The following is a 144,179-nucleotide window of genomic DNA, read 5'->3' on the forward strand; positions in this document are numbered from 1 at the left end:
TCGTAGCTTGTTAAAAATCTAATTCTTTAGGGGTTTTGTAAAAATATATGTAACTTGATCACGAGTCTTCACAAATTTGTGTTGTACCTCCTTCTTGACAATACACTCTCTAATAAAATGATATCTTGTGTCGATTTGTTTACTCCAATCATGTACTGGATCAAAAACTTCACCATAATTAATGCCGGGTCTTTGACTATATCGCTTGACAACCAACCTTCCTTTATATCTCTCGATTTCTCCTTTAGCATTTTTCTTTGCCTTGAACACCCACTTCACTCCAATGGGTTTTTGTTCTTTTGGAAAAGTTGTCAACTCCCATGTGTTGTTCTTTTCAATTGCTTTGATTTCCTCATTCATGGCATTTCTCCATTTTTCATCTTTCACCGCTTCTTCAAAAGCTATTGGTTCACAATCCGCAAAATGACAATAGAGAGTTAGATCATCATTTAAATTCTCTGTTACCTCATAGAGTTCTTGGAGACTTCTCATGTGTGGTGGCATTTCACTAGAACTTCCTCTAGAAGATGATGATGACGGTGTACTAGAATTTGTTGGTGATGGAAAAGGTGTAGTGAACTCTTCGTTTCTTGGTTCTTCTTCTTCTTCATGAGAAGAAAAGAAATCATATTTTTCTTCCACTTGAGTGCTCTAATCCAATATTGGCTTTCTTCCACTTCATCCTTCTTGTAGTGTTTTGTTTCATAGGCTTTTTGTAGGACAACGATTTGATAAATATACAGCACAATCAACAACTTCCGCCCAAAAATCTTTAGGCATTCTCTTTGTCTTCAACATGCTTCGAGCCATATTGAATATTGTCATATTCTTTCTTTCAACAACACCATTTATTGTGGCGATCTCAGAACCGTTAAAGGACGAATAATTCCACTTGCTTCACAAAATTCTATAAATTCATTAGATGTGAATTCACCTCCTCTATCGGATCTCAAAGATTTAATACAATAACCATTTTGTTTTTCTACAAAGACTTTGAATTTTTTGAAAACTTCAAACACTTGAGATTTTTCCTTCAAAAAATAGACCCAAGTTTTTCTATTAAAGTCATCAATGAAAAGGATGAAGTAACGGTTTTTACCGAATGAAGATGGCTTAATTGGTCCACAAACATCCGCATGAACAAGTTGAAGAGGCTCATTTGCTCTTGTAGTAGATTCTTTTGGAAAGCTTTTTCGGAATTGTTTGCCAACAAAACATCCTTCGCAAAGTTGATCCGGTTGATTAATGGAAGTCAAGCCATTCACCATCTTCTTTTGTGCCAACAATTTTAATCCGCCAAAATTTTCGTGTCCAAACCTCAAATGCCAAAGCCAAGATGAATCTTTCAAACAAGTCTTGGGACATTTAGCTACATCCGTTTGAATATTTAATAAAAACATTCTATTGCTTGTCATGAAAACTTTGGCTATCTTCTTGTCATCTCTTAGTAAAAGGCTAAGAATTTTCATAGGAATTTCAGTCTTTTTCTAAGAGTTGTCACAAGCTCAAAATATTACTTTTCATACTTAGAAAAAAATAAACATTTGTAATAAATTGATGTTCTCTATTTTTCAAGCGAATTAAGATTGTACCTTTCCCTTTTATTGGAACTTTAGACAAGTCTCCAAAAGTAACATTCCCGCTCATCGATTCATCAAGCTCCACAAACTTGTTTTCGTCTCCACACATATGGTTGCTTGCTACGTTATCAAGATACCACGAATTCTTCTCTCCTTTTTCTTCTCCTTTATAAACTAGCAACAAAGTGGGCTCCGCTTCCTCATTTTCAGGATAATTAACTTTCTCTTCAACATTGTTAGTGTGACTTTTACACTCCCAAGCATAAGGATCATATTTTTGGCAATTATAACATTTAACTTGAGATTTATCATACCTTCTTCCATATTGCTTCAAATTATTTCCTCGTAGTCGTCCTCTTGATGCTTGACCTCTCTCTTCGTAATTGAAACTATTATGTCCGCCTCTTCCTCTACCACGGCCACGGCCTCGTCCACGTCCACGTCCTTGTCCTTGTCCTCTTTGACTCATTTCTTGTTCTTCTTATTTATCTTTGAAACAGATCTTTGTAGCTAGAACATGTTCCAATGGCTCTTCTTTGTTCTTGTTGAGCCTTTCTTCATGGGCTTGAATAGATCCCATGAGTTGATCAATACTCATGGTTTCTAAATCTTTTGACTCTTCAATAGCAACAACGATATAGTCAAATCTTTGTTGTAAGGAATGAAGGATCTATTCAATGACACGAACATCCTCCAATCTTTCTCCATATATCTTCATTTGATTTATTATGGCCAACACCCTTGAGAAATAATCCGCGATTGACTCAGATTCTTTCATTTGCAAAACTTCAAATTCCCCTCTTAATGTTTGAAGGTGAACTTTCTTCACTTTATCAACTCCTTGGTAAGAGTTTTGGAGAATCTTCTATGCTTGCTTAGAGGTAGTTGCATTTGCCACCTTCTCAAACATAGCCTCATCCAAACATTGATAAATAAGGGTAAGAGATTGTTGATCCTTCTTTCGAAGTTTCTGCAAAGCCTCTCTTTGATTAGGACTCAAATGAGCTTCGTCCCTAGGCTCACCGTAGCCTTTTTCTACAATCTCCCAAGTATCTTGCGATTCAAGCAATGCCTTCATACGAATGCACCAATTATCAAAATTGTCTTTGTAAAGGTGAGGGAATTGAAATGGAAAGGTTGAATTGGCCATTTCTCTAGGATCAATAAGCTGTGCTATGATACCAGTGTGTTGGAAATTGGAAACCACACACACACTAAGAGAGAGAATGAAAAGGAAGAGAGACCATAAATTGATAGAGGACTTTGTATTCTTTTATTCAACTTGATTAAAAATAACTTGCTTACATGGGTATTTATAGGATACAAATGACCCTTCTAAGTTCTTCACATTAACTCCATTCATTTATATCTCAAATAACTCCTATGTAAAATAACTATTGAAAACTCCAAAGACATGACCTCTTCAAGTCACTTCTTAGTAACTTACAAGAATAACAAAAGACTCAAATAAATGTTATTAAAATTAAGTTTATTATTCAACAAACCAAACTTGCAAATTGCCACTAGTCAATTTGCTCGTCTTTTTAACTGAAAACTAGATGCAGCTTCAGAATGCATCGTTACTCTTCTAGTAGTGTTAGGTCCTCTCCTTCCACCTCTTACCCTCACCTTTCTCTTTCCTCATTCCCCCTCCCCCCCTCCACAAGCCGTTCCCTTTCCTCCCCATTCCTACCTACAACATTATCCTCTAATGCCAGACGAGTAAAGAGCCGGAGGGGAATGTTGACAAAAAATTACCCAAAGATATCCAATGTATTTCTAAATATGGTGAGGGTTATTTTAGTTTGTATATTCATTTCAAAGCAGTCTGTTGATATTAAAACTGAAAACTTGAAGGAGTTTTGGTTTAGAAATGATATATTGGGATACTAAAATAATCTGTAAAGTGGCGTAAGAGGATTAATATCCCTGTGCTCAGCTCAATAACATTCTAATACATTGATAGTAACTTTATCTTTGGTGTTAAAATCCATCTCAATTAAGTAGCATTCTTTTTTTTTAGTTTCTTATCATTTTTTTTTTCCAGTGTATCTGAAATATTCTGTAGTTTTGTAAAGATTGTGTGACATCCCTTTAAATTCTTTAATTTTTGGGCAGATCACAAACTCTTTCCTCAATGGGTTGAAGATGGTTGGAAGCATTCGGTGGAAGGTTACTCGATGTTCAAGCTTTATTCCAAATTGAAGGCTGTTAAGAAGATTCTCAAAGTGAAAAACTTGGAGATATTTGGAGGCTTGAGGCAGAAAGTAAATAAGGCTAAAACTGAACTTGATTTGGCTTAATCCGCTTTCATTGCTTCCCATGGTGATGAGGATTGTCTTGAGAATGAAAAGGAATGCCTTCATGCTTATATTTCTCTTACTCTTGCAGAGGAAAATTTTTTAAAGCAAAAGGCTAGGAATAATTGGCTCAATCTTGGAGATGGAAATACTTCTTTCTTCCACAAGTCTGTTAAGATGAGGAATTCTACCAATCTTGTGAAAGTTTTAAAAGATAATGAAGGCAGTAGAGTGGAAGATTGGGAGCAAATCAAATCTATGGTTGTTGGCTATTATCAGAAGCTCCTTGGGAGTACTAATCATGATTTTTCTAGTGAAAAGGCTCACAGGATCACTAAGTTGATTACAAGAAAGTTTTCTTCGGCTTGTGTTGGTGGTATGGTTGCTGATGTTACTAAAGAAGAGATCCAAAAGGTGGTGTCTTCTTTTAATAAGAACAAAGCACCTAGATCAGATGGCTTCTCTGCTGGATTTTTTCAAAGAGCTTGGCCGATTGTTGGTGAGGATGTGACTAAAGTTATTCTTGACTTTTTCTCTTATGGTAAGCTTCTTAGAGAGGTTAATGCCACAATTATTACTCTTGTTCCTAAGAGATCAAACCCCTCAGTCATAGGGGACTTTAGCCCTATATCTTGCTGCAATATAGCCAACATATGGCGCATACCCTATAACATGTACCCGATAATCAGAGTTACATCTAATAGCGGAATATAATACTGAATGTGCAGCATAACACATATTATAAGCGGAAATACATTTAATATATAACAGTTAATTACAACAAGTGTCATTTACAAGTCTATCTATTTAAAGCTTATAAAGCACATTACACTAACTACATCCTAAAATAGAGGCTCAACAAATACATATGCCACGTAGGACAGAAGCCATAAATAAAATACCCAAGTGCGGACTACCCATGCATCCGTGACTTAGGATTGTCACGATGTGCTCAAATCATAGCATCCCATACGCTAGGTGGACGAGTCAATATCTATATCTGTAGAACCTGCAACCAAAGCATCAATGTCTGCACTGTTGTAGGGGTTGCTGCATCTGTACAGGTGGAGCCCACCATCTTAACATAAATAAATACACTAAGACTTCAGAGGTATACTATTCATTGAGTTTTTGCAAAGAACCAACTTTTTCTTTTTACTCATGCGTACACTATAATAGCCATGAATTTTATAAACTTTTGTTTGAAAACCCCCATAACTGATATAGCAAACATCGACTAATAGAAAACATTTAAAGCATACTACGTAGTTGAGCTTATACATAGAAGTTCTATTGTTGGAAATAACTACATACATCCTCACCTACTATATTACTTTTGATTTAGTGAGACTTAAAAAACAATGGCATTTAAATCATACAATCATTCGATAGAAATTTACATAAATTATTTCCCATTGAGACTCTTATGCATACTAATACGTCTAGCAAAGCTACTCATAGTATAAAAACATCACTCATAAAAACAATGTTATACATGCTCATGCTTATTGTTTTATGCCTTGAGAATTTAACCCAAGTATAGTGCTTCAAGGGAATCTAACCCAAGTAAGCACCTCATGGGAATTGAACCCATGGTGAAGCACTTCTTGAGAATCTAACCCAAGTAGACACCTCATGGGAATCTAACCTATGGTCGAGGACCTCAAGGGAATCTAAACCAAGTAAATACCTCGTGGGTACTTCAAGGGAATTTAACCCATATATAGTTTTCCGTGGGCGATGAACCTCACTTCAATGCACGTTTAGCATTCATATGCTTATGCCTCATGCCTTAAAACAATACATTTCATTTCATGGATCATATCGTTAACTCATGCTTTTGATAGAAATCCATAAACAATTTAACACATTAACTCATCAATTAATATTTGCATAATTGAAATCCCAACAACAGCAGGCAATCAAACTCTTCAAATCAATTCAAATCATACTTTCATACATGCATCATTTCATAAACATTATCGATATTTCAACATAATTGAAACTACTTAAAACATCCAAAACATATTGTCAACATATTGTCGGTTCGGTAATAAAATCATATATCATTTGCAAATCTATTAAATACATAAAAGTACATTTTCTCAGTGAGTAGAATCCTCACCTTGGCTGCACGGATTTAAGCACTAGGTCTTCTAGCCATCACCTTGTAATGTATCATTGTGGAATAACACATTACACCATTTAGCACTCTAAATAATTTAACACCCTAATTAGTACTTGAATCACTCAAGGCTAACCGTTGGAAAACTCATATTTTTAAGGGTTCCAAACACACACCTATAAACATTACTCACTAATTTTACCTACAACACCACTAACCTGAAACACTTATTTAGGGTTAGATATTAAAATCGCCCTCTTACATAATTACCTATAACCTTAAATATTAACTTCAAATAATATTCCCTAATCTATAAATTATTACCACTAATCCATAAATTATTTTCACTAACATCTTATCAATAACATTAACCTTAAGATTACGTTCACTAATCTTTTTATAATAATTACTAATTTATTAACATAATTTAACAACCTAAGTTTCAAACAATTAAAAAACCCCCGAATTAATTTAACCCATCAAATTAGGGTTTTCTATCTTAAACCCATAATTTGTTTTACTAACTCATAACATAATATTGCTATTTAAACATTAATAACACTAACCCATAAGGTTTACTTGGGGTTAGGCTCAAGAAATCCCAATTAAAACATATAATCCAAAGTTAGGGTTTACGGAACTTACCAAAACTCACCCAAATAATATATGAAGTTTGGGGAACCACAAGCAAGCTCCATGTAGCACAATATCTAAAGAAAACACTAGATCAAACTCATATTTTGCTAGATTTAACCAAAAATCCCAAAATATAAATTTAACTATTTACCTCAAAACGATCGGTAGAAACGTAGATCCTCACGCATAGATCACGTTGTCAAAATAGAATTTGAGTTTGGACGGTTGGATCTTTTTAGATCAAGAAAAAACCAAAGAGAAGAGTGGGAAAAATCTCAAAAATCTGAAACTTTTGGACAAAAATGAGGTTTCTGCCCCTTTTAATAAAAGAGGTGCACGTTGCCTCTCTGTGTTTTAGAAAAGCCATTTGGCCTTTTATTTCTAAATGGCCATGCAACCTTTTGGAGTGAACGGACTACGCCCTTCAATTTTTGAATGTGGGGCGCAGGACTGTGCCCCATGTTCCCTATATATATATATATTATTTCATTTCTTTAATTCATCTTATTTTCTTTTTGCTATATCTGATTCCTCTTTTGTCATTATCATTTAATCTTTTATTTATTTAGTTAAGTTTTACTTATTTACTCACCTATTATTTCTTTTATCTTACTTTCTATTTTATTTTCTATTTTTCTTTTTATTCTTATTTTCTTTCCAATTTCTTTTCTAATTTCTTTTATATTTTATTTCTTTGAACTTTAAAAATATTCTCTTACGTTTTTCATAACACTAAATTAACTTCACTAATTATTTACTTAAATTTTATACTTTAATTATTAAATAATGCACCGGATATTACATGGATGATATTGTGGGTCCTAACCAAGGTACATTCATTCTCGGGAGTATTGCTGAGAATATCATGTTAGCTCAGGAATTAGTCTGCAATTATCATAGGGAGAAAGGGCGTCTGAGATGCACAATTAAGGTGGATCTTATGTTTCTGGCGCCATTGGTTCAATCATCAAGAGTTTCCCTTATTTGCACACATGCCCTCTGTGCCACTTCTCATCGCAATGCCAACAAAGCCCCTTTGCAGTTTTTTTCTTTAAGTTCTTCTTGGGTTAAGCGAGTAGTTTTCCGTTTTGGTGTGGAGGAGGAGCCATTCCCACCAGTGACTGATCTACTTGACACCCTAGTTGGTCTGCATGCCTCGTAACAAATATTTTCTTCTTGAACTCTTGCAAATGAAAATGCAGCTACTATGGTCCGCGGTTTGTAAGTTTTGACTTTTCTCTTGATATCGGGTCGAAGTCCCTCAACGAATGTACCGATAAGTTGTCTCTCTAATCGATCGCGATTACGGTTGGCCAAGCGCTCAAATCAGCTTTGATATTTGCTAAGTGTGGAGGTTTGTCGGATCTTGGCTCGTTCACCGTCGACATCCTCAAATGTGGAGGGGTCAAATCGTACTAGAAGTCCTTACACAAATGCTGCCTAGGTGGGCAACCCATGGCTTGCTTCAAACCAATCATACCATTGAATGGTTTCACCTTCAAGATGGATGGATGCAATGTCAACCCTAGAGGCTTCTGGCGTTCCATGATAACGAAAAAATCTTTCTGCCCTTGACACCCAACCAAATGGATCATCTTCATCCCATTGAGGAAAGTCCATCTTCATGCGTGGAAGGTTGTAGTCATGATTGCGATGTCGTGTTGCACGTGGGGTTTGAGGTGGAGATTGACCTGTGCTACGTTCTTCCTGGATGACTTGTGTAATAAGCTCCTTTAACTAGTTTAGAAATCCGGAGTTGAATTGTGACTCTAGTGAAGTGTCCTCCTTGCGTGTTGCATTGCTAGTGGAGCCCATTGAATAAGCTGTTAAATTAGAAATTCTTAGCACGCGGTTTTAGTTTCATGTGTAGGGCATAAATTTTTTTTTTTTTTTTTTTTTTGCCCTTATCCAGAATAGGCTATTCTTAGAATAATAAAATCTGAGCTAAGATTGTCTTAAACCCACGGCCAAACAGGTTCAGGTCCAAGAATAAAACCAGAATAACAAAAGCCAAAAACAGTAATAAGTGTATCCTTACATTGGAATAGATAGGAAAGGAAGCACACCAAAATTGGTTAATCCTGTAGCCAAACAGTAGTTGTCTTCTTCAATTAATAATTCAGCAACAACTTCACTGCACAGACCAGCAGCTCACGTCCAAAGCTCCATGATCGACGAACCACTACGTCACGGCTTCACTAACACCATAACGGCGGTGCAAGAGCGGCAATAGGGTGGGGCAAGAGCGGCAACAAGGAAGAGAACCACAACGGAGAGGGGAAAAAAAAGAAGAAGCTAATAAATAGCCCAAGAACGAACGCACTGATACCAAATGATGGCATCCAAAGGATTCTTATAAAGAGAAATTAAATAAATAGGAGAAAAAGAGAAAGAATAGATCAGTTCGAGGGGATTGGGCCTCCAATGTTTGCTCCAAGCAAAAATAGTTTTTCTTTTCATGCTCTTGCCATACGGCATTTACATCTTTATATAGGGAAAACAAGTTGAATTGAGTTTAATGAAAACATTGTAATTTGTAGAAAACAATTAATGAAAGACATTGTATCTTGTAGAAATTAAACAATCAAAGCATATGGACTCAACAAAGGGAAGAAAGGCTCAAGGCATAGGGACTAAACAAACATAGGGACTCAACAAAGGGGAAGGTTCGAGAAATAAGAATCCTATCAGATACCAATTGTAACAGTTATTTTATTGTTATTGGATTTTTAGGGTTAGATTTTCTGAATTATGAATGTAATTGGAATGAAAATGTAGAAATGGAAGATATATTCAGTAATGAGAGAATTGACGAAGAAACAGTAATGAAAATTACACTGAAAGGAAATGGATTGTTCGAGATGTCCGGTCTCCAGAGCATTCGAGGTACTCAGTCTTCAAGTTTACCACAGTAAACAATTCACTAATCTCATATCCCTACAATTAGGCTAATAACCTTTATATACACATAACCTAGGCCCATTAGCACTAAGCCCAGCCCACTAAGCTATCAAGGCCAAAGCCCATTTATCTAATATACCCGTTACAGATTTTTTATTTTTTATTTATTTATTTATTTTTTCCAGATTCTTGAGAGCTCGTTTAATTCAAAGCTTTGTTTTTGTAATTTTGACTTGAATCATTAATGTACTTAATTGGTTCTCTAGGTTGGGCCGGCGAAATTGCTTATGTTTTTTTTTTCAATGGTCGCTTTGGGTGAATTTCGGTACTTGGCCATGCCAGGAACAAACGAAATAAAATGGTGGCATACGTTTGTTTTGAGAACCCGAGGAGAGAAGACACGTCCAATTTAGCAATAGCAAATTGAAAGTTTTCTTTGGTTTTGGGTGTGTTGTAATCATGCAATGGTGTAGTTTTCTTATTGATATTTTGTCTTGATTTTGCTATTTGCTGATAGTTTGCAATATAATAGTTAGCTTCAATTGTATTGGTATTACAGTAGCTGGTATAGCTCTGATTGATTGTAATTTTGCTCTTTATACTACAAAAAAACCGGCATTTCGCGACGTTTTTTTTTATGTCGTTTAAAACAAGGGACATTAATTGTTGAGTTAGCGTCATTCTTATTAAAATGACGCTATTTTCACGTCCTTTCCTTTAAAAAGACGCTAAATTATAAAATTTAATGTCGTTTTTTTATAAACGTCGTTAACTAAATAAATTATGACTTTTCCTATAACAAACGACATAAATTATTCACGTCGTTTGTGTAAAAGGACGTGAATTCACATCACTTTTAAAAGAGATGTGGATTCACGTCGTTTGTTAGGAAGACGACGTGAATAATTCACGTCCTTTAATATAAAGGATGTGAATTTACGTCGTTTGTTGAGAAAACGACATGAATTCACGTCATTTGGAAAGGGTCGTAAAACTCACGTCCTTTTTAAAATAATTCATGTCATTTGCACAACAAAACGACTTGAATTATTCAATTAGCCAACGTCCTTTGTTAATAGAAACGACAGAAACAAATATTTCAAAACACCCGCGCACGTTGATTTCCCACGTCTCACAGCACGTACGATTAATTACAGCACGTGAATAATTCCTAGCTAGTTCTCATCTGATTGTTTTGAAAGGAAAAGAACTCCATCTAGTTAGGTTATTCACGTACAATCTCCTGAACTCTCTCTCTTTTCACAAGCTCGCACAATCTCACACCTCCAGCCGGCAGCCGCGCGCTCTCTTCGTCACTCTAAAGGATATTGCAGGTAACCTCTGCTCTCTTCTCTCCCATTTGTTGATTACCCTATTTTTGTTCTTTGATTCCCCTGTTTTTCGACCTTAGGTTAAGAGATGAAAAATCTGGGAAACTTTGACTGTTTGGGTATATTGTAATTGAAGTGTTTTTAAAAACTGAACATCAGTGCTTGGATATAGCTGAAAACCCATTGTTTTTCTTATGAAAAGGAAAAAAAAATCAGTAAATCCCAAGTAGTCCAGGGCGATGGTTTAAAAACAGAGGCATTATGGAGGTAAACGTTCATCTTTGAATCTTCATCTTGCTGATTTGTGGAATCTTCATGGCATTTTTTCTGTAGTTAGCTGCTTGTATTTGATTTTTGCAGGTTTGAGGTTGTATTTGTTGAGTGGTTTTGTTTGAGGCCTGATGGTTTTGGGCGTATTCTTTGTCTGTTGTGTAGTTTGTTAGATTGTGGTAGGGATTATGGTTTGTTTGATCCTTTTGCCCTGTGATTAGCTTGTACCTTTAGGTGTGATTCTTTGGTGTTTGGTTTATAAAGTTTTTTGATTCATCCAAAAAAAAAATAAAAAATCAGCGGATAAAGTGTAGGCACCATAGCCAGCCAAGAGCTGAGAGGGGTCCCTAAGGACGACAACACTGGCTTTCTGAGATGCCCCAACTTTATTCTATCAGATCCTTTACCACATTAGCTAGAGAGACACAGCTTTTCAAGGTCCACGCTATAAGGCATAAGCACCCCGGCTGCTTCTGTCTTTGAGGACCTCTTTTTAATAATTTATATATATATATATGTTGAACTTTTTCTTTCTTTTTTTTTTTTTTTTGGTTGGAAGGGAAAAATATATACTGATATACGTGTTTTTAACCCTTATATATGTTAATGCACTTCTAGCTATGAAATAATCATATTTTGAGGCTAGATATTATCCACTTGATTTTATGGTTTTTCTGTCTGTATCGTTGAACAAGTAATTAGTACTTAAGAAACTTGAAGCTAGGAAGGGGCATCCGGGCATGAACAAATTCAGGTAAAGTGATTTTATAATAATTACATATGAAATCCACGAAATGAAACAAGTACTGTTGCCACATGGCAGCTTGTGATATGAGGAAGACATAATAAACCAACCAACCCTTCATTTTCTATGCGAAGTTATCGATCGGCACTGTATATATACATTCTTCTAGACACAGTTAATGAGAGAGAGAATTCAATATATGTTAGTTCATAAGCAAATAATTCCATACCATTAGAGCTGCCTGCCTGCCTGCAATGGATCGAACATGATGAGCATGTTTGCAAAAGTAATTTTTTTGTTTTTGTTTCTGCTATGGAATTTGATTTGATTCAGAAAGTGTAGGTGATGGTTTGTTTTTTCTTAGTTGTTGGTTTTTCCTTAGTTGTTGTCCACTCTGCTCTGAGTAGTTTGCACCTGTTTGGAGGGATTTTGTTGTTGTTTTTTGGGCTTTATAAAGTTTTTTTTCATCCAAAAAAACAAAAAAGTAATGATTTTGTTCATGCTGAGCATGTTTTAGAGGAAGTTTGATTTGCATTCCTGTTCACCAAGAAGATGCGTGCTGTCAAGAAACTCTAGACCCAATGATGGGTTGTTGACTACATTGGTTGTTGGACTTTAATTGTTATATATATAATTTTCTTTCCTATGGAAATTTAGGTTCAAGATGGGGGCCAGGCTACACCTTTCTCATCAGTTATGTCCAGGAAACATAGAAAGTAGGATTTGCTATGCATGTGGACAAAGTTTAATTAATTAATAGTAAAAGAAGTTCCATGCTAGAAAGGAGACGCAGCCAACTCTTTATAAAGTTTAATTAATTAATAGTGAAAGACGTTCCATGTAAAAGAAGTTCCGAGAAGCTTAGATCCTTTTAATCAAAATAATAAGTTGCTTGCTGTACCTAGACCTTTCAAAGCAAATTAATATATTAGAAGAAGTTTACTCATCTTACTCATTTTTTGCCATTCACACACACACACACCAATAGTATGCTCATCTTCTCTTCATGCTCTGTTTTTGCCTTTTAATTTTTATATATATATATATATATATATGTTGAACTTTTTATTTTTTGTTGGAAGGGAAAAATATATAATGATATACGTGTTTTTAACCCTTATATATGTTAATGCACTTCTAGCTATGAAATAATCATATTTTGAGGCTAGATATTATCCACTTGATTTTATGGTTTTTCTGTCTCTGTCGTTGAACAAGTAATTAGTACTTAAGAAACTTGAAGCTAGGAAGGGGCATCCGGGCATGAACAAATTCAGGTAAAGTGATTTTATAATAATTACATATGAAATCCACGAAATGAAACAAGTACTGTTGCCACATGGCAGCTTGTGATATGAGGAAGACATAATAAACCAACCAACCCTTCATTTTCTATGCGAAGTTATCGATCGGCATTGTATATATACATTCTTTTAGACACAGTTAATGAGAGAGAGAATTCAATATATGTTAGTTCATAAGCAAATAATTCCATACCATTAGAGCTGCCTGCAATGGATCGAACATGATGAGCATGTTTGCAAAAGTAATTTTTTTGTTTTTGTTTCTGCTATGGAATCTGATTTGATTCAGAAAGTGTAGGTGATGGTTTGTTTTTTCTTAGTTGGTTTTTCCTTAGTTGTTGTCCACTCTGCTCTGAGTAGTTTGCACCTGTTTGGAGGGATTTTTTGCCATTCACACACACACACACCAATAGTATGCTCATCTTCTCTTCATGCTCTGTTTTTGCCTTTTCATTTTCTATTTGTTTGTTCATGTTAATAATTATTTTGTAGATCTCTGTTTTGTCAAATTAATTGTAGTCAAGCCATGGACAAGAGTTGGATGAGAATGTCTAGAGGTTCAAAAGAGCATCTAGATGGTATCCAAGCATTTCTGAATTTTGCATTTAGCAACACCAATACACCAGGCTTCATTTTGTGCCCATGTAAGCGTTGTCGCATGAGCAACTCATTGACACATGAAGTTGTCTACGACCATTTGATGACGGGCCCAGGAATCTTGGAGGGTTATACCGATTGGGTACTGCATGGGGAAAAGATTAACGCTTCTGTTAATAGGGAGTCCGTATCTCACGGCCCTGTAACGGCTCCCACCAATAGGATGCCTCCCCTTGACGGGTCTAGTGGGATGCATGCCATGTTGCATGACATTTTCAACATGCACGACGTACGAGCCGAAGAAGGTGGGTCCGAAGTTGGTGCACAAGCCGAAGCCGTACAAGAGGATTCAAATGACTTTGACGAGAAGACGAGGAAGTTCTTCGATTTACTTAAGGATGCTGATACCCCACTCCACGAGAATACAAAGCATAGCAAATTGGGGGCTATTGTGCGTCTATATAATTTGAAGTGTATGGGTGGATTCAGTAACACGATATTCTCACTCCTCCTTGAATTTATTAATGAGTTGCTACCAACAAATGCTGTTTTGCCTAAGGACACGTACGAGGCAAAAAAGTATATGAGAGACTTGGGACTTGGATATGAAAAGATTCTTGCTTGTCCCAATGATTGTATGTTGTTTTGGAGGGACACCGAGAAGTTAGAACGATGTACGTCATGCAAGGCATCGAAGTGGAAGGAGGACATTAGTGAGGAAGAAGAGTCATCACGAACATCTAAACGAAAGCCGGCAAAGGTGTTACGGTGGTTTCCGTTGATACCAAGGTTGCAACGGTTGTTTACGTCACATCACACAGCTAAACACATGAAGTGGCATGCTCATGGGCGTACAAAAGATGGTGTACTAAGGCATCCGGCAGATGGTGAAGCCTGGAAGACATTCGATTCATGCTACCCAGACTTTGCCTCAGATCCACGTAGTGTGAGGCTTGGCTTATCCTCTGATGGATTTAATCCTTTTGGGAATATGAGCACAACTCACAGTACTTGGCCGGTAATGTTGATACCGTACAACTTGCCTCCTTGGATGTGCATGAAACAACCATATTTTATGTTATCATTGATTATCTCAGGCCCAAGTTCACCTGGAATGAAAATAGATGTCTATCTACAACCTCTTATATCAGAATTAAAGGAATTATGGGAGGTTGGAGTGTCAACTTTTGATGTATCAGTGAAAAAGAAGTTCACGATGCGTGCAGCCTTGATGTGGACAATAAACGATTTTCCAGCTTATGCAGATTTGTCTGGTTGGAGTACGAAAGGCAAAAAGGCGTGTCCTTGTTGTATGCACTCTACACGGTCTACCTGGTTAACTTATGGCAATAAACAATGTTATATGGGGCATAGGCGATGGTTGCCTTTGGATCATAGTTGGAGAAGAAATAAGAGAGCGTTTGATGGTACACAAGAAATGGGTACTCCGCCTCTTGTGCCAAGCGGTGATGAGATCATGAGACAATTAGAGGTATTTGGACATGTTGTTGGCCATGTTGCGGAGAAACGACAAAGGAGTACTGTTGCCGATGATGACGGGATAATATGGAAGAAGCGTAGTATTTTCTTTACATTGCCCTATTGGAAAGATAATATTTTACGCCACAACATTGATGTGATGCACTTAGAGAAAAATGTGCTCGATAATATTATATGTACATTGTTGGACATAAAAGGAAAAACAAAAGACAACCATGAAGCACGTAAGGACCTACAAAAAATGTGTTTGAGACCAACACTACATCCATTTACTAACGATAACGGTAAGACATATCTGCCTGCAGCTTGCTTCACAATGTCAAATGATGAGAAATATCAGTTCTTGAAGGTCATAAAGGATGTACGAGTGCCTGATGGGTATGCTTCAAATGTGTCACGGTGTGTAAAACTTAAAGAACATACCATTGGAGGTTTGAAGAGTCATGACAGCCACATACTCATGCAACAACTCCTTCCAATTGCACTTCGCGGATCATTACCAAAGAAGGTCGTTGAACCTTCCAATTTGTATTGTAATTCATATATAGATACTTAGAGATTTTGGAGGTATTTAATGAAGATATTGACTTATTGATGGATGCAAGTCCATGGCTATGATAAAAGAAGACTTTTTCTCTGGGGGCATACATATATATATATAGATTGGATATTTTTTTGCCGTTGCAGGAATTGAACTTACGAGATATATGGTATTATGTTAAAAAATTCTGATTTGTTGTTGGAGACAGCATAGAGTCTATGGATGGCTTTTGTTGTTAATCTACCCATGCATTTGACTCTTGTGCTTAAATAATTGAGAGTAGGAGGAACACTTCTATTCGTACTTTACTAGCTAGGTTTAGACATTCATGCATGGATTGTGAAGCTGGTTTTGGGTTTTTAGACAGAATATTGACAATGGTTTTATATGTTTTTCGCTTCCAAGGATCTTGTCCAACTGGAATATTGGATTGGATGTGTTCAATTAGAAACAATATAATCTGTTAGCTAGTCTCTGTATGTAGTATTTGTTGCAGATTTTTTTTTTTTTTTGGTAGCTGAATTGGTTTTGATTTGTTGTTTGTTAATTAAGTTATGTACGTAGTGCTTCTTGCATCTATGTGAAGATCGCATCGATCACTCTCACTTCGAAATATTGTAAATAGCTTCCTTTAATTTTTAGCCAACAATTATCATGATTTTGAGGAACAAATTAAGTGCAGGGGGATGAAATAGTACTCGATCATTCAAGGGAATTAATTAATTAATTCCCTCCTCTCGATCTCAACAAGTTTGCATTTTGCTCTTGTTCTAGTACGTGCGCACGTATAGCCATTGCCCACATGGAACTAGAAATAAATAGAAAGGAAAGCAAGGGAGCTTCTTCCTGTTTTATTAAAATTACAGTACGTACAGTGCCTGATCAGTTTTAATTTCTTTCTTTCTATTTTGATAACAGATAGGTTATATATATATATGCAATTTGTCTGCTAGCTGGTCTATAGTTATTTCTTCACTTTTACAGTTCTCTTAGCTTCTTGGTTTAGGTATATTTTGCTTAAGTACTTGTTGTTTATGAAACCTGGAAGCAATTACCCTTTTCCATTTACTCGTTTCTTTGTGGGCTTGAAGCAATATTCATTAGATGAACTACAGAGATTTGAAGATTGTTTGTTTATACCTGTTCCACCCATGCATAGGCATCAAAACCAAAATGTTCCTTAGAACACAGACAAATTAAAACGCTTACAATGGTTGTATGAAATAAAGATAGTGTCCATATATGTTAAGTTTGATGTCTAGTTGTAATGTTTTGACTACTAGTACTAATTTATTTGACTACTATATGGATGATCCTAACATTTTGCTCCCCTGATTGTAGGATTTATAGCAGTTGTTGAATTTCAATGGTGCAGAACAAGGCTGATATATATACAACAGGATGTCAAGCAGAACATGCAATATGATGTTTTTTTTTTTAAAAGTATTTTGTGATTAAGGAATTGAAGCAATGGTACTACGAGTACATTGCTTTTAGGTGTTTGCTTATTTTGAAACAATGGTACTATGCATTGCTTTTAGTTGTTTGCTTATTTTGAAACAATGGTGCAATATAATATGACTACATTGTTGGCAATCTAATGATATATAGTATTTTGTCTATATGATTTTGTTTCAATTAAGTTATTTTGCAGATGTTTTATGAGGTAAAAACAGATTTAAAAAATGAGGAAATTTCATATGATAATCAATTTGTTTTTATTTTTTTAAAAACAATTAGTTTGTAGAATGTTTATGACGTTTACCGAGTAAATGACATAATTTTGTGACATTTATCCAAAAAATGACATAAAATTTTAACGTCCTTTATACATTAGGCGTCACCAAATAATGACATTTCATACATAAGCGTCATAAAATTTTAAGCTACTTTATACCCTAGTGTCACAAAATAACGACGTTTACTGTGTAAGTGTCACCAAATAACGACGTTTACTGTGTAAGTGTCACCAAATAATGACTTTTCATACATAAGTGTCATAAAATTTTAAGCAAATTTATATCGTAGATGTCACATAATAATGACGTTTACTACTGTAAAGCGTCACATAAAATTGCGTCATTTACAAAAAAGTGACATTATTTGTAATTTATGTCGCTTACCAGAAAGCGTCATTAAAAAATAATTTATGACACTTGCAGAGAAGCGTCATGAATTTATGACGCTTCAGAAAGAAGCGTCGTGAAAAAAATTTCCAGACCTGTGAGCAGCAACACTTAGCAAACGACGCAGAATAAATGACACCAAGTGATTGGTGACGGTTTTTTGGTGAATAGTGACGTTTAAAAAGCGTCGCGAAATGCCGGTTTTTTTGTAGTAATTAGATAGAGTTGTTGCGGTATATTGGCAGTACAGGTTGGTCTTGCATGCATTTGTATATATTGGTTTAGTTTTATTGTTGCGGTATGTTGGCTTGAGGGTGTGGCATGTCAGCTAGGTTCTTAGGTTTAAGTCGAGAGAGTGGGAGACAGAGAAAAAATTACGATCGGGGGGCTTTAGGCGGAGGACGAGGCGAATTGATGGCTCCGACTGATTTTGACAGCAGCATTCAATGGAGGAGACGGGTGTAGGTGGGTCCGATGGTTTCTAAAGAGGAATAGCAACAATGCCCATTTTGTTTAGTTTGGTTGATCCGGTGTTTCCATGTCTAATTTCTCTGGTGATTGAGATTTTTTTGCTTTTAGCTGACTTGTTTAAGTTTTATTGGAACGTGTAAAACCCTTACTCCACATCTGGATAGAAGGGGCTCTCTTCAAAGAATGTCACATAATAGAGACTATGCTGATAAGTTGTTTTTAGGTATGGTACGTTTTATGTTGGAACAAGAGTCTTATTATTGTTGTGGCTTGTATGTATTTAGTTTGAGTCATTTAAAGTAAGCACTTAATTAATGGTCTATCACGAAATTGTCAAAGGAGGAGATTAAGTTTATGCTTTATTCAGAAAGAGTGTTTTTTAGAAAAAAAAAAAAAAAAAAAAAAAAAAAACCCTTATTTTTAAGCTTTTTTCAAAACACAATTTTGAGCTATTTTAGCCCAAAACAGTCAAAGAAGGTTTTTTTTTTTTTTTTTTTTTTTTTTTTAACCATACATAGCTATTTTTTTCTGGCACAAATAGATTCTTAAAAAAAGTCACTGCATGCTAACTGCTTTGTCCTAAATCATGTAGTAAAAATACTTTTTAAACTGCTTAACGCAATTTCAAATATACTCCAAATCTCTGTGATGCCAGAGTCATGTTTAGTGTGTTGTAGGTGATGAAGATCAACACAACGTTGAAGGCACGGTATCTCAAAGTTTATTGATAGCAATTTCAAGGCAAAAGGTGATGAACTAAAGCTTCAAGCCTCGTTAATTAGGATGGTAAGCGACTATGATACTTAGATGAATGACCCTTAGTAATAGGTTAGTTTGGACCATATTTTACTTAGGGTTCTTCATGCATGGTCGTGATTAAATTAGATTTGGACTCAAAAAAGAAGAAGATAAAATCTATTGAAAAACCTCAAGCCTCGGTTGAATGAGATATTTTACGATGAACCAACTCGTAAATGTTGACTTACATATTGCACTGGTCGAAGCTTGATTTCCGTACTTGGTCGACCCATTTGTCAAATAATTTAGCTAGCCAGAATGTCTCGGTCGTAGCTCGCGCGGCTGACCAAAACTACTGGATCTGTTTTGACAGATGGCCTCAGTAGAAGCTCAATTGATCCAAACTACAATATTTGTTTTGGTAGAATGCTTCAATCAAAATCTCGTTCAAAGGACGGTTGCATGAAGCAACTACAAAGTAGATCTCATATTGGATCGGTTTTGAATGAAGATCGACCTATGTCCTTGCCTATGCTAAACCTGTGCATGACACGTATGAAACAGAGACTAAATATTTCAAAGCACTGGACCCCACAACATAAGTCAACCACCACTTCTCTTTGTTGACTGACGAGGTCGAGTCTTCTTTATTAGATTATATGTATTATTGTATTGTATTGTGTCCTACATGGTTACGTATGTGCATGCGTATCTTTATTTTTGACTTGTATATATATAGGCCCTTTTTTTTTTTTTTTTTTCTTTTTTTTCTTTTTTTTAACATTATTCAATGTGATTCAATGTACAATCTTATTCTAGCTCAACGTCATAAGCACGGTTCAGGTGATGCCCATCTGACGTGAGGTCTTTGTGGCTTTTGGCGTTAGAACGCCAAGGTGAAACCTGGCACTGGAAGAGCTTCAAATACTTCAAGGCAAAGCCGTTAGCATGGCTAAGTGATGCTATAGTAACGCCAGAACACTAAAAGCCCTTTAATCCAAATTTCTCACTCTAAAACACATAGGCCAGGAATGAAAATTACAATCAAAGTTTTGGTCACCAAATGTAGCCAATTTCTAAAACCAAACAATCTCTCCCTTTAGGCATTTGGTGAAAAAATACAAGAATGCATTTATAAAAAATTAATCACCTGTAGTGAAAATGTTTCAGTAAGTATTATGCTTTCAATCTCTTCCTTTACTGCTAAGTGGATTCCAATCACTAGCACTCTCGGCAATTATCATGTTTGCATGAGACAGTATATTAGTTCTAAATTATTTATAAATGACTAAAATCTAGACCAATAATTATTCTCCTTATATTATGTCCAAAAATAGACAGTATAACATGTTTACAATTATAAATATATAGCGAGCATAGAATTGTGGTAGTGCATGCATGTCACTATTCACGTGAGTGCATGAACATCATTTATATGTAGGTTGTACATCATTATCCTAAGCATCGTACTATATCCTCAAATTAATTTTGGCATCATGGCCGTATGTTTACAAGGTCATAATCTCATTCAAATATTATGATAATAAGGGGTATACAACCGGTTGCAGTTGCAGTTATTTGCTGATAACCACAACCACAACTGAGGTTCCTGGTTATTCCTATTTCAATAACCGCAACAGGTATCGGTTGCAGTTTTTACCAACCACAGGTTATCCGGTTTTATCCGGTTATTTTTAACCAGTTATTAACCAGATAACCGGTTTTCTTATATTATTAAATTTTTCATATTTTTTTTAAATTTCAATATTTGACATTCAATTACATCATTTTGTATCACTGTGACAAGTAGCATGAATTATATGAAAAGACTGAGGCTAGAGACTTTGTAACTCGAGAACCTTTAAATGATTACTGTTATATTTGGACGAAAAATAAACAATTTATATTTTAATTGAAACACAGCCCTATGTTTATTGGCCTAAACACGTACACAACTCTTTCTCTGTTTCTTGAGCCATACAGCCTATTTTATAATAGGATGCATAAAAACAGAGAGTAGCAACATAAATACTTGCCTTAACCAAAAAGAAAAAAGAAAATGAGTACATGTATTAAGAGAATAAACAAAATGTATTTGCATTTCTCTCAGTGTCTTGTTCATATGCATGTCAAGAGAGGAATTCTATATATTAGCATTCCCTATCAGAAAGCTTGCATCTTAACATTGGTTACTGACGCCGGAACAGAATAGCGATTATTCTGTAGGCTAATCAACAAGCAATTTGCAAGGAAGAAAACAGGAAAATTACCCCAAAGAAAACAGAGACAAACTCTGAATTTGATAAAATTATCAATAATCAACAACTACTGAAAAACGCCCACAAGCCGGGCTAATATAGCTGAAAAATTACCAAAAATAGCAAAATCCCAAAAAGCCTAATAAATCTCCTAAGACTTGAAATAAATACAAATAAACATATTATGGAAATACTTGGTGCCAAAGAATATCTCCAAATTAATGGGAAATAAGAATTACCATATTAAGGAAAATATAATAACTATAATATTACTTAACGACAACGTAAATATAAATATGAAAATTCTTTAAAAGATAAATCAAGAGATTTGTTGATAGTCTCTTCTTTCCTTCTTGGTCTTTCTCTTAATGGATGTTGACAACTCGATAGAAAATATCTTCTAAATCACAATTGCCAAAGGTCTCTTCTTTCCTTCTTGAGTAGTTGACCCTTTCCTTTCTTGCTTAAATCAAGCATTGACCAAAGGTCACATCGCCACATCATTGACCAATTAATTCTATAGTTGCGTCTGATTTCCTCTTGCATCAGTCTCACCGGGTTGGAAAGAATTCATCCTCGAATTCGAACCTTCTTTACCTCGATCTTTTGGATGGCCAATCAATTCATTACATTATGTATTTCTCAATACCAAACTAACTTGAAACCAGAAGATAAATAAATTGCAACCCATCACAACGACTAGCCTCACACTAAATTGAAATAATTCAATCTTCTGACGTCTTTTATTTATTTTCTCCAATTCATGCTCCATAAAAAGTCTTCAAAGAATTATCAATTCTTTCTTGACCGCAAAAATTAAAATTGTCATCCATCTCGCCAAAACCAACATTCAAATTATTACTAGAAGAACTTGATAGAAAATTTTCAATCCCAAGAAAATCAACATGACTAATTTCCTCATTACTCAACTGAAATCCCTCGTTATGTGGACTTTCATCAAACACATGGTAGTCATTATTTTCTTCAATAAATTTTATTGCATCACCCACAAAACTTACCTCTTTCAATAAATCTTCTTCTTCATGATAGACATCATAAATTGGGGGAGAATTCCAATCCACAAATCCTTGTGAAGGATTTTCAACATCTTCATGTTCAACATCATCATGAACATCTCCATGTATGAACTCCTCATCAACGAACTCGTCTTCTTGGAACTCTTCATCAACAATTTCTTCATCCCGACCACGTTGTTCCCTGTATGGAGCAGGATTGTGATACGGGTTGTCGAAGGTGGAATTGGAATCGGAGTTCATCTCACGATTGCCGAATTCCTGCGCCGCTAGGCGCTGGGCTAACTCTGCAACTTGCCTCTGCAAATCCTCAATCATCACATCCTGAACGTTACGATCATGGTGCGGAGCTTCCTCATTTGGAACCTGCCCACGACCACGACGACCACGACCACCAGCCATCGAAACTGATGAAGAACGCGTCTCAGGAAGGTGTTGAAGCTCTGATACCAATTGACGCCGGAACAGAATAGCGATTATTCTGTAGGCTAATCAACAAGCAATTTGCAAGGAAGAAAACAGGAAAATTACCCCAAAGAAAACAGAGACAAACTCTGAATTTGATAAAATTATCAATAATCAACAACTACTGAAAAACGCCCACAAGCCGGGCTAATATAGCTGAAAAATTACCAAAAATAGCAAAATCCCAAAAAGCCTAATAAATCTCCTAAGACTTGAAATAAATACAAATAAACATATTATGAAAATACTTGGTGCCAAAGAATATCTCCAAATTAATGGGAAATACTTGGTACCAAAGAATTACCATATTAGGGAAAATATAATAACTATAATATTACTTAACGACAACGCAAATATAAATATGAAAATTCTTTAAAAGATAAATCAAGAGATTTGTTGATAGTCTTTTCTTTCCTTCTTGGTCTTTCTCTTACTGGATGTTGACAACTCGGTAGAAAATATCTTCTAAATCACAATTGCCAAAGGTCTCTTCTTTCCTTCTTGAGTAGTTGACCATTTCCTTTCTTGCTTAAATCAAGCATTGACCAAAGGTCACATCGCCACATCATTGACCAATTAATTCTATAGTTGCGTCTGATATCCTCCTGCATCAGTTACTAAAACAAAACTTTAAACAATAGATACATAAAAATGAAAGTCTGGAGGTAACAGAACCATGCCATCCTCTAGAAACTGAACTAACAGGAGTCAACAATCACATGTCACATAGGAAAACATTCAATTATCTTCAACGAATCTATTCATATTTTGAGCAAGTCAATCATCTCCATTCATTCTATCCTCAAAGGCGTTTTATAGTCACAGAACAAGAGAAGTTTCATTTTCGTAAGGTGGTATATATATAATAATAAAAACCGGTTGTGGTTACCTAGTTATTAACTGGTTTTTTAAATTGCAATAACCGGTAACAGCAACCGGGTACCCGGTTATCCAGTTGCGGTTATTTCCAGTTTCTCGATTTTTTCAGTTTTCTCAGTTAGCTGTTGTTGGCGGTTATTAGCAGTTACCGGTAGGGATGTAAATGAAGCAAAACTATTCGTGAGCTCGCTCGGGCTCGGCTCAATAAGGCTCGGCTCGTGCGCGACTCAGTTATTAAATGAGCTATTCGTGGATACAAAACTATACTTGATTATTAAATAATACATACCCATATAAAACCCCGCTTGCTCGTTTAAAGTTCGCGAACATACTCATAAACAAACTCGGCTCGCTTATTAGCTCGACTCGTATATATTTATTAATAAATTCATATTTATATTGATAAAAATAACTTATTTAGTATATCACTTATTAATTAACAATAATTAATTATTTTTATTCAATATATAATTATTAGTTATATCTATAAGTATCTATATAATATATAATTTAATTTTAGAAGATAATTAATATGATTATATCTTATATGATCTAAGAGACTAAGACTTTAAGTCTAGTAATTAGATATCTAATGATTGTTGAATTAATAATAAATTGTTAATCATATGATTTAATGAAAATCTTGATACTTAATTGTATTATTCAAATAATCATATCATATACAATGACAATGTAATTGGTATAATCCAAAATTAATTGATTAGCATTAAAATCAACAATGTGTTTCCTTATAATCACAAATTAAGTATAATTATTAAAATTCATATCATTATATTATATTATATTATATATATATATATATATATATATGAGCAGTAGATTTAATTGTAAAACGCAGTGTTGCATGTGGAAGAGTTTGCAAAACAAAAGTTTTCTCAAAACGCAACGTTTCATTTATTTGCTGGAGGCTTCATCAAACGGTGAACTTTTGCTTTTTTGCTTTTATTATTATTAAATTGATTTGAGTGACTCGAGTATCATGACTTGTACGGTGAGACAGTGAAGAATCAGAGTTAAAAAATAAATTGATTATTAAACTGTGAGTCTCTTTGTTAATTGTTATTAACAATTTGACAGGCCATTTTTTTTTAAAAAAAAAAAAAAAAAAAAATCTTAACATCAAGGGTTCTTTTATTTTTATTTTTTAAGTCTGAACATCAACCCATCAAGGCTTAGTCCACGGCAGTGCACCTAATATATAACAAAAATATATATATATATATATATATATAATTTTGTTATATATTTTGATTTAAAAAATATATATAATTGTAGTTGCATGTGATTATAGAGAAAAATAATAATTTCATTAAACTCTAATCAAATTTTAAACGAGCTCATGTCGAGGTAGATCTAACAAATTTGCTAGCAATCTTTGCTTAAGAAAAAAAAATTGATTACCATCCTAATAATAGAGATCAAATCCGAAGAACATATCTACGAAAAAGACCTTGTCAACCAATTGATCGTGATTTTTCAAAAACACAATATAGAAAAAACGTGTCTGTCATTTTAATCCAGCATGGTTCAAAGAATATGTTGATTGATTGGAATACAACATTTTAGAAGATGATGCATATTGCCTATATTGTTATATTTTTAGACCAGGTATTGAACATCAAATAGGAGGAGACTCATTTGTTACTGAAAGGTTCAAAAATTGAAAAAAGAATGAGAAGTTACATGACCATATGGGGGCTCACAATATTGCGTTAGCTATATTTTTTAATAATTTTAATTCAATTTTTATTAACTTTAGTTCTTTTTTTTTTTTTTCATTTATCGAAAAAAAAAATCTTGCCCACCCTGAACCAAATTCCTGGCTCCGCCACTGCATCCTGCAACCTGCTTTTTGGTATATTACAGTAAAGCAGTATGGGCTCCGATTGTGATAACCGCTTTGGCTACTATCCCAATAATTCATTTTGTGCAGGCATATTCTCGAATTTGGATTGATACAATCAACTCGTTGATTTTTGCTGAGCTTTTGACAATGAAAAAGGATCGTCTCCAGTTGGCTTCAACTAGATACAATCCAATTGGCTTCAACTGGATAGAATCTAGTCACTACAAGAAATTTGCCCTGTAGCAACGACATTTTTAGCAACGACATAAAAGTTGTTGCTAAATATCACTTATCAGCAACGACTTTGAAAAGTCGTTGCTGATAATCAATCTATATCAACGACTTCTATGTCGTTGCTGAAAATCGTTGCTAATGTAAAAAAATATTTATATCAGCGACGACAAACATGTCGTCGCTAATAAGTCGTCATAAATACCTTTGCGGTAATTTTCTCAAGGCGCGCATTACGTGGCGGGAAAGTATCAGCGACGATAATATACTATTTGCAACGACAATAATTGTTGCAAATAGTAATTAACATCAGCAACGAAAATTATCGTCGTTGATATATAGATCACCAGCGACGATATAAATGTCGTTGCTGATATTCACCCATTAGCAACGACTTTTCAGAGTAGTTGTTAATGAGTGGCTAATCAGCAACGACTAAAAGGTCGTTGCTATTTCTCTTCACGTTATTAAAATTAATAAAAATAAAATCACATCAGCGGCATCATATTATCGTCGCTGATACCCTATTATTAGCAACGACTGTCATTGTCGTTGCTAATAATTGATTATCAGCAACGACTATAAGGTCGTTGCTATTGCTTTGCATATTATTAAAATTAATAAAATAAAAACATATCATTAATGACATATAGTCGTCGCTGATACCTAGTCATTACCAACGACTTTCAAAGTCATTGCTAATAATTTATTATCAGCAACGACTACATAGTCGTTGCTATTGCTCTACAGATTATAAAAATAAAAACACATCAGCAACGACTTATTGTCGTCGCTGATACTCAGTCATTAGCAACAATCGTAAAAGTCGTTGCTGATAGCCGTTATCAACAACGATTTTAAGGGTCGTTGCTGATAATCTATTACATCTAAACATAAAAATTTAAATTTAAACCCACATTTATATATATAAAAAATATTTCTTGTAGTGTATTTTTGTAAGATTTTTTTTTATTATTATTATATATGCACCATTCTATTCAATTTTTAGTAAAGTTTTTTTTTCTATTTTTTTTTATAATGCAAAAAAAAAAAAATCAATATTTTAAATCTAAATTAATTGGTTGTTGAACAATTAATTTTTGACGATCATTTGTTATGCAATCAAAGGGTTTTGTCATTTTCTCCCCTATCCACGGAAGGTTATTCTCATTCTTTCTCACAAAGTCTAGATACAACCATAAGTTGCAAAATATTAAGGATTTTTCCATCTCCAGTGACTCAAACTTTATCTTGCATGTGTGCTCAATACTGAAATTACCGAAGTCACAAATTAATTGATGGTAGGTCAAAGTACAACTTGAAGGAAATAATTAACAAGGTCCAATTCCTTTTTTGTAATCAACTATGATATAATATGCTTTGAATTTTTTATCATCTTGATACTCTAGTCTCATTGATCGTGGTAAGATTGAATAATCGTACAAACTCTTTTATTACAATCGATCGGATGATCTAACGATCCTATTGATCAATCACGATCGATCGGATAATTTATCGATTCTATTGATCTATTACGATCGATCAGATGATCTATCGATCACATTGATCGGATGATGTATCGATCATGATCGATGGGATGATCTATCTATCCTATGGATCGATTATGATCGATCGAATGATCTATCAATCATATTGATCTATCAATCATATTGATCTATCACGATCTATCGGAGAGGATCGATACTATCACAATCGATCGGATGATCTAACGATCTTATTGATCGATCAGATGATCTAACGATCCTATTGATCAATCACGATCGATCGGATGATTTATCGATCCTATTGATCTATTACGATCGATCATATTGATCGGATGATCTATCGATCATATTGATCGATCACAATCGATGGGATGATCTATCGATCATATTGATCGATCACAATCGATGGGATGATCTATCTATCCTATGGATCGATTACGATCGATGGGATGATCTATCTATCCTATGGATCGATTACGATCGATCAGATGATCTATCAATCATATTGATCTATTACGACCGATCGGATGATCTATCGATCCTATTGGTTATTGATCGATCACGACCAATCGAATGATCTAACGATCCTATTGATCGATCACGACCGATCGAATGATCTAACGATCCTATTGATTGATCACGATCGATCAAATTATCTATCCATCCTATTGATCTATCACGATCGATGGGATGATCTATCGATCCTATTGATCGATCACGATCGATCGGATGATCTAACGATCCTATTGATCGATCACGATCGATCGGATTATCTATCGATCCTATTGATCTATCACGATCGATGGGATTATCTAACGATCCTATTGATCGATCAGATGATCTAACGATCCTATTGATCAATCACGATCAATCGAATAGGATCGATACTATCACAATCGATTGGATTAACTATCAATCTTATTGATTGATCACGATCGATCGGATGATCTATCGATCCTTTGGATCGATCACAATCTATCGATCCTATTGATCGATCACGATCGATCAGATGATCTATCGACCCTATTGATCTATCACGATCGATCAGATGATCTATTGAGCCTATTGATCTATCACGATCAATCGGATGATCTATCGATCCTAGTGGAGTAGTCTGATCGATCGTGATAGAACAATAGGATGAATAGATCATTTGATCGATCGTAGTGCATTAATTAGATTGATCGAATGTCTGATCAATCCTAATAAGTACTAGTCCACTAACAATTGTGGTACTTTCTGGACTGAGGCATGGGTCCGATCTATTGTGACATAAATGTCCGATCAATCAAACTTGACACAGTTAACAGTTCGATTTAATGTGCAATCGATCATGACATGATCGATAGAATCATCCAATCGATCTTAGTGTATTACTTCGGTCGAAAAAACTAATTTTTCGAAAAGAAAAAAACTAAAAAGGTCATTTTTGAAGAACAAATTAAAAACATTAAAGAAAAACGAAAAAAAAAAAGAAAAAGAAAAAAAGAAACGAAAAAAGAAAAACCTGTTTTCTATTAAATTAAAAAAAAAAATGATTTTTTTTTAAATAAAAAATAAAAAATTAACTAAAAATGAAAAAAAAAAAACCAATTTTTTGAAAAAAAAAATCTAAAACAAAATAAAAAACTAAAAAAGTTATTTTTTAAAAAATAAATTAAAAAAATGAAAATTAAAAAACGAAAAAGATGTTTTTTTTTTTTTAAAAAAAAACTGAAAATTATGAAAAAAAATTTAACAAAAAAGATAAAAGAAAAACTTGTTTTCTATTAAATAAAAAAAACGAAAAATACTTTTTTTTTCTTTTAGAAAAAGCAAATGAAAAAAAAAACAAATATATATTCAAAATAAAAAGGCTCATGAATGAGCCAGGGGCTGGGCGGGACACGAAAGTTTCTTGTCCCGCGCGCGCCACATCCAAAGAGTTACAAACCCTTTGTTTTATTAATTTTTATTTATTTAATTTTTGTTTCTTTCTAGAAAACATGTCTTCCTGTACGTCTCTCCTTTCTATCCCTTTCTCTCATTATTTTTTTTTTTTTATTTTTATTTTTTTTTTTTTTCTGTGTACAGAACCTATTTCTCTTTCTCTCTTTCCTTACTCTCTCCCTCTCATCTCCGTTCTCAAATCTCTCCTCTCTCTCTTGCTCTATCACAGACACCGTGGGCCCTCTGTCACCGGTAGGTCCTCTCTCTATCTCTCTCTCTACCTCTCTCACTCTCTCTGATCTCTTTTTCTCAGATCTAAAATCTCTTCTGCCTTCCAAGAAGCCTCAAATGGGGTTCTTCATGCTCTCACCAAAGGTCTCTTCTAGAATACTTTTTTATGATTTTTTAGTTGAGTTACGTATTTAATTTTTGTCTGGCTTTGTTTTGTTTACTAATTAATAAATATTTAATAGTTATCTTTTCTTTTCTTTTCTTTTCTTTTTCTTTTTTTTTTCTTTTTTCAGTTATGAAGGTTGCATTGTATGAGCAGAATGAGAAACCTTCTTCTACCCTTGAGTAAGTTCATTTCTTTTATTTTTTTTTTTTTTTTGAAGCAAATGCATTTTTTAATCTGATTTCAAATATATGTGCGTCACTTTGTATTAAATGCATTAAAAAATCTTGAGACAACTCGTAAGGCAGGCTCAGTACCCATAAGTGAAACGTATTGTCAAAAGCTTGACAACAATCAACGAGACTCTAGATATACAAAGGAAAATACAATACCAAATCTATATATATAAACATAAAAACCAAAGGAAAATTAAATCCATTTATGGAATAGTCAAATGAGCTAGCATCGATTCAAAGTCTTGATTTGTTCTCTTCGATATTTGCCTGGCTTTGCTTGCTCAAAATCCCTCGATCAGTCACCTCTTAAAATTTTTGTTCCTTTTTATTTGACTTGCATTTCATATTTTTTATTGATGAATTTCCCATTCAGCATTTTTTTTGTTTGGATGAATTAATGTTTTATAAACCAAACACAAAAAATACAGTAAAAACTGGAATCATCGTCCTAAATAGGGACAAACCCCGGCCCCCAAAAAGGACCAACACCAAAACTGCTATATACAAATCGCAATCTCAAAACCAAAACAATAGCTACCAGAAAAGCAACTAAAACACCCAAACTCTCAAACCGAAAAATCACAACCAAGGAGCCAACAAACAAGACCAACAGCAAACGCTGGCAAACCTTCCGAGAAACACAAAAGAAGAAATCTGCAAAAAATGCAGAAAACTCCCAACACAAAAACACACTTACAAACCAAATCAGCCTAGAACTCCAGAGCAGACCACAGCTCCAAACTCAGCTACAGAACAAACATCAGGTCTGAGGAAATTTAGCAAGGATCCTCACCTTAACTAATTCCCATCTAATGGTGGAAAGAATTGCTTCTTCAAATAATTCCTCTGCATCCACAGATTATAAATTGTAGCAGCTAAAACACAGCTTCCGGGCAGTAGCAATCAAGCTTTCCCCTCTCAAACTAATAGAGCTCCATTTCAAAACAAACTCCCAATCCATTGGAGGATCCACCGCCTTACAATCTGCCATCATGGATCTCCAAATCCTCCTACTAAAGCTACACTCAGCAGCTTTCAGTAGAAAAGTTTATTTTTACGTACATTTGACCAAAAAAGAAATCTAGCCCAATATGTTGAGTTGATTTCTTCAATCCAAAGTCGAAAATGTGCCTGCACAAAAAGAATTATTGGGATAGTAGCCAAACCAAGTATAACAATCGGAGCCCATGCTGCTTTACTGTAAAATACCAAAAAGCAGGTTGCACTGAAGGCTGATACCAGGCCTACCATAGAGATCAACAGTGCAACAAGTCCACCCAGCAATCTTAGAGGTATTTGCTTGACAAAATCCTCCCCTCTGTAACGTGACGTGAGAATTGACAAGAAAGCTAATATCGAGTTGAAGAGAAAACCAATCCTATTGCATCTGATACGAAGAATACCGTAAACCATTTACTGTTCAAAAGAAGAGGTTTCCCTTTGTCACGATCCTTTACTTCTACATTGTCACCACCTGATATCGTGAAGGCTGCGGTGAAAACCACGGTAGCAATCAATGTTGCCACAAGCATGCAATTGGTTGCTGTTTTCTTCATCCACTTTTCACCTTTTTCATGCAAATCTTTGTGTGCTTTTTTAAATATATCCCTAGGTGTTTCATTTTTTGAATTCTTCTTGTTCACATATGACGGGGGCACAATCTTTTCTATCTCTAGAAACCACTACAATTCCTGCTGCATTTGAAGGGCTTCAATGGATATGGTATTTAAGTGATCTGAAGGAGCCAATTTTCCAGCAATGTGCAGCATGTTATCACCTTTGGCAATGTGTAGGCCATGGATATTGTTATCACCATTGGCAATATAGGTTGTAATCTTTTCCTTCATGACACCTATCTCATGTATCAGATTAAATACACTCCTTTGCCGATAAATAAGAGCAATGTGAAATAAACTGATCCCGTGATTTTCATCTATTAATTGCCATAAGAGATCGGGGTCATAAGAGCGTATAATTATAAGTAGAAATTCAACGTTTCCTACTTTTGCAGCTTCAACAAGTAAACCCATCTGATCATGAACCGGTAGTATTTCGAATGAGAAAGATTTCCATAAAATTGTAAAAACCATTTTCCAAAGCTCTTCAACTAACTGATGGCCACATGTCTGCATCAAAGCATTGTTATAGACGATCGACCTATAACAATGCTATTGGTCAATGCATTATAGAGAGTATACAAACTGAACTGAGTTATTTTAGGAGTGCTTCTTTTGTCCATATTTCTAGGGAGTTTAATAGTGTTGCTCATGCTCTTGCAAAAGAAGCTTCTTGTAGTTTGAGGGATTCAGTTTGGTTAGAAGAAGTCCCAGATTTTATTGCTGTTGCAGTACTTAGGGAACAATTGTGTGCCTAGATCCTCTTTTGGGGGTCAATTTTTTCGTTATTAATGAAATGAAGTCTCTGTTCAAAAAAAAAAAAATGTCTTCTTTTTTCTGGATAGGTAGTACTCTCTTTGGCCCGAAAAGGAAATTAAAAATAAATAAATAAATAAATTATGTCTTCCTCTAGTGGAAATTGCTCAGTACACGCCAACTCATAACTCTGCGTCGGAGGAAGACTTGCAGCTCTGGATGGATGAGAGAAAAAGGAAATCCGTAATGCGAAAACAGAAGGTTGGACGATCATATCTGATGGCCCTAGTGGAACTGCTCAGGATCGGAAGGACCTGGTGTTTTGTCAATAGCTTGTAATTTGATGAAGACAATAGACTAAGATCTAGTGTTTTTCTCTTCATATATATATATATTGTATTCTATAGTGAGGTGTTTATCTTTTACTTGAAGGGCACAAAAAACTTGTTTATATTCCTATATATATATTGTATTCTATAGTGAGGTGTTTATCTTTTATTTGAAAGGCACAAAAAACTTGTTTATATTACTTCTTTATAGCAGTCATCCTCAATTAAACAAATATCCGTATTCTTACAAAATATATATATATATATATATATAATATAAAAATCAAAATAAGACAGGAATCTGACGAATCTGAGAGATCGAAGAGAGGCTCTAACTGAGGAAAAAGATTCGGTATTTATTCATAATTTTTAAAACTAGTGTTTCCTAGTTTGTTTATTTTAGTCAGCTGATTGGCATGCCAGAGTTTTTATATTTAAAATAGTTTGTCAAATTTTACATAGGAGACAACCTGAAATAGTTTGGTAATTTAAATCTTACTTATCAAATTTCATTGCGGAAGGCATAATTTTTTAATTTTTTTTTTTTTTTTTTTTCTCAAGAATTTGCAATGATATATCTTATTTATGCATATATAACATCATGAAAAATGTGAACAAACTTGGGGTCTTCTTACTTATCACAAAATAATTCATCTTTGTCATGTTTTAATTTGTTAGTTTTGTGAAGTTTAATTAGTACGTACAGTCATTTGCCCATGCACTTAAGATATTGGTCGGAATTGTTGTTAGCCGCGATTTAAAAATACAATTGAAATTGAGATGGTACCTCAAGAGGTATATAATATTAGAACATTCTTATATTAGCCTTCCCCCAATTATTCCAAGCACGTCTGGACAAAGTTTAAGTTTATCTTGTACGCTTAATATTTGCATTACTCTAATATTAGCATCATGCGCGAATATAAGTTAAACGCGCGAATGTTTTTTTCAAAAAAACAAAAAACAAATTAAAAACAATCTTAATAGATTCAATGAAGACATATCTACAAAACAGGGCTACACAGTATGAGTTAGGTCACGTTGAATGAGAGACCACTTGAAAATGAAACGGTTGGCATCGGGGGTGAAACCAGAATTTTTGGTAAGGGGGACGAACTTGTATAATTTTTTTACGTCAAAATACCCGTTCAATTCAAAATTATAATTTTAAATTTTTATGATATCACATAAACACAACAGTAATAGTATAAAATACTAGTAAAGTAAACTAAGCATAATTTATAGTATAGAGTACTAGTAAAATAAACTAAGCAAAATTTATAGTATCCAAGAAAAATGGTATCTTTGAGCGTAGACTTTTTCTCTTAACAAAATCCCCGAAGCCGAAACCCTAACCAAGCTAACAACACGACTACACTAGCTCTACGACCACTTATCACGCACACATTATTGTGCTTCAAAGTCCAAGAATTTGATGAGACCAAGAGGCAAGAACTGTGACATGAAATTAATAGAATTCATAGATTTGGATTTCTGGGGTTTGGGGTTGTTGTGAAAAATTTGGGTGCTTTAATGCTCTGTCGCTTTCTCAAATGGGGTTTGCTGAGAGTTGGGAGCTTTTGTTACAATAGGATGCCACGGGTGGAAAAGGGGAAAAAATGGATGGTTAGATGGGTGTAGTAGCTTTTTCAGAGGTGAAATGGGTTAAAACAAAAAAAAAGGTCTGCTTTGTGCAGACTCTGTAGAGGGGAGGAAGTGGGTGGGGGACAAAATATAGGGTCAAAATATAAAGAAAAATTTTTAAGGAAGAAAAAAAAATTATTTTAGGGGGACAATTTTATAATTTTATATATTTTAAGTTAAATATTAAAAATTTTGGGGGGACCACCCACCAACTAGGTCTGCCCCTGCTTATATAGCAGTCTAACTAAAATAGTTTTTAGTTATTTTGGTGAGGCAATTTCGTGAAATCACACAAAAATCATTCCTAGTAGTCTCATTATTATAACAAAAAAAATTTGGTAAATTAACAGTAATCATCAACAATAGTGTTGTTCACTCACTAAATCATTAAAAAAACTATAAAAATTTGATCATTTCACTCTCTTTGCTTTTTTTTTCTTCACATATAACTCTGTTTCGTTCTGCAATGTTTTAGGCTAAAAGTTTTTTTTTTTTTCTCTTAAACTACAATATTTTTATGCTTTAGACACGATCTAGTGCCCTAAAAATTTCTTGTTCACATATTCCAATAGGTTTTGTGGAATTAAAGGGGCATGTTTGGGTAGCATTTTATTTTTTATTATTTTTAAAAAACATGTTTGGATTGATTTTTTGAAATTCAAATTCTACTCAAGTTTCATCAAACTTTTTTCCATTTTGTCTTGGATTCTCTGAACCATCATAACATAATTTTAAAAAACAATTTTTTCGGTATTCGTAATTTCAAATATAGTAAAGAATAATATAATATAATACAAATTTTGAAAAATACCACTAGAATAAGACAAATATTCAAAAATATGACCGTTAGGAAAAAACAAACATTCAAAAAAAGATTAAATAGAGAAAGAATAAAGAATCTGAAATATATATATATATATATATATATATATATATATGCAATAGTGATAGTGAATAGTTAAAATAGTGAGGTTGCTAGGGGTACATTAAAAAAGTAGCCCACCAAAATAAAGAAAAGTAGATTTTAACTATTTTGGCTAGTAAAATTTGGTGAGACTATTAGGAATGCTCAGGACAAATGCTAAAAACCAAGATTCGTGTCTTCTTTTTTTAGTCATTCTAAAACTGGAGTGGCTTTTAAAATTGTAATTGGATCAAAATTCAATAATGATCTATCACATATCTAATAATAATTTTAAAAATAACATTAATTTTGAGAAGACAATCAATTTTTTTTTTTTTTTTTTACGATCCTTTTAAAAAAGCCTGCTTGTCAAATATTCACCCAAAAATTAAAGGATAACTACACAGTTGGGTGCAGTTTTTAACGTTTTCAAATTAAAAAAGATAAAATAATAAAATAAAATTTTCAAACGATAAATTTTTTATTTTTTATTCTTATTTTTTTAATTTAGTTTAAAATCATAGTTTATTCAGGCTAGAGAGGAAGGATGGTTCTCCGGCTGGCATCTGTTGTGGTCGGGAGGAGTGAAACCAAGGTTATCAGGTGATGAGCGATAACTTCCCCCAGGGGTGGAACTAGAATTTTTGGTAAGGGGGGACGAACTTGTATTATTTTTTTACATCAAAATACCCATTCGATTTAAAATTATAATTTCAAATTTTTATGATATCACATACTGTTAGTATTTTATATGGCCAACATTCTGGTTGACAAAAATACTTTATGTAATGGTTACTTTTTAATAGGATTATCAGTTCTATTCAGAGTCTTCAAGTAATTTGGACAGTGTCTCATTTCATGCCATGTGTTTGGTCACAAGTTTCTAAGAAGATGTCCATGAAGATTCCATGCAATTTCCAAGTCAGAATAGTCGGTTCCTGTGCAATCGTCCAGACAGGTCTTTTAAGGCGTCCGGACGCCCCGCAATGTCTAGAAGTTTCCGCGTTGAAGACATCCGGACGTCATAGCAACACCGTCCGGACGCTAGGTCAAGCTTCTCCAATTTCTACACAGAGTTGGATTTCAGTAGTCGACATTGTTTAGGATGTCTCTGCAAGTCGACCGGACGACGTGGCAACACGTTTGGACGTTGTCCAGCATTTCAGAATATTCCAGTGTTCCGTTCGAACACAAAAAGGAGTTATAGCGAAGACTGTCTGGACGCTCGGCCAAGCCGTCCGGACATGGACCTGATAAGGATAGAATTGCGCTGTTTCTAAAAGGCAATCGCAGAAGACCTTCTGGACGTGGCCAACTACCGTCCAGATGCTCGATAGCTAGAGTCCGAATCTCAGCAGATTTATGTTTTCTATAAGCCTATAAATAGAGGGCTCTGGCCTTGTCAATTGTACAGAATTCAGTATTGAATTCTCTTAGCTTTGAGAGGGTGTTTAGGGAGAATTAAAGATCTGCTAGCTCTCAAGCTGTTGCCGGTGTGTGTTCCTTGTTCGTGTGAAGTCTATCTTAGGGGTCGGCCCTAAGGTAAAGGATTCCATCAAAGACCCTTCAAGTAGGAAACTTGATTGAGAAGCGTTCACGATGAGCTTCGTGTTATAGTTAAAGGTATGACTACTGCAATAGGTTTTGTGAGTACGAGTGCTTTGTAACTTGCTTTGTTTTTTTATAGTGAAATTCCTGGGTTTGGCTGCCCCGGAGTGGTTTTTCTCTTCACAGAATTTTCACTTCGTAACTAATATCTTGTCTTCTTTATATTCCGCATTTAAGATATTTTGTTGCACACAAACACACACTTGGTTATTTAGAAGTATAAAGTACTAGTAAAGTAAACTAAGCATAATTTATAGTATAATGTACTAGTAAAATAAATGAAGCACAATTTATAGTATCCAAGAAAAAGGGTATCTTTGAGCGTAGACTTTTTCTCTTAACAAAATCTCCGAAACCGAAACCCTAACCAAGCTAACGACACCACTACACCAGCTCTACAACCACTCAGCACACACGCATTATTGTGCTTCAAAGTCCAAGAATTTGTTGAGATCTAGAGGTAAGAACTGTGACATGAAATTAACAGAATTCATAGATTTGGGTTTGTGGGGTTTGGGATTGTTGTGAAAAATTTGGGTGATTTAAGCTCTCTCGCTTTCTCAAATGGAGTTTGCTGAGAATTGGGGGCTTTTACTACAATATGATGCCACGCGTGGAAAATGGGGAAAAATGGATGGTCAAATGAGTATAGTTGCTTTTTCATAGGTTAAAAAAAAAAAAAAAAGGCTAAAAGGTTGGCTTGGTGCAGACTCTACATAGGGAAGGAAGTGGGTGGAGGGGGACAAAATATAAAAAAAAAAAAAAAAAAAAAAAAAAAACTTTTAAGGGGGACAATTTTATAATTTTATATGTTTTAAATTAAATTTTAAAAATTTTGGGGAGACATTCGTCCCCCCTCCAACCCACCAACTGGGTCCGCCCCTGATTAATCTTCCCGCATTTATTCCAAGCACGTCTGGACAAAGTTTATCTTGTCCGCTTAATTAGCATTACTCTAATATTAGCACCATGCGTGAATATAAGTTAAACACGCGAATATTTTTTTAGAAGAACAAATAAAAAACAATCTTAAAAGATTCAATGAAGACATATCTACAAAACAGAGCCACGTACACAGTAGGAGTTAGGTGACGTTGAATGAGAGACCCCGTGAAAATGAAACGGTTGGCAACTAGGCATAATACGAGAAATAATTATAATGTCTCTTGTCCCAATTATTCACTGCCAAACAAGTTTTAATCTTATCATGTACATAATTATTATAATAATACTCTTGGCAAATTTGATCGCATCGAGGTTTTTGCCAGCTGTGCAACGAATCAATTTTTTGTTCTCTACTACGGATTCGTTTTTTTAAGTGCATAACTACAAACTACCTCCTAATTATCTAATAAAAAAAAAAAAACAAAACAAACAAACTACCTAGTACCTCTTAATCAACCCCAGACACTTGGCACGAGCCAGGCACTTCAACATCAATTTTTATAAAGAGAAATGATGCAATTACATTTTATACATATTTTTTTATATATTTATTAATAATGAATTTTTAAATTGATTATTAAATTTATGAGGCTCAATGTAGGTCTTATAAATTCAAAAATAAATTTAAAAATAAAATGTACAAAAGATATATTTGATGTTATTTGTAAAAAGAACTACAACATAAGTGCCGTAATATTTTCAATGATTAATATTTAACACACTTTTTTTTTTTTTAATAAAACACTTAAAATTAGATCTTAACCATTGAAAAAATTACAGCACATATGCTGTAGTTTTTTTTACAGCATCTAAGCCTAATCCTATTATTTTTTTTTTTTATATACATTTCTTATACATTTATTTTGCAAATTTAGTATTAAATTTGTAAAATCTATATGTTGTCCTACATATTTAATGGTGGATTTGCACATCTTTTATACAGAGATAAATAAAAATTGTAGAAAAAAAATGAAACCGAACATTTCTTTTTTATAATGTTTATACGGTTTGTGACATCCCACATCGCCTGTATATGGAAATGTGTATATGCTTATATGTATATTTGCACCCTTCTTGACACAATGCGTTTTAAATATTGTGTGCTTTTGCGAAAGTGGTACCAGGATAGGTCCCTTTCTTAGAAGTCTAGTTTGTGGGAGTAAAAAATGAATAATATTGTGTCATTACGGGTGGGTCGTTACACAGTTGACAATCAACATATACTGTTGCTCTCCTATGCTAATAACATATAGATACAATACTTCGCTACATGTAAAGTAGCCTGTATATGCTTCAGGTACTACTAGCTCTATAAATATACTTCTAGTTGTATTTCTTGCTACTGATACAAATCCTTCGGAGTCCCTTGCCATAATACTAATGCCAATATAATGTAACCATTTGTTTTATCCAATGCAACATCCAAATTAATTAGCTTTTATCACGTACGCTAGTGGCCGGGAGGATTCTTCCATCCTATTTGCAGTACCTCTTGTTTGTCTTGCCTTTGAATTTACTCGCCTAAATGCATCAAGAGTCTTCAGTGTTGGGAATGTATCTCAAAGATACAAAGGAAAAACCCAATTAAGGACAAGCATCATGAAATTATACATAAGATTGTGCAAAACAAAAAATTGCAAGGGCAAGAACACTGCCTCTAAGATTGGCTAGTGCTTGGCGTAGGGGGATTAATTAGGATTCCCTACAATTTCAATGAAATTTGAACTTACGTTTGAACTATATATCCTTTATTTATCTCTCATTTTAATTATATAATAAAAAAAAAAATTATATTTTAAGTAGCTAAAATAACTACTACCGAGGGAGATAACAGTTCCCACCAATATCTTAAGTGTATGTGCAAATAAAACTCCACCCAGCGGAGGGATTTTGGGAGGCGCCACAAAACCTTATGCTTTTCTTTACAAAACAAACAAAACATGGAAAAGATTAATTATTTTGTGATAAGTAAGAAGACCCCAAATTTGTTCTCATTTTTCATGATATATATTATGCATGGATCAGGTATGTCATTGTGAATTCTTCTTCAAAAATAAATAAATAAATTAAATTAAATTATGCTTTCCACAATGAAATCTGATCATAAGTAAGATTGAAATTACCGAAATATTTCAAGTTGCCTCCTGTGTAAAATTTGACCACTATTTTAAATATAAAAATTCTGGGATGCCAATCTGATTAAAATAAACAAATTAAGAAATGACCAATAATTTTTAAAATTATGAAATCTGCCACCGATTAAATAGAGAAGAAATTCATGGTCACTTTCAGCTCCTACGAAAGCATTGCTTGCTTATTATCGCAAGAAATTTCTTGTAGATTTACTCAATGAGAATAACTTCAATCAAGTTTTAAGGTAATTAAATTCACTTATTTACGGCCTTCGATCAATAAGAGATTAGCACTTCATATTGGAATACCAAATATTATAAACACGAAAACACCGAATCTTTTTCCTCAGCTAGAGCCTCGATCTCTTTTATCACGTACATTTGTAAGATTTCTTTCTCATTCAATTTGTTTTTTATATGGATATTTTTTTTTCTTGCAAGTATATGGATAGTTTTTTTGATTGAGAATAACTGCTATATATAAAGAAGTAATATAAACAAGGTTTTTTTGTGCCCTCCAAATAAAAGATAAACACGTCAGAATAGAATAAATAACCAATAAAAAAAATAAATCAATCAATCTGTTGAAAGTTTAACTCGCACTTTAAAGTTTAAACTCTTCATAATCTCTCTGTCGCGTAAAAAAACAGAGGCCAACCTTGAGAGCTGTTTGCTTTCAGAAACACGTTAATACATGAGTAACCGCAGCCAGAAATTATCTAATTACTGCAAAGAGAAATGTTATGCTTCTTAATTCGTCCTCAAATGATTTGTTACAATCTCATACGAGACATGTATAAATTTACCATTAAATATGTGAGACAACATATAAATTTTACAAATTCAATGATAAATTTACAAAATAAATATATAAAAATGTGTAAAAATAACACCAAATACATGTCTTATAAAAATTGCTGAAGAGTGGCTCGTGTGTCTTGTCCGCTTTGCATTACTCTAATATATAAGTTAAAATTAAAGCGATAATCAAATATTGTATAGGATATTAGAATATTCTTTTAAAAAATAAAAGTTAATAATATATCATAAAAGATTCATGAAGACAAATCTACGAAACAGAGCTACATTGTATATAGGAGTCAACGAGACAAATTAAGGATTGATTATACGAATTAATATGAGAGACCACGTAGTGGAATCAGAAGAAAGAGTTAGTCAACGCTATGCATATATAGACTATTCCACTCACATTTCATTCATTTCGTGTATTTAATTTGTTTAATTATAATAATAATAAAATAAATAAAAAAGATTCTTGGAACTTTCTATCTGGTTATCCTCATAAAAAGACTTATTTATATATCATTGCGAATTCTTGAGGAAAAAAAAAAAAATTATGCCTCCCACAATGAAATCTGATAAGTAAGACTTAAATTACCAAACTATTTCAAGTTGTCTCCTACGTAAAATTTGACAACAATTTTAAAAATAAAAATTTTGGGATGCCAATCTGACTAAAATAAACAAATTAGGAAACAGTACTAATTTTAAAAATAATGAAATTTGCCACCACTTAAATAGAGAAGAAATTCATGGTCACTTTCAGCTCCTCTATAAGGTCATTGCCACCAATATATATATATATATATATATATATATATATATATATATATATATATATATATATATATATGAAGAGAAAAACACTAGATCTTAGTCTATTGTCTTCATGATCAAATTACAAGCCACTATGTACAAAACACCAGCTCCTTCCTGAGCAGTGCCACTAGGGCCATCAGATCGTCCAACCTTCTGTTTTCGCATTATGGATTTCCTTTTTCTCTCATCCATCCAGAGTTATGAGTCGGCGACGACTCTGAGGAAGACATAATTTATTTATTTATTTATTTATGTTTTTAATTTTCTTTTCAGGCCAAAGAGGGTACTACCTATCCAGAAAAAAGAACATATTGAAAAAAAAAAAAGAAAAAAAGAAAAGAAAAGGTGACATTTAAAGAAGTACTCACCATTGTTTGTGAGTATTGTTCACTCATCAAATATTTTTACCAATTTGGTGAGGCTGCTGAAAAGTCATTTTGGACACTTTCACCAAATTGGCCCACCAAAATAACTAAGAAGTTATTTTGGTGAGACTATCAAGAATGCTCTAATGTATGTAATAAATATAGCTTTGCGAGTCTTGATATAAATATATAGGTATATTTGTGTGTATATCATGAGTGGGTATATGTTTATGTATATATATGTGTTTTGTAATGAATGTATATACATAATATAAGATAAACATATAAACTCAATATTAGATTGTTTAAGATTCAAGTTAATTTATTTATATAATTATTCAAATAATAAATGTTAACAATAAATAATTAATTATTAATATGAATTTACCAAAAAAAAATTAAAAAATAAATAATCACAAAATTTACTTTATAAATAGAACGAATAAGTTAATTGAGTAGTTCGTAAATAAGCTCGAGTTCGTTCAAAAAAAAAATTAAACAAATCGAGCTTCAACATTCAATACTCCACTCGGCTTAGCTCGATTACAGTCCCATTGACAATAATTAAAAAAAATAAGAAACTATATTTAATATTTTTTATGCATTGTCTCAGTTTGATTTTAAGGTTTATTTATTTCAATGTAAAATATTGTTTAATACTTAGTGTTTGGGAAATTTGGCCAACCTATAAACATTTTCAGTTAAGTGCAAAATAAAAATAAAAACAAAATCAAAATAAAAGCCAGCTTCTTTCTTTCTGTGGTTGGTTTTTAGAAATGCTATAGTGACTAAATACCGTATGAGTACTTGGGAGTATACTGGTAATGTGCTTTGTTTGTTTTGTTATGCTTGTCATGAAAGTCAGGAGCATCTTTTTTTTTTTTTTTTTTTTTTTTTTCTTTTTTTTTTCAGTGCGGATTTAGTTTGAGGATATTGAGGACTTTGATGTCTACATGCCTCTTCACTGACATTCCGTCTGAATGGGAGAAGGTTATGACTTGGAGCATTGCTACACTCCGGAGAAAAGGTTTACAGGCTAGTCTTGGTAAACTTTGTTTAGGTGCATACATTTATCATCTTTGGCAACAAAGAAATGCTTTGGTGCACAGCAGCAATTTGAGAACTGATGAGGAAACTATGGTTAAACAAATTACATGAGAAGTTCGTACTCTAGTCTTTACTAAGGAATCTTTTAAGGATGTAGATAAATGTATAAGGCTTGTAATTAGTTGGAATTTATAGAAGTTGTTGGTATAGTTTTGTTGTTTTCCTGTAGTAATAACTGTATAGGTCGTTTTGGATAGTGTTCTCTGCTTGAGGTTTTTGGGTTAGTGTACGTTTACTAGCGTGTGTAGTTGGTTGAGCTCTTATAAATTTTTTTTATTCATCAAAAAAAAAAAAAAAAAAAGGCCAGCTCATTGACATTGACTTTCTGATAATTACTGATGGTCTCTTAGTTTTTTGCTATATATAAATCCTCAAGGGCTGACAGAAACTGCACTGCACTCTGGCCTTGATGAGGTTGGATCGATTTCTTGAGTGATTCTCTATACAGGTATTTGTTTGTCTCCTATTACATCTCTTGTCATGTCTTCTTCATTTCTGATAAATATCATTTCTAGTTAATCAAATTCCTTTTGGAGACCGCGAAACAAAAAAAGATGTGGATTGTTGGGTTGCAAGTATTTTATTCAGGGAGCTATTTATGGAAAAACGTCCCCATGCAACAGATTTTTTTGGGGGGTAAAATTGCATGCATGTTGAAATTTGTCCAAGGATTATATACTATATGTTTGATATAGAACAGTTTATCAATTAATTGATGCATTGTCTCAGTTTGATTTTAAGGTTTATTTATTTCAATGTGAAATATTGTTAAATACTTTGTGTTTGGGAAATTTGGCCAACCTATAAACATTTTCAGTTAAGAGCAAAATAAAAATAAAAACAAAATGAAAATAAAAGCCCGCTCATTGACATTGACTTTCTGATAATTAACGATGGTCTCCTAGTTTTTTGCTATATACAAATCCTCAAGGGCTGACAGAAACTGCACTGCACTCTGACCTTGATCAGGTTGGATCGATTTCTTAAGTGATTGTCTTCTCTATACAGGTATTTGTTTGTCTCATATTACATATATATACTCTTGTCATGTCTTCGATCTTCATTGTACATGTGGTTTAATTTCATTTATGATAATTAAATTTCATTACTAATCATATTCCTTTTGGAGACCGTGAAACAAAAAAAGGATTATATATGTTTGATAGAGAATATATAGTTTATCTATTAATTGCAGGTGAAGCGCGCATTTCACATAAGGAGATCCTTAGACATAGAAATTTCGTTCTTATTATGTTTGATAGAAAAAAGTTTATCTATTTTAGGGTTTTATTATTATATTACTATACATAGATTTATATTGGTATTACTGCTGTTCCGATCCTTCACTCGTACTTTGCAATCTTCTCTCTTTACAAAGAGTAGTTATTTTTATTTGTTGACCTTCAAATAACTATTTTTAAAACGTTTCTTGCCCTTTTTTTTCAAATTAAGTTTGATTAAATAGCCTGATTGAATTCAGAAAGTTAGTGATATGATCGATCTGGCCAAGAAAACCTAGCTAGGGAGCTCATGATATAGCTAGGGAGCTCATCCTAATAATTTGAAAATGTAGATTTTTCACATTTTTTGAACCACTATATTTTAAAATCACAATTACAAACCAAATACTTGTACGATTTGTTTAAAATACGCTTTCAACCTGTAAAATTATAGAGCCAAATAAACTCTTAAAAAAGTTGTCACATGGAATTTAAACAACTTAAACATATATTCAAGGCAGGTTGCTACACAATTAGCAAATTGGTTTATCGATATTGGCTGCCATTAAGGGTAAAGCCAGTAGGGGGCGGTGAGACGAAAAAAAATTAAGCTACAAATTCGTTGTAGCTAATTCTTATAAATTGCTAATTATTTCTTAGCACATTTTTTTAATAAAATTAATTAAAAAAAATGATGTATTTCTCCATATTTTAGAAATATATATAACTTTTAATTTTAGACTGAGAGTACGTAAGAATTAAGCAAAGCCAATTTATATATAGAATTAAATCTAGCGCCAAAAATGTTATTTAACACATGTTCAAATGGCTTTTTTGTCCTCTTGCCCACCGTTAACCATTCCCAACCTATCTCAACGTACATAATAGCAGTAGAAGTTGCCCCACCAACATCATGGTCAAATAAATAACGGTAAAACAGCAAATAGCCGTAGATGTTTCTCAAAATAAAGGCTGCCACATCAACATCAACATCATTGTCGTGTCAGCTAAATATATTTAAAATATTTTCATTAGAATGATTCCACCAAGAAAGATATATAGCGGGCAGGTGAATGTTTTTATTTATTATTATTATCATTATTATTATTATCTGAAAGATTTGGTCAGAATAATATTTATCTTTTTTTTAAAAAAAAAAAATCTCTCTAGAACGTCATCTTGTACAAAAAATAATTTTCTACATTTTTCTCTATACAGAATATTAATAATTGAGAAGATAAATTAGGAAAAAGAAAATAGAAAACCAGATATTATAACCGTTTTTTCACTTCTTGAAATTTTTTAAGTAGATTATAAATATATATCATTGACTTGTTGAGCAACATTCATTGGTGGGACGGTGTCGTTCGTGACGTTGGGCGTTTGTACAGATTCTGGAAGGGCAAAATGGCTGGTAATAAAGCTGACATTGCGAGCCTTATCAAGCAATTGCAATTGAATTTTGCGGCGACAACGATCGGTAAATGTTGTGTAGTAGAATTTTTGTTTCATGAGTAGTTAAGGTGGTCGGTGTGATTTAAAATTTAAAATTATTTTATAAAAAAGTTAAAAAAAATTGTTTAGTAATGAATTTTTTTTTATTTGAATAATAATAAAAAATAATTAAATGTGATAAAAAAATAAAAATATTTTGGAATTGATTTTTTTGAAAGAAGTAAAAAAAAATAGAAAAAGAGATCGAGAATTATTGCCAAACGGTGCGACAACTCCATAATTAAACAATTGGACAAGATTTTTTTCTTTCAATCATGTGTTTGCATATATATATACACACACAACACAAATCACACACCATCATATGCCATGTGGTGTGAATAATTTTTAAATACTTAATGAGATATGGATTGAGATAAATTAAATTTTGAGTATACCAGAATGCTAAGATTGATTAGATTGTTATTGAATATACCAGAGAAAGACAAGATTCGTCCTGAGAATCAGAAGACTTTTGAGAAGAAACTCAAAGAGTGGAATAAGCGGTTGAAAGAGACGATCCAAGAGATGGGTCAACTGAGTTCTGAGCTTAATGACAAGTAATTAAGCTTACACATTTGTTTTTTTTAGCACTCCCCTAGTATTATTCCGCTTATATAACATGCTGAATTTATTTTTTGATCAATTTTAATTAAAAATAAGTAAAATTTAAGAGTAAATTAAACATGTTATGTCAACTAAATATATTGAAAAAATACAAAATAGCATTTTCTATTTTTGATTGGGATGATTCCACCAAGAATGATAAATAGCAGTAGATGTTTGCTTCTTTTTTTTTTTTTTTATTTGGATGATGCTGCCAAAGTAGTATTTATTTATTTTTTAAAATATAAAATATTGTAGAAAAGAACCAAATAAATTAACATAAAAAATAGATTACAAGTTACATGCATTTATATGTTTTAAATGATAATTAAATAAATTTTTAATTATTCAATTATTTTTTTACTTATGTTATTTAATAATTTCAACAATCAATTTTGTTTCAGTTCTTTTTCTTTTTAAATTTACAGCTAAAATTCTGTCTCCATCACATGCTGACGTATGTACCTTATAGACATATATATCATTGACTAATTCTGGGCATTCGTTGGTGTAAATCAGGAAGGACAAAAAGCAGGTAGTTAATTATGCAAATAGACATGCTGTTCCAGACCTTACTGGGGGAAGTGGAGATGCGACAGGTGGGCAAGGTTTTTTCTTCCAATCATGTGTTTGCGCGCGCGCATATATATATATATATATATATATATATATATATTGCTAACCCAAAACATATCATTGTGTTAGCAAATTTTTAGATTGAAATTATTTATAATTTTAAAGAAATTTGTGATTTTTAAATTATGTGAATTTAAGCCTCTTTTTTTTTTTTTTTTTTTTTTTTTTTTTTTTTTTATATCAAATGAAGTGAAAAATGCTAAATATTATAAGTATGGCATGTTATCGAAGCAAAAAAAAAAAAAAAAATCATTTTAAAAGACTTTCTCTTTATTTTTGAAGAGGCGCTTCTTATAACTAAACCAAAAGACAGGTTTTTGCTTAAAGTTTTTATATAACATAAAGTATAAGAACCTAATAAAAATATACTCAATTCTCATAGTTAACATTTCACATTTTTAATATGTAGAATTTTTTATGCTGTTCGATGCATGAAACGGCCTAAATTCATATAATTAAAAATTATCAAATTTATTTGAAATTTTAGGGGATCGTAATACCAAATTTTCATGTTATGTGATATGGGTTGTTTTATGGCTTTGACATACATATTAAAACTACTTGGGACTTGTTGTGCATTAATGACTAATTTTTATAAATGACAACACAAATGTACGAAACTCGCCAGCAAACAAAAGTTGGATCAACACAAATCACACCCCAGTTTATATGCTACGTGGCGTGAATAATTTTTAAGTACTTGATGAGATATAGAGTGAGATAAATTTTTAGGTTTTTTTTTTTTCATTTTTGACAAAAAAGCTTACACCTTAAATTTTAATTTCCTCCAAACCATTTTCTGCCAAAGAGAACTTAAACGCGTGGAAGTCTCTGTTGGAAATGATCAACAAACTGATAGAAACCGCCATCGCTGACCAGAGCAAGAAATCTTCTGGTTCTTCTTCTGGATAAGTAAGGTGCACACTGTTTTATAACCAAACAATTCTATCCTGTTTATTTTCGTTTATACGTTATGTGATCTGTTGGTTTTTAATCATGTCTCTTATCTTTACTGATACATTTCATAATTTTCTTTTACCTGTTGGCCGCACATTCTCGATCTCTTGCACTATCCTGTTACGTAACAAAAGGAATGCAAAGGCATGAGGACTATCTCCAAGAGTCCTAGGAACAAACAAGCAACGGCTAGCTGGAGGATGATTCCTATATATTTCTGTTAGTAAAGAATAAAGAGATACTATGTTATCTCAAACTCGTTTTATCTTTATCAGTATCACGTATTAATGCATGGTAAGCCCGCTATAAAGCTTGTTGCCTGAGGAATAAAGATATTTGGAGAATTATGTTGGATTTTAATGTCTTATGACCTTATCTTTATTAGTATATTTCATATTTTCTTTTTCCTGTTGGCCGCACATTCTCTTTTGCACTATCCTTCCTTCAATTCGTGACAAAGAAGGGAGAAGAGATTAAAAGTACTTATACTAGCATGCTTTTGCTGCAATTGTTTTGTATATTTTCTTTTATCTATATTACTGGTAAAAGATACTATAGGTTCATTTGATAAAACTTTTTAGAGGGTGGTTTTTTACTTTTTGGTTGAAAAAGTTTTTTAATATGACATAAAGATAAAAATAATTTTAAGTGTTTTGCGTTTATGATTAATTGCTTATTTAAAGCTTTAATTTTATCTATTAAAAAAACATTTCAAAAACATGTTTCCAAACGAGACCTTTATCATTGACATTGACATCTCATATTTCAAAGAAGAGAAAACATTCAATCCAGATTTTGTGTAAAATCCACCTTTAACGGCCTCTAATAAAAATTTTACATATCAGCTAAAAAGCTAAAAATATCAAATTGAATAGAGATTAAAACACTGGATGTTTAAACCCAAACCAACTATCGAGAAAAATTCATTTTTCTGCCATTCATTCTAACCCCACCGTATCCACCGCCAAACGACGCCGCTGGAATCTGCGGAAAGCCACCTCCCAAAGCCAATGTCTTTTGGGTTGTGATTTTTTGTTGGTTTGGTTTGTTCCTTCAAGCAAGGTGAGATTCTTGCAATTTTTTTTTCGGATTCTTGAGAGCTCGTTTAATTCAAAGGTTTGCTTTTGCAATTTTGATTTTCTAAGTTGGGGGCGGCGAAATTGCTTGTGGTTTTTTTTTTTTTCTTATCAGTGGTTGCTTTGGGTGAATATCGGTACTTGGCCATGCCAGGAACACGAAATAAAACGGTGGGGGACGTTTGTTTTGAGAACCCGAGAGAAAAGACAAGTGCTATTTAGCAATAGAAAATTGAAAGTTTTCTTTGGTTTTGGGTGTGTTGTAATCAAGCTATGAAGTAGTTTTCCTATTGATATTTTGTCTTGATTTTGCTATTAATTGTATTTGCTATTTGCTGATAGTTTTGCAACATAATAATTAGCTTCAATTGTATTGGTCAGTGGCGGACCCAGCCTTAAGAATTTGGGAGGACTAAATTAAAATAAAATAAAAAATAAAATAATTATAATCCAAAACTAAAAAAATCTAAAAAAACATTTCTTCCGGTCTTTTACACCTTAACCTAATATATCATATATAGTATCTCTTAACAACCAACAAAAATTTGATTGAGTGGAATCATCACAACTCTAAATCATGATACGCTTTTGAACACAGAGATTTAAGATTACCTCGTAAACAAGACTACCACTACTGTCTATTGAGGTTAGTGGAGAAGCAGTACCCAAAAACGGTGAAAAACCTCTTGCCTCTTCAACACTTGCAAACGTCTCTTTTTCTTTTAAAAGTTTTTTTTTTTTTTTTTTCATGAGTTCTATATGTCATTTCTTATTTTCTTATTTTCTTATTTCTTGTCTTCTTGAGCCGTTGAGGTGCTGTCCACCAGTCGTCTTGTCGACTGTTAGCCTAGAAGGGCTATGGGGATGGACCGGATGGTTGTATGGACTAATGGAGAAAAAGAAAATTTGAACGTAACTCTGACTTGGGGCTTAATTGTTGCTTTGACATCTAAGACTCATCTTGACTCTTGGGTGAAAAGTAGACTAAAGTCTAAAGAGTACTTTGGTGGGGCAAACTACAAGAGTGCAGGTTTGCAAGACAAATAAGTAGTAATTTTTTTTGTTTTAGCAGCCGTGGCCCCTGGCCCCTCCCGGCCTTAAAAGAGATCCGCCCCTATTATTGGTATCACAAATATATAGCTGGTATAGCTCTGATTGATTGTAATTTTGCTCTTTAGATAGAGTTGTTGCGGTATATTGGCAGTACAGGTTGGTCCTGCATGCATTTGTAGTATTGGTTCAGTTCTATTGTTACGGGATGTTGGCTTGAATTTTTAGTGACTAGCATTCAGTATGGTGTGACACGCCACTAAATGTTAGTGACACATCTGTCATATGGGGACTGTGTTTGTTATTAATCAAAATTTAGTGGCGTGTCAAAAAAATAAAATAAAATAAAATTTAGTGACATGTCAATTTTTGGCGTGTCACTAAAGCATGTTTTATTTTTTTTAAAAATAATATTAAAAAATAAAAATAAAAATCCCAAAATACATAAAACATAAAAATGTAAAAACAATATTTACTTTTATATTGCATGTTAAAAAAAAAAAAAAAACCATAAACATTCTATTCCAACAATTTATATATATATATATATATATATATATATATATATATATATATATATATATATATATATTTGGTTGCTTTTACTTAAAGAGTAAAAAGGAAACAAACCTCATCAATCATGGGTAGAAACTCAGTAGAATGCAGCTTGGAAGAAGACTGCTTGATTTCCCTGAATCAGCCAAATAATTAGACAAAAATTTTAGAACTCAGGGAGAAGAACGAGAAACAAAGTTTTTTTTTTTTTGCTTCACTAAAACTCACTTTGTTACATTTTCAGCGTTTGGATGATCCCTTGATGTCCATTGCGTGGCTACCCGCATAGTAAAGATCTGATAATCTTACAAATTTATAAGCCTGCTGCACCTGCATAATTTGACTACAAAAACAAAAGCCAAAATAGTCATCAGATAAAAATTACAGTTGGAGGCAACTTTTGAAATTTTCTAGTCATCAGAAAATGCACCTTATCCCTGCATCTCCCACTCACAATTAATGGCAGTGGGGAAAAATCTTGCAACATCTCTTAAAGCTTCTCTGATCTGGTTTAAAGAAGCACAGAAGAAAATGTGGAGGAAAGACATGAAAATGCATGAACTTCGAGAAAAAAAAAAATTGGAAATGAATTTAATAACAAACCTCTCTGGGCTTGAATGCTCGATCTAGCTAGGTCTTCGATAATCGGAGAGAGTGTACCGTCGTAATCCAGAGACATCACAAGAAAGAAGAAAGAAAAAGTAGGGAAAAAAAATAAATAAAAAATAAAAAATAAAGGGATGGTGGGGGACAAAAAAAAAAAAACGGGTGTAATTAAGCGGGAGTTAGAAGACAAAAAATAAGGGAGGAATAATGAAAAAATTAGTGACCTGTGAATTTATCGTGTCACTAATTAGTGACACATGCCAAATTGACACGTCACTAATTTAGTGACATGTTTAATTTCACCATGTCAATAATCATTTTAATTTCAAAATATTTTTAAAAATTAAATTGGCATAAAGTTTAGTGGCGTTTCAATCTTTGACACGTTTCTAAAAATTTTAGTGATGTGCCACTTTTAGTGACGTGCTAAAAGTACATTATTGTAGACACGTCACTAAATGCAATATTTTTTTGTAATGAATTTATCTGGTGAGATTTTTTATTTTTGGGGCTCTCTTCAAATAATGTTACGTAATAGAGACTGTGCTGATAAGTTGTTTTTAGGTATGCTACGTTTTATGTTGGAACTAGAGTCATATTTTTGTCGTGGCTTGTATGTATTTAGTTTGAGTCATTTAAAGTAAGAACTTATTTAGTGGTCTATCACGAAATTGTCAAATGAGGAGATTAAGTTTATGTTTTATTAGCATATTCAGTAAGACAAAAACACTAAGAAAGAGTTTTTTTTAAGAAAAAAAAACCTTATTTTTAAGCTTTTTTTCAAAACGCAATTTTGGACTCTTTTTTAGCGCAAAACAGTCAAAGAAATGTTTTTTCATGCTTTTTTAAATTGCATGGTCAATACATTCAGGCTTGTTTGGGAAGACTGTGCCTTAGCTTGGGGCTATAGTCTACAATCTATGAAGGCAAAAAAAATGATCTTCTGCATAACAACATCCCACGTACGAAAGAATCAATTCTGGCTGCTATAAAATGGAAAGTCCGTGCTAAAATCTTGTACGAAAGAATCAATTCTGGCTGCTATAAAATGGGAAGTCCGTGCTAAAATCTTGGCTAAAAGGCATTTCCATAGCCTTAGAAATAGTTTGTCCCTTGTAAAAAGATGGAATCTGCATACTTTGATGTAATGTGTTTTGTGTTGCTGTTTTTGAGTTGTTGAGTTGCTGTTTGCAGTATGTGTTGAGTGTTCGAGTGCTTTGTTTTTCTGCAGAGACTCGATCGGGCTCTTGGTTGTGTGTTGGTTTTTGGCCGGCCTATTTGGCTTTGTTTTTGGCTCCTTCTTTGAGGTTGCAGTTTGTTTGTTGGTGTTTAGGCTTGTTTGTGGCCTAAAGTTTTGTTGTATTCCGGTTAGGATTGTGTTCCAGACTTAACTGGAGTGTAGTTTTGTTTGTTGTTCAATAAAAGTTTTTATTCATCGAAAAAAAAAAACGTTGTGTTGATCTTCACCTTCAACGCTCTAAAAATGACTCTGGCATCACATAGATTTAGAGCCTGTATGAAATTGCGTTAAGCAACTTAAAAACTACTTTTACTAAATAAAAGATGTGCCAGGAAAAAATAGCTATGTACATACGGTAAAAACATAAAATAAAAAAAAGCATGGTTGATTGTTCCATTTTGAATATGCCTTTGGATTGGAAGAATATTGAAAATTGGAGTTTGCCTGTGTTAATTTTTTGTCCAAATTCAATGACTAAAACTACACCTAAAGAAAAGGTGTTCTCTGCTCTCTTGGCATCCATAGAGGTCTTCCCAGAGTAGCCCAACCACATTCTCTGTTTGGTAACCAAGGCATCTCGAAAACAAGCCAGAAAAGAAAGGAGTGACGGGGGATTGAGTTCGGAAACCAAACCAACTTCCACCAATTGACAACCGATTGCTCCTCTCTCAGCCTTTCCCAAGTATCCGCATAATTATACTTTCCTCTTGTAGAATTCCACGTAGGTAAATCAGCATTTCCTTATCTCAACTTCATGAAGTGTGCTTTGCACCTTTACAAGAGTATCAGAACGAGCGTAAGGTCAGAACCAATCTCTATTTTTAATAATAACATCAATCATGGACCGCAAAGAAAAGCCAGAATCATGAACAATGTGATAACCAAATGTGTTCAGGAGGTAGCCTGCAAGGTGCCAATGATACACAAAAAAAAACTGTTAATTAGAGATGTTTAAAAAAAACGTTGCTAAATGGTCTAAAAACGTCGCTAATTCACTAGAAACGTTTAATTAGTGACGTTTGCTTTCAGACGGAAGTTTAGTCAAGAAAATAAATTCACGACGCTTATAGAGCAAACGACGCCAACCTTTTGGCGTGGCTAGTCTATTTTACAAGCGTTGCCAATGACGCTAATTAGCAATGCTTGTTAGGCGTCACTAATTGTTTGCAAATAGATACATCACATGCAATATTGTGGTTTCTTTTTTTTTCTTCATACAAATAGTTACTTGGCCACAAGAAGTAAATATATATATATATACATATAGTTCAAGAAGCAAAGGAATACATAGTGAATAGTACCTTAATTAAGATAGTAACATGAATATGTTTTACACATGAAAGAGTAAAAATTAGTTGCAACATTAACAACAGGTCAAAAGGAGGCAAAATCCTTAAAGAGTACATAATCACTACTCTTGAATAGAACATCAAAAACAAATATTAACTAGCTAGATTCTTTCTCCCTTGCCCTCCTGTTGGCGGATTTCGACTTTCTTCTTCTGCCAGAGTCTGTTCAATCCACTATCAGCATTTCCTTGGAAAAGAGAATAAAATAAATTAGAAGAAAAACTAAAGACAGTTAAATCCATGATTTTTTGAATAAAAGTCTAAGAAATCAGAGTCAAAGATGGACAATGAAAGAAACATGTACAGAAAATTCTGAAAAGCAATTGACTTGGCACCTGTCACATGATAGTATCCTCCAAACAAAGATGCTTGAAAAATCCAGTCGAGTAGAAATAAACATATCTAAATCAACAATCTCCACAACAAAACATATCTAAAATCTATCAAGTGGAATTATACAAAGCTTGGAAAACTTTTCCTGCAACACCGCCGTGACCACAAAAAGAAACTTTCCACCAATATATCGTAAGCACTCCAACACATTCATATGAGGATTAAGATATGAGAAAGAAAACAAGATAGGAAAATAAAAAAACAGATTTACCTGGCAAACTTGTATCAGTTGGTAGTATGTGATGATCCTGACACTCACTTTTTAATCTTCCCAACTTCTATCACTGCTCGATATCTTTTTATGGTTACTCCAATGTACATTCTCAATCCTCACACCAGTTTTAAAAGTAGCAAATACCAGCTAAAAGAATTCGTTCAAACGCCACGTACAGTTCACCTATAGAAATCAGGCAAAACCCGAGTAAGCTCATCAGCTAAAAGAACATGAAACAAATATTCAATCAACAGTTGATACAAAACTAATAGCATTCGACATAAAGCACAACATTCAAGTTTAAGCTTTCAATTATTTCTACAGCTTATTTTAGCAGCAAATAGAATCGTATATAAAAAAAAAAAATTGATTCAAAGAAATAAACTCTAATTGCCAAAATCCAGAGAGAGAAAAGATAAAGTCTCACCGAAATGAAATGGAATTACAGAATGACACGAAAGAACACCACCAAGCGAATGCAGTTCATGTTGTAATTAACAAATGACGAACCCCACAGCATCTTGATTTCGCTCCTTCAATCCCAATTCTACAACAAAATCCAACCCAGGCTTCTACTGCAAAAGGTCACAGAAAAACCAACAGTAACATCGCAAGTCCATCTGAAGGGAAACAGAACAGAAGCAAACTCCATTCGATTGCTGAGAAAATTCAAAGAAAACGAAAGAAAAATCAATAAACTAACACTACAATACATATCTCCATCAACCAAACAGACAATTAAGCAAAAATTTGAAAACGAAACCAAAATCAAATCCATTAACATACAAAACAAGTTCTGATAGTAGATCGCAATCAAACCTAGGGATCTTTTCTTCAGTTATAAGAATCAAACCAGGCCCTACCTAACCCTAAATTACCATCCCATTTGGACATACACCCTTAAATTACAGACCAATCACACTGTCATAGTCACTCCGGTTGAATGGGTGCTGTGCATGACAATAAATCAAAAGCGTAAAGGTTGTTTACTTCTAAGCAACAATTTATCAAACACCGTGCATACAAGAAACTGCAGAGCGACAAACCAACAAAAAAAAAAAAACACCCAAACAAAAATCAAAACAACTACAAACAACAAACAAAAAGAAATACCTAGACCTCTGTACAAAACAGAGAGGCCCATTGACAAAAATCAAACGTTTAATCATAGGAAAAAGAAGAAAAGGGAACAAAAGAACTTGTATACAAATTTTTGTATACATAATATCCTATTATAAAGGAAAACAAAATCCTTTTGGATCTGGACAATAAGACTTTTAGGAGATTAGAGAAGCAACTGTTACAAGGGAAGGTTACCTGAGAGAGATGGAGAGAAGCGCCGTTCGTTGGAGGAGCCGTACGTAATTTGTGAGAGAGAATAGAGAAGCTGCAGAGATTAGAGGAGGAAGAGGGAAAAGGGAAAGGTTGGAAAATGGAAATAGCTATGGCGGGGGGTTTCTAGCGCGCTGCGGAATCAGAAATATGAGAGGAAAATACAATTTAACCTCTCAAATTATTAGTAAATTTTTAGATAGCCCTACAATTAAGGCTTATTCTAGTCCTTCAAATTTCTAAAATCTTTAAAAAATGTATCTTTTAGAGGAATATTTCTATAATACTTTTGACACGTATAATTTTTTAATTAAAAAATAAATAAAAAAAAATTTAAAAAATAAATAAATTAAAATTTTATTTCTTATTTATTTTTTATTTTTAAAAAGATAGTTGTTTGGAGTGGCGTTATTTTTCGACTGCCACCCGATTTTCTCGACACCTCTCTTGTTATTGTCTGTTTGCAATGCCTCGAGGACCGATTTTATAGCTCAGCTCGGCGAGTTTCGGTTCGAAACCATCAGCTCCCTGAGCTCTGCCGGGCTCAAGCTCGCCCTGCTCTGAAAAAAATCATCCATCTTAGAGAAAAATTTGTGATCCTTAAGTCCTAGGTAGTTATTAACCAACATTTTGAATGCCAAAAAATCACAGAGAGGAAAATGGATATGACATCGACGAACAAGCTCACGACCGCTGATCTCTCCGTCAAAAACCGATCGAAGTCTTCGATAACGATGATAGACTTGCTCGTCATTTGTAATAAAACAAAAATCAAATTGAAATCGTTCATAACTTTCGAAAGATTAATATTATGGACATCAAAGGACAAGAAATTAGCCATGTCCGTGTTCCGAGAGGTGGGGACGAGTTTTCCAAACTGCATGCATGCATCTTACCCAACTACAAAAACACTCAAGAACCATTCCCAACCTTATACCAGATGAAACCCTTTGTTATATCTCGGAGCTTTAGAATTTTCTTTCAACTTCAAGATCAACACAACGTTGATGGCACAGTATCTCAAAGTTTATTGATAGCAATTTCAAGGCAAATAGTGATGAACTAAAGCTTCAAGCCTTGTTAGGATGGTAAGTGACTATGATACTTAGATGAATGACCTTTAGTAATAAGTTAGTTTGGACCATGCATATTGTATTTAGGGTTCTTCATGGTCGTGATTAATTTAGCTTTGGACTTACAAAAAGATAAAATCTATATATTGAAAAACCTCTAGCCTCAGTTGAATGTTGACTTACGATGAACCAAATCGTAAATGTTGACTTACATATTGCACTGGTTGAAGCTTGATTTTCATACTTGGTCGACACATTTGCCAAAGAATTTAGCTAGCTAGAATGCCTTGGTCGTAGCTCGTGTGGTTGACCAAAACTACTGGATCTGTTTTGACAGATTGCTTCAGTGGAAGCTCAATTGATCCAAACTACAATATCTGTTTTGGTAGAATGCTTCAATCAAAATCTCGCTCAAAGAACGGTTGCATGAAGCAACTAAAAGTAGATCTCATATTGGATCGATCGGTTGAATGAAGATCGACCTATGTCATTCCCTACGCTAAACCTGTGAATTAAAACAGAGACTAAATATTTCAAAGCACTCGACCCCACAACATAAGTCAACCACCGCTGCTCTTTGTTGACTGGCGAGGTGGAATGTTCTTTATTAGATTATATGTCTTATTTATTGTATTGTATTGTGTCCGGCCGGCCTACATGGTTTCGTATGTGTGTATATTTATTTTTAACATGTGTATATAGGCCTCTTTTTTACATTATTCAGTGTGATTTAATGTACAACCTTATTCTCAACATCGTAAACACGACTCAGGTGACACCCATCTGACGTGAGGTTTCTGTGGCTCTTGGTGTTAGAACGCCAAGGTGACGCCTGGCACTAGCAGGGCTTCAAATACTTTAAGGCATAGTTGTTAGCATGGCTAAGTGATGCTATAGTAACGCCAGAACACTTAAAGCCCTTTAATCCAACTTTCTCACTCCAAACACACAGGTCGATCAGGAATATATGAAAATTACAATCAAAGTTTTGGTCACCGAATGAAGAGTAATTCTACCCGGCGCTCTAGCGTCCCTCAAGTGTCCCTCCCCATCTGACGTGGCATAGTCCACGTCAGGCCCAAAAAAAAAAAGTTAAAACCCTGCATTTATAGTTTATACGAAGCTTCATTTCAATTTCTCTCAAAATATTTTTGCCCCCAAAAACCTCTCCTTCTTTCCCTCCTCCCTCCCTCCCTCCACCCCACCGACAGCCACCCACCTACTGAGCACCGTCGACCACCAGCTACCTCCGCCACTGAACCCCGGTTCGTCCATTTCCGGCTTCCATCCACTGTTAAGCTCCAAAGACCCATCCACCGTATAGCTCCAACGATCCATCAACCGTTCCACCACGACGAGCCCAGCCGAGCCACCACCATCGCCGACGAGCCAAGCCGAGTCACCACCACTGCAGAGGACTCCAACGACCCATCCACCGTAAGGTCTTCTCTGTTATGTTTCGATTTTCCTTTTGATTTTCTCTTCTTCATACGGATCTAATTTTTTTAGTTGTTTTTGGGTTTGGTTTTTTGAGTTGCTTGATCCTCCACCCATAAGCACCGTCAACCACCGCCACCAGCGGCGTCCATCTCCATCTCCGGCTACAAGCATCGTTTTCCACTGTAAGGTTTTCTTCATCTCCAAATGTTCTCCCATCTCGGTTAAGCTTTCAAAGCTTTGGAGGATGTAGTTGTCTGATCTTTCGGTGGGTTGTTTGAGTTGGTTTCCTCGTTGTAGGATTTGTGCTTCTGTTGTATTTGTTGAGTTGTTTTGTCCTGATTTGGGAATGTGTTTGTTGTTGTTAATGGGTTGTTCTCTTGTTTGGGAACTTCATCCAGTTTTTACTGGAGTGGTTGTACTGTGATGAGTTGGTTAAAAAAGTTTTAATTCATCCTTGTGGGCTTTATCAAACAGATAGATTATATAGTTTATAGTCCAGCTGAAGGTTAACATGATAGATTATTCTCACTTTTTGATAAGTATGATAGATTATTGCCACTTACAAGTCATGAATTCTTGACTGGTTGAATTTCATTCATCGTATAAGTTGATAAGTTTCTTTATAACTAAATTGATATGGTTTAAGGTACTTGATCTTTTAATATTTTTGCATTTTTGCATTTTTCCATTGTGGCTTTTTTGTGCTTCCAGGACAATGTTGATTTGGGGACAGCATTTGGAAAGTATTTTCGTGTACAACACATACTCAGGATAAAGTGTTGCCAATGACGGAACTTCATTGTGCTTTTGCGGAATTCCATCTGCACTTTTTTGTTGTTAAGCTTTTTTGTACAAGATTTGATTATCTAAAATTGCCTAATGTATGAAAATGATCATTGTAATATATATCTTTTTAGTACAGGATTTTACCTAGTCTTTTTATATATTATTTACCTTTTATGATTTATAGTTAAACACAACCTACATCTCTATATGGGAGAATCCTGTTTGTCTATCATTTCCACAATATTTTGTGTATAATTCCTTTGTCAGTTCGTGTTTTCTTCACTCTCATAAATTAATGCAGATTTCAAAAACCTTTGAAAAGTGCAGATTCAAATGAAAATAATGGCGTAATTAGCACGGGTTACAAGCCAGTTTTTGGTAAATTGAAATAAAACTCTATGCAAGTCATGCCTTTTTTCTTCAGCATGTCAGCCTTTTTATGATTCTCCGGCCAACAGGCTTCAAAAGTCTTCAAAATAGACTAATTTTTAAACGTGTAGATTATCGTGACTACCAAAAAAATCTGTAACATAGGTTTTGGTTTTGGTTGAAAATGGAGAAACAGGTTGGTTTTGATTTTGGCCACTTTTATTTTGGTCCTTGGGAGAATGGCTCCCTTGGTTTTGGCCATGGATGACAATATGTTACAATGCCATAACTTCAATTCCCTTCGGTCTCCTCCTTATACTTAAAATTGTCATAACATCACAACCTCAAGCTCTCTTAGTTGCTGAAAAAATGTGGCAAACATAGACATGCATCAAATCCCAAAAGAACATGAAGAGCCCACAAAAATGAGATACCACAACTTTTACAAAAAATAAGATTCCAAAACTATTCCACAAGCTCTTAATACACATCATTTACATTACAAAGCTTACAATGCCAGCAGGCTGAATGCAGTGGAATAGGTTCATTCATTCATGGACCTTATAAATAAGAAGATAAAGTGACAAAAACAATCAGCAGAGTTTTGTTTAAATGCCACAACCAGTTTACGAAAATTTTGCCATTTGATCAACAAATATAATCGATTTTCCATTTTTTTAACAGCCTTCACATCATCTATGAACTTAACTCTCACAATTTTTCCCAAAAAAGAAAAATAAAATTGACAAAAAAAAAAGAGGAGGATCTCTCATATGAAAAAGAAAAAGTTTTCAATCTACCTATCATCTCTGAAATTGAAATCCCATCTTCTTCCTGCCACCCTTCTCCAACAATACACCTGCACTCCACATTTATAATGTTAATTACACCACATATGCTAATTATAGAACCTGTTGAACATATTTTCTTTCTTAATGAAATCTGATGAAATAGTTTTAAGATGGCAATGGACTCTATATGAGGTTGCTTAATAGAATTGCTAACTTAAGCACAAGTTATTCCTTACAGGGAATAACTTGTATACTAAGAAAGCAGTACAGGCATTGAGAATCTAAGTGCACCTTCATTTGAACATATTTTCTTTCTTAATGAATAGGACTTTCTCTTATTCATGTTCACATTTTTACTTATAAAAAAATGTTCACATTTTGCTTCTTTACTGTAATGAATTTATTGTTTTTGTCATCAAAAGTAAAAAAGAACATGTTAGAGAACAAGTGGCTATCATGTCCTACAAGCTAAGGAAAAAAAGAACAACACCATAAATGTCACTAATTCCATTCCAAAATACATTTGAATGAAGCAACATAAGCTTCTTCAAAGCGAAAAATAAGCCAAATGGTAAACCAGATAGTCTCCCATAACATCTCCCAACAACAAATATGTACTTCAAATTAAACAAAACCAACTCGAAACCACCATCAGTAGAAGAAAACCAGAAACCCAAAAGCAAAAAATGAAAGCAAATCATCAAACACATCAGCTACACAAACAAACATGTAAAACAACAACCACAAATCCAAAAGCCAAACGGGAGAAACAATGGAAAGAGATGGAGAAAACCTTACGGTGGAAAACGGTGCTTGTAGCTAGAGATGGAGATGGACGTCGCTGGTGGCGGTGGTCGATGGTGCTTGTGGGTGGCAGATCAAGCAACTCAAAACACCAGATCCAAAAACAACTCAAAAAACCAGATCTGTATGAAGAAGAGAAAATCGAAAGGAAAATCAAAACAAAACAGAGAAGACCTTACGGTGGATGGGCCAGAGATGGACGAACCGAGGTTCGGTGGCTGTGGTAGCTGGTGTTTGACGGTGCTTAGCAGGTGGGTGGCTGTCAATGGGGTGGAGGGAGGGAGGGAGGGATGGAGGGAAGAGGGAAAGAAGGAAAGCTTTTTGGGAGCAAAAATATTTTGAGAATAATTGAAATGAAGCTTCGTATAAACGCAGGGTTTTAACTTTTTTTTTTTTTTTTTAAAATAAAAAAAAAGGCCTGACGTGGACTATGCCACGTCAGATGTGGAGGGACACTTGAGGGACACTGGAGCGCCGGGTAGAATTACTCCCGAATGAAGCCAATTTCTAAGACCAAACAATCTCCCTTTAGCCATTTGGTAACAAAATACAAGTATGCATTTATAAAAAAAAAATCATCTGTAGTGAAAATGTCTCGGTAAGTATTATACTTTCAATCTCTTCCTTTATTGCTGTGTGGACTCCAACCACTAGCCCTTTCGACACTTCTCATATTTGCACCACTACAAAATTAACAGTACTTTTGGACGGTTTTAAACCGTCTAGAACAAGTAAAAAACCGTCAGGAATTAATTCTTGACGGTTTATTCTAGACGGTTTGGACAAAATCGTCAGGATTTCTGGACGGCTTTGCCCAAACAGTGCAGAACTAATAATTAATTTTTTTTAATATTATTTTCATTAATAATATAATGATATTATTTTCATTTTTTGTGCAGAATTAATAATTATTTTCATTTTTGCCCAAACCAGTCGACAACAGAGCAAGAGAGAGATCTAGGAAAAGAGATTCGGCACCCACGCACACCGGCCGACGACAGAGAAAGAGAGTGGAAGAGAGATTCGGTTGGAAATCTGTCAACCTACGCCAACTCACGCATACCAGCCGATGGCAGAGAAAAAGAGAGAGGAAGAGAGATCCGGCACCCATGCACACCGGCCAGCGACAGAGAAAGAGAGAGGAAGAGAGATCCGGTCGGAAATCCACACACACTGGCTGGATCTCTCTCTGTCAACCGATGCCAACCCACGCACACAAAAAATCGATAGACAAAGAGAGAGAGGAAGAGAAATTCGGCTGAAAACCCACACACATCGGCCGGATCTCTCTCTGTCAACCCACGCACGACTTACCTCTTGCACAAATCTCTCCACGCGAATCTTACGGCATAAGCATCACTGAAACATCCAAAACGACGTCGTTGGGAGATGTTATGGCCCTAGTCAGAGAACCGACTAAGAAAGGTAAAGGGAAAGACAAAGATCAAAGCTGAAAATGAGTGAACGGGAAAGAAGGACCTAGAAGAATGGGGAAGACGTGTGAAGTGATAGGCAGGGATGTGTGATGATGGAGAGGTCAAGAGTGTTCCGGTATTTAACCTTATGATGGAGAGGTCATTATCCTAGGCATCGTACTATATCCTCAAAATTAATTTTGGCATCATGGCGGTATATCTACAACTACAAGGTCATGATGTCATTCAAACATTATGATAGCTATATTTGAGATGTCATAATATAACCTACGCACTGTGATAGCTACATAGCATTTTCACGTATTTCTACACGGGCATTAATATGACATAAAATACTTATATAATATTTCTAATATTACTCGAACATTACAACGACGCTATTATAATTTTTTAAGAATAATGAATATAAAAATCATTATTTAGAATATTAACCTAAACTTCGCGAAGCTACTTGGGCATTGTAAAGACTTAAATTAAAAAAATTAAAAAATAAAAGAAGAAAAAGAAGAAGAAGAAGAATTCAAATTATTAAAGAAAGCTTCGAGAGGAGCTTATTGAGAGATATTTTGCTAATATTGCCTTCCTAGGCCCTGGACACAATTCACCAAGCTGGCAAGCAAGCAAATCCCCACCAATTTCTCTCCTCTCACACTCCTCTCTCCCTCCTATCTCTCTCTCTTGGCCAAGATGAGTTCCTCTTTTTCTTTCTTTCTCTCTCTCTCTCTCTCTCTCTCTCTCTCTTTTCCCTCTTTTTTCTCTTTTTCATTATTATTATTTATATTTTTTGCTATTACCAAAATTTAATATATAAAATGCTTTTAGGATAGCTAAATCTGTAACAAGTAGCATTTGGCATGACGATCAAGAGTTGTTTGAATTTAATAAATTCCTTTATAACCTTTTTCTTGCCTTACTTTTTTCATTAATATTATTATATTCTTTTATATTCTTTTCTAAGAAGCTTTTGCAAAAAGATTTTTGAGATTAAGTTATAATGTAGGGCTTTGGAAAACTCCTCCCCCTAACTCCTAATTTTCTATTAAAAAGTCAAATTCAAAACATTTTAACTTTTTTCACTTTTTATATTACATCAATCAATTTTATTACTATTCAAATTAAAAAAACCACTACAAAACAAAACTTTTTTACTTTTTCATACAAAAAAATATAATTTTTTTCTACTTTATATCACATCAATCACTTCTTATTATTATTAGAAAAAAAAAAAAACTCTCAATAACTTTTACCAAACACACCCGTAATTACTGAAAGGAAGCATAAGAATTGGAAAATTAATTGTTAATTAGCTGGAAGCTAAAAGAACTTTCTTAAGTCAAAATATTTCAATAACATGCAATAATAGGCATTGGTACTTAAAAAAAATACAAATATTGTTTAATAATGCACTATAAGTAATAATATTACGTCCCCAATAACCAAAATTTAAATTTTAAATAGTTTCAGAGTGGCTAAAATTGTTAAATAGGCTAAAACTTTCCAATAGCTTCACACTTGGTATATACGTTTAATAGCTATGCAAAAAGTTCACTAACAATAGTTAATAAAAAGTATGTGAAAAAAGAACTAAAATTTAATATATAAAATGGTTTTATAGTGGCTAAATGTGTTACAAGTCGTATTTTATGACTGCTTTTTGTTTTTTAATGTTGGTTTAATTCAATCCACCCAATTGGCCCCATATGACATAAATTAACAGTTGTTTGAATTTAATGAATTCACCTATAACCTTTAATTATTTTCTTTCCTTTTTAATTATTATTTATATTTTTTGCTATTATTTTCTAAAATGTTTTCACAAAAATATTTTTAAAATTAAATTATAATGAAAAACCTGAGCATAGCGTTAGTTATAGGCTAGTATGTATAAACCACAATAAATCTTGGTGGAATAGTTAAGCCGACATCATTCCAAAGTCTTTATTTGCGATCAATTCTTTCCTTAACCTCCCTTGTTCAACAACATGTGAATCTCCAACAAATTTCCTTCCTTTTTGTTTGCCTTGAACTTCATATTTTCTGTTGATCAATTCCCCAATCGGCATCTTCCATTAGAAAAGTCTGTGTTTATTTGGCCGAAAAAGAAATCTAGACTTGTATGTTGAGGAGAGTGTATCAACCCAAAGTTTATGATGTAGCAGAACAAACAAGGTAATTGGGATACTAGCTGAAGTGATTACAACTGCAGCCGAAATCCGTGCACTTGCGCTTGTATACACCAAAAACCAAGTTGTGATAAAGGCGACCATCATGCCCACCATGGAAATGAAGAGTGTGACAAGTCCAAACACCAACTTTGAAGGTAATGACTTTAAGAAATCAACTTCTGTGTAACGTGACGTGAGAATTGATAAGAAAATTACTATTGAAGTCGAAGATGAACACAGTGCTATTGCATCTGATATGAAGAATACTTCCAACAAGGTTTTTCTCGAAAAAATAGGAATGTCAGTTTTTTTATTGTTGCCACCTGGTACAGTGAAGGCTGCAGCAAAAATAACTGTGGTAATCAATGTTGCCACGAGCATACAATAGTTTGCTGTGTCCTTCATCCACTTTTCACCACTCTCTAGCAAAACTTTATGTGTCTTTGTAAACATCTCCTCAGGTGTTTTGCCTTCTTCATTCTTCTGTTTCACAAATGACTTTGGCACAATCTTTTTTATCGCCTACATTTGGCCACATATAAATTGACATGTAATAGTTGAACCATTAATATATATGCAAGGAGAAGAAAATATATATATATATATTAGTCACCTTAAACCACAACAACTCTCGTTGCATTTGGAGGGCTGCTCCTGATACAATATTTAGTCGATCTGAATCAGGCAATTGTCCAGCTAAATGCAACATGTTCTCGTTGGTGTCTGAATTAGAATAGGTTGCAAGGCTATCCTTGGTACCACCTATCTCATATATTAGATTGAAGACATTCTCGTGCCGATGTTTAATAGCAAAGTGAAATATACTCATTCCCGTTTCATCTTGTTGGCATAAAAGCTCAGGATAAGAGCGTGCAATTATAATTATAAATTCAACATTTCCAACTTTTGCAGCTTCAAAAAGTAAAGTACTGTGAGAGGGAATCAATTCTGATGAGAAGTACTGTGGCTCTTGATCATTTATAACCTTTTTCCAAAGTTCGTCAACTAATCGATGGGCATTAGTCTTCATCAAAGCTTTGTCATGGATCCCTTTGAACACTATGGTTGAAAAAAGAATCTATTCAGAAAATAGACATGGTTTGGTAATAAAGAAATATTAAATCTATATAGTTATTTTACCAATATCAATAATAAGAAATTATATTGAAAGCTTTATGAAATAATAATGCAAAGATAACTAAAGCATTAAATGCGGCTAGTTGTATCCTACTTATTGACTTATTCTTAAGATATGTTTTGTCTTTTGCATAACCCGGGCACTTCAAATCTCGACTATCTTTTGAATTCAAGTAAAAATAAAAAGTTGTGTTTAGTATCACTTTCTTAAACATTTTTTTTTTTTTTTAATAAATCTATCATTACATCTGTGAATTTGTGCATCTCTTGTATGGAGTTGTGTAAGAGAATGAAACCAAAAACATTTCTAAAAAATAAATGCTAGCTTTGGTAAAAATAGAAAAAACAAAACCTCTTGTTCTTGTGTGTATAAAAGAAACAGACATAAATTTCCTACAAACTAGTTTGTAATAAATTTTTTACAACCTACATATAAAAGTAACATGTGTTATTTAAGCATGTGAGAAGCACATACTATTAAAATAATACGTGATTCTCACATACTAAGGGACGCATGTCAATCTTAGATATGGTTTGTAGGAAATTTTTGTTTAAAAAAAAAAAAAAAAAACCGTTACAAGTGTTACAATTGATGGAGATCGATATATAAAATAGAAAATAACTTATAGAATTTTCCTTAGCTGAGAAGTAGATGTCATCTAAAGATTTGATGAAATAATAATAAAAAAAGAAAAAGAAAAAAAAAAGAGCATTAATTTCCCGTGCCAAGGTAATTTGAATAAAATAGTCATCAAGTTGTACGTGATTAATGTAATAAAAGAACTACTTGGGAAATGTCGTATATATATATCATTTTAATTAAAGAAGTTTGGGTAGGAGGTAAACTAACAGGAGTTTTTCAAGAGAGTTTTCCAGAATGGTAGCTGATCACTACTTTCGCTGCCAATTGCAAAAGGTTTCCTGGCCAACAGGTCCAACGCTCCACGCCAGCATTCACTGCTGGCAGTTGCTATGTTTGGATAGTTTTCCAGAATATCCAATGCTATATCTGTCCATAAAAAACGATCGACAAATTAATTTGATCACTGTCAAAAGGTTGGTTAAGAAATGCTTATAATATGCATGGTCGCTAATTAATATTGCAAGAGAAGTGGTAACTCCATCCAACTTGTCAAACTGCCTCAAATTCATCAAACAAAGTTATAGCCAGATATAGGACTTAATTACCATAGAAATCATTGTGAATGGTAAAATGAAGGAGCTTAGTTTTTTTATCAGGAGCTAACTCTCCAAGAGGAGTCTTAGGTAATAGATATGAGATCATGTTTGCATGTCCTAGACATGCTGCGACGTTGAGTGGCATGTCTCCGTGGTCGTTTGCATCTGGGATCAGTAGCGGTCTACGGTTGCTTTCCACCAGCTGCTCAGCAATTATGACGTTTCCTGATTGAGCAGCAAGGTGAAGGGCCGTATATTCATATGCTGTTTTCAATTCCAAGTCCCCCGGAGTAGTCAATGTCAACAATTCTTCTATAAAACTGGTGCGTTCTGCAATCACGGCAATGTGAAGTGCTGTCTCTTTCTCTTTCGTTATGGGAGCTCGAACACAGTCTGGGTATTCCCTAAGAAAAGCCTCAGCAGCCGGCCAATCATCTTTTAAGACAGCTTGATGGAGGGGACGACACAGGGCACGGTATTCATCTAGTGTTCTTTCCCCTGGGAAATTTTGTTTTTTCAGGAAAAAAAAAAAAAAAAAAAAAACAAACAAACTTATTAATTACAACTTTTGGTAAAAAAATCATGAAATGCACTTTGATGCATGCAGGCTTGCTAAGATCGATGTTGCGAGAACTAATTTATCTCAGGACCTAGCTTACGTATCTGCAGCACTAAAATTGTCTTATTCTTTGTTTTTTTTCAAAACTCTCAAGCCATTAAGTGTGTCAAACTTTCATTTTTTGTAATGTCTCCCTCCAATTAAGGTTTAAAGTTAAATTAGATAATTAAAGGTGAAATGACTTCTATACTCCTGCAAACTTTATAAAATTAATTACAACCCATGGCCAAGCTTAGTTCGTGGTCTGCAGGCCCATGCACGGCTAAGTAGGCAAGAATATTTTTGGTAATTTTCACATTATTCGTTAGGATTTTATAAAAAATCCTAACGAATGGAGAAAATTGAAAATAATTGAAAGTTATATAAACTAAATTCAAAATTTTTAAACTTTGAAGGAGTAATTACTTACAAATATAATGAAAGTTCAAGAAATCTACTTAAGTGGAGTCTCCCTAGCTTGTTGTTTATTTCCTTATTTATTATTATTGTTTGGCCTATAGAAGGTGCTTAAAAGAACATTTTGGCCTAACATAAATCATAATATATGTAGAAGGTACTTAAGTTGAGTCTCCCTAGCTTGTTTGTTTATTTCCTTGTTTGTTATTATTGTTTGGCCTATAGAAGGTGCTTAAAAGAACATTTTGGCCTAACATAAATCATAATATATGTAGAAGGTACTTAAGTGGAGTCTCCCTAGCTTGTTGTTTATTTCCTTGTTTGTTATTATTGTTTGGCCTATAGAAGGTGCTTAAAAGAACATTTTGGCCTAACATAAATCATAATATATGTAGAAGGTACTTAAGTGGAGTCTCCCTAGCTTGTTGTTTATTTCCTTGTTTGTTATTATTGTTTGGCCTATAGAAGGTGCTTAAAAGAACATTTTGGCCTAACATAAATCATAATATATGTAGAAGGTACTTAAGTTGAGTCTCCCTAGCTTGTTTGTTTATTTCCTTATTTATTATTATTGTTTGGCCTATAGAAGGTGCTTAAAAGAACATTTTGGCCTAACATAAATCATAATATATGTAGAAGGTACTTAAGTGGAGTCTCCCTAGCTTGTTGTTTATTTCCTTGTTTGTTATTATTGTTTGGCCTATAGAAGGTGCTTAAAAGAACATTTTGGCCTAACATAAATCATAATATATGTAGAAGGTGCTTAACAGAACATTTACAATGGAGCTTTTGCAAGATGTAATGGAACGGATAACAAGGTATATATAATAAACGCATTCGCAACACTTTTCTCAAAGATAAATCGAAATTAATTAATTAAACTCGGTCACCTGTTATGTGACTGCATATGACCAAAGAGAAAGAGATCGATAGGCACTTACTCCCATTAAATTCACTGCTCGGGTCCTCTCCACCGACTCCACGTGTCTGCCCCAATTCTGCCATTTCTATGTCGTTCATTTTTCTAATTTTCTGCATGGTTTTATAAAAATAGAAGTACTGATCATAGAAAATTGACATATGAACATTTTTAGATACAAGTTAAAGAGTAAATGCAATTTGTAATTTTTTTCATTTGTCTTGCTCATTATTTCCAGTTTTCTAGTAAATAAGAACCACCATGACAAAAGTACCAAGATTTTGATTTACGGATTCGGAAGGAAGAAAAAAAAGGTATATATGATGCTTTGTTAGTGTTAGAAAATGAAAGAAAATACTAATACAGAGGTAAGAATAAAATAATTCTAGTAGCCCTAATAATAACTGGATTATGCTAATCAAACGGTTGCAGGAAGAGGTCAGACAAAGCAAACACCGGCCACCCAAAGAAGATTAGAAACATAAATAATTTTGAACTTTAATTGGACAAGATCGAAGGACATCCATGTTCCTTACCAGATAAAGTATCTTCGCAAATTAACAAAGAAAACCAAAGCAATGAAAGAGTCACTCATCTGGGGAGGTTGTAGTACTGTCTATAAGCAGAAAGAAATTCAAGTTCATGAATTTATAGGAACTCTCTGCTTTGAAGTTCTCTCTCAATGGCTGGAAAAGCAAAGATTTTAATCTCCGACAAAATACATAGTGGAGGCCAGCGCAAAAGCTGGACACCCCACTATTGCTTTTTCTTTTTTTCTTATCCCTAGAAGTCACAGAAAGCACAACTTCTAATCACTAGAAGTCTATATCAGAGAGAGAGAGAGAGAGAAAGAGAGAGAAATCATTCTAAGTAAAATGCATTTTGTAACTTTTTCTTTTTTCTTGCTCATGATCATGCATGCATTTTGTAACTAGCAGATTTGAAGAAGAAGAGACTGAAAGTCCAACTCAAAGACACCAACATGATAAAAGTACAGGATTAACTACTTAATTGTTCTCTTATTTTCCAATCCGTAAATCATAATTAATCTTGTACCTTTCTCATGCATGGTGGTTCTTATTTACTATTTTACAAATTTGATAGAGGAAAGTCTATGAAAAAAAAGAAAAAAAAAAAAAAAAGTATCAATAAATTTGGTGTGCATGAGTGATGGATAAGTGCATGCAATGTGTTGTCCTGCTAAACTTGGCTCGCAAATCATGATAAAAATAATCAACTACAACTAGTTGTATGTCTCTATTTATCTATCACTTTATTGTGTAAGTTCCACGAAGGAAACTTGATAGGCAGTTAGGCATTAGGGAAATGATTGGCAGGCACCCCCACCTATCTATCACTTTATTGTGTAAGTTCCACGAAGGAAACTTGATAGGCAATTAGGCATTAGAGAAATGATTGGCAGGCACCCCCACATACCACTCCTCACCACCTCTCTTAAGGATGATTTCTCAAAAAAAAATAAAAAACACATGCCACTTAAGGGAGGTGATGAGAAGTGGTATGTAGGGGTGCCTGCCAATCATTTCTCTAATGCCTAATTGCCTATCAAGTTTCCTTCGTGGAACTTACACAATAAAGTGATAGGTCGATAGAGACGTACAACTAGTTGTAGTTGATTATTTTTATCATGATTTGCGAGCCAAGTTTTGCAGGACAATCACATTGCATGCACTTATCCATCACTCATGCACAACAAATTTATTGATACTTCTCATTTTTTCCTTTTTTTTCATAGACTTTCCTCTATCAAATTTGTAAAATAGTAAATAAGAACCACCATGAGAAAGGTACAAGATTAATTATGATTTACGGATTGGAAAAGAAGAGAACAATTAAGTAGTTAATCCTGTACTTTTATCATGTTGGTGTCTTTGAGTTGGACTTTCAGTCATTCATTCTTCTTCTTCAAATCTGCTAGTTGCTCTTTAAGCTAGGAACACTTTCTGAGCTGAAAAAAACTGGTTCGAATGGTTACCAACTTAAAGATAGAGTATTAAGTCAAGTGATCTAAGGCGAAAAATTCTTAGGATTATAATCGCGGCCCGAAATAACTATAAGGTATTAGAGAATAATATTTCTAAAGAGGAATGTTAGAATTCATTTTAGTGCTCTTCTTGTGTCTATCTGAAAGGATATAAATATAATAAAAAAAATTATATTTATGTCCTTCTGAATGACATGGATGCAATTTTTTAATTTTTTTATTACATTTATATCGTTTCAGATAAATATAAAAAAAATACTAGAAAAAATTCTAACATTCCTCGTTTTCAAGGGGAAAGAAAAATGAAAAAGAATGATTTAAGGACAGCATTTCCTTCCCGGGTTAGGCTTTTATAAGGAGGACAAATGATACTTTGGTTGCAAAAGAGGACCAAGATCCCTCAAATTCTTTTAGAATTTGATATTCTCAAATGTTTTAATCTTCGCCCTCTATTAGATCCAAATGATTAAAATTTGTTTTCATCGATTAGGTAAAAAGCCTAGATCGATGGAAAGGATATTGACACAATTAATAATTTGGGGGTACATTAACAATAAAATGGAAGTTTGAAAGGGTTATGTGTATTTTTTTTTTCATATATATATATATATAAACCAAAGGAAAATTAAGTCTATTTATGGAATAGTCAAATGAGCTAGCATCGATTCAAAGTCTTGATTTATTCTCTTCGATATTAATTTGCCTGGCCTTGCTTGCTCAAAATCCCTCGATCAGTCACCTCTTAAAATTTTTGTTCCTTTTGTTAAGTTTGACTTGCATTTAACAAGTCTCGGTGAAAAAGGTGGAAGATATTTGTTATAGGAAGCATCTTCATGATCGCTAAAGATACATCTATGGTATCAACGTGGCTTTAGCTTAACTATGAAGCAACTTAAGATACGATAATACGATAAGATGCTTAGCTTTGAAGTAATTTAAGATAAGATAAGATATTTATCTTTGAAGCATCTTTCTAATCATATCTTGTAAATATTTTAAAGCTTCTCTTTCTTATAAATAGAAGCACACGGCCATGGCAAAAATAAGTGGCAGCCCATCCAAAGTGCTTCAAGCAAAGAAGAAGGAAAGTTTATCCTTCTTGGAAACAATACACAAGTGAGTGGAATTTGGGTGTATAAGAAATTTGGATTTTGAGTGATTTTCTCACTGTAACTATCTTTAATAGTGAATTTTTTCTGCATCTTCTACAGAAGATGTACCTCAATTTGAAAGAACCACTTAAATTCTAGTGTCATTTATGATTGATTTATTTCTCTTTGTCTTCTTAATTTTTCGCTTCTCACAGGTCCTAAGAAATAGGACTTATTTCCTAACACCTTTTTGTTTGACTTGCCTTTCATATTTTTTATTGATGAATTTCTTGATCAGCATCTTTTTTTTTTTTTTTGGATGAATTAATGTTTTTATAAACCAAACACAAAAAATACAGTAAAAACTGGAATCACCGTCCTAAATAGGGACAAACCCCGGCCCCCAAAAAGGACCAACACCAAAACTGCTATATACAAATAGCAATCTCAAAACCAAACAATAGCCACCAGAAAAGCAACTAAAACACCCAAACTCTCAAACAGAAAAATCGCAACCAAGGAGCCAACAAACAAGACCAACAGCAAACGCTGGCAAACCTTCCGAGAAACACAAAAGAAGAAATCTGCAGAAAATGCAGAAAACTCCCAACACAAAAACACACTTACAAACTCAGCCTAGAACTCCAGAGCAGACCACAGCTCCAAACTCAGCTACAAAACAAACATCAGGTCTGAGGAAATTTAGCAAGGATCCTCGCCTTAACTAATTCCCATCTAATGGTGGAAAGAATTGCTTCTTCAGATAATTCCTCTGCATCCACAGATTATAAATTGTAGCAGCTAAACACAGCTTCCAATCAAGCTTTCCGCTCTCAAACTAATAGAGCTCCAATTCACAACCAACTCCCAATCCATTGGAGGATCCACCACCTTACAATCTGCCATCATGGATCTCCAAATCCTCCTACTAAAGCTACACTCAGTAGCTTTCAGTAGAAAAGTTTATTTTTACGCACATTTGACCAAAAGAGAAATCTAGCCCAATATGTTGAGTTGATTTCTTCAATCCAAAGTCGAAAATGTGCCTGCACAAAAAGAATTATTGGGATAGTAGCCAAACCGAGTATAACAATCGGAGCCCATGCTGCTTTACTGTAAAATACCAAAAAGCAGGTTGCACTGAAGGCTGATACCAGGCCTATTATAGAGACCAACAGTGCGACAAGTCTGAAAGAATTCGATGGTTTTTGTATTTGATAACTTAAGAATTACAGAGGATGCTATACACTTTTTATACACAGAATTCCTAGACTAAATATGGAAAGAATACAACAGAAACAATTACACTTAAGTCTAGCTTATACGCATATGGAACAGATTTCCTTTCCTGATTTTATATTCCTTGAGAACTGGTAGACTTGCAGTGCACGCTGGGCTGGCAGTGGCTTGATATGGCAAGTTGTATCTTGCTGTTAGGCAGGACTTGTGCGATGGAGGGCTGTCTTACCTAATGTGATTAATTACCTCGGCTGATTCCACAATTTGAGGAGTAACAAATGGATTGGAGGATACTGCTTGGACAGCACGATTGGATCCCATGATTTGAGGAGTTGCATGATTGGATCTCTTGGTTTGGGAAGTTCCAGAGTATGCTGGAAGTGCATCATGTTCTGGATGATTGGTTGCATTGGCAGAATGTGTGTCAACAGAATGTGTGTCAACGGCTACTTTTGTTCCAACGGCTATATTGTCTCTAACACCCCCCCGCAAGCTCATGGGGGATGGAATCACCAGGAGCTTGAGTCGAAGAAACAAAAACCGAGCAGACCCTAAGCCTTTGGTAAAAATATCAGCAACTTGATCATTAGTGGATATGAACTTCAGAACAATGTCATGATTAAGCACCTTTTCACGCACAAAATGGTAGTCAACCTCAATGTGCTTGGTACGAGCATGATACACGGGATTAGTGGCCAATGCAAGGGCACTTACGTTGTCACACCAAATTGTAGGGGCAGTGGTTAAGGTAACATAGATATCTTTGAGTAACATTCGTAGCCAAAACATTTCGGCAGTGGTGATAGCTAAGGCTCGATACTCAGCTTCGGTGCTACTACGAGAAACAATGGGCTGCTTTTTGGCACTCCAAGAGACTAGATTGCGGCCTAAGAAAATAGCAAAACCTGTGGTAGAACGACGATCATCAGGGTCGCCGGCCCAGTCATTGTCACAGTAGGCAGTGAGATGAAGAGGACCTCGAGTGTAATGCAGGCCATGATCAACAAAAGATTTGAGATAGCGGAGAACTCTTTTGGCAGCAGACTAGTGAGCAGAGGTAGGAGCATGCATATGCTGACACAGCTGATTAACAGAAAAAGAGATGTCCGGGCGAGTGAAAGTGCAATACTGTAGAGCCCCCACAATTTGTCGATATGCTGTAGGGTCAGGCAACGGATCGCCATCAAATTTGGATAACTTGAGGCCAGAGGGTGAAGGGGACTTTGCAGGTTTGGCTTCAAGCATCTTGGAGCGATTGAGGAGAGTGTGAATGTATTGTGCTTGACAGAGATGCAGGCCAGTAGCTGTCCGAGAGGCTTGAATACCAAGAAAAAAATGAAGAGGTCCGAGATCCTTGAGAGGGAATTCCTGCTGCAGCTTAGAAATTAAGGCTTGAATAATATCTGGATTGGAACCTGTGATAATAATGTCATCCACATAGATTAGTATGAAAATATTATGCAAACCAGAGTTAAGGATAAATAAGGAAGTGTCCACCAAAGAAGCCACAAAGCCAAGTTCCATGAGAAAGGAAGAGAGGCGATGAAACCAAGCTCGTGGGGCTTGTTTCAGTCCATAAATAGCTTTGTGCAATTTGCACACAAAGTGAGGATGGCTTTGGTCGACAAATCCCTTAGGCTGCTGCATGTAAACAGTTTCAGTAAGTGTCCCATGAAGAAAGGCATTGGAGACATCCAATTGCCTAATGCTCCAATCAAATTGTATGGCAAGGGAGAGCAGAACCCGAATGGTAGAAGATTTTATCACTGGACTAAAGGTCTCAGTGTAGTCAATGCCGCACTGCTGCTCATAGCCTCTGGCTCCTAATCTGGCCTTGAACCGTTCAATCGAGCCATCTGGCTTTTGCTTGATGCGATAGACCCACTTGTTGCTGAGAATATGTTGATGAGGAGGAGGGGGACAAAGAGTCCAAGTTCCATTGGAAATGAGGGCCTCAAATTCTGCAGTCATGGCTTGCTGCCACCGAGGATCACCAGCAGCCTTCTTAAAGTAAGAGGGTTCTGTTTCTGGAAGAATTGCGTGGTAAGATGTGAGGGGATGGCGGATGGTGTGGTAAAGGTGAAATTCTGGAAAGGTTTTGGGCTTAAGAGACCCGGTTTTGGCTCGAGTAGTCATGGGATGAATAGGAGGGATAGGTAAATTAAGGGAGGAAGGTGCTGGAATTTCTGGAGAGGAAGAAAGTAAGGGGAGTGGTTGGTCAGAGGAGGCTGGTTCAGAAATAGGGACAGTAGGAGATGAATGACTGGGGGTGAAAGCATCTCTGCGTAGGGGAGCAGAAGTGGCAGTAGAGAAAGGGGGTGAGGAAGGGGGGCTGCAAGTGACATGAGGAGCTGGAGCTGTAATAGGATGCAGACCGGTATTGACAGGATGAGCAACTACAGAATTTAAAGGTGAAACATGGTGTATATCAGAGGAAGAGGTACTTACAGGGAGTATGAAGGGCAGATCACTGGAGGCATCAACCTGAGATGGAAGCTGAGGAGGTACTTCATCTTTTGCAGGGAAGTTGAGCTCATCAAAGACCACATGTCGTGACAAGTAGACCTTGTTAGTGATGGGATCAAGACATTTGTATCCTGCATGGCAGTAACCAAGAAAAATGCAAGGTTTAGACCGAAACTGAAGTTTATGGAGTCCAAGAGGCCTAAGCAGAGGGTAACATTTGCAACCAAACACCTTGAGTTGTTGGTAGTTTGGTTCCTTTTGATGGAGCCTTGAAAAAGGACTGTCATGATCCAAAAGTGGTGTTGGCAGCCGGTTAATGAGAAAGACACTGGTGAGAAAGGCATCAACCCAGTATCGATTGGATAAATGAGAGTGAGCTAAGAGGGTTAGGCCGGTTTCAAGAATGTGGCGTAATTTTCTTTCGGCAAGACCATTTTGCTGGGATGTATATGGACAAGACTTGCGGTGGATGATGCCATGTTTGCTTAAGAAAGCTTGAAAGAATGAGGAGGTACATTCACCACCTCCATCGGATTGGAGTTGCTTAATGGAAGAGGAAAATTGTTTCTCCACAAGAAGTTTGAATTTAACAAAGCACTTATACACTTCAGATTTAGCTTTAAGTGGGTAGAGCCAAGTGTATCTAGAATAGTCATCTATGAAAATGACATAATATTTATAGCCACTTATGGAGGTGATTGGTGATGTCCAAATATCTGTATGAATGAGACTTAAAGGGGTGAGAGTTTGTCGATTTGATGCAATGAATGGTTGCTTTTTAGCTTTTCCAAGTTGACAAGAATCGCAAAGGATCATTTTATTAGAATCTAAAACTGAATTCAAAACAGGTAGCTTAAAATCTTTAACAACTCTAGAAACAATATCATGAGAGGGGTGTCACAAACGAAAATGCCAAATGAGAGAGGAGGTCTTTATTCCTAATAAGGCTACTAAAGCACGTCTAGCCTTGAGTGAGCTCCCCTTGAACCGCATTGGATAAAGTCCATTCTCAGCCTTGCTTTCCAGGAGGGTTGCCTTGGTGATCAAGTCCTTCACAAAGAAATGAGAAGCTGTTAGGATAAAATAACAATGGTTGTCAACACAAAACCGTTGAATAGAAATCAAATTTTGCAGAAGCATTTGGACAGTGAAGAAGTTTATTTAGATGAAAAACAGAATTGGGAGTGTGTAATAGGGTGGAACCAACATTGTCTATGTTGAGACCCGATCCATTGCCAACTTCAACTGTGTCATTTCCTTCAAACGGCTGCTGGATGGTCAGATTATTCAAGTCGTTGGTGATGTGGGCATTGGCACCACTATCAGCAAACCATTCGGGATCTTCATGGATAGCATTGGTTTGGGCTGCCATGTCTGCCAATTGTGTAGGAGGATGTCTCCCTTGATAGGAGAAATCCATCCTGTGGAAGCAATCTAATGCTTGGTGGCTAGTTTTGCCACAGATTTGACATGGAGCTCCAGGAGGCTTGTTGGGATTGGATTCTGCAGCAGGATTGTTGAGAGTGGAGCCAGCGGCTTGGTGAGAACTTTCTCCAATTTGGATATTGGGATTCCTGGAGTTGTTGTGGTTGAAGGGCATGCTGGATTTCTGTCTGTATTGTGGAAGATTGTTTCCATTAGGAGAGAATCTAGGATTCTGGCCCCAGGTTTGAAATCTGGAGGTGAATTGTTGAGGCATCTTTCCCTTCAAGTTGAGTTGATGGGGCCTTGTACCTGTTTTTTGAGTAAACAAAGCAATGGCAGAGGAGTCAGTAGCAGCAGCTTGCTGCTGATTAAGCAGCATTTCATGATTCAAAAGTTCATCCCTAAAGTCTTCAAAGCTTAAGGGATGATCACAAGTTATGAAAACATATGATGTGATAAAAGGATTGAAGGTAGGACTAAGGCTGCTGATGATGTAAGAGATTAAATCTTCATCATCAATTGGGCGTCCCACAGCTGCAAGTTGATCAGCCCAAACTTTTGCAGCTCTAAGGAATTCTGAACAGGTCATGGAACCTTGTTTCAGATTCTGTAATTGCCTCTTGATATGAGAGATCCTTGACCGAGATTGGGAAGCAAATCTGCTTGCCAGGGCAGACCAAACCTGCCTTGAGGTATTCAGGCCATAAACTGTGGCCAGAACTGCTTCAGAGAGTGTAGCATTGATCCAACTCAAGATGAACTGGTCTTTCTTGTTCCAGCTAGTATATTCTGGATTGACAGTGGACTGGCCTTGCTCGTTGGTTAGGAACCTGGGAGGACACGGCTCAGTTCCATCAACAATGCCTAAGAGGTCATTGCTGCGTAGGACAGGCAGGACTTGGGACTGCCACATTAGGTAGTTGTTGCTGTCAAGTTTCAAGGATATGAACTGGGTGAAGTTGGGAATGAAGGGTGTTGTGGTGGAGGAACCAGAGGAGGTTGAGGAGGAACCAAAGGAGGTTGAGGAGGCCATGGATGATGTTTGGTTGGCGTGTGCCGAAAGCTCTGATACCATGAAAGAATTCGATGGTTTTTGTATTTGATAACTTAAAGAATTACAGAGGATGCTATACATTTTTTATACACAGAATTCCTAGACTAAATATGGAAAGAATACAACAGAAACAATTACACTTAAGTCTAGCTTATACGCATATGGAACAGATTTCCTTTGCTGATTTTATATTCCTTGAGAACTGGTAGACTTGCAGTGCACGCTGGGCTGGCAGTGGCTTGATATGGCAAGTTGTATCTTGCTGTTAGGCAGGACTTGTGCGATGGAGGGCTGTCTTGCCTAATGTGATTAATTACCTCGGCTGATTCCACAATTTGAGGAGTATAAGATGGATTGGAGGATACTGCTTGGACAGCACGATTGGATCCCATGATTTGAGGAGTTGCATGATTGGATCTCTTGGTTTGGGAAGTTCCAGAGTATGCTGGAAGTGTATCATGTTCTGGATGATTGGTTGCATTGGCAGAATGTGTGTCAACAGAATGTGTGTCAACGGCTACTTTTGTTCCAACGGCTATATTGTCTCTAACAAAGTCCACCCAGCAACCTTAGAGGTATTTGCTTGACAAAATCCTCCCCTCCGTAACGTGACGTGAGAATTGACAAGAAAGCTAATATCGAAGTTGAAGAGAAAACCAATGCTATTGCATCTGATATGAAGAATGCCGTAAACCATTTACTGTTCAAAAGAAGAGGTTTCCCTTTGTCACGATCCTTTACTTCTACATTGTCACCACCTGGTACCGTGAAGGCTGCAGTGAAAACCACGGTAGCAATCAATGTTGCCACAAGCATGCAATTGGTTGCTGTTTTCTTCATCCACTTTTCACCTTTTTCATGCAAATCTTTGTGTGCCTTTTTAAATATATCCCTAGGTGTTTCATTTTTTGAATTCTTCTTGTTCACATATGACGGGGGCACAATCTTTTCTATCTCTAGAAACCACAACAATTCCTGCTGCATTTGAAGGGCTTCAATGGATATGGTATTCAATTGATCTGAAGGAGCCAATTTTCCAGCAATGTGCAGCATGTTATCACCTTTGGCAATGTGTAGGCCATGGATATTGTCATCACCATCGGCAATATAGCTTGTAATCTTTTCCTTCATGACACCTATCTCATGTATCAGATTAAATACACTTCTTTGCCGATAAATAAGAGCAATGTGAAATAAACTGATCCCGTGCTTTTCATCTATTAATTGCCATAAGAGATCGGGATCATAAGAGCGTATAATTATAAGTAGAAATTCAACGTTTCCTACTTTTGCAGCTTCAACAAGTAAACTCATCTGATCATCAACCGGTAGTATTTCTAATGAGAAAGATTTCCATGGAATTGTATAAACCATTTTCCAAAGCTCTTCAACTAACTGATGGCCACATTTCTGCATCAAAGCATTGTTATAGATGATCCATTTGTCAGCTAAACATGCCGGAATCAAACCAATTTTAGAGATCCATTTGTGACCTGAGATTAGAAAAAGAATCTGTTTCAGAGATGGTTTGGTAAAAAAGAATTATATTGATTCTATATATTATTTTAACAATTAATATATATCCATAACAAGTGAGTTTTTATAAAAGAAGAAATTAAGCAAAGTTAGTTCATGTAATGCATTAATTTAAAATGCCATATTTTAATCCTACAATATTGATGTGATAATCTCAATCAATTCTTAAATTAGCTTTTGTTTTTCTAAAAAAATCTATAAATTAGTTGAGACTGCCATCTATATATATATATATATAGTGAGTTTGTGGTAATTAAAACGTACAAAAATAAGATATATATATATACAGCATTACTTTTTGTTTTTTTCTTTTCTTTTTTTCTTTTTTTCTTTTATGAGCCTTTAACTGGTATTGAATTATTGATTTCTTTGGCTATATATGTTTTTCTTTAAAGGCCCCCCTTCCCCCAGAGACTCGATGGAGACTTTTAATCTCTTGGCAAATTTGCACTAAATTAGGAGGGGGAAATACGATTATTCTCTAGTATTTTAATTTAGACAAAGCAAAATTTTGGTTCTATGGGGCTCGGAGATAACAATATATTGAGTGGATAATTATATTTTCTAAACATATATGCAGTTCGATCTGTACGTAGCTCAATATAGTGACTTTTGTCTCTTTCAAAAGTCTCTTTATTTTTTAGAATATATACCATATTGATTCAGATCTGAGTAACAAATATATACAAGTTTATGTTAACAGATATACAATCTGTCGTACGTGTTCTTATAATGGATTAATACGTGGGATATAAAATTGACATATATGACTCATGTAATGAATTTTATGTGATCATAGTCTGACATGAGTGGTGATTTATTTGCAATAACTAGTACTTGGATTTTAATTTGAAAAGTAATTAATTAACTATTTTATTATAATAGAATAATTAATTGAGAAAATTTCACTTACCACCCTTGATCTTTCATCACTTTTGCAATCATATCCTTAAACTTTAAAAAATATCAATTTAATGTATTCATCTTTCAATTTTTTTGAGTTTTAAGAATCCGTTAGGATTTTCCATTAAATCCTAACAATGTGTCAAAATTGTTGGATTTACAAAAATTTTAAAAATACTCTCATTTTTTTAGGAGAAAAAACTACAAAGATTTAGGCGTTGGTCAAGTTAACGAAATTTGAAATAATACCAACTCCTGAATCTTTTAATTAATTTCAAGGTCACATATCAAGGCATATATAATGTTAATGAACTATTTTATTATAAGATCGAGTATAATTAATTGGAAAAACTTCACTTATCATCTTTAATTAATCTTTCATCCATTTTACAATCATATCTTTAAATTTTAAAAAATATTAGTTTAAGGTATTTCATCTTTCAATATATGATGAGGCCAAGACTAAATGTTTCTCATTCCAAGGTGTTTTGAGTCAAATCGACCTCCAATTATTGCTAATGTAATAAAATATTTAAGCAGCTACTTGGGCAATTAATGTTAATTCTCTAGCTAGCTATACGTATCATGCAATTAAAGCAGTTTGGGTTGAGAGAAACTAACATGAATTTAAGCATTTTTTCCAGGATGATAGTTCACTTTTGCTGCTTATTGAAAATGCTTTTCTGGCCAACTCTTGCAAAGCTGCGCTCTTCGCCCACAATTAGCACCGGTACCGTCGGCAGTGTTGGAAGTTGCTAAGTTCGGATCTTTTTCCAGAATTTTCAATGCTATATCTGTCCATAAAAATCTCAGATCATTGATGCAAAAATTTGTTCGAAAATCCTAAAAATATTGTTGCTAATTTTGCAATAGATCCAAGTGGTAACTTGTTGTATAAAAATCATTCCGATATGAAAATTAAACAAGGACATCAAACAAAGATAATCAAACAGTAAAACATTGGGAAACTTCACTAAACCCCTTAACTTTTATCATATTTTCAATTACTTCTCTAAATTTCAAAAACTCTCAATTTAGTGTATTAATCTTTCAATATTTTTTTTCAATTTCACCAATTAGGATTTCTGTTAATCTTGTCAAAATTCTCAAAATACTTCTATTCTTTTTTATTAAAATAAAATTCACAGATCCAGGCCAACACGCGCTTGAATGTTGACCAGCAACTAAATCCTTGAAATTTTATTATTTTTTTTTTTTGGAAAAAAATGAAGAATATTTTGAGAATTTTGATAAGATCGATTGATTGGATTAATGAAAATTCTAACCGATTGGTGAAATTGAAAAAAAAAAAAAAATTAAAGTTAAATACACAAAATTGAGAGTTTTTAAAGTAAAGTTTAGAACAGTAATTATAAAAGTGGAACAATTGATAGAGATTAAGTGGAGTTTCCCAAAAACATATATGAGGCGAGGCATACCGTAAAAACCAGCGTAAATGGTAAGAAGAAGGAGGTCAATGCGTTGAGGAGTAGTCAAACGATGAAAAGGAGTGATAGAGTCAGAGATTAGAAAATCAACCATCTTTCTATCTTTTTTATAAGCTGCAGTGTGAAGTGGTATCATTTGTTTGCAATTATGTATCAACGGCAGTTCATTGTTCTTTTCCACCATCTCCTTAGCAATTTTCACTTCTCCTGTTTGAGCAGCGACGTGAAGGGCCGTGTCTCCATCTATGGTTCTCAATTCCAAGTCGCCCGGAGTCATCCATTCCAATACTTTTTCTACAAAATAGGTCTGTTTTACAGCCGCCGAACAATGAAGCACTGTCGCTTTCTCTATCGTTATAGGAAGATGAACGCAGTCAGGGTGTCTCTCAAGAAAAGCCTTACCAGCCGCCCAATCACCTTTCATGGCAGCAAGAAGGAGGGGAACACAGACGGTATGCCATTCATCTAGTGTTCTGTTCCCTGTTTTTTTTTTTTTTAAAGAAAAAAATAATAATAATAAAATAAGACTATTAATTACGTACAACATGGAGTCTAATTAAGATGCCTGGTACGGTGGTACCCATCTCTCGGTAAAGAAATTGATACCCTTAGCATTTCTCTATGTATTTTGATACCACTCTAGCCCGGAAATGGATCCTCTCCAATTCAACCCTTATAATGTAGAGACATTTTTTTTGGACAAAAATAGTCCTACATTATAAGGGACTGGATAGTACCCTCCGGTTCCTTTGAACGGGAGAGGATCCTAATACCTGTAGCCCAAACCCAACGAATCTAGCAGTAAATACATTAAAGCCACGTGGGACCAATACAGTACTGACTACGTACTATATATACAATGTGATACATATAAGTTTATAACCTAGCTAGCAAAGTTTTTATATGTGACTGCATGCATATATATATGACGACAGAAAAAGAGATCGAGAGCGCTTAATTACTATACGTACCCTCATTATTTTCCCTTGAGCTTGGCCCCTCTACTTCTATCTTCTTCGGCCTATTAGCATTCCAGTTGGCCAAATCTCGTAGAAGAGAGCTCAAACAGGGCTGAATTTTGACGAAAAGCGGCCATAGAGCTTGAGGGTCCTCATCTCCGGCGTTAGCTATTTGTCTGTTGCATTCCTTTTTTCTTTCTTTTGCAAGAAGACAAATCAGATAGAAAATAAACGAACTAATAAATGATAATTACGGTATTATATATATATATTTGTGCGTTGAACAGTAGTAGACGTGCTGTGGAGTGAATATATATAGGAAAATAACAACCCAATCCAAACCTTCGTCAGTCAACGGAATTATTAGGCCTAATCGATCCGATCGAAAGCCCCAAGGCGAACACGACAGTCACACCACTACAGGCAATTAGGGGCGATATGATCGATCTGCCGAGAACGTACAATAACCAAATTTATACAAAAGCAGTGGCATCCTCAACAGTGCCTCCTTATCATCCTTTAACAAATAATAGAGAAAGAATTGTGCTAAGGGCACCGTCGACGTCCAAATCATCCCATTTTGTGACTTTTGTGACTTTCCCAGTTGCTTGTCAACAAAGACTGCTCAAAGAAAAGCAGGCCAGGATGGGAGCAGGCGAAAAACGTGGCCCTCAGAATCTAGCTCCATTAATCATAAATCTAGAAATACTGGGAATTGAACTAATTAATAACAAGTCCACCATTAGTTACTGTCAATCTGCATCTTAATTTACTCTTCAAATTAATATACTTTTTTTTTTTATTATTATTTACTTATTGTTGCTTCAGAGTTTATATTGATGAGCCAAAACCCAGTCTACGTGTGAATTAAATTAATAAGCCAAGCAACAACGTGGAAGAAAAAATACACATGCAAAATTATCAAACACAAAAATAAATAAATCACACATGCAACAAAACAATGCTTGTACGTACTCTGATTAATTAGAAAACCAAAACGACATCAAGTTTTGCTGTGTTTAACACCTAATTAACTAAAAGCATCATCAGCAAGCCCCAACAAGATGGGCGATGGGAAAAAGCCTAGCCCAACTCCCCTGGCAGAATCAATGTAAAAACACGTCGTTGTACGTCTTTTGTATCGATTAAGATATTCGTTTTGCCTTTCTTAATTAATACAAAAGATAACAATAAGAAACATTGTTCCAATTCCAACAACCAAAAAAAGAAGAAAAGTACGTACCATCACAATAGTTAGCATATATATCTAAATCACTTTAATAATGCCTTTTGATTTTTTTTTTAGAAGAACTTCACTTATAAGTTTATAACATCTGTTTTTTTCATCACTTTAAAAAAAATGTACCCAAAGTACTTCCAATAGTATCAATTTAGGATATTCAATATCTTTCAATTTTTCAATTTCAACTGTCTGTTAAAATTTTTCATTAAATCTTATCTAAATTTTCAAAATACCCCGATGTTTATTCTTTACAAAATAAAAATAAATAAATATAAAATTTTCAAAGATTCAAGCACATGTATTTTTTGCAAATTCCATTAAATTCGGACTAACACCTAAATCCTATAATTTTTATTTTGAAAATTTTGACAGGATTTAACGAAAACTTCTAACCGAAGTTGAAATTGAAAAAAAAAAAAAAAAATTAAAGATGGATACTCTAAATTAACACTTTTAAAAGTTTGAGTACATTTTTTCAAAAGTGATGAAAAATCAAGAGTTAAAAGTGAAGTTTTTCCTCTCTTTTTTGGAGAACTTCACTTAAGGGTACCTGAACTTTAAAACGTCATAATTTAGGCTATCAATTTTTTGAAAAGTCTCAATTAGGAGTCCTCCATTTGGAATTTTCGTTAAATCCTATCAAAATTTTCAAAATACCCCATTTTTTTTAGGAAAAAAGAAAAAAAAAATTGCTAGGATTAAGTTTTTGTTAGAATTTAACGAAATTTGAAAAAATACCAACGCCTGAATCTTTAAAAAAATTTATAATTTTTTTTTAAAAAAAATAAACACGGGCATTTTGAGAATTTTGATAGGATTTAATGGAAGACACCTAATTAATTGAGAGTTTTCAAAAAATACATACCCTAAATTGAGACGTTTTGTAATTGCTTTCAAAAATGATGGAAATTAATTAAGTTCGATATCTTTAAATGATCTCTTTTTTCTTTTTTCTTTTTTTATTTTTTCTTGGTGAGTTTCTTTTATTAAAAAAAAAAGCTGGAGTGCATGTATAGTTAAGTTACAATTTTAACATTATTTATAGGATTCGCTTGTTGCATTGAAGACTTTAATTAGTTCATCGGGCGATCGAGTTGATTATCGTTTGAATTTGAACGTAGACACAATTTTGTTGATGACACTACTGGTGATCATGTATACAAATTAGTTAAATCATCACTTCCAATATTTCTTGTGCATTCTTAAGCAAATATTTGATTACTTCTATTTCATTCTCTCTTAAATGGAAGCTCTCTCGAAAGACGGCTTTCCTGATCGAGCCTCTCTCTTAGGCCTTATCTATCAAACTTATGTGATACGTCTTTCAGCTCTTTTCAATTACCTTACGGTAAGATTTTTCCTTAAATCATAATGTGAAAATGACCAAACTAGCCCTTTTATAAAATTAACAAAAAAAATAAATAAAATAAATAAAAATGAATAAAGGGAAACGTAGCCTTGGGCCAGCAGTAGTGATTTTAGGCACACTTTCATCTTTCTATAGGCTAGACTTTCATGCTCATGTGGTGAGATAAAAGTGTTTGAGAAATTTTCATAATTTTAATTTTTTTTAAAAAAAATAAAAATAAAAACCATGTGCCACGTGTACACAAAAGTCTACGTATAGTGAGATGATCAAAGTATGCCTGGTAGTACTACTCTTGGGCCAATGGGTCGCACTTTTTAAATTTTAAGATTTTATACTATTATATATATATATATATATATATATATATATATATATATATATATATATATATATTTCATTTTAAATCAAGGGCATAATTTTATTTGAAAAAAATTGTTAGAGGAACGAAAATTTTAAATGCTAGCCGAGTAAGTTAGTAGAAAAACTTTAACAAAAAAAGTGAATAAAAGGGGGTTGAAAGATCAGAATCCTACCCAACAAATTCTTACATACCAAATACAAAAATTCTCACTATTTGTGTATTAGTGATCTTTTAATATATTATTTTATTGAGTTATTATTTTTGTCCTCTCCACAGTACACTTGATTCAATATAGAAGTGACTGAGAGATGTCTAATTATCAACTTATAATGTCTTAATTCCACTGTTTGTGTTAGCTGGAGTTTTTTTTTTTTTTTTTTCATTCATGTTTCTTTTTGAGTAGAAATATTGATAAATGGATAAAACAATTAATAACATAATCAGAAATGGAAAAATAAAAAATAAAGAAAATTACGAACATGCAAAAAAAATAAAAAATAAATATAAAAACTTTTATATATATATATATATATATATATATGAGACCGTCATTAACGCAGACCCTGTACCCATGAGTGAAACGTATTGTCAAAACCTTAACTACAATCAACGAGACTCTGGATTTAGAAAGGAAAACACATTGCCAAATCTATATATATATAAACCAAAGGAAAAGTCCTTTATGGAAATAATGAAGTGAGCTAGTATCGATTCAAAGTCTTGATTTGTTCTCGACTCAAAATTTACCCACGAGTGAATCGTATCTACGTAATGTCAAAACATTGCTTTCTTCAATCCAAAGTCGAAAACATGCCTGTACAGAAAGAATTATTGGGATAGCAGCCAAAGCGGTTAAAACAATCGGAGCCCATGCCGCTTTAATGTAATATACCACAAAGCAGAGTGTACAGAAGGCTGTTACCAAGCCTGCTATAGAGATGAAGAATACAGCAAGTCCCAACAACATCCGTAGAGGTATTGTTTTGAGAAAATCCTCCTCTCTGTAAGGTGATGTGAGAATTGACAAGAAAACTAATACCGAAGTTGCAGCGAATATCAATGATATTGCATCTGATACGAAGAATACCATAAACCAAGTACTGTTCAAAAGAAGAGGTTTTCCTTTGTCATGATCCTTTAGTTCTTCATATTCACCAGGTACCGTGAAGGCCGCAGTGAAAACCACAGTAGCAATAATTGTTGCCAAAAGCATAAAGTTGGCTGCTGTTCCCTTCATCCACTTTTCACTGTTTTTATGCAAATCTTTGTGTGCCTTTTTAAATATATCCCTAGGTGTTTCATTTTTTGAATTCTTCATGTTCACATATGAATGGGGCACAATCTTTTCTATCTCTTTAAACCATAACAACTCATGTTGCATTTGAAGGGCTTTAATTGATGATATGGTATTTAATCGATCTAAATGAGCCAATTTTCCAGCAATGTGCAGCATGTTATCACCTTTGGCAATGTCTAGGATTGTGTTATCACCTTTGGCAACATAGGTTGTAATCTTTTCCTTCATGACACCTATCTCATGTATCAGATTAAATACACTATCTTGCCGATAAATAATAGCAATGTGAAATAAACTGATCCCGTACTTTTCATCTATTAATTGCCATAAGAGATCGGGATAAGTGCGTATAATTATAAGTAGAAATTCAACATTTCCTACTTTTGCAGCTTCAACAAGTAAAGTCATCTGATCATGAACCGGTAGTATTTCTGATGAGAAAGATTTCCATGGATCTGTATAAACCTTTTCCCAAAGCTCTTCAACTAACTGATCATGGGCACATTTCAAAACATTGGTATAGATGATCCATTTGTCAGCCAAACATGCCGGCATCAAACCAAATTTAGAGATCCATTTGTGACCTGAGCTTAATAGAAAAAGAATCTATTTCAGAGATGGTTTGGTAAAAAAGAATTATATTGATTCTATACATTATTTTAACAATATCCATAACAACTGCGTTTTTATAAAAGAAGAAATTAATGCAAAGTTCATGTAATGCATTAATTTAAATGCCATATTTTTATTCCACAAATTAAAGCTGATGATCGACTCATGTAATGAATTTTATGTGATTGATCATAGTCTGACATGAGTGGTGATTTATTTGCAATAACTAACAATAATTAATTAACTATTTTATTATACTAGTATAATTAATTGGGAAAACTTCACTTGCCAACTCCTGAATCTTTCATTAATTTGAAGGTCAAATATCCAGGCATAGTGTTAACGGCTTGAAATTAAGGAGCTTTTCAGGTAAGATGACATGCTGATCGATTTCCTGACAAGCCAATTCTCAAGTAACTAATAGAACCATAAAGAAGATCAATAGAAAGATCAATGCATTTGAATTTAAGAGGAAATAATATTAAAACATAGTTAATTAAGTAGTAGTATTGCAATATAATAGATTGATAAAATATCAGATATTATTAATTAAATACATAATTCGATCCGAAATTCTCATAGTTTAGGGAGTACGTACAGGATCAGGATCCCCTCAAATTCTTTGCCCGAATTTGATAGAATTCGGGCGACCTCCAATTATGATTAATGTAATAAAATATTTAATTAAGCAGCTACTTGGGCAATTAATGTACGTTCTCTATACGTATCATGCAATTAAAGCAGTTTGGGTTGGCCCGAGATCGAGAAACTAACAGGAATTTAAGCGTTTTTTCCAGGATGATAGTTCACTTTTGCTGCTTATTGCAAAAGATTTTCTTGCCAACTCTTCCAAAGCTCTTCGCCCACAAGCACCGTCGGCAGTGTTGGCAGTTGCTAAGCTCGGATCTTTTTCCAGAATTTCCAATGCTATATCTGTCCATGAAAAAAAATCTCAGATCATTAATGCAAAAATGAATTTGTTCGAAAATCCATATAATATTGTTGCTAATTTTGAAATAGATCGAAGTGGTAACTTGTCTGAACTGTATAAAAATCATTCCGAAAGGAAAATTAAATAAGGACATCAAACAAAGATAATCAAACAGCAGCTGGCTAGTACTAAAACATTGGGAAACTTCACTAAACTCCTTAACTTTTATCATATTTTCAATTACCTTCCTAAATTTCAAACAAATATGAATATTTTGAAAATTTTGATAAGATCAATAGGATTAACGAAATCTTAACCAATTGGTGAAATAAAAAAATAAAAAAAAAATCAAAATTAAATACACTAAATTGAGTCTTTTAAGTTTAAGAGAGTAATTATAAAAGTTGCGACAATTGATAGAAATTCAGTGTAGTTTTCCAAAAACATATATATATTAGGGGCATACCGTAAAAACCAGCGGAAACAATATGAAGAAGGAGTTCAATGCGTTGAGGAGTAATCAAACGTTGAAAAGGAGTGACGGAGTCAGAGAATAGAAAATCGACCATCTTTCTATCTCTTTTATAAGCTGCAGCGTGAAGTGGTATCATTCCTTTGTCGTTATGGATCAACGGCAGTTCATTGTTCTTTTCCACCATCTCCTTAGCAATTTTCACTTCTCCTGTTTGAGCAGCGACGTGAAGGGCCGTGTCTCCATCTATTGTTTTCAATTCCAAGTCGCCCGGAGTCATCCATTTCAACACTTCTTCTACAAAATTGGCGTGTTTTGCAGCCGCTGCACTGTGAAGTACTGTCGCTTTCTCCATCGTTATGGGAAGTTGAACGCAGTTCGGGTGTTCATTAAGAAAAGCGTTAGCAGCCTCCCAATCACCTTTCATGGCAGCTTGAAGGAGGGGACCACAGGAGATACGGCATTCATCTAATATTCTATTCCCTGTGGTTTTTTTAAAAAAAACGCAAGACTAGCTAATAATTAATTACAACATGCGGTGATAAATCTTGCCATATATGGAGTCTAATTAAGATGTTTGGAAGAAATAGTTAAGAGAGTTTTAACAACATATAGTACATTGAGAAATGCTTGGTTGTACACTCTCATCCTACTCCTATCCCACTCTTGTCTACTTGGACCAATAATGTAAGAGATAGTGGAGAGAGTGTAGTGGGACCCATTTTTTTTAACAATATTATTGGTTCAAGTAGGCAGAGGTGGGATAGGAGTGGGATGAAAGTGTACAACAAAGCATTTCTCTAGTACATTACTATACATATTTTTTTTTTTTTTTTTAAAAATGAGTAGAACTATGTATAGGCAAAAGAATCAACTGTACAAAATGTTCAACCGAACACAACGTTACAACCAAAAAGAACTTTAGACATTCAACTAGAATTCAAAAACTAAGAAGCAAAAAAACAACACCAAAACACCCAACTGAACTAAATCAGCAAATTGGTATCAACATTCCATTTATGGCATAAGTTGATGTTCTTCATATTCTTCTGAAATTTTCTTATCCCATAAATCTTGCACCGAATTTCTTAAAAAATTTGCTTCAGGATCTGCTCTTAGTTCGAAGTTGCCCTCCAAACTTTATCTCATTACTATACATATTTTGATGCCACTCTAGCCCAAACCCAACAAATCTAGCAGTGAATACACTAAAACGATACTGACTACTATACAATGTTATACATATAACCTAACAAAGTTTATATATGCATGTGACTGCATGCATATATATATATATATGACGACAGAAAAAGAGGTCGAGAGCGCTTACCCTCATTATATTCCCTTGAGCTTGGCTCCTCATCTTCGGCGTTAGCTATTTGTATGTTGCCTTCCATTTTTTCTCCTTGTGCAAGAAGACAAATCAGATAGAAAATAAACGAACTAATAAATGATAATTATGGTATTATATATATATGATGATTTGTGCGTTGAACAGTAGATGCATGTGATGAGGAGTGAATATAAGAAAATAACAACCCAATCCAAACCTTCGTCTGTCAAAGGAATTATTATGCCTAATCTGAAAGCCCCAAGGCGAACAGTAACACGACTGCAGTCACACCACGTACAAGCGAGGGCGATATGATCGATCTGCCGAGAACAGAAACCAAATTTATACTAAAGCAATGGCATCCTCAACAGTGCCTCGAATCATCCTTTAACAAAGAAAAGAGAAAGAGTTGTACTAATGGTATCGTCCCGCGTCCGAACCATATTCCTATTTTGTGACTTTTGTGACTTTCACATTTGCTTGTCAACAAAGTCAAGCATTTTTACGTTGCTTCTTATTTTTAGAGTCTTGCTGACACTTTAATGACCTTTCTTTCTTTCATTCTCTACGTGGACCTTATAAAATTTAGAAGAACTTAACTTATAACCTTTAATTTTTATCACTTTTAAAAAAAATTATCAAAACTTTAAAAATGGTCAATTTAAGATATTTATCTTTCAATTTTTTTTAATTTCAACTAATCCTTAGAATTTTTCGTTAAATTCTGTCAAAATTCTCAAAATACCCCTCATTTTTTTAAGGAAAAAAAAAAAAAAAAAAAACTTGATAGGATTTAAGTGTTAGCTAGAATTTAATAGAATTTGCAAAAATACCCATGCCTGAATCTTTGAAAATTTTTGTAATTTTTTTTAAAAAAAAAAAATATATATGAATTAAGGCGTATTTTGAGAATTTTAATAGGATCTAACGGAAATTTTAACAGAAGGTTAAAATTGACAAAAAAAAAAATAGAAAAATTGACACCTTAGATTAACAATTTTTAAAGTTTAAATACATTTTTTCAAAAGTGATGAAAAATCAACCGTTTTAAGTTAAGTTTTTCTTAAAATTTATTACATGGTTCGCTGTCACCTTTTACGTGGCACTTTAACATTTGATCTTTTTGTAGGCAACGTTTGACTGTCACTGTATTGGAGTTCGACTGTGTTCCTGGATCACATCCAGGCAACTTGGCGTAAATAATTAATTGACAAAAAAAAAAAAAAAAAAAAAACCACAAGTAATTTGTTTAAAGATTGCTCAAAGAAAAGCAGGCCAGAATGAGAGGAATTGAATCCTTTCCATTTCAAGTGATAGAGAGGAGCCGGTCCTAATTACCTAATTAGTCACAGGTTATGAGTTTACAAATTCATAAATACAAACAAAATTTTTACAATGAAATGCGAAGTGCTCTCACCGGCTTTCTCAAGGTCTTCACCATCTCTGTATCAATTATGATTTGTTAGGTAATTGGTGTGTTTATCACCTAATTACCTAAAAGCATTAGCAAGCCCCAACAAGATGGGCGCGCGATGGGAAAAAGCCAATCCCAACTTTGCTGGCAGAATCAATGTAAAAACACGTTGTCTTTTGTATCCATTAAGATATTCGTTTTACCTTTTTTAATTAATATAAAAGATAAAAGTAAAGGCAACAACAAGCCCCAACAAGATGGGTGATGGGAAAAAGCCAATCCTAACTCCCCTGGCAGAATAAATGTAAAAACACATTGTCTTTTGTATTGATGAAGATATTCGTTTTGCTTTTCTTAATTAATACAAAAGATAAAAATAAGGAGAAATGTTAAGGGTACTAAAACTTTTATAAAGAAAGTTTTATTAACTGACGTGGCATGTTATTTAAATACAAAAATACCCTTCATCAGTCCTAAGAAAAATGGGCCAGATCCTCTTCCAATCTCTGGATCCAGTTCATGCCGGCAACCCCGTTCTCTAGCCAAAACAGCCGAATCCCGGCCGTTCCCGGACAGAACGGCCGGATCCTGGCCGAATGGACAGGATCCGGCCGTTCCCCGAACAGAACGGTCGGATCCCCCCCGGATGGACGGGATCTGGTCGGGAACGGCCGGGATGGACGGAATCTGGTCGTTCCCCAGACAAAACGGCCGGATCTCGCCCGGCTGGATGGAATCTGGCCGTTCCTGGCCGGAAAGCGGGGATGGCTAGGATCTGGCCCTTCCCCGACCAGACTGGCCGGATTCCGGCCTATTTGGCCAAGGATTAGGTCATCGAGGTGAGTGGTCGGGAATTTTCGGCGGTATGCTATGTTTCCGGCGTGGTATATTCACCGATAGATGGAAAGGGCATTTTTGTCTTTATGTACTAAAATATTTTTTTAACTTATTTTACTATTAAATTGATGTGGAGCCACTTATGAAGTTCTACATCAGTTAGTAAAACTCTGTTAGTAAACATTTAAGTACAATTAGCATTTAAATTTGAGTACATCAGCAAGCCCCAACGAGATGGACGATGGGAAAAAGCCTATCCTAACTGCCCTGTAAGAATCAATGTAAAAACACGTTGTCTTTTGTATTGATTAAGATATTCGTTTTGCCTTTCTTAATTAATACATTGATCCAATTCCAACAACCGAAAAAAAAAAAAAAAAAAAAAAGGTACAATCACAATAGCATATCTTAATCACTTTTAATAATGCCTTTTGTTTTTTTCTTTTAAATAACTTCACTTATAACCATAATCAGGCTTGATCTTCTATCACTTTTAAAAAATGTATCCAAATTTTAAATAGTATCAATTTAAAATATCTGTCTTTTAATTTTTTTCAATTTTAAACATCTGTTAGAATTTTTCATTAAATTCTGTCAAAATTTTTAAAATACCCCTTCTTTTTTTATGGAAAAAAAAAATCTAAGATTTAGGTGTTGGTCCAAATTTAATGAAATTTGTAAAAAATACACATGCATGTAGGGTTGTAAGCAAGTAGAGTTACTCGTGAACATGCTCGGGCTCGGCTTGAATTAACTTGGCTCAGGATCAATTTGTTTATTAAACAAACAGAACTTGAACAAAAAATTCAGGTTCGACTCGTATAAACTCGTATAAGTTCGTATAGCTTCATTATTATTATTTTTATTGTTTTTAACTTTATAATGAGAATATGTTAAGTATTTAAAGAAAATAAATCATCTTCATAATGTAATATATATGTAAGTTGAATTATTGTAATTGTGAGTCTGGATATAAATATGAGTGCATTTGTGTATATATCGATGTATAAATATATTATAAGATAAACATATAAAATTTAGATCACATTATTTAAGATTTGATTTAATTTCTCTAATTACTCAAACAATAAATCTTAACTATAATTAAGTAACTAATAATTAATTTTAATTTTAAAAAGAAACATTAAACGATCGCAACATTTACTTTATATATGGAATGACTAAATAAATTGAGTAACTCGTGAATAAGCCCGAATTCGTTAAAAACCAATAAATGAACAAAGCTTGAACAGATTATCTGGTTTGGCGATAAGTTCAAGCTTGGATGTGGATACCACCACAATCGTGTAGATGAAGTTTCTTGGTTGCAGGTATTGTGGATGTAAATGATGATCAGTTTGCTTAGTATATTGGATGCTATGATTGGAACATATCACAACAATCATATTCTGGACTCATGGATCGTCCGCATTTTCGGTATTTTGTTATGGCTCATATCCAATGTGACATGTATTTGCTAAGCCTGTGTTGTAGTGGTAACGCCCCGCCTTTTACAAAAAGATATAAGTGAAAATTTTAATTTTTACGTGACATTACGATATCATCAGAGTTATATATATATATATATATATATAATGACACATCAGAGCTGACTGAATAACCTCAATATATAAAATAATAACCTTTGTTCTGATACTATAAATACATCTCAAATAATAACATATGTGCCACAAGCGACACCCAATAAAGTATTAGTAATACCAAAATATCATAGCATCAAAGAAACATATAAAAAGAGTTTGACATATGTACATGAAAGGATAGACTAAGCAGGGTAGTCCATCACATCCAAGAGACCACAACACAGGAGGTAACCTAGCCTCAAAAGTCTGCTACTCAGATTCATCTAAGCATCTGTATAGTCCTGATAGTCTTCATCCTCAAATCCTGTATTAATAAATAATACAGATACAAATAACAATACAAAAATACCAAAGTGAGTCCGCTGTTTCCAATAATATAATGAATACTGGTTTATTTATGAAATGCAACATAATGAAATAAAATAAAATAAAGATTATATTTATATATGTATATATACAATTTATGACCTATGGCTGCAAGTCATAGTCATAGATTGAATATGTAAATGTATATATAAACAAATAAAGAAATAGCGTGACAGTTTTACATGCTGAGTTTTAATTATATCTTTGAAGCACTCATCTCTTGATGGATCCTACGGTCCTTATTAGCGTGTTGATTGGGATCCTATGGTCCCTCTTTTACGAGTTATCTTACTAAATTTTAGTAATCTTTTACTGGAATCCTACGGTTCCAGCATAACTGAAATCCTACGATTTCAGTGGCTTATTTATTATTCTCTTTTTCGGTACTTCTACATTCACTGCATCTAGGCAACCTGTGAATTTTAATGTATTATTATGGATCTAGATCCTCAGTTTGTTATTAAACATATTATTAAAATAATAAAATATGCAAAGTCACATGCGCAAACAAGTAAATAAAACAGTAGACACAATGTTATAGGAAAAATCCATGAGCTTCGTCCTGAATAAGTATAGAGATACTTTCCTTCTTCTGCTTTCAAAAGGGTTTCCATACAATTGTTGACAAAGATTTCTAGAAAATGGGCTAAAACTGCACCTTTGCTGTAGCACACGAAATCTGTTTTCCTTTTAAAAGAGATGCAACCCGCAAAAACAACAGAGTGTTTCTTCTCTTTGTTTTCTTCATTATTTTCCCTTTCATTAACATTATAAACCTAACACACAAGAATACACTACAATAGTGAATTAATATAATTCACCAATAATACGTTTTAGTCCTATTCTCATTTATGATTTTTTAATCCTATTATTATTTCGACATAGTAACGACATATAAAATTAGTCCAATTACATTTTATTACTAATCATTTTTATGCTGACTTTATTACGGCATTTATCAAGGCTCTCAAATACTTATTTATCAAAATATATCTCGTAATACCAATTTTATAAAAATAGTTACAATAGTTAAAACTCACAATTTTTACAATAAAGTTTCGCAATCCCAAAATAATAGAACTTTTTATTAAAAAAATATTAAGACAGGTGCTGTTTTAGTTATTTTAAATAAAACAATAAGATACCAAAATATGTTTAAGCCAACATATGACATATATCAAATAAACTTAACAGCTTTGTTAGTATAATTAACAGGTTTTATACTTAAAAAACAAGTGGATTAGAATAACTACATATTTAATTCCAATGTTATCCTTTTATAAATTGAGCAGAATAACGACATTATTATTATTAATGCCTAATTATTTTAAAATCATTTGGGTGGCGTAACGACGCTTTTATAAAATATTTTCATTTTTACTCGAACATCACAACGGTGTGATTTATTAATTAAATACGCCACTTAAAATATCTTGTTAAAACACAACTTAAAATATTAGATACTTAAAATAATAAAAACTGTAAAATCAGAAAATATTAAAACAAAGTTAATAACTTAAAAATCACGTAAAATAAATCAAAGCTTTTAATTAAAAACTTATCAAATATAAATAATGAGCTTTATATTTCAAAAGAAATGAATAGAATAATAACCTTATTTAACAACTTACCAAATATCTCAAAACATCAAGCGTTGATTGAGATTTGCTCCCTTTTTCTTTTTCTTTTCCTTTTTTATGCTTTCCCCCTTATTCCTTCTATTATTTCTCTTTCCTTATCTTTTTATCCATTAATTTCCTTTACCCACCTAATCAAACACACGCTTATTCTTTTCTTTTTGGGACACGTACATAGAAAGAGAGGTCCTTTTTCTTTTATCTAATTTTTGCTTCATTTTTCCCTTAGTTGACCGATTCTCCTCCTCTTTTATCTTTTGTTTTTGTTTCTTTTCTATTTTTGAACACCTAGATAATTATACACACACATCTATGTATTTTCCACCACATCTATGTATTTTCTACCACACACACCTATTTGACGCGCGGGCGCACACACACACTTTTACCTTCAGTTACTTTCTTTTACTTATCTTCTCTTTTCCTCTTCTACTCTTTTCTTTCTTATCTGCACCTTTCTCTATTCTATTCTTTTCTTCACCGACACACACACAGCAGGTACCCGAGAGACAGGGATGAGAAAAAAAGAAAGAGCTCGGGAGAAAGAGACCTACCCTTGTTGAGAGTTCTTGTTCCCTTCCTTTATACTTTATTGATTTTCTTAGAAAACTAGGAGAGGGAAAGTTTTCACTTTTCTGCTGGACTTGCTGTACGTGGAGGAAGAAAACAGGGAGAGATTTGAGAGAGGAAGAAGGCTTGCTTACTGAAATAAAGGAGATGTAGAGCAAGGAGAGAATTGTAGAGAATTTTTTCAAGCTTCAAAGAGAGCTTTTGGTTTGTGAGGAATGCCCATAGCCTATGCTTCCTTTTATAGAAGACCCGAAGGGTGAGGATGATCTCAGCACAATTTCAATCCATGGACAAGAGCCTTGCAGGTGTTCAATGGCAGACTCAAAGAATCAAAATCGACCAATATCACTTATCTCTAACTTATTACCCCTTGGTTCTCAACTTAACACTAACTAAAATTTTCCCTTCGTTACTATCCCTGTTGATTGAGCTGGATTGGGTGTTGAATGAGCTGGGTTGGGCTGAGCAAAAATCACATTAAAATGGATTGGTCTTGGCGTGGACTGGACTTGTGATAAGAAGGAAATAAATCTGGAAAAATGGAAACCCACGTGAACCACTACCAATTTTTATTAAATAAAAATTAGTCCCTTTTAAAAACATGAGGGCTGGGCTGATGTTAACGAGTCCACGGGCTAGGGGCTGGGTTCCTAAACATGTGGGCTGCTGGGTCTTAAGAAATAGAAATGGGCTCACAAATTATTATTGTTTAATTTTCGTTCAAATTAGGGTACCATTTTTCGTGGGTATTTTCAGGTACTAAACGGAGTTCAAAAATTATGAAATTCGGAGGGTAACTAGATGACTTTGAGACGAGCATTTTGGCTTTTGAATCGACTAAAACAGAGTTCGTTTAACCTTGTTTCCGTTATTACAAAGTTTAAGGTCCGTTTGAACTTTTATTAAATTGAAACTATAAAATCTCCTTAACAAATGAATATTTATCTTCATAAATATTCATATTTACTCTTTTACACTATTATTAGATCATAAATCATATTTTAAGATATTTTATTTATTATTTTAAAATACGGGGTATTATAGTAGTATGTAGTTATAGTAAAATGGTTTATAAGCTTTAACCAGTTAGACATGTAATTGGCTCTTATTGTAATTAATGGTTATGTACTATATATATTTTTTATATTCTATTGTTAGATGTAACTTTGATAATCAAGTGTATGGGGTATATACCATATGTTAGCTGAGGGATACATAGTCGTGCATTCTGTTGTCCGGAACAAGGATGAAGAAGACTTCCTCTCAAGCGTCCTGTTGGCCAGCTCCAGATCTTCTGTAGCCACCTGAACGCTGTGAACGGCGCACAACGGTGTTTTAGTGTTGAAGTCTCGTCGACGTTCGGTAGTTATGATAGGACGGTGATCTGGTCCTCCTTTTTATCGAGAGAGGCTGGTGCCTTTCATTGTGTCTTCTGTTTCAGTTTCAGTTTAATGGTGGCACTTTCATTGTGTTTGTTGGACTGAAAGGTAGTACTAGCTAGCTTGTATTGCTCATAGAGCATTTTCCGTATGAAGATGAATCGGGAGAGGCTCATGAAGATGGCCGGTGCCGTTCGCACCAGTGGAAAAGGAAGCATGCGAAGAAAGAAGAAGGCTGTTCACAAAGCCACAAACACTGATGATAAAAAGGCTTCAGAGTACCTTGAAAAGGGTTGGGGTGAACATCATCCTCCCTGCTATTGAAGAAGTTAACGTTTTCAAGGATGATGCAGTCATCCAGTTTCTTAATTCCAAAGTTCAAGCTTCCATTGCTGCCAACACTTGGGTTGTTAGTGGTTCTCCTCAAACAAAAAAAATTCGCAAGATCTTCTCCCAGGGATCATCAACCAACTAGGGCCAGATAACTTGGAGAACCTAAAGAAGCTTGCCGAACAGTTTCGAAGAATCGAAGAGGCAGTAACCAGCTGGTGCACAGCCAAAGCAAGAAGAGGAAGATGATGATGAAGACGTCCCAGAGCTTGTTGCCGACTTGCCGAAGGAGGTGCTGATCCCGACGGGCGAAGAAGAGTCGCTTCTCTCACGCACGCTAAGTCAAATGGGATCGGTGCTGCCACGAGCTACTGCTATAATTATGGGTTCTTTCGAAGAACTAAAACCTCCCCCTCTCAACCATGATCTTAAATCAAAGTTTAAGAATGTATTTTATGTCGGCTTTACTTCTCTCAATATCGGTGCCAGCTCCGCCTTTACCACATTCGACATCGGATCTGACTGGCTGCCTGTCGTGGTTGGACGGACAAAAATCAAGGCCAGTCGCGTACGTTGGATTTGGAACTGTGGCTTCGCTGCCGCAGGATGAGCTAACAGCAATAGCCGAGGCACTCTAAACGAGTGGAACTCCGTTTCTTTGGTCTCTCAGTGATAACTCAAAGGAACTGTTGCCGAAAGGGTTTCTTGAGAAGACTAGGATGCATGGGAAAGTAGTGCCGTGGACACCCCAGAGCCAAGTGCTGGCACATGCTTCTGTAGGTGTGTTTGTGACGCACTGTGGAGCAAACTCTGTTTACGTGAGTATTGTGAATGGGTTGCCACTCATCTGTAGGCCCTCCTTGGGCGATAACTACATGACCGGACGGATGATAGAGGATGTGTGAAGGATTGGTGTCAAAGTTGAGGGTGGTGTAATTACGAAGAATTGGTTGGTGGAGAGCTCTCTCTCTCTCTCTCTCTCTCTCTCTCTCTCTCTCTCTCTCTCCTTTTCCTTTCCTTCTTTTCAAAGATCATCATCACTGTGTTTTTCTCATTGTTCAACACCATCTTCTAAGCTTTGTCTCGCTCTCTCTTTTTTCCTAGCACTGCTAGTTTTGGACGTTCTTGACTTGAAATACCAACATTCGTTAACTTGAAATACCAACATTCTTACAGGGTTAGGGTACTATTGTGATGTTTGAGCTGCTGTTTCAGCTTGGTGTTTTTTACTTGCTATTTTAGGCTGATTTTTCAGCTTGGTGTTCCCCTTCACTTTAGGGTTGTATCCAGAATTCCTGGAGAGACTTTTGTTCTTGGGTTTGATCTATAAAGCTTTTATTCATTAAAATAATAATAATAATTAAATCATCACTTCCAATTGTTGTGCCTTCTTGGGCAAATGTTTGATTACTTCTATTTCATTCTCTCTATCGCAAAGTTGCACACCTACTTTTCTCCGTTAATGAGTAAACATGTGGTTTTGAGATTGCCAATATTCCATCTTAAATGGAAGCTCTGTCGAAAGACGGCTTTCCTGAGCCTCTCTCTTAGGCCTTAGTGGCAGCAGGCCTTGTATTAGGCTTTTTTCCCATATCTATCAAACTTATGTCTCTTTCTACAGGATTTCGCCTTTCGAGAATGCCATGCTGATTTAGATTTGAGTAAAAGATAGATAAACATTTACGTTCAGTTCTTATATTGGATTATCTCTTGGGATCAACATGCTAGTTTTTTTTTTTACAAGTTCTTTTACTTCTTGTTGGTAGACTCCAATAAAATGTCACTAAAAAAAAACAGTCGTTTTGAGTTTTTTTTTTTTTTTTTTTTTTTAAGTCGTTTTAAGGCCTATAAACGGCTCAAAATGTTTAGAGCCATTTTTTTAAGCCGTTTTCAAAATGGCTCAACTTATAGGGTATTAAAGGCTTGGTTTAAGCTGTTTGGGATTAAAACGGCTCTTATTAGAGCTATTTTATCATTAAAACGGCTCAAAATAATAATAATAATTTAATTTTCTACGGAACCCAATTCAAAAATCACTCAATTCATTGCAATTTACCCAAATTTATTTACAAAAACCATACCCATATGACCCAATCCACCACAAATTATTGAGAACAACCCAGAAATTCCAAAATCCAAATCACCCGATCCATTGCAAATTGAAAACTCATTCCAAACTACACAATCTATCAATAATAAGGACAGAAATTAATGGATGCCACATATTCAAATCAAGCAATTGAGAAACCAATCAATAAGAAGATGATTCCCAGCTCAAAAGAACACAAATAAACAAATCTGATTCACAAAAAGCAATTAACTTTTGGTCATAGATTTCTACTTTGAGTTAACAAAACCCGGCCAGAAACCCACTGCACAAGAACACCACAAACAGCTGCAGACAACCAAACCTCCAAAAAAATTGCCCAGAACCAAAGATCCGACCATATTCGGTCCACAACACTGACTCGCACAACCTCCGAACGAGAGATCCCACCAGATTTGGCCAAACAGCACCAACAACACTACACAACCTCCGATCGACAACCACCAGAACCAACTCAACAAAATTGCCAAAGAGAACCGCCGAACACCAGATCTCAGCAAAATCCTACCGTCCACGCAAAAAGAGATCACAGAGAGAGAGAGAGAGAGAGAGAGTGCAAGAAAGAGAGTGAGAGAGCTAGAGAGAGATCGAGGGAGAGAAGACGTATTAGTGGTTAACGAAGAAGAGAGAGAGACGCATTGGGAGGGGAAATGAAAAAAAATAAAAATTCCTCCCAACTTGTTTTAGATTCAAAAGAAACAAAAAATTAAAAAATCAAAGCCAGGTAGGACAGGTGGGAACCGAATAAGAGTGGAATCTTAGTGTACAAGGAAGCATTTCTCTACTTTTAAAAGCATTTCCGTTGTTCAAGAAGAGGCACTACAACTCATCTCTGTTGACCTCATCAACTGTCATCCCGGCGAAGCGAGTCATTATTTGTGAGACATCTGCAAATATGGCACTCTGCTTTTTGATGATGCGGAAGTTGTCCTCAATTTCCCTCGTTTCAGCATTCACAAACTGTAAAATTGATGAAAACAGGCCGGTGCATGAGACAAATTTTACACATGTTCACAAATACAAAGAATATGTCTTTCTGTGTGTTGTTGTATTACCATTCTACACTTCTAAGGCTTCACATTAAAGCTAAGGTGTCAACTAATTGACATTATGGTCTTCCTAAGGGCGTCCTTTGTTCTATTTTTAGTTTTATGTTCTCCAAACAAAATTATTAACAAGCAACTAAAAACACAAAATACTTACAAAATTCTTAAACTGTTAATATCTGATCGGTCCACATTGAAGAGATAATTAGCCTACATAAGATGGGTGGATAATAAGGGAGTTCATGGGTGGTGAAGTCCCATGAACGAACTTAGCCAACATATATTAATTTTAAGTTCAGACAAAACTATGAGTTTAGTTATTGCTTTAAGGGTGCCATTAGTGTGATTTTTCATTTTTTCTCTTTCTTTCTTTGTAATTATTTTTTACTATAATTAGGGCCTTAATTAAAAAGCATTAACTAGCTTATTTACCATAATCAACTGGGGCCTTAAAAGTTTCTTTTAATAAAATAAAACTTAATTATACTATTGCTATTTGAGGCCTAATCTTTTGGTGTCTTAGGCGACCGTCTAATTGGCGAAAGCACTGAGCCGACCTGATAGATACCAACTTTCCTTTGAATTTTCTGATTTACTATATCTTCTCTAGCTAGTCAGAGTTTGAGCATACAAACCTCAAAGTTTATCTCTTCCTTTGTTGCATGCACCCTTACATAACCAAACTTAGAAATCCTTCGTAAGCTCCAGCTGTTCACCTGTTCAGGAACAATGATAGTGACTTTAAAAGTTCACTTATCACATTCAAAGATATGAATGTGTATATATTACTACATACTTACATGATCAGTTGTGAAGTTGTCTAAGGTGAAGCCAGCCATACCAATAACAGCCTGCACTGGGGCACTGTAATTGCTGTTATCATAGGTGTCGATGCCATTTTCATCTGCTGTAGGCATGGCCTTGCATTCCTCTTGATAAACTGCGCAGGTTCTCTCATAATTATGAACATGGCCGAAGAGAGCCAGATCCACCTTTATCATGTTCCTAACATAGTGTTAGAATGCGACCAAAAATGGCCAAACTAATGATTTTGATTTGAGGAGCCAAAGGAGTTTACCTTATTGTCAATTAGTAATGGTTCTACCGCTTCAACGAATTTCTTATCCACACTAAAGACTCCATCTGTTGAAGTATACATGGGTCTATGTCTGCATCGACAATGAATGTAATTAATGATTTAATGAATACTTTAGTACTCTTTTTCACATGTAGTATTAGACAGCATGTGAACTATTTTAATTGAAATGTGGGATAAACAGTAGAATCAAGGTTCTAATTCTAGATTTCGATTCTAATACCATGTTAAATTATTATTATTCAAAATTTTAAGAGGATAAAAAATGATAAATTTAATTATTTAATTAATATTTATACACGCATACTAGCTAAAAAGCACACACGCGCACAGGCATAGGCCCATGTTGTGACAAATTGAAGCCACATTTCATAAAATAACCAGAAAAATTTGAAAAAAATTGAAAAAAGAATTGCCTATGAAGTCTACTTACCCCATAAAAATTAACCAAGGAGTTTTTGATCGATCAACAGTAGCCATGTCCTTTTTCATCCATTCATACTGTAACAGTAAATTAAGGCCATGGAATAAGTAAGAGATAAACAAATATTTAGTAAATCCAAAATAATCTCGAAGGATATATTAGAAGAACCTGTTCTACCTTACCTGCTCCGAATTTTCTGACCAGTCATGCTCGGTTGAAATTATTGTGAAGTGAACACTTGCTTGTTCTATGGAATACCATGCATGGCTTATCCTTTGCTTGGGTTGGCATTTGAAAATATGTCTCATAAGGAACTCCACATTCTCCACCTGAATCAGGAGTAATGTATACTGACCCTGAGTCTACATAGTCCCTGAAAAATAGAGAAAAAAAAAAAAAATCATGCATATATATAGCTACTAAATCCATTTGTGGATCACTATATATGTTCTGTAAGCCAATTCAAAATTTATCCTTTAGTTTTTTCGAGCATCATAAATAGATAGAAGAATTTTCCCACAACTGCTTCTCTAGTTATAACAAGTCATTATCATTTATGCAAGTATCTGCATCCATACCAGCAAATAATTTGAAGAGAATGGGAGAAAAAAAGCTACCTCTCATGGTTTCCAATAGCAGTCATGTAAGCAACTTGGGAAGCAAATGGGGTTATCAGTTGAAGGAAAAAATCCCATTCTACTAAGAATCCAGTGGCATAACTTATGTCTCCAATATGGAAGATGGAGTCCACTTTTCCATAGGCTACTTCATCAGTAAGAGCTCCAATCACAAAGAGGGATCCTGGCTATGTAAATCATAAAATTAAAAACATGGTCGTTACATACCAGTGCATCAGCTTAAATTTCCTCCCTTTATTATTGTGGTGGTGGTTGTATGTTTCTTGAAGTTACTAGTATTAATTAGACAATTAAATTTACTATTTCCTATCAGCTTAGCTTTAAAGATAAGTAATAATTAAATATGGTATAAAGAGCAAATGTATTAAGCTTGAACATATATATGCAGTGATCAAAAAATGAGCTCAAACTCTCTAAAGACTATTGCTCTGATACTATGTTTAAGCTTATAGGAAAATGGTAATTTAATCATTTAATTAATAGTCTAAGATATTACACTAAAATGAAGTGGATATGTTTTCAAGAAGCATTATATATCTTGTGTCTTAAACAAGGAAATAGTAGAAAAATCTGCCAACTTATCTACAAATTTGTAGTGAAAGTCTAGCGTTTTGATAGTATTTTTGTAGTGAAAGTCTAGCGTTTTGATTGACCAACATGCATCCTACCCAACAAAGTGAGCCTTACCTGAATATAGTGTTCAACAGAAGCATCACGAGGAGCCTTTCCCATGTCGCCATATACAAGAAAATTAAGTTCATCTGATCCTCCAGCAGGCGGAGTCCGGAACTGGAATCGATCACTCCAACCAACTGAGTCACTTTGTATAAGAAGAAAAATGAGAAAAAAGAAAAAAATCAGTTTGATGTCAACTTTAATAATTAGATCACTGGGGTAGTAAATGTTTTCCATTATTGATTTTAATCATGCTGAACCCAGAGGGCTATATATTTTTCTCCATTAATCCCTACAAGCGCTCATTAGCAGGCGATTACGCTTACTTGGGCAGGAACTACAGCTTCGTTACATCAGAAAATGTCCCAAAAATATCCAAATTTCCAAGATTAAATTAAACTTGCTTTTTCTCATAAATAAACTGTTAAGAATATGCCTTATCCACTTACCTCTTTCCTGATTGATGGATAATTTTAGCAAACGGATCAAACTTTGGTAGTGCAATTTTTTTTTTTTTTTTTGGTCATTTTGAATTCTGTAATAAAACATTGTTAAGAGTAATGTGATGCAAAAAATGCAACAAATTACTGTCACCATTCACAGCATCATCCGACAAGGGTTATGTGTCTATTGGACAGAGCAACTCTTCCTTCAATTCACCTCTGTTTTCTCTATTTTCTGCAGAAAGTGAAGATTTGTCTTTTGTATTTTAAACAGATTTATAGGTATTATTTTCCCTTTGTTAAGATTGACTTGCATTTACAAGTCTTGGTGAAGCTTTCTTCTTGGAGAAGTTAAGTCCTCTTTGATATTTGTGAAGAAGATATTTATTGAAGAAGATATTTGTTTGGAGAGATATTTAGGAGCTAACTTCGTTGAGAAGTTTTGTAAATATCTCTTATCTTAAAGCATCTTAATCATGACTCATCAAGTAATGATTGTAAACATAACTTTGAGAAGAAGCAACTTAAGATAAGATAAGATGCTTAGCCTTGAAGTAATCCAAGATAAGATAAGATATTTATCTTTGAAGCGTCTTTGTAATCATATCTTGTAAAAATATTGAAGCTTCTCTTTCCTATAAATAGAAGCACACGGCCATGGCAAATATATGGAGCCAAAAACCAAAGTGAAGAAGAAAAGCAAAGAAGGAAGTTTATCCTTCTTGGTGTGCGGTACAAGAGAAAAAGAAACAGAGAAAAGTTTTCTCTTCTTAATATGTCGTACAACAATACACAAGTGAGTGAAATCTAGGTGTATTGGGACTTTGGGCTTTCGGTAATTTTCTCCCTATAACTATTTTTAATAGTGAATTTTCTCTGCGTCTGCTACAGTGAATGTATCTCAGTTTAAGGGAACCACTTAAATTTTGGTGTCATCTGTAGTTGATTTATTTTTTCCTTGTCTTCTTAATTTTTCGCATCTCACGGGTCCTAGGAAATAGGACTTATTTCCTCACACACTTTTCCTAGTGACTTAAAAGGAGGCTGAATCGACAGCCAACAAAAATGAGATGCTATACCTTCCATATCTGTAGGAGAAGACACTTGAAGGCTGAAGTCCTGTCATAATTGCTGAATGAATGAATCCTGGGTCATGCCAACCGAAGTCCTTTGCTGGACTTGGTAGAACTGCACCTATTCATTTCACAAGCACGAAGCAAGGATTATGTAGAAGATGGATAATCATGGTTACAAGATATTTTCACCATTAAAGGGGTACTTGTCTTACATGCTCAAGAGACACATAGACAGTTTTATAAACAAGGTATGAAGAATTTTCTCCAGCCGAGTTTGGAGAAAATTTCCGTCCTATATACTAAATGCATGGACAATAGTGGTTGTTCTCTGCATTCCAGCATGCAAAGCTACTAAAATCCTTGACATAGTATTTTGAATCGTAGAGAAAGAGATGACAGAAAGAATCAATCATAAATGCAGTAAATGGAAATGGAAATGGGAGTAGCTCACTTTTCATATCATCTTGTGAAAATGTGGTAACTTCTGATGTCTGCATTTTTCCATTCCCATATTGTACTTGTTGAGGTGCCTTATCTCCACTAACCCATGTTATTCTCATCTGCACCACCATACTAGTGTTCCAATCACTTGCTAAGGTGCATTTGGTCGTGCGATTTCGTAAGTCAAAAGTGTATTTCAGACAAAGTCACAGAAGAAGAGACTGCTCTTGAAAAAAATGGTGGGTTGACCGTAAGGGAAGGGAGTGTATTTTTAAAAGTGAAATGTTATATACCATATAATTATCATACTTTTATCCTACTATGCTGACATGATAGAGTGTTGTACCCCTTAGATCAGACCTTATTAAAAAAGAAATATTCAATAGTTACTAGACTCTACCACACGTCAACATAGTGGGAGAAAAGTGAGATATTTGTGCGGTGTATAGAATTTATTTTTTAAAAAACTCACGATTTTAAAATAATGCCAAAAACTATAGTTTTATTTTATAAATATCCCACCATGCCAACGTATTAATCCTAACCAACCTTTGGACCAGCCATTGTTAAAAAAAAAATAATATTAATAAAAAGTTCAAAAATTAGTTGGAATTGACACATCAACATTGTAGGATAAAAATATAGTTTCTAACATTACTTACAATTTTAATGGTCGAAGCGCGATATAAAATGTCAAACTACGATTTTACCAAAATAATAACTACATTTTTAAAAACTATATTTTCATTAACGGTGTTTTGAAACTGCTAAACCAAACAGACACGATTAATCTTTTTATTTTAATTTGTTAGATGACATATATAGATCGATCTATGGATTACAGAAGTTTTGATTTGGTTTTCTCTAAAACCAAACAAGTTTCATCGGAAATAGGTTTGTTGCTTACTGATGTCCCAGTTGAATCTATGCTTGATAGATGTCCATATAATGGGTGATTTGGATTAGCAAAATTCACAGGGTTTGACCTCCTCAAAACGCAAGGTGTATCGAATCCACCAGCGAAGAACACGAATTCAATGTCCGTTCTGATATTAATAACATGAAACCTCAAAGAACCACTGCAAGTGGTTTTCACGCAGCTGCCATTGTTGTATTCCTTGCATTCCTTCTTTGTGCAGTTGATATAGTCTGGATCATTGCCCATGTACTGTGCCTGCAATTTTATTTTCCCGACATATAAATTATGTTAGCTCTTTTTTATTTGTAGATAAAATATAGCAAAAAGTTTACTTACACCACCCAGAATATAAGTGATTTTGTAATTATAACTTCTAAGTTTAAAAATTTATAATGGCAGTATCCCATTTTTTAGCCCCTTTCAATTTTACTTAATTTTTTTTTTCTTTTAAAAATGGTTCCGTGGGTCACCATATATATATATTCACTTTGCTTTTTTCTTTAAAAAAAATAAAAAAACCTATAATTTGGGCATTTTAACCAAAAAAAAAATGATAAAATTAAAAAAAAGGCTGAAATATGAGATATTACCAATATTGTAAATTTTTAAACTTTGAAGTTATAATTGTAAAACCGCTTATACTTTGAAGGTGTAAGTCAAGTTTTCCCTAAAATATACATATTAACTACAATTAGAACACGTGGCTTGTGCTAGGCTGCTAGGTGTTATTCCTTTTCTTTCAAAGGAAAAAAGCTGTTGATGTCTAATTATTAATATTGGGATTCCTTAATTTTCTTTAGGGAAAAATCAAAATTAGTTCCTAGGTTTTCATGCAATGTCAATTTAGCCCTTATGTTTTCAACTTTGACGTCGTTAGGTTTTTCTTTGGGAAAATTGCACCGTTAGTCCCTGTGGTATGTCATAATTATTTTTCACTTCCTATGGTTTAAAAAGTTCATGGGAGGTCATCGTGGTACGTAATAATTACAAATCGATTTCTGGCGTCAAATTCTGTTAAAATTTTTAACAGATTTCGTTAAATGCCACGTCAACGACACGTGTCGCCAATAAGATGGCGACACGTGTCCATCTTAATAAAAAAATATAAATTTATTAAAAAATAAATAAAAATACTTATTGGCCACCCCCAGTGGTCTGGGGTGGCCATCGGGCCACCCCTGAATCTTCCAAGGGTGGCCTGAAGGCCACCCCCTGTGGCTTGGGGGTGGCCACACGCCACCCCCTGCGGCCACTGGGGGTGGCGCGCGGCGACCTTCAGTGGCTGGGGGTGGCCTGGGGGTGGCCCAGCCACCCTTTCAGCTTTTTTTTTTTTTTTTTGAATTTGATTTTTTTTTTTTTTTTTTAAAAAAAAAAATGTATTTTTATTTATTTTTTAATAAATTTATATTTTTTTTATTAAGATGGACACGTGTCGCCATCTTATTGGCGACACGTGTCGCTGACGTGGCATTTGACGGAATCTGTTAAAAATTTTAACAGAATTTGACTCCAGGGATCGATTTGTAATTATTACATACTACGAAGACCTCCCATGAACTTTTTAAACTATAGGGAGTAAAAAATAATTATAGCATACCACAGGGACCAACGGTGCAATTTTCCCTTTTTCTTTCGTTTCGAATAAGTTATTCTATCAACTTACCGTCTAATTAATTTACAACATACCACATCAAACCAAAAACTAAATGTTATATGACTCTCATTTAACATATCATGTATCAATTGTACGGGTAGCATGACATAATTACTTTAAATTAAAAATAGACCTTAAAAATAAAAAAAATGAAAATGAAAAGTGTTAAAAACAATTTTTTTACCAAAAGGAAAGGTTGAACCAAGGACAAACCCAAGGGCGGCGGTGACCCTTTTTAGTCTGGTTTTTTTTGAGTGTTATTAGGATTTGTTGGTCGTATAAGGAACTTTATGAGAAAGTTTTGATGATGTTAAGGTAGGACAAGAATTTGGGTAAGGATCCTATTTATGTGGAAGATATGAGTTCGTACCTTTAGGGGAATATTACATGTGGAGGTTTAATTTAAATGCTTACATAAGATTGTTTAGGGGAATATTATTTCATGTGGCTCTTATATATGTATATATATATATCTTCTGCATGTCTTTGTCATACTTTGTCTTATTTTATTTACTCCATATGGACCATATCGTATTTCACAAGTTACTTTTGGCACAAAATTTAGGTGAACTTCTTTAATTTATGTTAGCTAGGTTTGTTAGATAAATCTGAAAGTTATTATGTTAAGAGTTAAAATAAAAGACTAAAATTTATTAATATATAGGTCTCTATTAAATGATTGAATGTACACAAGTTTGACCATTAATTAGACATTTGAAATGATGATTTTTATTATTTGTAATTTAGCTAAACTTAATTAGGTGGCCTAAAATCGATTAGGGCATGCATTATGTGTTATAAAAATAAGATTTTAGGTAATATGTTAAAATTCATTGAATTATTATGTTTTATGTGATACATATGAACGCATATTACATCTTGAATCCTTGATTCTCTATCTATGGACTTTAATATAGTGGTTAATTTATAAGTGGATAATATTCCCTTTTTTTTTTATATGTTTTCTCTGTAATCATGTCTCTCACATATCGAATCTAATTAATTAAATGAAATAAGTTTTAGCTTCAAACACGACTCTTATTAATCTCTTAAAGAATTGTTTCTGACTTTAACTCACTAGGTATTGCTTTTTATTTATTTTCGATCCATTAAAAGAAAAATCTAATACAAAACAGTTCGATTTTTTTTTATAAGAAAAAAAAAATTATTGTCTTTTTGAATTATAACTGTTGGAGTTGGTATGATAATGCTCTGGATGCATTGATTAATACAAATGGTAAGAGTTTTGGTGCCTTAACAGGTTTAGGCTAGCTAGGCGTAGTTTTGACAATTCTCTGCCCCTATAATTAAGTCATATTTTTGGTTCTTGTTGGAAGGTGGTACCCCTAGGCCCTAGTCAGCCCATCCACACCCCAAGCCCCAAGGGGATGAATATATATTTGATATTGGTAATTGCTTAATCATTTTCCTTTTGCCCCTAATTAATAAGGAGAGCCCCTTCTGTCCGGTCATGACAGAAAACATGGGTTTTTTGCCCACCAATAACCGGTCGACACGTCAGCTAAAAAAATTAAAACCAAAAAACTGAAATGGTCGTGATGTAGTGAATCGCTTCTCTTCATTCTTTCTTCTTCTGTTCTTTTTCTCTCCTTTCACCGGGACACAGTGAGGCAGAGGGAGAGAGTGGGTTTGAGAGGGGGGAGATCGGGAGAGTGAGATCAGGGGAGAGAGTGAAACAGAGAGAGAGATGATTTCGGAGAGAGAGAGAGAGGATCCGATCGACGGTGAGCCAGCGCCGAAGGAGCAAGTCCGGTTATGGGTCGCACACCCGGTGGCTGGAGGTGCGATTTTCGGTGGCCAGAACCGACTTCCGGCGAGGCAGGGACGGTCCGAGAGGGGGAGATCGGGAGAGTGAGATCGGGGGAGAGAGTGAAACAGAGAGAGAGAGGATCCGAGACGGTGGGCCAGCGCCGGAGGAGCAGGTCCGGTTATGGGTCGTCGACCGGTGGCTGGAGGTGCGATTTTCGGTGGCCAGAACCGACTTCCGGCGAGGCTGGGACAGTCCGAGAGGGGGAGATCAGGAGAGTGAGATCGGGGGAGAGAGTGAAACAGAGAGAGAAAGAGAGATGCCGAGAGAGAGAGAGAGAGAGAGAGAGAGAGAGAGAGAGAGAGAGAGAGAGAGGATATCGGGGGAGAGAGTGAAACAGAGAGAGAGAGAGAGATGCTGTCGGAGAGAGAAAGAGAGATGCCGAGAGAGAGAGAGAGAGAGAGAGAGAGAGAGACGAACAGAGAGAGGATCCGATCGCCGGAGAATTGACTTCCGGCGAGGCAGGGACGGTCCGGCAGTTGCTTTGCAGACTGAACAGTAATTGGAGGCTTTGAGCTTTGCTTGTTGATTGATTTGAGAAATGGAGGTTTTGCTTGTGTGTGTTTTGTATATTTTCTTTTGGTGTAATATGCTGATGTGTCTGTTTTCTATTAGAGGGCATAAAGGACTTGGTTTCTGCCAAGTTCGAACTGAAGTTAGTCCCATTAATAAGTACTTGAGAAAAGAATTAAGTTTCTTAAGTGCAACAGTTTTGCCTAAAATAGCCGTAATTGCGCACAATTAAATGATGTGCGTGGCAGTATGTATACCGTTAAGTTAGATGCAACCTATCCGTGTACTAAAGCAAAAAAATTTGCTTGCCATAATTAGAGATCAATAAAGATTTCCTTTATTTAAAAAATTTTAAAAGTTTACAAAAAAAAAAAAAAGGAATATTATTGAAAAACCGATGGAGAGAAGTTATTCATGGTTAAGATTAATTTCTATAAGCCTAATAGTATATATATATATATATATATATATATATATATCTGATTTATATATTGCCCCACGATGAATATACTTTTGCAAACTGCAAAAATAAAAGGAAAAGGATGAGGCAAGGAACCAATTATTTTTCATGCTCAATCATTTTTTGTTGAGTCCTCATAATTATTCAAATATATATAATGCTCTCCCACATTTTAAAAACTTTCGTGCATCTGTTAATTGTTTTTTCTACATATTTGTGTTTCTCAGAGTCTTTTTAAAATAAACCAGGGATGTTTTTGAAATTATTTGTTGGTTAACATTATGAGATAGTTGTGAGAGAAAAATATAGTTTCTAACATTACCTTATTTGTTTTATATTAATTAATATTAATTAGAAAAAAATACATTTACCCCTAGCTAAAAAAGATGGTAGTTGAAAGGGGATAAATGTAGTTAATCTTTAAAATTATGTTGTTAATGTAACTTATCAATATTCTACGAACTTAAAATTAATATATATTCAAATTTTCTATGTACTCTACCTTACAGATGAATCTGTGCATATATTTTTTAGTAGCCGTCATATATTTAGACTTTTGAAAGGACTTCATGTTATCACAGTTGGACATAAATGACATGATTGGTTCACAATTAGCATCAGGGATAGTTGCTCTTAATTTGAAAAGCTATTAATTAATATTTAACTATTATACTCTCTCTCTTCTTCTTTTTTTTTCTTTATTTTTTTGGCGATTTAATTTCATTATTTTTAAATATTTCTACACACACCAAAAAAAAAAAAAGGGTAGCAAGAGAAGGTCCGTAAAGAAGAGTCATTTATGGGTGTAATAGATGTCAAAAAAAAAGGATATAGTTAGATCATTAGCAGCAGTCTTTTTATATTATTCACTTTCTTAAATATGAAAAAAATTTCAATAAAAGCATAAAAAAATACCCCTACATCAGACACCCTATATATACATATCTTGGTTGAGAATCTACGATAACCATATAAATATATATGGTTACCGTAGATTTCTAACCTATTATTTTAATAAAAAAAATCAATTTCTCTCCTCTCTCCTCCTCCTCCGGTCCTCCATCATCTCCCCCTCAATTCCACCATCGACCTTCCTCACCAGCTCACCCTTTCTCAATCCCCACAAACCCATTTTCCGACCACGTCTCCACAGCTCAAACTCAATTAAAATCTGGAAGGTTGCAGTCCCTGAAGGATTACCATTGGCAGTGACTTTGAGCCTAGCTTTTGCAATGAAAATATTGATGGATGAAAGGGCTCTTGTGAGGCATCTATCTGTTGGAAAAGTGACTTGATTTATCAAGTCTTACGTTGGCCCCCCATCTCTTTTCATTATTTGTTTTCTTTCTTCTCTCTCCCATGTGTTGTCTCTTGGCCTTTATTCTCTTTGTCTCTTGGCCTTTATTCTCTTTCGGTGGAGTAGGCCACTAAAAGAAAAGAAAAGCCACAAAATGAGGAGCTATGTTTTTTTCTTCTTTTAATATTCGGCCCTTTGGAGACAATTGAGTGTGCGAGACAGAGAAGAGAAGAGAAAGAAGAAGAGGTCCTGCGGCAGTGTCTCTCCAGAAGCAGTGTTTCGGCAGCAGCTCATTTGGAAAGAGATAAGTCCCATTTTGTTATCTCACTTGTATTTTCTCATAATTTGTAGTGCCATTTAAGGGCTTAGAGAATTAGAGAAAGCTTTTCTCTTTTGTGTATTAATTCTCTTTTGTGTGAGAGTGAGATTTGGGTGTATTGGGGCTTTTGGGTTTTGAGCGGTTGCTCTTTGTATTGCACTTTGTACTCCATCCTTTGTTAGTGGATTTCTCCTGGATCGTCTCCGCCAGTGGATGTAGGCTAGTTAGGCCGAACCACTTAAATCTTGGTGTCTCTTGAGTTTGTGTTGTGGATATTTGCTATTCTGTTATTTTTCTGCTTCATTGGTGATCTTGGAATAATTTGTTTTTGCCCCAACAACTGGTATCAGAGCCTGGATCTTTATTTTGCGGGATGGTTACTGCAAAATTTGAAGTAGAAAAATTTAATGGTCAGAATAGTTTCAGTTTATGGAGACTCAAGATGAGGGCTTTGTTACGACAACAAGGTTTGGCGAAGATTTTGGATGACGATGTGTCATCAACATCAACGGAGGATATGAAGGAATTTGATGAAAAAGCCCATAGTGCAATTTTGTTATCTCTTTCAGATGGAGTTTTGAGAGAGGTTGCCGATGAAGAAACTGCTGCTGGACTTTGGAAGAAGTTGGAGAACCTGTACATGAAGAAGTCTCTCACTAACCGGTTGTATTTGAAGCAACGGTTATATACCCTCAAGATGAAGGAAGGTATGCCTCTTTGTGATCATCTGGATGACTTTAATAGAATTGTTTTGGATCTGAAAAATATTGATGTTAAAGTAGATGATGAGGATCAAGCCTTGATTTTGTTGTGTTCACTACCAAATTTGTTTGAGAATTTTGTTAGTTCAATGTTGTACGGTAGAGATACCATCTCCTTAGCTGATGTTAAATCTGCTTTGAATTCTATGGAGTTGAGGACAAGATTGAATGGAAAAGGTAGTGATAACCAGGCTGAGGGTGTATTTGTTTGTGGTCGTTTGAAAAATCGCTCTAGTTCTAGAGGTCGATCCAGTGAGAGAGACTTGGGAGGCCAATCTAAGTCCAAGAAGAATGTTCAGTGTTACTATTGCAAAAATTATGGACATTATAAATCCGAGTGTCCGAAGTTGAAAAATAAAGAGGATGGTGGTTCCTCTTCTGTGGCTGGTGTTATCGAAGAAAATTCTGAGGATTCAGAATTTCTATGAGAATGTTCGACATATACCAGATTTGATTTCTTTGGGCATTTTGGACTCCTTTGGAAGGTGGAGTCATTCGGGTTAGCAAAGGTCCCTTGGTTGTGATGCAAGGTAACAAGGTTGATGGCCTATATTTTCTTCAGGTTAGTACAGTGTGTTTTGATTATCAAGTTCAAGAGGTGCTTGGACTTGATTTGTATTTGTAACTTGTGATCGGCACCACAGTGTGTTTTTTTTTAATTATCAAGTTCAAGAGGCGCTTGGACTTGATTTGTATTTGAAATTTGTAATTGCCCTTCGGGGTGTTGGAGGAAACGGTATGAGGAGTTTTTTTTTTTGTGTTGAGGACTTGATGAAATTCAAGTCAAGGTGGAGATTGTTGGAAAAGTGACTTGATTTATCAAGTCTTACGTTGGCCCCCCATCTCTTTTCATTATTTGTTTTCTTTCTTCTCTCTCCCATGTGTTGTCTCTTGGCCTTTATTCTCTTTGTCTCTTGGCCTTTATTCTCTTTCGGTGGAGTAGGCCACTAAAAGAAAAGAAAAGCCACAAAATGAGGAGCTATGTTTTTTTCTTCTTTTAATATTCGGCCCTTTGGAGACAATTGAGTGTGCGAGACAGAGAAGAGAAGAGAAAGAAGAAGAGGTCCTGCGGCAGTGTCTCTCCAGAAGCAGTGTTTCGGCAGCAGCTCATTTGGAAAGAGATAAGTCCCATTTTGTTATCTCACTTGTATTTTCTCATAATTTGTAGTGCCATTTAAGGGCTTAGAGAATTAGAGAAAGCTTTTCTCTTTTGTGTATTAATTCTCTTTTGTGTGAGAGTGAGATTTGGGTGTATTGGGGCTTTTGGGTTTTGAGCGGTTGCTCTTTGTATTGCACTTTGTACTCCATCCTTTGTTAGTGGATTTCTCCTGGATCGTCTCCGCCAGTGGATGTAGGCTAGTTAGGCCGAACCACTTAAATCTTGGTGTCTCTTGAGTTTGTGTTGTGGATATTTGCTATTCTGTTATTTTTCTGCTTCATTGGTGATCTTGGAATAATTTGTTTTTGCCCCAACACTATCCGCACGTGAAACAATGGGTTCTGCTAGTTGTATTTGCACGGATAAGACAGGAACATTGACCACAAACCCTATGGTGGTTGAAAAAAAATGTCTCTGAAAAAATTATGGAGGTAATGCCAGTGATGACGTGTTGAAATCGGAAATATCTGGAAGAGTTCTAGGCATCCTATTGCAGGCTATATTTCAAAATACTGGCTCCGAAGTGGTTAAGGATGAAAGTGGTAAGGATGCCATTTTGGGAACACCAACAGAATCAGCACTCATGATCAGCAATCAATAAAAACCTTGATAGCTTCTGCACCTTTTGTGTGTCTCTCTCGGTCGCTTGGCAAAATAAGGTGAAGATGTACTTTTTGACTGTCTGGTCAATCCCAGCTAATCTACAGTCTACACATGTCCCCATGCGGACGAACCTTCAACCACTGATTTGCACTTCTCTTTGTGCGTTTTATATTAATTTAGTTACATTTTTACTTGCTTTTTTTTTCTTTTTCTGTATTTTCGTTGACAGAAAGTGTTTTGGTTGTAATCTTTACATTTAGTTGGGAAAAAAATATATATATATATATATATATATAGAGAGAGAGAGAGAGAGAGAGAGAGAAGAGAAGAAGAAGAAAAGAAAAGAAAAGCAAAAAAAAAATAAATAAATAAAAAATTCTTGGCCCATTGATGGCTCAATTTTCCAATTTCTTGTTTGTGACAAATGTTCAAAGGCCCAAGCCCATTTAAGCCTTTTGTTGGCTCCTTTCTCTTTGGCCAATTGTTGACCCAATTTCAAGTTTGCGACAAATGTTCAAAGGCCCAAGTCCATTTAAGCCATTTTGTGGCTCCTTTCTCTTTGGCCCATTGTTGGCTCAATTTCAAGCTTGAGGCAAATGTTCAAAGGCTCAAGCCCATTTAAGCTCTTTGCTGGTTTTTTCTCTTTGACCCATTGTTGGCCCAATTTTTAGCTTAAGACAAATGTTCAAAGGCCCAATCCCTTTTCAAGCCCTTTGTAGGCGATTTTCTTGGCCCATAATTGGCCATACGCTTGGCCTTGAGGTACAGTTTGAAAACTTGGGCCAATCCAAAAAAAAAAAAAAAAAACAAATAGATGATGAGAAGCAATAGACAAATTGAAAGAAGTTCCTCCCATCAATTTGCTGAACATATTAGAGAATAAATTTGCAGCATGCCATCCAGCAAGTCAGCAAGCCACCCACGCCACGCAAGCCACTCCTAAAATCTTCCAAACAGAAATCAACACCGCACCAGTCAGATGAGCACGACTGCCAAAAGTTATCCATGGATGTAAAGAGCAGCAAATCATCAAGAATCAACACATCAGCAACTCAGCCCATTCTCTGATCTCTTGTCATCAGAGAACCATACTCACAATCTTTCAACCCATACCTACATTCATCTTCTCCCTTTGTACTCTAGTCTTTACCCTTTCTTAAGTCTTTATATTGGCGTATCTTGTAACCAAAATATGGAATGAAAATCAGCAAGATGTAGTCCTTTACTTACCATGTGTTCTCCTCTTCTCCTTCTTCCTTTCTCTGTTTTCTGTATTTCCTTTATTTTCCAACAGCTTTTGGGGGGCAATTTTGATGCCCATGCCAGCGCAGAGAATTTAAGATACTTAAGGTTGAGAATTTCAATTCAGTGAGGAAGATGTCGGTGCTTGTTGCTCTTCTTGATGGAGGACGGAGAAGATGGGTTTTGAGAGAAGACGGAGTAGACGAGAGGAAAGAATAAAAAAATAAAAGTAGGAAAGAGAAAAAAAAATAATAAAATAAAAGTAAAAAAAAAAATATTTAATTGGTAGAAGGAAAATTAAAGGAATTTATTATGAGGTGTTTTTTTTTTTTATAGGGAAGTAAAAATTAATTTTATTTTCTAAATTTAAAAAAAAATAATTGAGTGTCTGCTACTAATTATGGTCTTATAGCATCAGTGAATCACTTAATAAATTGAAGTCTATATACTAAATGACGACAGCTTCACTACAATTAACACAGACACACAGTTGTGGGTTCATAAAGCAAAAACAATGCGAATATGTATAGTTAAGAAGAAAATCAATCCGAAGTCTTTATTTGCTCAATTCTTTCCATGGCCTTCCTTGTTCAACATCCCCCTTTCGTGAACCTCCGACAATTTTCCTTCATTTTCATTTGTTTTGCATTTCATGTTTTCGACTGATGAATTTCCCAATCGGCATCTTCCGCTAGAAAAGTCTATGTTTATATGGCTGAAAAAGAAATTTAGACATGCATGTATGTTGAGAGGAATGTATCAACCCAAAGTTTACGATGTAGCAGAACAAATGAAGCAACTGGGACAGTAGCCAAAGTGTTACGTACAACAACAGGAGCCCATGCCCTTGCTCTGTTATACATCAAAAAGCAAGTTGCGGTGAAGGCTACCATCATACCTGCCAAGGGGATGAAGAGTGTGGCAAGTCCAAACGCCAACTTTAAAGGTAATGACTTAAAGAAATCCACTTCCGAATAACTTGACGTGGGATTTGACAAGAAAAATACTATTGAAGTCGGAAAGAAACACAAAAATTATATTATATTATCACTCACCGTAAACCACAATAACTCTCATTGCATTTGAAGGGCTACTCCAGCTGATACGATATTTAGTCGATCTAAAGGAGGCAATTGTCCAGCTAAATGAAGCAAGTTATCCTCATATGTGAAAGTACAATAGGGTGCAATGCTCTCCTTGTTAATACCTATCTCAAGTATTAGATTGAACACAGTCTTGTGCCGACATAAAATAGCAATGTGAAATATAAATGCTCATCTTACTTTCGTCTTGTTGCCATATAAGGTCAGGATAAGAGCGTAGAAGTATAATAAGAAATTCAACATTTCCAACTTTTGCAACTTCAAAAATTAAAGCCATATGACTGGTAACCAAGTTTGATGACAACTGTTTGTATGGAATTCCAACCATTTGCCAAAGTTCTTGAACTAATTGACGGGCTAATGTCTTTACCAAAGCTTGTTATAGATCCCTTCGAACCTCGTGGTAATAAAAAAATTACTAAATCTATATAATTATTTTAGAAATATCCCAAATAAGAAATGATATTGAAAGTTTTATAAAAAAAAAAAAAAAATTCATGGATTATAAGTGAAGTTTTCTCTAAAATAAAAGTGCAAAGATAACTAAATTAATTAACCATTAAATGCGGTAACGGGTGTCCTAATATATTGTTGACTTCTTCTGAACATATGTTTTGTCTTTGCATAGCTTGACTTTGAATCTCTTCTATCTTTTGAATTTAAGTAAAAAGAAATAAGAGCTTTTGCCAAAAAATAAAAACACTACCCTATATGTTCTTGTGTGTGTATAAAAGAAACGGTTACAAGTACGTATTACAATAGATTGAGACATATAAAACAGAAACTAGCTAACTTATCTCATAGAATTTTCCATAGTTTAGAAGATATCATATATGTAATGATTTGATGAAATCAAATAAGAGCATTTTCAGATGCCAAGGTAATTTGAGTAAAATTGTCATCATGCATGTTGTGATATATTAATGTAATAAATTAAAAGAACAACTTAGGAAATTTCGAATATATATATATATATAAAATTTCGTATACGGAAATAAGATGAGATAGAAAATAAACAAAAATTAATACATAATCAATCTGATAATATATATATATATATATATAAAAAAAAAAATTAGGTGAGTAGATCTTGAAGAGTGACGGCGCGCGGCTACGAAAAGTTGCTTTATATTTTATATCCATCTATGTGACATCAAAAAATTCTCTATTTTAATTTGGAATAATTTAAGTTTACGCATAATGATGATTTATAATGGTAATTATTGTGTTCAAAGATTAAATGTTAAAGTGTCTCATAATGTTAAGAGATACATAACTTGAAAACTTTATAAGTTATGGTGTCCCCTTCTCTCTCAAGGCTTTTTAGAGAGAGGATTGAGCCTTCCCTCCTGTTGTCGCTCTGTTGCAATAAACGTGTTTGGATAATAGTGTTATGCGTGAGGGGGCGTGTTAAGTGTTTCTCTTTCCTAAAGCGTCTTTCGTAAACTTTCATATGGTATCAGAGCTAGTTCTTTGGACAATAATGTGTCTTTCCTTCTTGATATTGAACACGTGTTTAGCCAAAGTTGTCACGTGAAAGAGCGTGTTAAAGTATCACACATTCTCTAGAGATACATGACTTGGGCACTTTATAAACCATGCTGTTTCATTCTTTCTCACTATGTCGTTTGAAAGTGAGTAAAGCTCATAAACTTTTACAAGACCATGGAAAGAATTGAGCAAATAAAGACTTTGGATTGATTTTCTTCTTTAGTATATATATTCGCATTGTTTTTTTGCTTTATGAACCCACAACTGTGTCTGTGTTAATTGTAGTGATGAAGCTGTCATTTAGTATAGACTTCGATTTATCAAGTGATTCCCTCGTACAACTATCCCTCTTTCTTTGACATCTATTACGTACACCCATGAATGACTCTCCCTATAAATACAGGCTTATGCCATTGTACGTACAGTCACTATAAATACAGGCGGTTTCTGCCATTATACAGTCACTATAAAAAGGTCAAAAATAATTTTTACACAATATAAAAGGGCATAATATTTACAAGACAAAACACATTGATAATGGTATATATAACTCAAGCATATGGTCCATGAATCCCACCAAGACACATCCCGAAGAGGTGTACCTTTTTTACTCTATATTTTTTCGATGCCACATAAAATAAAATGGAAAATATGAAATCCTTTCATCACAGCTGTAACGACCCAAGGAAAAGCGCTAGCCACATCTGCGCTATCACCCCAAAAGGACTAGTCAATTTGAAGCTTCCTTAGAATCCATTATAAAGCCCAGTTTCACCTAGTAACTAGGCAATGTGAGACTTAGCACCCATGAATATCTATATAAACTACTCACTCTATGTAAACTATTCATCTCTTCCCAATATGGGACCGGGGTGTTACAACAGCCATGACCTCACTGAACCTTTGTTTCACATCACTAACAAAAGAAGATGATATATATACAACGGAAACTAAGTTTTAGGTGAAACACCGGAAAATTAAAAATATATACTAAAGTTTTCTGCTTCTTTTTATTTTATGGTATTTTTCAAATAAATTATTAAGTCAATGCACCAAAACAAATAACATATGAAGTGTGTTTTTTCAAAAAAAAAAAAAATATGCACAAGTTGTCTGCGGAATTGAAAGAAGTCATTCCGTTGGCTTTTCGTCCAAAATTTTGGATGGAGAACTAATAAAATTTCTTTCTCTTTTTAATACGAAGAAAAATGATTTTTCTACGTCACATTACTTTATATCAATCCTACGTCAAGACACTGATTCAGCTCGCACGTAGCTAGAAAAAAGAACAGCAGATCTCCTATTAAAAAAAAAGAACGGTTCAAATTTTATAGTTAAACACGACGTAGTGCGAGGCTAACGTTTATTCAAAACACCTTTCACGCCGTTTCAACCAAAACACCTCTCACGCCGTTTTTTAGAAATGCGAAATACTGTGCGAAAGCGAAGCTATGTCTTTGGTCGTCAAAATCTCCAGGTGCTCTTCGTGGTTGATATGGCTGTACGTCTTGCACAGGACCATCCTCTGCCACATCGTGACCTTGGTTCTTGCTTCTGCGCTGGCATTACTTTTGTTCTAAGCTAAATCCAAACAATAACCAAAAGAAGCTTTGTGTATATATACGCTTATGGAAATGGTGGTTACTCTGGTAAGAGAGCAAGCGAGAGAGAAGGAGACATGAAGGTGGCCGGCTTAGTGTGGCTTTGGAGGACTTGACCTTTCAGAGAGAGAGAGAGGCAGATGTCTAATCTGCCTCCTATTCGTTTTGTGTCGATGACAATGGGGACAGAGTGTTGCAGGATCAGAATGTTGGCATGGAGGAACAGTTTGCGCCAGTGGGTCGAAGCAAGAATCAAGATGACACGTTTGGTGTTTTTTCAGATGGTGAATTGGGTTTTCTCCGATGACGAGAGATTGGATCAGGGGGTGCCTGTTGCCTGTTGGGTTTCGAAAGCCTCCATTAATTATTTGATGTGAGCCAAACAATGGTTTCCATATGATTCAGACGGGAAGATTGGAAATTAACCTGATCCTACCTTTCCTTTTCTGATCTTGATAATAATAATCTCGTTTTTGAATTGGTTATTTTCATCTTTCCAATCGCAACTGCAAGTTCCCGAACCCCAAATGCAACAAGCTCAAGATTCTCGCTAGTTGGACCAACAGTTTTTTTTTTTGCTAGAACAAAGGAGTATTAGAGATTAGATTTCAAATCAGCAACCAGCAGTAATAATCTATGTTTTTTATGGGAGAATAAGCAGACCTGGAATGAAGACGTTATTCTCAAAGAGAAATAAATACGGGTAATTCCACGAGCTTTGAAGTGGTTTTTTCGTTGAAACGGCGTGAAAGGGGTTTTGAATAGACGTTAGCCTCGTACGACGTCGTGTTTAGGTATAAAATCTGAACCGTTCCTTTTTTTAACAGGAGATCTGCTGTTGTTTTTTCTATAGCATGGAAGTCGGATCCTTACAGGATATAATGCGCCACTCTGACACTACAAAAATACTATCAATTTGACGCGTGTCTACAGTACCCGTTACTGTAGACACGCGTCCAATTTGACACGTGTCATTAAAGACACGTGTCAAATTGTAGAGCCGTCCAAAATGGACACGTGTATTGAATACACGTGTCCATTTGGACACGAGTAACTAATACACGTGTCCATTTGGACACGTGTATTTCATATGCGTGTCCAACTGGACACGTGTATGAATACACGTGTCCATTTGGACACGAGTAACTAATACACGTGTCCATTTGGACACGTGTATTTTATATGCGTGTCCAACTGGACACGTGTATTATTACACGTGTCCAGTTGGACACGAGTAACTAATACACGTGTCCATTTGGACACGTGTATTACATATGCGTGTCCAAATGGACACGTGTATTATTACACGTGTCAGATTTGGACGCGTGCTTCAATACACGTGTCCAATTGGACACGTGTATTTCATATGCGTGTCCAATTGGACACGTGTATTAATACACGTGTCAAAAATTTATTAATTCGCCAAATATATATTAAAAGAACAAATTCTGTGTTGTATTAATTATTTAAAAAAAAAAATTAAAAAAAAAACTCTTACATTATTAATCATACAAATCTAATCCAAAAATACGGTGTAGATTACCCTAACCTAATTTACATATTGTACTATATGCTATATGTAAAACCCTAAACCCTGAGAAAGTAAAACCCTAAAGCCTAAACCCTAATCCTAGATCCTTAAAAAAAATAAAAAAATAAATAAAAATAAAAAAAAACCTACACTTTCTAAAAAAAGAAACCCTAACACTAAAAACAAAAATCCTAACCTTAAACCATAAACCTGGCCTTAAACAAAAATATCCTACACTTTTTTTTAATTAAATAAAATTTCTACAATGGGGGACGTGTATTTTAATTACACGTCTCCCGCGCGCCGCCGTTTTAAAATTCAAAATAATATATAGTACATATACTTAGGGTTAGGGTTAGGGTTAGGGTAGTATAGTATATATACTTATACTTAGTGTCATGATTTAAATTTAGGGTTTATATTTAGTTTTAATTTATAGTTTATGTTTTAGTTTTAGGTCTTAGGGTTTAGCAATGTGTACATGCAGTGCATACACGTTCTGGGTTGCATGGGTTTATATGAAATATATATAATATATTAAATATATATATATAATATCTCGCTCCGTCTCTCCCTCTCTCTTCCTCTCTATCTCTTTCTCTCTCTGTCTACCTCTCTCTCTCTATCTCCCTCTTCCTCTCTCTCTCTACCTCTCTCTCTCTCTCTCTATCTCTTTCTCTCTCTGTCTAAAAGTTTATACTATATATAGTATATAGTATATATACTATATAAAGTACAATTTCTTTGAGGGTTAGAGCTTAATTTTTTAGGGTTATGAGTTAGGGTTTATGACTATATATATACTATCCCTTAAGGTTATAGTTTATATCTATATAAGTATATACACTTAGGGTTAGAGTTTAATTTTTTGGGCCATTAAATTATTATTTTATAAATAATATATATATATATATATATATATATATATATATATATATATATATATATATATATATAGAATTATTATTTATTATATATATAGATATATTTATTACTTTTTAAATTAAATACAATTTCTACTATGGGGGACGTGTATTTTAGGGTTAGGGTTTTTTGCTATATATAGTACATACAGTTAGGGTTAGGGTTTTTTGCTATATATAGTACATACAGTTAGGGTTATGGTTTTTTGCTATACAAAATACATACACTTATAATTAGGGTTTATATGATGAGTTATATATATATATATATATATATATGGTGTACTTATAAGTACGTAAACCCTAACCCTAAATTGACATATTGTACTATATGCATAATTAAACCAACTTTGTGAAGCATATATGTAGACCCAAAAAAAAAAAAAAAAATAAAATTTGCAACATGAGTTCATGCAGTGCATGTACATGCAGTACATGCACTGCATGAACTTAGGTTGCATGGGTTTATATAAAATAGATATAATATATATTAGGTTGCATGGATTTATATAAAATAGATATAATAAATAAATATATATATATATATATATATATATATATATATATATATATATAAATATTATATTAAATATATATACCATTTGGAGACGTGTATTTATATACACGTCTCCAATTGGGCACGTGTACTAAGTACACGTGCCCAACTGTTTGGCCAGATGCTACGCGGGAATTCTCCCGCGCGCCACCTGGCCAAACATTATATATTATATAATGTTTATATAATTTAATAAATTAAATATAATATATATTATATTAAATTAAATGTATATTATAATTTAAATGGGTAGCTTCCAGAGGAAGCTACCCATTTCGATCGTCTCTCTCTCTCTCTCATTTCTTCTGTCTCTCTCTCTGTCTCTCCGGCGAGCTCTTCCGGCCGCCGGCCGGTGTACGTGGTCACCTCTCCCTCTCACCGACTGTCTCTCTCTCTAGCTCACCGACCTTCCCTCTAGCTCTCTCGCTCTCCCTCTCTCACAGCCGGCTCTCTCTCTCTCTCTCTCTCTCTCTCATTTCTTCTGTCTCTCTCTCTGTCTCTCCGGCGAGCTCTTCCGGCCGGTGTGGTCACCTCTCCCTCTCACCGACTGTCTCTCTCTCTAGCTCACCGACCTTCCCTCTAGCTCTCTCGCTCTCCCTCTCTCACAGCCGGCTCTCTCTCTCTCTCTCTTTCTCTCAAATTTTCTCTCTCTACTGGGACGTCCCTCCGGCAGCGCGAGCAGGCCGCCGGTTCCCTTTCCTCCGGTCCGGTCAGTGGCTCTCTCTCTCTCTCTCTCTCGGTTCAGTCGCCGGTTAACCATTTAGTGTTATATATATGTTCTTAATATTATTTGCACATAAATTTAGTGTTATATATATATATACATTTGCTAACTTTTTTTTTTTTCTCCATAATGTATATCTGAATATGCAGGTATATATATATAGAAGGAGTCCTAAATTCATAGGAGATACCTACCATCGACAGTGAGTAAATTTTCCCTTAAATTTGTATTTCATTTTTTTTTTCAACATGTAAATGAAATACTAACTATATATATATTGTAATAATTTTTATTGTAATAATTTGGACATTTGTTCTTGATTGATAATTGGTTATGTTTTTTGGACTGTGTTATAATTTTTTTTTTCAATTTTGCAGAATTAGTGTAAGCTTAAATTTCTGTTTTTTTTTTTTTTTTTTTCAATTTTGCTGAATTAGTGTAAGCTTAAATTGCTATATTTTGTGTTTTTGTTTTCACTATTACTGCATGTATTTTGAAAGCCATGTTCTTTTTTGCCATGTTGTGTTTTTTTTTGTTTTTAATTTTTTCTGTCCTAAGTTTTTATTTGAGAGGTTATATATATAGATATTTTTGAATGTGTTATTATGGACCACAATGTTTTTTTGTTAGTCAAACAAAATCAATCAATATCCGATATTAGTTTAGCGTTATAAACCAACGATGACACTTTTGAAAATAATAAATGGGACACTTTTGAAAATCAATCAATATCCTACACTTTTTTTTTATAAAAAAAAAACCCTAACCATAAACCCGAACAAACCCTAACCCTAAACCCTAACAAACCCTAACCCTAAACCCTCCTAAACCCTAACAAACCCTAACCCTAAACCCTAATCCCTTACAAACCCTAACCCTAAACCCTTAAGAAAAGAAAAGAAAAAAAACAAAATCCTACACTTTTTTTTTATAAAAAAAAAGAGCCTAACCATAAACCCGAACAAACCCTAACCCTAAACCCTAACAAACCCTAACCCTAAACCCTAAAAAAAAAAAAAACCTAAACCCTCCTAAACCCTAACAAACCCTAACCCTAAACCCTAATCCCTTACAAACCCTAACCCTAAACCCTTAAGAAAAGAAAAGAAAAAAAACAAAATCCTACACTTTTTTTTTATAAAAAAAAAACCCTAACCATAAACCCGAACAAACCCTAACCCTAAACCCTAACAAACCCTAACCCTAAACCCTAAAAAAAAAAAAAAAACCTAAACCCTCCTAAACCCTAACAAACCTTAACCCTAAACCCTAATCCCTTACAAACCCTAACCCTAAACCCTTAAGAAAAGAAAAGAAAAAAAACAAAATCCTACACTTTTTTTTTATAAAAAAAAAAAGCCTAACCATAAACCCGAACAAACCCTAACCCTAAACCCTAACAAACCCTAACCCTAAACCCTAAAAAAAAAAAAAAAAACCTAAACCCTCCTAAACCCTAACCCTTAACCCTAATCCCTTACAAACCCTAACCCTAAACCCTTAAGAAAAGAAAAGAAAAAAACAAAATTCTGGTTAGGCTTTTTTTTTTATAAAAAACAAAAACCTAACCATAAACCCGAACAAACCCTAACCCTAAACCCTAACAAACCCTAACCCTAAACCCTAATCCCTTACAAACCTTAACCCTAAACCCTAACAAACCCTAACCCTTAACCCTAATCCCTTACAAACCCTAACCCTAAACCCTCCTAAACCCTAACAAACCCTAACCCTAAACCCTAATCCCTTACAAACCCTAACCCTAAACCCTTAAGAAAAGAAAAGAAAAAAAACAAAATCCTACACTTTTTTTTTATAAAAAAAAAGAGCCTAACCATAAACCCGAACAAACCCTAACCCTAAACCCTAACAAACCCTAACCCTAAACCCTAAAAAAAAAAAAAACCTAAACCCTCCTAAACCCTAACAAACCCTAACCCTAAACCCTAATCCCTTACAAACCCTAACCCTAAACCCTTAAGAAAAGAAAAGAAAAAAAACAAAATCCTACACTTTTTTTTTATAAAAAAAAAACCCTAACCATAAACCCGAACAAACCCTAACCCTAAACCCTAACAAACCCTAACCCTAAACCCTAAAAAAAAAAAAAAAACCTAAACCCTCCTAAACCCTAACAAACCCTAACCCTAAACCCTAATCCCTTACAAACCCTAACCCTAAACCCTTAAGAAAAGAAAAGAAAAAAAACAAAATCCTACACTTTTTTTTTATAAAAAAAAAAAGCCTAACCATAAACCCGAACAAACCCTAACCCTAAACCCTAACAAACCCTAACCCTAAACCCTAAAAAAAAAAAAAAAAACCTAAACCCTCCTAAACCCTAACCCTTAACCCTAATCCCTTACAAACCCTAACCCTAAACCCTTAAGAAAAGAAAAGAAAAAAACAAAATTCTGGTTAGGCTTTTTTTTTTATAAAAAACAAAAACCTAACCATAAACCCGAACAAACCCTAACCCTAAACCCTAACAAACCCTAACCCTAAACCCTAATCCCTTACAAACCTTAACCCTAAACCCTAACAAACCCTAACCCTTAACCCTAATCCCTTACAAACCCTAACCCTAAACCCTCCTAAACCCTAACAAACCCTAACCCTAAACCCTAATCCCTTACAAACCCTAACCCTAAACCCTTAAGAAAAGAAAAGAAAAAAAACAAAATCCTACACTTTTTTTTTATAAAAAAAAAGAGCCTAACCATAAACCCGAACAAACCCTAACCCTAAACCCTAACAAACCCTAACCCTAAACCCTAAAAAAAAAAAAAACCTAAACCCTCCTAAACCCTAACAAACCCTAACCCTAAACCCTAATCCCTTACAAACCCTAACCCTAAACCCTTAAGAAAAGAAAAGAAAAAAAACAAAATCCTACACTTTTTTTTTATAAAAAAAAAACCCTAACCATAAACCCGAACAAACCCTAACCCTAAACCCTAAAAAACCCAAACCCTAAACCCTAAAAAAAAAAAAAAAACCTAAACCCTCCTAAACCCTAACAAACCTTAACCCTAAACCCTAATCCCTTACAAACCCTAACCCTAAACCCTTAAGAAAAGAAAAGAAAAAAAACAAAATCCTACACTTTTTTTTTATAAAAAAAAAAAGCCTAACCATAAACCCGAACAAACCCTAACCCTAAACCCTAACAAACCCTAACCCTAAACCCTAAAAAAAAAAAAAAAAACCTAAACCCTCCTAAACCCTAACCCTTAACCCTAATCCCTTACAAACCCTAACCCTAAACCCTTAAGAAAAGAAAAGAAAAAAACAAAATTCTGGTTAGGCTTTTTTTTTTATAAAAAACAAAAACCTAACCATAAACCCGAACAAACCCTAACCCTAAACCCTAACAAACCCTAACCCTAAACCCTAATCCCTTACAAACCTTAACCCTAAACCCTAACAAACCCTAACCCTTAACCCTAATCCCTTACAAACCCTAACCCTAAACCCTCCTAAACCCTAACAAACCCTAACCCTAAACCCTAATCCCTTACAAACCCTAACCCTAAACCCTTAAGAAAAGAAAAGAAAAAAAACAAAATCCTACACTTTTTTTTTATAAAAAAAAAGAGCCTAACCATAAACCCGAACAAACCCTAACCCTAAACCCTAACAAACCCTAACCCTAAACCCTAAAAAAAAAAAAAACCTAAACCCTCCTAAACCCTAACAAACCCTAACCCTAAACCCTAATCCCTTACAAACCCTAACCCTAAACCCTTAAGAAAAGAAAAGAAAAAAAACAAAATCCTACACTTTTTTTTTATAAAAAAAAAACCCTAACCATAAACCCGAACAAACCCTAACCCTAAACCCTAACAAACCCTAACCCTAAACCCTAAAAAAAAAAAAAAAACCTAAACCCTCCTAAACCCTAACAAACCTTAACCCTAAACCCTAATCCCTTACAAACCCTAACCCTAAACCCTTAAGAAAAGAAAAGAAAAAAAACAAAATCCTACACTTTTTTTTTATAAAAAAAAAAAGCCTAACCATAAACCCGAACAAACCCTAACCCTAAACCCTAACAAACCCTAACCCTAAACCCTAAAAAATAAAAAAAAAACCTAAACCCTCCTAAACCCTAACCCTTAACCCTAATCCCTTACAAACCCTAACCCTAAACCCTTAAGAAAAGAAAAGAAAAAAACAAAATTCTGGTTAGGCTTTTTTTTTTATAAAAAACAAAAACCTAACCATAAACCCGAACAAACCCTAACCCTAAACCCTAACAAACCCTAACCCTAAACCCTAATCCCTTACAAACCTTAACCCTAAACCCTAACAAACCCTAACCCTTAACCCTAATCCCTTACAAACCCTAACCCTAAACCCTCCTAAACCCTAACAAACCCTAACCCTAAACCCTAATCCCTTACAAACCCTAACCCTAAACCCTTAAGAAAAGAAAAGAAAAAAAACAAAATCCTACACTTTTTTTTTATAAAAAAAAAGAGCCTAACCATAAACCCGAACAAACCCTAACCCTAAACCCTAACAAACCCTAACCCTAAACCCTAAAAAAAAAAAAAACCTAAACCCTCCTAAACCCTAACAAACCCTAACCCTTAACCCTAATCCCTTACAAACCCTAACCCTAAACCCTTAAGAAAAGAAAAGAAAAAAAACAAAATCCTACACTTTTTTTTTATAAAAAAAAAACCCTAACCATAAACCCGAACAAACCCTAACCCTAAACCCTAACAAACCCTAACCCTAAACCCTAAAAAAAAAAAAAAAACCTAAACCCTCCTAAACCCTAACAAACCTTAACCCTAAACCCTAATCCCTTACAAACCCTAACCCTAAACCCTTAAGAAAAGAAAAGAAAAAAAACAAAATCCTACACTTTTTTTTTATAAAAAAAAAAAGCCTAACCATAAACCCGAACAAACCCTAACCCTAAACCCTAACAAACCCTAACCCTAAACCCTAAAAAAAAAAAAAAAAACCTAAACCCTCCTAAACCCTAACCCTTAACCCTAATCCCTTACAAACCCTAACCCTAAACCCTTAAGAAAAGAAAAGAAAAAAACAAAATTCTGGTTAGGCTTTTTTTTTTATAAAAAACAAAAACCTAACCATAAACCCGAACAAACCCTAACCCTAAACCCTAACAAACCCTAACCCTAAACCCTAATCCCTTACAAACCTTAACCCTAAACCCTAACAAACCCTAACCCTTAACCCTAATCCCTTACAAACCCTAACCCTAAACCCTTAAGAAAAGAAAAGAAAAAAACAAAATTATGGTTAGGCTTTTTTTTTATAAAAAACAAAAACCTAACCATAAACCCTAACAAACCCTAACCCTAAACCCTAAACCCTTACAAACCCTAACCCTAAACCCTTGCAAACCCTAACCCTAAACCCTTTAGAAAAGGAAAAAAACAAAACCCTACACTTTTTTTAATAATAAAAAAAAAAACCCTAACCCTAAACCCTAATAAACCATAAACCCTAAACTATAACAAAAAAACTAAAACCCTAAACTCTAACCATAAACCCTTTAAAAGGGAAATAAATTCGTACACCCCATGTTGCGTGACATGCTCAACTTTTTTACACGTTTATTTGTTTGACGTATGATTTGTCTTGTCCTCTTAACCCTATACAGAGGAATATGGACAAGTCTTGGATGTCAGCACCTAGGGGTACGACAACGTATAACGACGGGTGTAGGGCGTTTGTGACATTTGCCGTTCGTAACTGTACGGCCGGCGATGGAAAAATTTACTGCCCATGCAAGTATTGTCGAAATAACCAGCGTCACACTCCTGAGTACGTTCTTGCCCACCTGACTGGAGGTCGGGGGATGAATCCGGGATACCATTTGTGGTATATGCACGGTGAGGATTAAATAAAATTAAATAAAAATTTTAATTAAATAAAAAACTGAATTTGGTTTTTTTTTCCAATTAAAAACAGTTTGACACGTGTATAGGAATACACGTGTCAAATTTGACACGTGTATTCCAATACGCGTGTCAAATTTTTTTTGACACGCGTATAGGAATACACGTGTCAAATTTGACACGTGTATTCCTATACACGTGTCAAACTGTTTTGACACGCGTATTGGAATACACGTGTCAAATTTGACACGTGTATTCCTATACGCGTGTCAAAAAAAATTTGACACGCGTATTGGAATACACGTGTCAAATTTGACACGTGTATTCCTATACACGTGTCAAATTGTGCAGTTTGTAACATTCACATTTGACACGTGTAATACGCGTGTCAAACTACACGTGTCTAAATGTTTGACACGTGTACGACACTGTACACGTGTCAAACTGCACGTGGCTATTTGATGCGATTTTTGTAGTGTGATCTTTGATATTTGGGACACTAGACACGTTTGACAGTCATTGTATCAACACTATGTATCAGCCGGTCTTTATGTTTCCGAATCACTTTCAGAAGGGCCGGCTCGATAAATTTTAAGGTTTAAGGCGATAAGTTTAAGCGAGAATTTTTTCTTATATTAAAGATTTATTAGATTAAATTTATTTTAATGTTTATATTATATATTTTTTTTTTAATAGGTTAATTAGAGCACTTTATTCTTTTTATTAAATTTATTTTAATGTTGGAGAAAAAATTATGCACATTGGACTTTGATGAATATAAAAGTGAGGCTTTTAAAAAGAGTAAATAAGTGAAATTTTCCAAAAATTTATAGATGTTGAGAATTTTCATGAACGTGAATAATGAGACTTTCAATTTGTGATCACTTTTACCATAATTGAGGACCTTAATTAGAAACTATTTATTAAATTTTTACCGTATTAGAGCCTTAAATAATTTTTTTGAAAAGAATCTTTATTATATAATTATTAATTGGAGGCCTTAATTAGAGAGTATTTGTTAACTTTTTTACCATATTAGAGCCTTAAAATATTTTTTAAAAAATAGCCTTTATTGTAATTATCAATTGGGGGGCTTAATTAGATAATATTTATTACCTTTCTACCATATTAGAGCCTTAAAATTCTTCTCTTTTTATTTTTTTTATTTTTTTATTTTTTATTTTTTGCATTCATTGTATAATTAGTCGGGGGCCTTAAACGACCGCCTAAATTACCTAAGGCTTGAGCCGCCCATGACTTCCAAGCAACTTGGCGTAGATAATTAGTTATAGCTAAAAAAAAAAAAAAAAAAAAAAAACCAAGTAATTTGTAGAAATTAAAGATCAAAGAGGAGAAGGTTGGGGGCAAGCGAACAATTTGGCCCTCAAAATCTAGCTTCATTAGTCATAATTCTAGAAATGGGAACTAATTACATACAAGTCCACCATCATGACTATCAATATGTATCTTTAGTCTTCAAATTAATATACACAGTCTTACTTATTGTTGCTTCAGGGTTTTATATATAGTGACTTGGCCAAGCTAGTACTCATAAACATCAAGTTTGAATTTGGACCTTCTTTGAATGCAAATAATTCTTTGGGGTGACACTGACCCGCGTAGAAATGATGTTTTTATTTGTACGGTGTCCTGAATATCTAGTCGGGGTGATGCCCTGTATACCCTAGTTATAAACTTCCAAAATAAAAATTAAAGAAATAAACATGTGGAAGAAAATTATCAACACCAAAAAAATAAAAATAAAAATCACTGAAGCAACAAGTGTTCCTTTTACTTTTCTTCTTCTTGTCACGATGCTTGCACTCTGATTAGAAAATCATAATGACGTACAACAAGTTTTGTGTGTTTATCGCCTAACCTAAAATTGTCAGCAAGCAAAACAGGATGGGTGATCGATGGCAAAAAAGCCTATCCTCCCCAGTTGGCAGGGTGGCAGTAAAAACTTGGTGTCTTTTGTATCGATCTAGCACCACTCAGGTGGATCGGGGGCCACCCCAGATGTGGAGGTGTTAGTTATTGTGGAGCCTGGTCGAGACGGACATAAGATCTCGTCCGAACGGAAGCCCCAGAAACCAGCCAAGATTTAAGCATGTACGGAGGGCAGTATGCACATTCGAACAAGAGCTCCAAGGAGTGCCAGAATTCAAGGAGCGTCTAGAAGGGAGCTCCAGGAGATGCTCGATTTCCGACATGTTCGGACGATGCGTTGGTATGTCTGGACAGGTGGGGCGCAAGGTTACAAAGCACTTAGGGCGTCCAAACGCTGCCGCGAAAAACACAAAGTTCTTTTACAGGTTTAGTATAGTGGTTTTCCATATAGACATTCTTTAGAGGTTTTCTAAGTTTGAGAGTTGAAAAGTTTAATCAATGTCTCTGTATTTTAAAAGTCTTCTCTATTATTTTTCTCCATCATAGTGAAATCTGGTGCAACTCAGTGAACATAGCCTTTAGTGGTGAAAAGGAGAGTCTGGTGTGCAAACTGAACAAGGACTTATATGGCCTCAAACAAGCTCCAAGACAATGGTACAAGGAGTTTGATAGCTTCATGTGTAGTACTGGGTTTATGAAAAGTTTTGAGAAATCTTATATTGTCCTACTGTTGTATGTGGATGATATGCGCGTTATAGGGTCTAGTATTTGGGAGATTAACAGTCTGAAGAAACAGTTCTCAAAGTAGTTTGCAATGGAGGATTTAGGAGCTACAAAACAAATCCTGGGTATGTGAATTGTTAGGGACATGGCGAATGGTACGCTGAAACTTTCACAGACAGAATATGTGAAGAAAGTTCTCAGCAGATTTAGCATGGATGGAGCTAATTAGTGAGCACACCCTTGGAAAGTCATTTTAGACTAACCAATGATCAATTACCAAAGATGGATCAGGAGAAGGATTACATGAGCAAGGTACTCTACGCCTCAGTTATGGGTAGTCTGGTGTACGCTATGGTGTGTACAAGACCGGACATTGCACTTTAAGTGGGAGTAATGAGCAAGAACATGAATAATTCGGGTAAGCAACATTGGGAAGCAGTCAAGTGGATTTTTAAATATCTGAAATGCACATTAGATAGATCCCTTTGCTTCATAGGAGTAGGTTTGAAGCTAGAAGGTTATCTGAAGCTTCAAAGCAGTCAAGTTGATCTCGCAGGTGATGCTAATAGCAGAAAAAGTACTACTGGGTTTGTGTATACCTTGGGTGGTATAGCTGTGTATTGAGATTTAAAGTTGCAGAAAATTGTTACTATTTCCACAACAGAAGCTAAATATGTAGCTGTGACAGAAGCTAGCTACAAGATTTCCATGATGAGTTTGGTAAGAAGAATGTGCCTTTTTTTTTTTTTTTTTTTTTGTGTGAAGAACCCAGAGAACCATTGAAGAACGAAGTATATTCAATTAAGGTATCACTTCATTCGCTTTCTTCTAGAAAGTGATCAGTTGATTTTTGAGAAGATTCTTAGAATTGAAAATCTAGCAGACATATTGAGAAAATGTGTAACTATTGAAAACCTGAAGCTATGATCAGCTTCAGTTGGTCTTCAAGCTTGGAAGCTAGGTGGAGAAGTTGCAGCAGTGATGCTTAAGATCTTGAGGCCTATGGAGCACGATGTTGGCGGGGAGGCTAGTCTCTAACTAGGAGATTGTTAGTTATTGTGGAGCCTTTTTGGATAGACAAAAGATCCCGTCTGGATGGAAGCCCAAGAACCAACCAAGATTCAAGCGTGCCTAAACGAGCATTATACACGTTCGAACAGGAGATCCAGGGTGTGCTAGAATTCAAGAGCGTTCGGACAGGCTGGATACAAGTCCAGACGGGAGCTCCAGAAGATGCTTGATTTCCAGCATGTCAGGATGATGCGTTGGTATATCAGGACAGGCAAGCCATCAGGGTTACAAAACCCTAAGGGCGTCCAGACATCTGCTTAAGCCGTTCGGACGCGCTGCCTTTAAACCTGCAGTTTTGTATTTTAAAAACTGTCTTGGGATTTTGGGAGTATTGAAAAAGAATTGAAAAATAGGAAACAGAAATGTCTTTTACAGGTTTGTTATTGAGTTTTTATGAGTTTGAAAGTTGAAAAGTTTAATCAACGTCTATTATTTTTAAAGTCTCCTGTATTATTTTTCTCCATCATAGTGAAATCTGCTGCAACTCTATGGGTTTAGCCTTTAGTAGCGAACTACGTAAATCTTATATTCTTTTGCGATTCCCTAATATATTGTCTTTATTCTTTATTCTTATTTTTCGCATCTCATGAATTTTGAAAAATAAAATTGAATTTTTCCCCAACAGGGGGTTGTCTAAGAATCACCCCTAGGTTATTTGCATTGACACGTTACGTTGTGACAAAGTAATCATTTTGTAACTAACGTTACAATTATCCGTAAATCGTAACAAGCGCAAAATAACTTTGGGACCAGATCTCAACAAAGCCTTAATTAAACACATTTTGCCTTTTGCTTTTTTTTAACAAAAATTATATGAGGTTGTTTTTCTTAGGTATTTTTTTTTTCTTCTTCTTTTTTTGTACACAGATATGAGATAAAAAAAAAATAAAAATAAAAATAAAATAAAAAAAAAAAATTCAAAGAGATAAAATCAACTTATAGAGGTAGGAATAGTTTTTTCTTGGTTTAAATCTAATTTTATTTTTTACAATTTGATAGTGTAATTGTTTTTAGAAAATTTTTGTTTTGTTTTGTTTTTTTTTTTTTTTTTCCTATTTGTTATGTCCTGTAAGATGTAATTTCGTGTGTTATGTATTTGATTTCTAAACGAAGTAACTTTGGAAACTTAGTTAAGATTACTTACAAATAATTGAAGGCAAAATATAGTCTAGTATATATAAACCACTGAGTCTTAATGGAAATAGGTAAGATGAACATCAATCCAAAGTCTTTATTTGCTGAATTCTTTCCTTGGCGTACCTGTTCAATATCCATTGAACCTCCGACAATTTTCCTTCCTTTTCGATTGACTTGTATTTCATGTTTTTTGTTGATCAATTCCCCGAACGGCATCTTTCGCTAGAAAATTCTACGTTTATTTGGCCGAAAAAGAAATCTAGACTTGTATGTTGAGAGGAATGTATCAACCCAAAGTTTATGATGTAGTACCACAAACGAAGTAACTGGGACAGCAACCGAAGTGATTACAACAACCGGAACCCATGCCCTTACGTTTCTATACACCAAAAAACAAGTTGCACTGAATGCTACCATCATGCCTGCCATGGAGATGAAGAGTGTGGCAAGTCCAAACACCAACTTTGAAGGTAATGACCGGTAGAAATCCTCTTCTGTGTAACGTGACGTGAGAATTGACAAGAAAATTGCTATTGAAGTCGAAGAGGAACATAGTGCTATTGTATCTGATATGAAGAATACCATAAACCAGTTACTTCTTAAAAAAATAGGAGTGCCTGTTTCTTGATTGCTGCCACCTGGTACAGTGAAAGCTGCAGCAAAAATCACAGTAGCAATCAATGTTGCCACGAGCATGCAATAATTTGCTGTGTCCTTCATCCACTTTTCACCATCTTTCTGTAAATATGTATGTCTCTTTATAAATATCTCCTTGGGTGTTTCGCCCTCAAAATTCTTCATGTTCACATACGATAGCGGCACAATCTTTTCTATCTCCTATAGTTGAAGAGGTAATAATTTAACCATAATATATGCAACTAAAAGAAAAAAAAAATTAAATAATATTATCACTCACCTTAAACCATAATAACTCCCGTTGCATTTGAAGTGCTGCTCCAGATACGATATTTAGTCGATCTAAAGGAGCCAATTGTCCAGCTAAATGCAGCATGTTCTCATTGGTTTCGGAAGTTTTACAGGATGCAAGGTGATTCTTGTTAGTACCTAGCTCATATATTAGATTGAACACACTCTCTTGTCTATATACAATAGCAATGTGAAATAAACTCATATTATTTTCGTTTCGTTGCCAAATAAGGTCAGGATAAGAGCGTATAAGTATAATTAGAAATTCAACATTTCCAACTTTTGCAGCTTCTAAAATTAAAGTCTGAACCATGTTTGATGAGAACTGGTTGTGAGGAATACCAACCATTTTCCAAAGGCGTTCTACTAATTGATGGGCTAATGTATTCATCAAAGCTTTGTTAGAGATCCCTTTGAACCCTGTCGTTGAGAGAAAAGAATCTATTCACAAATCAGAGATAGTTCGGTAATAAAGAAATATTAAATCTATATAATTATTTTACCAATATCCATAATAAGAAATGATATATATTGATCAAAGTTTGATAAAATATAAATGCAAAGATAACTAAAGCATTAAATGTGGCTATTTATGTCCTAATTTTAAATCTCTTCTATCTATCTTTTGAATTGAAGTAATTAAAACGAAACACTAGCTTTTGCAAAAAAAAAAAAAAACACTATACAGTACTCCCATGTTCTTGTGTGTATAAAAGAAACCGTGACATGTATTACAATAGATTGAGACATTTCAAATGAAAAATAGCTTATCATGATCATGTAAAGGTCATTTGAGTAAAATTTTCACTAAGTTGTGATTAATGTAATAAAAGAACTACTTGGGAAATGTCGTATATATCTCTGCAATTAAAGAAGTTTGGGTTGGAGGCAAACAAACAGGAATTTAAGCGACTTTTCCAGAATGATAGCGGACTTTCTCTGCAAATTGCAAAAGGTTTCCTGGTGAACATTTCCAATGCTTTCCACCCACATGCAGGGTCAACAGTTGATATGTCTAGATCCATTTCAAGAATTTTCAATGCTATATCTGTCCATAAAAACGGCACGTTAAATTTGATCATTAATTGTCAAAAGGTTAGTTAAGAAATCCTTATAATTAATTACATATATGGTCGCTAATATTGCAATATAAATGGTAAGTACTCCATCCAACTTGTCTAACTGCCTCAAGTTCATCAAACAAAGTTATAGTCAGATATCTAGTACTGTAGGGCTTACCATACATATCATTGTAAATAGTGTCAAGAAGGAGCCGAGTGCGATCATTAGCTGCCAAATGTTGAAAAGGAGTCACAGAGAAAAGATACGAGACCATGTCTGTATGTCCTTGACAAGTTGCAACGTGGAGTGGTATGTTTTCCTCGCAATCATGGATCAATAGCGGTTTATTGTTCATTTCCACCAGCTGCTCAGCAATTCTCACGATTCCTGATTGAGCAGCATAGTGAAGGGCCGTAGCTCCTTTTATGTTTTTCAATTCCAAGTCCTTCGGAGTCATCCATTTCAACAATTCTTTTGTAAAAGCTGTGTGTTGTGCCATCACTGCATTGTTAAGTGCCGTCCCTTTCTGTTTCGTTATGGGAGCTCGTACCCAGTCTGGGTATTTCTCAAGAAAAGCCTTAGCAGCCGGCCAATCCCCTTTTATGGCAGCATGAAGGAGGGGACCACCCAGGGCACGGTATTCATCTAATGTTCTTCCCCTGGATATATTTTTTTTTAAGAAAAAAAAAAAAAAGTTTAGTTACAACTTTTGGTACATGTGATTTAAAAATTTATTTTTTGATACCTCAGTTTTAACTAATGAGGGTTGACATGTGTCAACCAATGAGGGTTTAAAAACTTTATTTTTATTTTTTTAAGTTTTATTAATTTTTATTTTTCAATTAATTTTTAAAGATTTTTTTTTCTATTTTTATTTTATATTGTGCCACGTGTCAACCCTCATTGGTTAACACGAGGCAGACCGTTAAATATTGGACCAAAAAATAGACAGAGGTACTAAATCCGTCTTTTCTCAAAACCCAGGTATCATTTGTGATGGGAATTGAAACTAAGGTACCAAAAAATAAAATTTTTAAACACAGGTACCAAATATGTCTTTAATCCTATAATTTCATTAATGGTATTTTTGTGATTGGGGTTGACATTGATATTTTTTTGTAATTTAGGAGGAACTTTAATACAATTGATAGTTTGGGAAGACATTACAATAAAGTTGTGGTTTAAGCTAGGGAGATATGTGTAATTTTTCCCTCTTGTTTTGTTTCATTATTTATTATTATTGTTTTGGGTTCTTTCTAGGCCTACTGAAGGTGCTTAACAGAACATTTTGGCCCATTCCACATCGGCAGTTTTTGCAAGGTAAAATGGAACAAACAAAAGAGTTTTTCTTAAAATTCGGTTCTCATTCTATAAAAATGCAATGTACGTGTCAATTGAGTTGCAAAAATACACATGTTTTTTTAGTAGTAAGGATAAAATCAGAAATTTTTTTATTAAAAAGTGATGCACTGTTCATATTCTATTTAAAAAAACATATACTTCTCATGTACAAAATTATACATATATGGCTTTTTTATAGGCGGTTGGAGAAAGGAAATGAATCGCATTCATAGCATTTTTCCTGAAGATAATTAGAAATCAAACTCGGTCACATGTGTATTTGACTGCATATGACCAGAGAAAGAGAGATACTTTTTTGTTTTTTATAAGTAAGAGAGATAATTGGTCTATTCCCTAACTACATCAATAAAATATTGATTTTTGCTTTCATTCTCTTCTTTAAGAAAACTATAAAGAAACTCTAAGAAAATAATATTTAAATATAAAAAAAATAAAAAATAAATAAAGAATAAAGAATACGTTGAAGCATGTGTATAGATAAAGCTGTACGTAGAGAAATTTGCATTTTTTCGCTGGGATCTATTGCTGAAAATGCTCTTACATGTTTGGAAGGATGCTAACTAGACGTTTGGAAGAGCTAGTTTATCTTATAGGCAATCTTCTAACCTTAAAGTGAAATTTTCTCTTCTTTAATTTTCGTGTGTATGCATGCATGCGTGTTTGCAAGTGTTGTTTTGTTTAATTATTGTTAATATTAAATTTTGGGTTCTTTCTTGGGCGGCAGAAGATGCTTAAGAAAACATTTTGGTCCCTTTCGAAATGGCGTACTTTTAGCAATATTGTGGAATGGAAAGGATTGCAAAAACAAAGGGTCTGAACAGACTTGGAAGCTTAAATTCCAAGCTGAGTATTGTCTTCTATATATAGGGTCTTACAAGATGTGCTATCAAAGGTAAGTTACAATGTGGAGCGTTCCTATACAGCGGGACAAGGAACTAAAAGGAAGGAATACAATAGTAACAAGGAAAGGGAGAACAGAATAAGATAAACATATAATCGTTGGCTATATAAGGAAATATATAGCCGTTCGGAATATGTTGTTGCTGTGACTTTGGTAAGGTGATCGCAGAGTCTTGATATATCACAAGGCCGTGATATATGGGATCCGTATAAGTACATGATTGTGATTGGAATGAATTAGTCCTGATTGCGCAATAGCTGGGATGCTAGCTGCCGATTGCACAATCCTTGGGATTGCACTGCAGTGTCATGCAAGGCATGTTCTGCAAAATCATGTAAGGCATGTTCTGCAGAATCATGCAAGCTAGGCACGATTTGCAGTGTCATGCAAGGTTGGCTGCTGTCTTAACAAGGATAACTTGGAAAGAAAAAAAATACTTTCATGACAGTTTTCCCTAAGATATTCAAAACTGTGTTACATGTACGTCTGCAGAGAATTAAATTGTGGGTACATTGAATCATACAGAAATTGTAGAGGAGAGGCCTGGCTATATATAGATCTAGCCCAACAAATTAACCTAAGAATGTCTACGTGAATGCATGCGAGACAATAGAAAAAGAGAGGGCAGTTACCCTCATTAGGTTCGCTTGAGCTTGGCTCCTCTATATATATCTCTCTCATTTCGACAAATCTTGGCCCTTGTGGTACTAGCCTAGCTAGCGGCGTTCCAGTTGGCCAAATCTTGTGCAAGAGAGCTCAGCCAGAGCTGAATTTTGATGAAAACAGACCATTGCTTGAGTATCAGAATCTTCCATTTTTTTTCTTTCTTTAGCAAGAAGATAAATCAGATAGAAAATAAACGGATTAACAAATGATTATTATGATATTATATTTGTACGTTTAATATAGTAGATTTGATGAAGAGTACTGGAGGCAAAATCGGCTCACTTTACATTATAATATGGAGGCAAATTAAATAGGCTCCTTTTACATTATACTTTACTATTTACTTGTCATGATCGAGGGATTGTTTTGCTAGCCGTGAGAGTATTCTCGATCACAAACTAGGATACCGTCAACCATTACCATAACATCAATCGATATCATTTTCATATATACATGTACATGATGCGTGCTAACATAACATTTTACTTTCCCTTAATTGCTTTCATGTTCATGCAAGTAAATAACATCATAACTTAAATACAAATCATTTATCATGCACATCTTAACTTTTCATAAAAATTATATCAAATCTCGTAAATCATCATCAAAGCATATCTCAACACAATTCAAACTATCGAAAAGTATTCATAAACCATACATCATCTAATATATAATTGGCTCGAATTTAAACAATCATAACGTACATGCTTATAAAACCATTTGAAATCATTCTTTAGCTTACTAAGTGGTAATGCATGCATACCAAGCTAGCTTTAAAACAATTGGCATAATTGAAGTTTTAATCATTAGTTCAACAACGTAACCCATGGTTTAAATGGTGTGCAGGAATTCATTTTACACAAAAGCCCCAAGCCAATTTAGGAATTTAGTCTTACATTCAAAAATTGACCAAATGTAGAGAAATTTTGGGATTTTGAAATTACCTCAAATTGATCGGTAGATTGAAAATTCTAACATTGCCCGAAGCTCAAAAATGATGAAGGACTTGATTTGAAACAACCCAAGCTCAAACCTATAGTTTACAAGTGAAAGAGATCAGAGGCAAAGAAAGAGGGCTGGAATTTTGGAATTTCAGCCTTGAAAAAACATATTGTTCATCCTCCCAAATGCAACCTTTAAGCTTTGCCTTAATTTCAATTGTTATCAAAACCCATACCCATTTTCAATTGTTAGCCAAGCTTTTGTCCAAGTGGCAGAGAGAAAATGATGCAGATGAAAGACTTACAATGTTAGCTCTTGAAAAAAATCTTGACTAGTTGAACCTCTTCATCCTTGCCATGCCAATTAAGCTCAAGTCACGAGAAGAGAAGAGTGTAAAAGAGGAATAGAAAATGGGGGAGTTTCGGTTTTTCTCTTGTTGGAGGATCGAATGTGTTGAAATGCATAAGTGAGGAAGGAAGCCTTAGAAAAAAAACAAGGCCTGTGTGGACTCCAAATGAGGCTTCAATTCTCGGTTTTGGCTTGCAAAAATAAGAATCCAATGCTACCCTTTACTTTGTTTAAGTGGGAAAAGTCAGCAAGTGAGAAAATAAGAGAGAAGGACGGCCGGAAGCTCGCGTGAATTAAGGAGAGAATTGGTCCCCATGTGTAAGACAATATGGGGATAAGGTGCATGTGTAAAAAAATAAATAAAATTGACCTTCTAGCTAGCTTAATTCAAAATGAGAGATCAAAAGATAGGCCTTAGTTGTAATTTTTTTTTTTTCTTGGGCTACAATTCTCAAGCCCGAAGTGTAAGAATAAAACTACCTTGCTTTATTTTACCTTCTAATCCAACTTATTTTAATTTAATCGTAATTATTTTACTCGCTAGCTTGGAAGTGTTCTTTGTGCCACGACATGGGCACAAAGAACGTCTTCTTTATTTCTTTTTGTCTTTGCTTTGAGATAAAATTTCAAACCCAAAGTGGACGGAACATGCATCTTCTTTATTATTTCTTTTCGTACACTTGATTATATAAGATCTTGCAACGCGTTCAAGACTTGTAGCTAGTCATCTTCACGTACAGTACTTGATTGATTATATTAGATCTTGCAACATGTTCAAGACTTGTAGCTAGTCATCTTTATGTACACTGGATTGCTTATCACTTTCAAATAACATCAGGGGCCCACGTGGAATTTAACTGGTAATTTGCATTCACACAAACTTGTAAACCCAATGTGCAGGGACCAACGTAATTAATTACAATCTTGACTTGTTTTATTTTTCAGGATCTTTCGTATTTGCATTCACACAAACTTTAAAGCCTAAAGTGGACGGACCATATATTTTTGGATTTATTATTAGTCCTTATTGCTTTTATCACATCACAACATCAATAAGCTTCAATTTTTGTGTAGAAGAAGACTTGAAGACAAGAAATTCCATATCCAAAGTGAACGGAATGGGAACATGATCTCCTTAATTTGCTCTTTGGATTTATTGTGATCAGTTAGTCAAGCCATGGATTTATTGGGATCAACATGTCGGTAGACTCCAACAAAATGTTGAGACTTTTGAATGGACTTTATGTTATCACATACAGTTAATTGGACATAAATGACATGATTGGTTCACAATTAGCATTAGATATATAGTTGCTCTTAATTTGAAAAAGCTATTAATTAACTATTATACGCTCTCTCTCTTTCTTTCTTTTTTTTTTTTTTTTTTAATGTTTTGTGTAGAAATATTTAAAAATAATGAAATTAAATAACCGAATGAGAAATGGAAAAGAATTACAATCGCCAATAAAAAAAAAGGTAGGAAGAGAAAGTCCGTAAGGGAGAGTCATTCATGGCCCATGGGTGTAATAGATGTCAAAGAAAGGGGTATAGTACGAGTGAATCACTTGATAATTAAATCGAAGTCTATACTAAATATATGACAGCTTCACTACAATTAACACAGACACACAGTTGCGGGTTCATAAAGCAAAAAAACAATGCGAATATATCTAGTTAAGAAGAAAATCAATCCAAAGTACTCTTTATTTGCTCAATTCTTTCCATGGCCTTCCTTGTTCAGCATCCCTTTCATGAACCTCCGACAATCCTCCTTCATTTTTGTTTGTTTTGCATTTCATGTTTTTGACTGATGAATTTCCCAATCGGCATCTTCCGCTAGCTAGAAAAGTCTATGTTTATATGGCCGAAAAAGAAATCTAGACTTGTATGTTGAGAGGAATGTATCGACCCAAAGTTTACGATGTA

The 144,179-nt window shown here is 34.5% G+C and overlaps 8 protein-coding genes, 1 long non-coding RNA gene and 2 pseudogenes across 13 annotated transcripts in view; 3 read left to right on the plus strand and 8 right to left on the minus strand.

Annotated features, from left to right (window-relative positions):
- Positions 1 to 13,718: 13,718 nt before the first annotated feature.
- Positions 13,719 to 15,845, plus strand: LOC133869265 (uncharacterized). The gene has a single exon (XM_062306221.1). It carries the CDS (start codon positions 13,719 to 13,721, stop codon positions 15,843 to 15,845), a length of 2,127 nt encoding a protein of 708 aa, XP_062162205.1.
- Positions 15,846 to 43,415: 27,570 nt separating this feature from the next.
- Positions 43,416 to 48,262, plus strand: LOC133867663 (uncharacterized). Its single transcript, XM_062304422.1, has 6 exons — positions 43,416 to 43,437; positions 45,601 to 45,689; positions 46,143 to 46,263; positions 46,829 to 46,908; positions 47,754 to 47,862; positions 48,037 to 48,262. The coding sequence occupies exons 2-5, from the start codon at positions 45,617 to 45,619 to the stop codon at positions 47,855 to 47,857; spliced, it is 378 nt and encodes a 125-aa protein (XP_062160406.1). The 5' UTR covers positions 43,416 to 43,437; positions 45,601 to 45,616; the 3' UTR covers positions 47,858 to 47,862; positions 48,037 to 48,262.
- A 5,463-nt stretch (positions 48,263 to 53,725) lies between these two features.
- On the minus strand, positions 53,726 to 55,843 carry LOC133867818 (uncharacterized). Its single transcript, XR_009900196.1, has 4 exons — positions 55,703 to 55,843; positions 54,813 to 55,044; positions 54,383 to 54,568; positions 53,726 to 53,965 (listed from the first exon to the last, which is right to left on the minus strand). It is a non-coding gene; the product is annotated as an uncharacterized LOC133867818 (long non-coding RNA).
- Positions 55,844 to 64,226: 8,383 nt separating this feature from the next.
- Positions 64,227 to 69,453, minus strand: LOC133869569 (ankyrin repeat-containing protein ITN1-like). The gene is made up of 6 exons (XM_062306606.1): positions 69,368 to 69,453; positions 68,854 to 68,944; positions 66,907 to 67,395; positions 66,569 to 66,727; positions 65,195 to 65,640; positions 64,227 to 65,103 (listed from the first exon to the last, which is right to left on the minus strand). Exons 2-6 carry the CDS (start codon positions 68,930 to 68,932, stop codon positions 64,486 to 64,488), a joined length of 1,791 nt encoding a protein of 596 aa, XP_062162590.1. The 5' UTR covers positions 68,933 to 68,944; positions 69,368 to 69,453; the 3' UTR covers positions 64,227 to 64,485.
- Positions 69,454 to 78,646: 9,193 nt separating this feature from the next.
- LOC133867595 (ankyrin repeat-containing protein ITN1-like) lies at positions 78,647 to 81,322 on the minus strand. The gene is made up of 2 exons (XM_062304339.1): positions 81,172 to 81,322; positions 78,647 to 79,604 (listed from the first exon to the last, which is right to left on the minus strand). Exon 2 carries the CDS (start codon positions 79,525 to 79,527, stop codon positions 78,658 to 78,660), a length of 870 nt encoding a protein of 289 aa, XP_062160323.1. The 5' UTR covers positions 79,528 to 79,604; positions 81,172 to 81,322; the 3' UTR covers positions 78,647 to 78,657.
- Positions 81,323 to 86,636: 5,314 nt separating this feature from the next.
- LOC133869786 (ankyrin repeat-containing protein At5g02620-like) lies at positions 86,637 to 87,797 on the minus strand. The gene has a single exon (XM_062306858.1). It carries the CDS (start codon positions 87,780 to 87,782, stop codon positions 86,667 to 86,669), a length of 1,116 nt encoding a protein of 371 aa, XP_062162842.1. The 5' UTR covers positions 87,783 to 87,797; the 3' UTR covers positions 86,637 to 86,666.
- Positions 87,798 to 88,335: 538 nt separating this feature from the next.
- On the minus strand, positions 88,336 to 90,870 carry LOC133869787 (uncharacterized). The gene is made up of 4 exons (XM_062306859.1): positions 90,793 to 90,870; positions 90,573 to 90,647; positions 89,237 to 89,725; positions 88,336 to 88,772 (listed from the first exon to the last, which is right to left on the minus strand). Exons 2-4 carry the CDS (start codon positions 90,637 to 90,639, stop codon positions 88,609 to 88,611), a joined length of 720 nt encoding a protein of 239 aa, XP_062162843.1. The 5' UTR covers positions 90,640 to 90,647; positions 90,793 to 90,870; the 3' UTR covers positions 88,336 to 88,608.
- A 7,643-nt stretch (positions 90,871 to 98,513) lies between these two features.
- LOC133869266 (anthocyanidin 3-O-glucosyltransferase 7-like) lies at positions 98,514 to 100,384 on the plus strand (annotated as a pseudogene).
- A 476-nt stretch (positions 100,385 to 100,860) lies between these two features.
- Positions 100,861 to 107,227, minus strand: LOC133869577 (probable inactive purple acid phosphatase 27; annotated as a pseudogene).
- Positions 107,228 to 136,058: 28,831 nt separating this feature from the next.
- LOC133868775 (ankyrin repeat-containing protein ITN1-like) lies at positions 136,059 to 142,423 on the minus strand. 4 transcript variants are annotated; one of them, XM_062305781.1, is made up of 7 exons: positions 142,210 to 142,423; positions 141,908 to 141,996; positions 140,929 to 141,063; positions 138,212 to 138,693; positions 137,907 to 138,020; positions 136,962 to 137,392; positions 136,059 to 136,882 (listed from the first exon to the last, which is right to left on the minus strand). In XM_062305781.1, exons 3-7 carry the CDS (start codon positions 140,976 to 140,978, stop codon positions 136,268 to 136,270), a joined length of 1,692 nt encoding a protein of 563 aa, XP_062161765.1. In that variant the 5' UTR covers positions 140,979 to 141,063; positions 141,908 to 141,996; positions 142,210 to 142,423; the 3' UTR covers positions 136,059 to 136,267. The 4 variants fall into 4 exon arrangements, with proteins under 4 accessions (XP_062161765.1, XP_062161763.1, XP_062161764.1 ...); XM_062305779.1 differs by having other exon boundaries at positions 137,871 to 138,020; XM_062305780.1 differs by lacking the exon at positions 141,908 to 141,996 and having other exon boundaries at positions 137,871 to 138,020.
- Positions 142,424 to 143,784: 1,361 nt separating this feature from the next.
- Positions 143,785 to 144,179, minus strand: part of LOC133867910 (ankyrin repeat-containing protein ITN1-like) — a 6,697-nt gene continuing 6,302 nt past the window's right edge. For both annotated transcript variants that reach the window (XM_062304679.1, XM_062304680.1), the window contains exon 6: positions 143,785 to 144,179. This exon is cut by the window's right edge and continues 529 nt beyond it. In XM_062304679.1, coding sequence (XP_062160663.1) covers positions 144,094 to 144,179 — 86 coding nt within the window. In that variant the 3' untranslated portion in view covers positions 143,785 to 144,093.

Source organism: Alnus glutinosa, chromosome 5 (assembly GCF_958979055.1).
Source record: "Alnus glutinosa chromosome 5, dhAlnGlut1.1, whole genome shotgun sequence".
Classification (NCBI taxonomy): Eukaryota; Viridiplantae; Streptophyta; class Magnoliopsida; order Fagales; family Betulaceae; genus Alnus; species Alnus glutinosa.

What these genes read in the sequence shown, in the direction of transcription:
- LOC133869265 (XM_062306221.1), top strand. Translation starts at nt 13,719, where the DNA reads ATGGACAAGAGTTGGATGAGAATGTCTAGAGGTTCAAAAGAGCATCTA.
- LOC133867663 (XM_062304422.1), top strand. Translation starts at nt 45,617, where the DNA reads ATGGCTGGTAATAAAGCTGACATTGCGAGCCTTATCAAGCAATTGCAA. An exon ending in AGTTCTGAGCTTAATGACAA is followed by an intron (nt 46,264 to 46,828) that starts GTAATTAAGCTT and finishes GGTGTAAATCAG; the next exon opens with GAAGGACAAAAAGCAGGTAG. An exon ending in GGGAAGTGGAGATGCGACAG is followed by an intron (nt 46,909 to 47,753) that starts GTGGGCAAGGTT and finishes TTTCTGCCAAAG; the next exon opens with AGAACTTAAACGCGTGGAAG.
- LOC133869569 (XM_062306606.1), bottom strand. Translation starts at nt 68,932, where the DNA reads ATGAACGACATAGAAATGGCAGAATTGGGGCAGACACGTGGAGTCGGT. An exon ending in GAGCAGTGAATTTAATGGGA is followed by an intron (nt 67,396 to 68,853) that starts GTAAGTGCCTAT and finishes AAAATTTCCCAG; the next exon opens with GGGAAAGAACACTAGATGAA. An exon ending in GAGAGTTGTTGTGGTTTAAG is followed by an intron (nt 65,104 to 65,194) that starts GTGACTAATATA and finishes GGCCAAATGTAG; the next exon opens with GCGATAAAAAAGATTGTGCC.
- LOC133867595 (XM_062304339.1), bottom strand. Translation starts at nt 79,527, where the DNA reads ATGCAGAAATGTGGCCATCAGTTAGTTGAAGAGCTTTGGAAAATGGTT.
- LOC133869786 (XM_062306858.1), bottom strand. Translation starts at nt 87,782, where the DNA reads ATGCCGGCATGTTTGGCTGACAAATGGATCATCTATACCAATGTTTTG.
- LOC133869787 (XM_062306859.1), bottom strand. Translation starts at nt 90,639, where the DNA reads ATGGAAGGCAACATACAAATAGCTAACGCCGAAGATGAGGAGCCAAGC. An exon ending in CTCAAGGGAATATAATGAGG is followed by an intron (nt 89,726 to 90,572) that starts GTAAGCGCTCTC and finishes AAAAAACCACAG; the next exon opens with GGAATAGAATATTAGATGAA. An exon ending in TGTTTCCGCTGGTTTTTACG is followed by an intron (nt 88,773 to 89,236) that starts GTATGCCCCTAA and finishes TTTCATGGACAG; the next exon opens with ATATAGCATTGGAAATTCTG.
- LOC133868775 (XM_062305780.1), bottom strand. Translation starts at nt 140,978, where the DNA reads ATGAGAGAGATATATATAGAGGAGCCAAGCTCAAGCGAACCTAATGAG. An exon ending in TATTTACAATGATATGTATG is followed by an intron (nt 138,021 to 138,211) that starts GTAAGCCCTACA and finishes TTTTATGGACAG; the next exon opens with ATATAGCATTGAAAATTCTT. An exon ending in GGGAGTTATTATGGTTTAAG is followed by an intron (nt 136,883 to 136,961) that starts GTGAGTGATAAT and finishes CTTCAACTATAG; the next exon opens with GAGATAGAAAAGATTGTGCC.